This window comes from Cucumis melo, chromosome 4, assembly GCF_025177605.1.
Source record: "Cucumis melo cultivar AY chromosome 4, USDA_Cmelo_AY_1.0, whole genome shotgun sequence".
NCBI lineage: Eukaryota > Viridiplantae > Streptophyta > Magnoliopsida > Cucurbitales > Cucurbitaceae > Cucumis > Cucumis melo.
In genome coordinates this window covers 27127796-27240212 of record NC_066860.1, presented here as the reverse complement: position 1 = coordinate 27240212, position 112417 = coordinate 27127796, and the positions used below count along the sequence as shown (strand labels likewise).

General features: G+C 34.8%; 10 protein-coding genes across 15 annotated transcripts; 6 read left to right on the top strand and 4 right to left on the bottom strand.

The window, feature by feature from the left end:
- Nucleotides 1-1981: 1981 nt before the first annotated feature.
- LOC103502707 (eukaryotic translation initiation factor NCBP) lies at nucleotides 1982-11895 on the top strand. Its single transcript, XM_008466739.3, has 6 exons — nucleotides 1982-2458; nucleotides 6403-6498; nucleotides 7915-8019; nucleotides 8168-8245; nucleotides 11155-11274; nucleotides 11367-11895. Exons 1-6 carry the CDS (start codon nucleotides 2273-2275, stop codon nucleotides 11496-11498), a joined length of 717 nt encoding a protein of 238 aa, XP_008464961.1. The 5' UTR covers nucleotides 1982-2272; the 3' UTR covers nucleotides 11499-11895.
- A 1976-nt stretch (nucleotides 11896-13871) lies between these two features.
- LOC103502708 (tubulin alpha-5 chain-like) lies at nucleotides 13872-17080 on the top strand. Its single transcript, XM_008466740.3, has 5 exons — nucleotides 13872-14313; nucleotides 15024-15238; nucleotides 15329-15528; nucleotides 15773-16281; nucleotides 16538-17080. Exons 1-5 carry the CDS (start codon nucleotides 14201-14203, stop codon nucleotides 16848-16850), a joined length of 1350 nt encoding a protein of 449 aa, XP_008464962.1. The 5' UTR covers nucleotides 13872-14200; the 3' UTR covers nucleotides 16851-17080.
- Nucleotides 17081-18386: 1306 nt separating this feature from the next.
- Nucleotides 18387-24427, top strand: LOC103502709 (WD repeat-containing protein 55). Its single transcript, XM_008466741.3, has 16 exons — nucleotides 18387-18651; nucleotides 18909-19161; nucleotides 19248-19280; nucleotides 19494-19558; nucleotides 19665-19752; nucleotides 19849-19921; nucleotides 20035-20141; nucleotides 20905-20947; nucleotides 21120-21176; nucleotides 21883-21959; nucleotides 22139-22187; nucleotides 22282-22328; nucleotides 22438-22511; nucleotides 22709-22764; nucleotides 23638-23723; nucleotides 24125-24427. Exons 2-16 carry the CDS (start codon nucleotides 19067-19069, stop codon nucleotides 24132-24134), a joined length of 960 nt encoding a protein of 319 aa, XP_008464963.1. The 5' UTR covers nucleotides 18387-18651; nucleotides 18909-19066; the 3' UTR covers nucleotides 24135-24427.
- A 3555-nt stretch (nucleotides 24428-27982) lies between these two features.
- On the top strand, nucleotides 27983-30772 carry LOC103502710 (probable glycosyltransferase At5g03795). The gene is made up of 3 exons (XM_008466744.3): nucleotides 27983-28544; nucleotides 29382-29955; nucleotides 30063-30772. The coding sequence occupies exons 1-3, from the start codon at nucleotides 28205-28207 to the stop codon at nucleotides 30550-30552; spliced, it is 1404 nt and encodes a 467-aa protein (XP_008464966.1). The 5' UTR covers nucleotides 27983-28204; the 3' UTR covers nucleotides 30553-30772.
- A 3519-nt stretch (nucleotides 30773-34291) lies between these two features.
- On the top strand, nucleotides 34292-56073 carry LOC103502713 (pentatricopeptide repeat-containing protein At1g10910, chloroplastic). 5 transcript variants are annotated; one of them, XM_008466750.3, is made up of 11 exons: nucleotides 34564-34703; nucleotides 34935-35051; nucleotides 39418-39502; nucleotides 39646-39909; nucleotides 41353-41655; nucleotides 44980-45084; nucleotides 51766-51865; nucleotides 53561-53880; nucleotides 54624-54800; nucleotides 54894-55022; nucleotides 55287-56073. In XM_008466750.3, the coding sequence occupies exons 3-11, from the start codon at nucleotides 39473-39475 to the stop codon at nucleotides 55521-55523; spliced, it is 1665 nt and encodes a 554-aa protein (XP_008464972.1). In that variant the 5' UTR covers nucleotides 34564-34703; nucleotides 34935-35051; nucleotides 39418-39472; the 3' UTR covers nucleotides 55524-56073. The 5 variants fall into 5 exon arrangements, with proteins under 5 accessions (XP_008464969.1, XP_008464972.1, XP_050939764.1 ...); XM_008466747.3 differs by lacking the exon at nucleotides 34935-35051 and having other exon boundaries at nucleotides 34292-34703; XM_051083807.1 differs by lacking the exons at nucleotides 34564-34703; nucleotides 34935-35051 and adding an exon at nucleotides 34912-34934.
- LOC103502712 (3-ketoacyl-CoA synthase 7) lies at nucleotides 55990-57995 on the bottom strand. Its single transcript, XM_008466746.3, has one exon. The coding sequence runs from the start codon at nucleotides 57588-57590 to the stop codon at nucleotides 56202-56204; it is 1389 nt and encodes a 462-aa protein (XP_008464968.2). The 5' UTR covers nucleotides 57591-57995; the 3' UTR covers nucleotides 55990-56201.
- Nucleotides 57996-62753: 4758 nt separating this feature from the next.
- Nucleotides 62754-77093, top strand: LOC103502711 (protein EMBRYO SAC DEVELOPMENT ARREST 30). Of its 2 annotated transcripts, XM_008466745.3 has the most exons (12): nucleotides 62754-62884; nucleotides 63001-63090; nucleotides 63256-63577; nucleotides 63665-63749; nucleotides 66562-66632; nucleotides 66717-66805; nucleotides 66892-67135; nucleotides 67494-67606; nucleotides 67811-67901; nucleotides 68014-68142; nucleotides 75038-75591; nucleotides 76350-77093. In XM_008466745.3, exons 3-12 carry the CDS (start codon nucleotides 63416-63418, stop codon nucleotides 76786-76788), a joined length of 1977 nt encoding a protein of 658 aa, XP_008464967.1. In that variant the 5' UTR covers nucleotides 62754-62884; nucleotides 63001-63090; nucleotides 63256-63415; the 3' UTR covers nucleotides 76789-77093. The 2 variants fall into 2 exon arrangements, with proteins under 2 accessions (XP_008464967.1, XP_016903290.1); XM_017047801.2 differs by having other exon boundaries at nucleotides 62807-63090.
- A 3210-nt stretch (nucleotides 77094-80303) lies between these two features.
- On the bottom strand, nucleotides 80304-82416 carry LOC103502714 (transcription termination factor MTERF4, chloroplastic). Its single transcript, XM_008466752.3, has 2 exons — nucleotides 82256-82416; nucleotides 80304-81928 (listed from the first exon to the last, which is right to left on the bottom strand). Exon 2 carries the CDS (start codon nucleotides 81915-81917, stop codon nucleotides 80358-80360), a length of 1560 nt encoding a protein of 519 aa, XP_008464974.2. The 5' UTR covers nucleotides 81918-81928; nucleotides 82256-82416; the 3' UTR covers nucleotides 80304-80357.
- Nucleotides 82417-83475: 1059 nt separating this feature from the next.
- On the bottom strand, nucleotides 83476-97555 carry LOC103502715 (syntaxin-132). Its single transcript, XM_008466753.3, has 13 exons — nucleotides 97307-97555; nucleotides 92637-92738; nucleotides 92452-92508; nucleotides 91428-91476; nucleotides 88099-88187; nucleotides 87861-87934; nucleotides 85387-85429; nucleotides 85245-85305; nucleotides 85128-85153; nucleotides 84959-85036; nucleotides 84689-84769; nucleotides 83936-84001; nucleotides 83476-83817 (listed from the first exon to the last, which is right to left on the bottom strand). Exons 1-13 carry the CDS (start codon nucleotides 97322-97324, stop codon nucleotides 83644-83646), a joined length of 918 nt encoding a protein of 305 aa, XP_008464975.1. The 5' UTR covers nucleotides 97325-97555; the 3' UTR covers nucleotides 83476-83643.
- Nucleotides 97556-99135: 1580 nt separating this feature from the next.
- LOC103502716 (zinc finger CCCH domain-containing protein 48-like) lies at nucleotides 99136-106704 on the bottom strand. Its single transcript, XM_008466754.3, has 9 exons — nucleotides 105678-106704; nucleotides 105448-105543; nucleotides 103615-103704; nucleotides 103311-103412; nucleotides 100860-101006; nucleotides 100654-100773; nucleotides 100473-100532; nucleotides 99890-99987; nucleotides 99136-99764 (listed from the first exon to the last, which is right to left on the bottom strand). The coding sequence occupies exons 1-9, from the start codon at nucleotides 106113-106115 to the stop codon at nucleotides 99617-99619; spliced, it is 1299 nt and encodes a 432-aa protein (XP_008464976.1). The 5' UTR covers nucleotides 106116-106704; the 3' UTR covers nucleotides 99136-99616.
- Between the last annotated feature and the right edge of the window lie 5713 nt (nucleotides 106705-112417).

Sequence of the window (112417 nt, the reverse complement as noted above, 5' to 3'; positions counted from 1 at the left end):
TATAGTTCATCAGTAAGACCATTAAGAATTAGGTTCTTACAAATGAAGTCGGTTTCTGTTCAGGTGGCAAGGATCTTTATTTGTTCTTCTATAGGATCTTTTTTTGCGGCTTTTCAGTTGTGCAAGCAGTAGCCACTTTCTTTAACGTGAGGAAAAACATCTTTTGTTTCCACCTTTTGAAGTGTGCTCCTTCAAAATGGAACGGACGGTTGAGATCGAAAGACATCAAATCAGATTGGAATTGTATGGTCATCACAGTAGAGAATAAGAAAATCTTAAAATTGTTGTTGCACTTTGGTCTTTCAATACACAATACGTTTAGATTCAGCAACTGGTATAACAAAGGCATAACTACATGATAGATTGATTCAGGAACTAAAAGCTGCAAAACAGAAAGAGATTAGTATACGACTGAGTCGCGAAACACGCTCTCTTTAAGACGTTTCGCGGCTCTGCTTTGAATTGTGCAAACAGATTGTCGCCCTGTTGTCCCTAGGACAAAATAGCCAACTGGTACAACAAAGACAGAACAACAATGACATGATAGATTGATTCAGGAACTAAAAGCTGCAAAATAGAAAGAGATTAGTATATGGCTGAGTTGCGAAACACACTCTCTTTAATACATTTCGCGGCTCTACTCTGAATTGTACAAACAAATTGTCGCATGTCGTCCCCAGAATAAAACAGCCTCACCCTTTGGTTGATTTTGTACGAAAACCAACTGGTAATCAATAAATCACTTAAAGTTGACAGACACACAATTGCTCAGAATTGCAGAAGAGGAACAGAAGAGAAAGACAGAAGAGAAAAATGAATTTAGGAACTAAAAGCTGCAAAACAGAAAGAGATTAGTATATAGCTGAGTCACGGAACACGCTCTCTTTAAGACGTTTCGCAGCTCTGCTCTGAATTGTACAAACAGATTGTCACCCTGTCGTACCTGGGACAAAATAGCCAACTGGTACGACAAATGCATAACAGCAATGACATGATAGATTGATTCAAGAACTAAAAGCTGCAAAACAGAAAGAGATTAGTATATGGCTGAGTCACGGAACACGCTCTCTTTAAGACGTTTCGCGGCTCTGCTCTGAACTGTGCAAACAGATTGTCGCCCTGTCGTCCTCAGAATAAAACAGCCTCACCCTTCAGTTGATTTTGCACAAAAATCAACTAGTAATCAATAAATCACTCAAAGTTGACAGACACACAATTGCTCGAAATTGCAGAAGAGGAATCAGGAACTAAAAGCTGCAAAATAGAAAGAGATTAGTATACGGCTAAGTTGCGGAACACACTCTCTTTAAGACGTTTTGCGACTCTGCTCTAAATTGTGCAAATAGATTGTCACCCTGTCGTCCCCAGGACAAAACAGCCAACTGGTACGGTAAAGGCATAACAACAATGACATGATAGATTGATTCAGGAACTAAAAGCTGCAAAACAAAAAGAGATTAGTACATGGCTGAGTTGCAGAACACGCTCTCTTTAAGACGTTTTGCGACTCTGCTCTGAATTGTGCAAACAAATTGTCACTCTGTCGTCCCCAGAATAAAACAGCCTCACCCTTAGTTGATTTTGCACGAAAACCAACTGGTAATCAATAAATCACACAAAGTTGACAAACATACAATTGCTCGAAATTGCAGAAGAGGAACATAAGAGAAAGACAGAAAAGAAGAATGAATTTTTTTTTTTTTTTTGTCTCTCAAATGAAGAGGAACGATAATTTATTCGTAAACGATAAAACGTTTTTACATAATTAATTTGTAAACGGTAAACAGTATTAAATTCTTAACAACAAAACGTTTCACAATTCTTAAGAACCGTTTTAGAAAATTAAAAAAAAATTTAATAATATATCTCTCATCTCGTCTCCTCCCTCATTCCAAAATTTAGGTGACCTAAAAACCCAAACTCATTAGCCAACCAATAGATATATGAATGATCCTCCACATTCTAAATTTATCAATGTAGGAATGCTCTGGAAAAATAAAGTAATATATTTTTTCTTTTTACAAATTTTTCATCCAATAATCCAACTTAAAAATAAGTTAAAATAATCAACCTGAACTATTAGACTAATAAAGTAACCTAAGATTATAATAACCACCTCTTACACAGTTATTGCCTTTGTATTAATTTTGTTTATGCCATAGACGTTTCCCTCTCTTTGGTTAGGGCGTCGGTCTGCTTAATTTGCAATCTCAAAGAGTTGGTGACAAAAGCAATTTAGGGCATACGAAATTTGAAGAAGACGAATCTGTCAATGGAGTTCGTAGGCGAGAAGAGGGATTTTGATTCTGCCAACGACAACAACAAGCCTAACTCTGCTCAACCACTTCTTGATTCTTCTTTTCAACCCTCACTCGCTGATGATACTAATGCCAAAGAAGCTGAAGAATTTAGTGAACGCATAGCTCGAGACCTTAAAGATGGCCTTCATCCTCTAAAGGTACTCATTCTATCTCTCTCTCCCTTGCTTTCTCTTGTAGACTCAAATACGTGCATATAGTTTATCTGAATTTTGATCTGCTCGAAGAATTGGCGTGTCTACCTTTATTTTTGTGCTATTCTCGGATCTTCGAGTTGGATACGTTGTTAAAATGATTACTTGTGTTTGTTTGGTTCAATCACAGTCACACGTGCTCTGATGAATGAAATGTCGACACTAGTTTCTGGCTATTGATACCGATTATTTGTTTTTTTTTTTTTTTTTTTTTGACGGGGGAGGGGTGTAGGCGATATGTGTTTGGTAGTCTCAGGGTTCTGTTTGATTGTTTAAGTTCAATTTATAACCAGAATGGCGAATTTAGGAATTCACTGTTGGAACTCAGTTGGTTAACTGTTATACCTCATGGTATTTTATTTGTGAAGAGGAGTATTGACCTGCATTTGAGGAAAAGAACTTTTCACGTTGAGTGAAAATTGTACCCGAGATAGTCTCTACGTCACATCAAGAAGCTTTTTGTGGCGTCTTGTTTTTTGTTTTCTTAAGAAACCAAACACCCATTGTTGAGAAAGATGAGAGGATACACAAGGGGAATACATAAAAAAGCCCAAAAGATGAAATAAGCTGCACGCCCAATTACAAGAAGGGACTCCAATCCAAAAGAACCTTGATGGTAATAATTAATTTCCCATGTATGTATGTATATCATGACCACCTGATTAGCATGGACATGGTCGTTTAAGTTGATTAACAGTGGCAAATAATGTGATTTTGAATGTCTTATTTATTAAATCATGGTCAAGGCTCTTGATTTCCTCTTCACAACTAGTAACAAATCAGAGCATTTCATCTATTGAGCTTCACAGTCTTTATTTCTCAAGTATAACAGCCTTAAGGTAACGTGGAGATTGGAGATTGTTTTGATCAAAGGTGCATCCATTTGATAGAAACTCTTCAATTCCTTACATTTTTTTTTATCACTTTCATGTTTCAACTATCCTGATGGAGAGTTTGACATCAGCCCGAGTGATGTGGAGTCTGGTTTACAGCAATGGTGAAATAATTTAGATGATGTTAGTGAGGAATCTTATGCTGAAGTATCAGGCGTAATTGTCCAAGAGGAGGATTCTTCTTCCAAAATTGATGCGGAAACTAATTCTAACCAAGAAGTTCCATCTCCTTCTCCAATTTAGTGTCCAACAAATTCTCATCTATCATACCGTCATAGAAGCTCGTGGTCTTCAGATTTGAGAAATTTATCTGTTGAACTTTCTACATCTTCAATAAAGTTTCTATCATGAATCACCATAGGTCGTTAAAAGATTAGCATTAAGAAGTTTCTGATGAAGTATCTTCAAAGGAGATAACCTCCATAAGTAATGACTAAGGATGGGTGCTGCAAAAGCAAAGATAGAAGGGGTGAGTTGGCTGGATTTATCGTTTGAACCTTAAGCAGGAGCTACTACTCTTAGTCAATTAGGGGACCTGTTGGTTTATGAATTCTCCTATGAGTTCCTTGCCTCATGGGGTCATTTTCTCAAGTTATGTTTGGAAGTACACTTTTTTTAGTATTGAAATGGGTTATTGGTTTTTAGAGTCAGAGGGTTTGAAGGTAAAGAAACTGAATTTACAGAATTTTTTGATCGTCTTATGTACATTTCTCTGTCTTAGTGTAAATTCACCAAGTTTTTTTGTGATTACAACCTTATCTACCTTATTGCACAAATGAATAGCTTCATGTAGCCTCATTGCCTTTGTGCCCTTTTGTAATTTCACAATATCAATGAAATTATGATCGAATATTTTTCATAAAAAGAGTGAAAGGTTTTGAGAGTTTAGTCGATGTTCTTTTTGCTCATACTCTACAAAATTTGCATTCAAAGCAGGATGGTGGTTTCGTTGGTTGATTTTTGTGGATTAGTTTGGTTATTTAATTCTCAAATTCTTCTTTGACTAGATCACTTTCCCTTATTTTCTTTTCTGGTTATGCATAACTTATCTTTGCTGTAAGTGTAACTTTATTCTTCTCCCACTATTTTGTGGAGTCTGTATCTTTTGAGTCTTGAAGACTCGTAGTTATTCTTTAGGCAACATCATACTATCCCTTTTTCTAGTAGGGTTTTAATGTGGGCTTGGTTTTTTTTTGGCCTTTGTATTTTTTAATTTTTTTTTTCTCAATGAAAGTAGTTTGTACCCTAAACACATACTATTTGAACCTAGACTAAATAGTTTGCACCCTAAGCATCCTTCCTTATTTGGAAGGTCTCCTGTATCATGGTGTTTTTTCGTTCGTTGTTTGAGAGAGAAATGGAAGATGTTATGGCTCTCTTATCTTTGATTGGAGAGTTTGAGATTTTTCATGGAAGACAAGAGGACTGAACCAAGGGGGAAGGGCATACACTGGTGAAATGAGAGCAAGTGATGAAAAAGCCATAGGTGATAGCCAGGAGTATGTAGAAATTGTGGAAGAACCAATGGTACAAGAGGGCTCTTTCAAGTTACTGCTTGAAAATTGTAAAGATATTTGGAGGCTGGAGTCTAAAAATTATTGTAATTCAGAGTTGGAAGACCAAACAGGCTGATGAAACTCCCTTCTTTGGTATTAAACTTCACTTTATTATTCTCAGTATACAGGTTACAATATTTCCTTCTGTTGATCTTCTCTCTAGATTCAACAGCCAGCTATTACATGAATTTTCTGATACCCCTCCCCATTAATCTTCTCTTATTTATAGTAGTTCCTCACCAACTAATTACAGTTATAACTACTAACCAACTAACTTCCTAATATATCACATGTGTAAAGAATGTGATTTATTTTTTCTTTTATATACAAACTTAATAGGAGGATGTCTAACACAGGCATAAGACTTGAGCCTAACTGATTGGATAATGGAAAAAGGGATAAGGGTCAGGCACTTCGAATACCTAAAGCATGGTCAAACATCAGAATTTTTGTTGAAACTTCATTAGAAAGAGCATTGATGGAGTAAATAAAAAACTATTCTATTGGTGTATATACTATACTATAGTAGGCAAAGAGCTGTTACCATGACCCTACTTGAACAGAGTTCTGTACAACAGGAAGAAGAAGCTAAAAGGACAACAGAATCCCAAGTTTTTGCGCTTGTGTTCTTTTGTATCAAAGACCTTCTATTGCACTGCAACCAACTTGTTGTCAACCAAGACCCCCAAGTACTGGAGCTTAACATCAACCAATCTAAACCTGAAGTTGGCAGCATCGGCCTGTACTTGCATTTATATACTTGGCTCATTTTTGTGGTTGTAATGTTGACCAACAGACAACTTGCAAAAGATGCTCAACTTCTTTGCCCGAATCTTTGCAAATGTTGGGTGAAAGGATAACTGTCCTATGAAAAGTACAAATCTTCATTTGGGAGTTCCTGTAGATTTTGGATTTTCGCTCTTTTTGGCCTACACATGATTCCTCAAATATGTTTTATAGTTTTAATGCTCTTTAGATAAAACCAATTAAAGTGCCTTCACATAAGAAGCTTTGCGTTGTAGTCATGGAAAGTTTCTCTCATTGTTATCTTAAAAAAGGGTCTGTACTCTGTAGTGCTTAGCAATTTTGTTTGTTTGTCCTACACCAATGATGGGAGACTGACATGTTCATACTCTATTGAACCATATTGTTGTTTTCGTTTCTTGACAATTGACATTTCTGATAAACTTAATTTTATGATTTGGAGGTTTCAGATTTCCCCATGTTTCTTAATTTTATTTTTATTCTTAACTTCTTGTGTTGTGGGTATTTTAGACATTTTCATGTCACCACCTTAGAGAATTTGGAAAGTCGAAGCGTCTAAAAAGTTAGTTTATATTGGTGTGTGGCTAGTGACTTGTAGAAAGATTATTATTATTTTTTTTTTTTTGTGTGTGTGTGTGTGTGCAACTCATTCATTTTGGATTGTTCTGGCATTTAGCACAAGTTTGCATTTTGGTACACTCGTCGAACACCTGGAGTTCGGACTCAAACATCATATGAGGACAACATAAAAAAGATTGTCGACTTCAGCTCGGTACGATTTGCCAACATTGTTTTTCTAAAATACTATTCTTATATTAAGGTTATCTATAAGGGGCCATTTGGGGGAAGGGTAGAGTTATGGAGGGTTAGTGTTATGATAATCCTAGAGTTATGATAATATGTGTTTGGGGGAAAAATTTATTATTATTAGTGTTATAAGAGTGTGTTTGGAGGAAGGATTATGATAGGTTGTGTTATGATAGTATGTGTTTGGGGAAAGGATTATGATAGGTAGTGTTATGATAGTATGCATTTGAGGGAAGGATTATGATAGTAGTATTATGATTTCTTTTTAATGTATATCCAATTAACAAGTTTAATATAATTATTTTGATAAATCATATTAGAAAGTAATTTCAGCCATAAAAATCATCTTTTTTTAAAAAAAAGAATTTCTAAGTCTTTAAGTTTTCTCGTGCTTAAAAAAACCCGGCTTCATTCGGTAATTTTCTGTTTTCCATTTTTTTATTAAATTTATTTTTTACAATTTTTTATAATATTTATTAAATTTAATGCTTATTTTCCCCGCGTTAAATAAAATTGAAATTTCTAGTTAAATTCTAATTCTAAAAGTGAAAACAACCCTTTGGTTTTTTTTTTTTTTTTTTTTTTTTTGCTGTAGTTTCTCAAATTTTGATTGAGTAAAACAATAGTAAAAGGTAATAACAAATTACCGAAGCTTGTGTATGCAAATAATGTTTATCAACTTAATTTTAATTTTAAAAGATAAACAAAAAATCTTAATTGGTTAATCATTTTGTTATTTTTGAAGTTAAGTCAGGTTTCTTAACTACAAGAATGGAATTAATAACCAAAATTAAAAAACAATAATAATAACCAGTTTTTAAAAACTATATTTTTCTTCAAATTTCAATTTAATTTTTTAAAATATTTGTATAGTAGGTAACTAGTTAATAAAAGATGTTCATAAGCTAATTTTTTATAAAAGAAACAAAAATATAAACCAAATGAAATTAATTTCATTTGTATGAAAAAGTCTAAATCTTTTACTTTCTATTTTTAAAAAAAAAACTTATAAAATTAATTTTCATAAGTTTTTTTTTTTTTTTTTCTATTTTACTGTCCACCCTCTACTAACATTTTAAAATACAATACCGAGTTAAAAAACTAAAACTAAAATTTTAATAGCTTTCTAAGAAGGAAAAATAATATTGTTTATCATCTTTTAATCTTCACAAAATCTCACTAATACAAAAGAATAGAGTTGTGAAAATTTAAAAATAAAAACAAAGAGGTGTTATGGAGGGGGTTATGGGGGATTGAAATGGGATAAGGGGATTAGGATAACCTCTTATGCCAACCCTCCCCCAAACAACCCCTAAGTCTTTGTAATTATTTGTTTTTCGAATGATTAAATGATTAAACTTTGTTTCTCTCATGCATGTAGGTCGAAGGTTTTTGGGTAAGCTATTGCCATTTGGCTCGTCCTTCTTCATTGCCAAGCCCAACAGATCTGCATCTCTTTAAGGAAGGAATTCGTCCACTTTGGGAGGTAATACATCAAGGAATGCTGCATGCATATTTTTCCTTAGGCTTACTAGGGAGTCTTTCTGGTTCTTTTCGTAACTTACTAGAATTTGTATTTCTCTGCTCATTGGGAGCCTAATTCCTATTTCAATGCAAATGCAACTATGTTTCAGGATTCCGCCAACTGCAATGGTGGAAAGTGGATAATACGATTTAAGAAAGTTGTATCCGGGCGATTTTGGGAAGATTTGGTAAGTGATAGCAAAAATGACATAGTTGTTGATCAATATGGAAAGTTATCCAATTATGTGATATTTATTTTTCCCTTTGGTTTCTTAATTCCTAATCAACTGTTCTCAATTTGATTTTTGAAATCTGAAATAGCCTGAAAATACTGTTGGATAATTATTCAATAGCTTCATTTTCTTAAATAATGATAATAATAAAAATATGAAAGTAGTAGTCCCTTCCCCCCAACCCCACCACAAAAAAAGAAAACCTTTGAACCGTAAAGTGTTAGTTGAAGTGATGGTTTAACAGGCTTTGATACGGATTCATAGAACTGTGAAGTGTTAGTTAAAGTGATAGTTTAACCGGGTTTATCACCATTTTTATTTTTATTAGTTGTTGATGTCTTCGGTTGACTTATTATGAAAGGGGTGGAAGGAAGTATCATAGAATCTTTCAGGGTCGGTTCAAAAGAGGTAGCCATTTCACACCTCCAGTTTGTAGATGATACAATTTTATTTTGTTATAGTAAAGAGGAGTTCTCTCTTTCGATCATTCAAATGGTGGATTTCTTTGAGTCAATATCGGGTCTAAAATTTAATAGGACCAAATGCCAGATCATGGGGATTCATAGTGATATTCGTAAGATAAGGAGATGGGCGGATACCTTTGAGGGTGAAGTTGGTTTCTTTCCTTGACTATGTCTACGGCTTCCTCCTGGGGGTAACCCAAGAATCGCTTCCATTTGGGATCCTATAGTTGATAAGATTTGCAAAAGGCTTGCATCTTGGAAAAGGTGCTTCTTTTCTAAAGCGGAAGACTAACTTTAATCAAAGCTGTGCTTTCGGGTGTCCCAATATACTATCTATCTCTATTCAGGATTCCCAGTTTGGTACGTAAAAGTTTAGAAAAGCACGTGAGACACTTCTTGTGGAATGGTATTGATGAAGGAATGGGATCCCATCGTGTTAGCAAGGAAGTGTTAGGGTGTCTGTTGCATCAAGGGGGTTTGGAGATTGGTAACCGAAGAAGCAGCAATGGAACTTGGTTGGCAAAGTGGCTATTTCGCTTTTATCATGAACCGGAGGCTTTGTGGCATAAAATCAGTAAATATGGTAACCATCCCTCTGAATGGATCGAAAAGGGCTAAAAGCACTCATAAAAATCCCTGGATTAGCTTCGCTTTTGAATTACCCACGTTCTTTTTATTCACTCGTTGTGTTGTGGGGAATGGATCAGTGGGTGGGAGATAATATTCTTTCCGTCTTTTCTGCCCCTGTATCATTTATCTACCATTAAAAATCATCGATTTTTTTGATGTGGTCTGAAAATTCTGTTTCCTTTTCCTTTGGGTTCTGTTGTAATTTTACCCATAGAGAGACGACAGAGGTTGTTTCTCTTTTGTCTCTCATTGAGAGCTATTTTTTTAGATTGAGGAGAAAGATATCCAGATTTGGTGTCCTAGTCCTAATGATGGCTTTTCTTGTAAATCTTATTTCAAATCTTTGATGGATCCTTCTCCCATTAAAGAGTCAGTGTTTGAGAATGTTTGGAAGTTTAAGATCCCCAAGAAAGTGAGATTTTTTGCCTGGCAAGTGTTACTTGGTCGTGTTAATACTTTACGGTGGCTGGTGAGGAAAAGAACTAGGCTTATTGGACCATTTTGTTATGTTCTGTGTTGGAAAGCAGAGGAATACCTTAATCATCTGTTCTGGGAGTGCCATTACACTACAACTATATGGAGCTTATTTCTACAAGATTTTGGTGTTAATTATGTGGGACATCAAGACATTCAAGCAAACAATTAATGAATTTCTCCTGAATCCTCCCTTCAAAAAAAAAGGGCACTTTTTGTGGATAGTTGGGCTGTGTGCGATTTTATTGGATATATGAGGTTAGAGGAATGATAGAATTTCTAGAGGAAGAGAACAGGATCCCAGTGATATCTGGTCCTTCGTTAGGTTTGATGGTTCTCTTTGGGCTTCAATATCAAAGTAGTTTTGTAATTATACGATTGGTCACATTTGGATTGATTGGACCCCTTTCATTATTTGAGGGGCTGCCTTGCCTTTGTATCATATTTAATCTCAATGAAAGTTGTTTTATAAAAAAATAAAAAAAAAAAAAAAAAAAGGCCTTTGAAAGGGATCGTCGTAAGACTTTAGGTGCATATGGTGAAGGACTACCCTTTCTTTTTGAATATATGCCATTAATAAACGGTACCAAATTAAGCAATAAAGAGACAGAAACTAACAAATGCCATGTATGAAGTGTTTTGATTACATTTTCAAGTGTTTAATTTAAAAAATAATTCAAAATAGTCTCTCAAGTGTATTTTAAACCATTTTCACAAAAATGAGTTTAAACAAAAAATGAGTTTCTTGAAAAACATTTTTTTTTAAGTTAATCCAAACGTACCAATAGTCAATCATGGAATACTTTTTTGATTTATTAAGAAGACTGAGGGAGTCCTAAAGACAAAGGTTGAAGCAAGGATAGCAGTTAAAAAGAAGAAAAAAGAAACGAGAGAGATTTAAAGAAGAAAACGTTCATAGTTTTCATTGAGCATTTGAGTTCATGAAGACGGTGGAATGAATGCTTCCATTTGCAGTAGTTTCCAACAGAAAATTTCTGTGCATCATGGTTTTTATTTGCTAATATTTTGTATTTCCATTGAATATCCACGTTATTTATTTAGGTTTCTACATCTCAAAGTTGTAATTAATTTATTTGTTATCTCATCTCTGCATTGAAGGCATTGTCTATGGCTTCAGAAGTGAGAAGAATCTTCATATCCCTTTGATTGCCTCCTTTGTGCACGTCCTTCATTTGTGTCAAATTTGCATGTGCTTGGGTACTTAACACGAGCTTTCAGGCATGCGTATTCATTATTCCATAAATCTATCAAAGCTTCCGTTGTATACTTCTGCAGGTTCTTGCATTAGTGGGCGATCAACTTGATTTTGGCGATAACATATGTGGTGCCGTGCTTAGCATTCGTTTCAACGAGGATATTTTGAGCGTCTGGAACCGTAATGCATCTGATCATCAGGTCAGTAACACAATCGTTTACTGCTACCCACCACACTTAAGTTACATTACACAGCCACAAGTTAATTTATTGTACGATTATTACCCTACCAGGCGGTGATGGGTCTGCGAGATTCGATCAAAAGGCACTTAAAGCTCCCACATGGGTATGTAATGGAATACAAACCTCACGATGCGTCTCTGCGTGATAACTCGTCATACAGAAACACTTGGTTGCGAGGATGAGAAAAATGAGAATGTACCTCTAAACTGAACGATGTTTACATGGTCTGCACTTCCCTAATTGCTTTTGAGACCCGTCTTTGGATGTTAAGCAATTGATTCCCTCTGATAATTTTTTTTTCTTTAGGACATTGGAGCTTTTCTTAATTACATGTTTGTTCTAAGGTGAATAGGCTACTATGTAATGTAAATATTTGGACATTTGTAAGTGTAAACTGCTCCTGACACGTGGACCTTGGAAGAGACACCTACACCTTAGATCAACTTCTGTTTACATGTTATAACTTAACATTGTTCATTTTCTTGGGACAAAACTTAGATCCACATCACCAGCTGCTTCACTTAGACTGTTTGTTTGTTACGTTAGCCATATGATTAATACCATTCAATTCTTAGTTCACTCCTTTCTAATAATCAATTTCTGGCAGCAGGTGTAGCTGTTGGAATAGGGGAGCAGCTAAGCTCTGTTCTATCCATTGTATAAGTCGTAACTAACTCTACATTAAATCTTTTAAATGATCTTGAAATCGTTAAAATCATTCTAAAACATATCTTTAATTTTTCTAATATTAACTTAATATTTAAATTTTACATTTTTAAATGCATTTTATAGCAACAAATTTTGTATTAATCATCCTCAATAGTAATTTTGAAAATGATAAATGTGATTTTGGCTATTTTAATATCACTCTAATGTTATTGTACTCATATCGATTCATATTTGTCATTTTTCCAAGGATACAACTTCTCTTCTTGCTTGCCCAGAGTTGTCCGCACATGGGTTGAAGTTTGTAGTTTGTTTCGAGCCCTTTATTTCCTCTGTGTATTTGGGTTTTAGATAAGAAGCACAGATAATATGTAGAATTTGGGGCTTCTAAACACGAAGAGAACATGGAAAATATCAAACTTGTTTGACTTTACCTAGTTTTTAAAAGCATTTTTAAGTGAGGAAAAAAAAAAGTGCCTACGACACTTAATCTAGACAATAATAGGCTACTGACTTTTTGTTTGTAGTCCAATCCCTGCTATAGGGTAAACCATTTAAAAATCTATTTGTGTATTTGATTTGGATCGAACTGACTTATCAACTAAAAAGAAAAGAAGAAAAAACTAATATTATTGATATCTTTAGATTTGGATCAATTACACCACCATTGGTGAAAATGAATTCAATGAAGGTAATTTTTTGTGTTCTTGTTTAAATGGTTGATTGAAGAGAAATTATGAAAAAGAATATTGTTTTTTTGTTGCAAGTGTAAGTAGGGGGGGAATAAAACTGATATTTACAACAATCAGATATTTTGTCTTTGTGGATGAAGATAGATGATGTTGGGTTGTTACAATAGGGACAAACACACAGCTGGCTAATGTCAGCTTCTTTTGTCTTGACAACTCACCATCATTCTCTCACTCTCAACCCCCCCATCCCCCCTTCTTCACTTAATATTCCATTTCTCTCTTTTTTTTTTTTTTTCTTTTTTGTTTTAAATACATCTCATCTTTTCCATCTTCATATAACCATATATTGTATATATATGTTACAACCACCACCATATGGTGTCATTAAAATGAAAGCAACCTTTCACAATCATTTATACAATAAAAAGAAAATATCTTGTAACTTTTATGAGTATTAAATATAGTGAATAGTGTCTCTTATAATTAATTGAGATTGAGATGTACATAAGTTAAATGTAGAAACAAGAAAGATTTTATCCATGTTGTTCTTGGATAATGAATGTTCTTTTAAGTACAACAACTATAGTGGTAAAGTTTGAAATATCGATGTGGGTGAGAATATCAAGATATTTATTATATCATACTTTTATAAAACGGTTATTTTCAAATAAGTAAATATAGCTATTGTTTGTATTATTATATTAGTAATATGTTAGATGCTTATCTTTTGTTTAATTGATTTTTATACATAATGAAAATACTGATCCACCTATCATGTTGATATCAAATCTAAATCTATGTAACGATAAAAATATTGACATGTCAATGAAACCTTCAAATTATGTGTGGGAGTGGGAGATTCTACCTCTAATTTCTAGGTAAAAAGACCAGGTCATTTACGGTCAAACTAAGCATTTTTCTAATACAACAACAACAAAAATTTTATAAAAATCTTCTAACTTTTTAAGTAACAATAATAATTATTGAATTATGGATTTTGAGGTTTTCAATACAAAAGGTAAGGGTAAAGGTAAGATATGGATTATAAGATAAGATGACAAAATTATAGGGGTTTTGGGGAGGATTAAAATAGTAATTTGATCTATAATCATTCTGCATCAAATCAAAAAAAAAATATATATATATATATATATATATATATATAGTCAACTCCGACGCGCAAGAAGAGCGTGTGAGGAAAGAATAGAAGAAAAAGAAAGAGGGTGAAAATGGAAGGACCTTAAACTAAAAACTACCGTCTCCCCACACTCAATACCGACACTTGGTTTAAGTTTAAACCTAAAAAACAAATAACAAACTTCTTTCGTTTCTAAAATCTCCCTTTTTTTACACATTAATAATTGATTAATTGATTTATTTATTCAATCAATTATCTCTATTTTTCTTTCTGCGAGCCGGCAATTTCATTCTGCGGCATCTTCTTCCCCCCTCCTCTTTTTCCTTTTTCTCTCTCTGTTTTCTCTCGATCCTTCCCTTCCTTGAGAGAGATTGGATTTTGATTCGGGATGAGGGAGATTATCAGTCTTCATATTGGTCAAGCTGGAATTCAGGTCGGTAATTCTTGCTGGGAGCTTTACTGCCTCGAACATGGCATTCAGCCCGATGGTTTGATGCCCAGGTTTGTAGTTTTCTTTTTGTTCTTACTTGATTTCTTGATCTGGGTTTCACCTATGCATCAGTATTGATCCTTGATTTTTCTTTTTCTTTTTCTTTTTCTTTTTCTTTTTTTTGACTGCATAGATTAGACTCAATTTCCCTTGTAGTGATTGGTGTGTGTAAGTGGAATTGAATTGAATTTGTGGGACTGGGTTTCGTTTATGTTTTTCTTTGGAATTTTGGGTGCTTTTTCCCGATCTCTTGATGCGTTGAGGGATTTGAGTCTTTATGAGAGATCAAAGGAGGAATATGGAAATGGGTTTTAATTTTCATTTTAATTGGATGTACCTGTATGGATCTCCTTCTAGAACTGGAATAACAAATTGAAAATTCGCGTCGAGTTAACCCAATTGATTTTGTAATCCTTTGCTCCCGGAGTTTCAAATCTAATGGCCAGTTTTTGGTGTTTGTTAAGGCTAGATAGTTTGTGGTGATGTCTATGTTGAGTAAATGAATTGTCGGGGTCTTCTTGGAGGACCTTCTCATTGAATTAATTAATTCATATTGGTTTTAATGAAATTTAAGAATGGATCTTTTGTTTTATGTAGTTTCTTTGATAGTGCATAAGAAGTCGTCGTTTGATTTTATGTTCCCTTCCAAATTATTGGTATGGCTAATTGCCGTGAATGATCTCTTATTCTAACGATGATTTGTTACCTCTGTATGCTGCAGTGACACATCGGTTGGTGTTGCACATGATGCTTTCAACACGTTTTTCAGCGAAACTGGTTCGGGCAAGCATGTTCCTAGAGCAATATTTGTGGATCTGGAACCAACTGTTATCGATGAAGTAAGGACTGGGACATACCGACAGCTTTTCCATCCGGAACAGCTCATATCTGGTAAAGAAGATGCTGCAAATAATTTTGCGAGAGGACATTATACAGGTACGTGTATTTGTGTTCCTTCAAGTTTCTCTAAAGTTTCCTTTCACTATTGTCATTCTTTACTAAGCCTACTTTATTGCATCATTCTAGTGGGCAGGGAAATAGTTGATCTATGCCTCGACCGAGTGCGAAAATTAGCCGACAATTGCACTGGTTTACAAGGGTTCTTAGTATTTAATGCTGTTGGTGGTGGAACTGGATCTGGATTGGGGTCATTACTTTTGGAACGCTTGTCTGTGGATTACGGAAAGAAGTCAAAGCTTGGATTTTCCATATATCCTTCTCCACAGGCAAGACACAAATTATAAAGGCTTTGGTATTGTACACCAAACATTTGTCATAAATTATGGTGACAAAACACTATCAAAAGGCCGCTGACCTTTTGTCAAGATTTTTCGTATTAAAAAGTTGGTTTCTTATCAGGAAAAAAATTGTTTCTGATGAGGAATACTGAGTTGACATATATTCTTTTCCACAGATTTTTCCTCATTCTCACTGTCCATTAAATTTAAATGCTACCTTCTTTGTGTGCAGGTATCTACTGCTGTGGTAGAACCCTACAACAGTGTGCTTTCCACTCATTCTCTGCTAGAACACACAGATGTTGCTGTTCTTCTTGACAATGAAGCCATTTACGATATCTGTAGGAGATCATTGGATATTGAAAGACCAACTTACACCAACTTGAACCGATTGATATCCCAAGTCATCTCTTCTTTAACCACTTCCTTGCGGTTTGATGGTGCTATCAACGTGGATATAACCGAGTTTCAAACTAACCTTGTACCTTATCCACGTATTCATTTCATGCTCTCTTCTTATGCTCCTGTGATTTCTTCTGCAAAAGCTTACCATGAGCAGCTATCCGTCCCTGAAATTACCAACGCTGTATTTGATCCCTCAAGCATGATGGTCAAGTGCGACCCTAGGCATGGAAAGTACATGGCTTGCTGTTTGATGTATAGAGGAGATGTTGTACCCAAGGATGTGAATGCTGCTGTTGCTACCATCAAAACAAAGCGAACAGTTCAATTTGTCGACTGGTGAGTTAACTGCTCTGTATTGTTAAATTATGAAGCCAATTATACTTATTAACTCTCCAGAAATTAAAAAATTCATTTGGCTCAGCATATGATTGAAATCAAGCTATAAAGTATGATGCACATCCAGAAGTAATCATCCTCAAAGGATGCTAGTTTAGTTGGTTAACTTTAGAAAAGATTCTTGCAAATCATAGGGCATACATAATTTTCTAAATGTTATGCTATGAATTAAAGTTGTGCCATGGGAATTTTCCAGGTGTCCTACTGGCTTCAAATGCGGTATTAACTATCAGCCTCCAAGTGTTGTTCCTGGGGGCGATCTCGCCAAGGTGCAGCGAGCTGTCTGTATGATAAGCAATAGCACTGCCGTTGCCGAAGTATTTTCAAGAATTGACCACAAATTTGATCTTATGTATGCTAAGCGCGCATTTGTCCATTGGTATGTGGGGGAGGGCATGGAGGAAGGTGAATTCTCCGAAGCCCGTGAGGATCTCGCTGCGCTAGAAAAGGACTATGAAGAAGTCGGAGCAGAAGATGTCGATGAAGAGGAAGAAGGGGAAGATTATTGAACCCGTGAATAATAATATACCCTGTGTATCTTTTTTTTTTCCGTTGTTTTTGTGTTTGTTTCTTGTTAAGTCAAGTTGTGCAATGTTTCATACATGGTGATATATCTTGAAGGTGTGGTTTCTGTTCTTTTGTACGATTCTGGGGTCTGTCATTCTATTGATTTCGAAATTTTACAGTGTTTAGAAACTACTTTGCAAAGTTTATTATAAGGAGATGAGGTTTCTGTAAAGATCTTTCCGAGGAGTTCCCTTCGAAACGTTCTCGGATTTTCACCTCGTGGAATCCACAATTCGTATTGAAAAAGGCCAAGTGTTTTTGGCATAGCTTCTAAGTAACTTTGGATAACAATATGTTCTTTTGATTTAATTATTTCATGTTTAAGAAATATATAGGAGTCGCTTATCTTAAGGCTGGGTTTGGATTTAATCTTTTTGAGAGATTTTGAAGGATCTGAGAATGTCTAAATTTCGAACGTATACTAATAAAGATATCACATTTGAACATAGTTAGAACTTTGATAGTAAAAATGTTTGAAATATTTACAAAGTTTCAAATCATACTTCAATATTTTTTATTTATTTTGCTATACTTTAAAATATTTCAAAATTTAGTTATACTTATGAATATTTGTAATAGATTTGTAGGTTTGTAATTTAAAACAACTATCTATTAAATTTTATATATACATGTGTATAATTTGTTGGATAATATTTTGATTTCTCTTTTACTCCTTTTTTTTCTATAAATTTTTATTTTACCATTTGTAGATAGGTCACACTTCTTCAAATAAAGGTGGTTGATATCTTTCAAGATGAGATAAGATTATTCAAATACATATATTTATTATTAAGTACAATAAACACGACTTAATATCAATATGTTGTGATTATTCGGAAAGAAATAGTTACCTATTGAATCTGTGTGTTCTTGTATTCAAGGTGAAATACATTTTAAATTTCTAAATAACTATGCATGGTTGAAAGAAATAAAATACTAAATAGAAAAATTGACAAAAAGAAGTAATAGAAAGAAAAAGAAGGAGAAGGAGAAATATTTGACCCAGGGGGGTAATTAAAAAAAATTATGTACTACTGTTTTTCTTATGACATCAAATATTAATTTTAAGAAAACAAAACATTTATATATGTCAAATATTTGTATTTAAGTTTATTTAGAAAGTTAACTAAATGAGAAATTTTAATGAATAGAAAAAGAAAAAACCTTTACAAAACACAGCAAAAGAAGAACGCAGTAGATTTTATAAATAGTTTCAATTATTGTTATATTTTAAATATTATTTTAAAACTTTAATTAAGTTATATATGGAATGGTAAGAAAATGAAATATTTAATAAATGATAAATTTTGGAGAATATTTATAAAATACCACAAAATTTCATATAATAAAAGTTTATTATTTTAATAGAATTATTAAGTATTTTAATTTATTTTATTATATTTAAAAATATATAATAAGCGAAGAACTTATTTAACTTAATCCTTTCGTTAAATCTAAAAACATTTATACGCATTGTGGCTTAAAATAATTTCACATAGAAGAATGAAAGTGAAACTTTATTCACTTATTTATTATTTTTATGAAAGCAAAAACTCAAGATAATGGTAAGTTAAAATTGTTTATTTCCAAAAACCTCGAGGAAAGAAGAGAAGGGAAAAAGAAAAACCCTACGTTATACGTAGTACTGTTTCTTCTCCTCTTCCTCTCCCTCTCCCTCTCCCTCCCCCTCCCCCTCTCACTTGCTCCTCCTGATTTCCCTCGCCGTCCTCCTAATTGTTGCTGGTATTGTCTCAATCTTCATTTAGGTTTTCTTTTATCCCTTGAATGACTCACACTTCAGCTCATTTGATGACAAAATGCATAAGTTCTGATTTGTAGATTATAGTTGGTTTTAACGAGCTTCTGATTAGAACATCCATCGCTGAATTCTAACAGCTCGTTTCATCCATAGCTTCTCGCTTTCTTTCTCAGAAATTCTCTATATATTCTCACTGTGAGTTTTTCGTCTTATACAAATGTTGTTGTGATTTTCATGTCAGATTTTTGTTGTCGAATTATACTCTATATCGGCCTCTCATAGCCTCAGCTGTGTCGCTTGCCTTTGAACTTTAGAGGCTCCAAGCAGGGAGTAACGCTCTCTTGGTAGTTGGTACGGACTTCCCATTGTGTTGATACGACCAGAGTGTTAGACGTAGGCATGGAAATAAACCTTGCAGACATTCCTTTCGACTTGGACTTCCATCCATCCGATCAATTGGTTGCAGCTGGTGTGATCGGGGGCAATCTCCACTTGTACTTTCCCTTTCATGTTTTCTATTTTATTTGATTTCATTTGCGTTTCTTCAATCACTTGTCAAATTCTACGTTCGTCTTTGCAGGTACCGTTATGATGCAAATGCTTTACCCCAAAAGTATGGTAATCGTTGGTTTTCTTCCCCCCATATGCACTTCGCACAAATTTATTTGAACTCCTGTAACCTACAGTATAAATAGTTTCTTTTTTTTTTTTTTTAACAAGAGAGAACTTTTTCATCTTGCACAAGTTTATTTGAACTCCTCTAACCTACAGTTATAAGTAGTTTATACTCTACTCATGCTCGTTTGAACTTTTCTGTCTATTTTAGGCTTTTTAAAGTTCGAGCGCATGTCAAATCTTGCAGAGCTGTTAGATTCATCAATGATGGGCGTGGTATAGCTTTTTCTTTTTTTGCTTGTTTTTTATTTTTTGCTTCCTTTGGCAAGAAATTATTGGTGTTTTCAACCTTTAAATGATTGGGTTGTTGTCTGTATAACAGCAATTTTGACAGGTTCCTCAGACCATTCCATTCTCTCTACAGACGTGGAGACTGGTTCTGTTATTGCTCGTCTTGAAGATGCACATGAGTATATTCCTTTCCTTCTGTTTTCAGTTTGTCCATTTTCACGCATATGCAATGAAATGTAAGATTGAGTAATATGATTGTCCACTTTGTTCTACAGTGAAGCAGTCAGTAAACTGATCAACATAACCTCGGAAACAATTGCTTCAGGGGATGACAATGGTGCCATCAAGGTTCTTTTATTGTCACTGTTTTTTCTGTTTTCTAATTTTATGTTACCTCTATGCTTTGGAGATTTAATGGATATTGAAAGTCCACAAAATTAAAGACTGATGTATCTTTCAAGGTATGGGATACCAGACAACGTTCTTGCTGCAGTTCTTTCAAAGCCCATGAAGATTATATTTCAGATATGACCTATTCATCTGATTCCACAAAGCTTTTGGCAACAAGGTAATCCTTGCAGTAATTACTATTTGATTTCAATTTTATTATCTTAAATTCTAGAAGATTTCTGAAGTTTGTTAAACTTGAATCATTTTTTGGTAGACCCTAGACTGAAGTATGGTTAGCGTTGAGGCACACGCCTTGGCGCTGTCCTTGTGCCTTGCTTCAAAGCCAGACTCCCTTAATGAAGCCAAAGCGTGTTGAAGTTGTGGGCCTTAGCAATGCAATTTCTTTCTTTCTCTCTCTTTAACTTAGAAACTCATGAATGTTCTTAAAACATATTCATCTTTTCCTGAAAGCTCTACTCATTAAATTTTCATTTCTTTTATTCATAATACTACTTTTCTTTGTATATTCATAAATTATTTATATTTTCTGTTGTGTGCCCATAAGTAATGTTTTTTAGTGCCTCAGACTTAGGCCTTGTGGGCTGTTGTGGTTTAGTGCACCTCTAAGTTTATAAATTGCTGGGTATGACAGTGATTTTGTAAATTTATATAGGTTTGAGATCACTTAAAGTTAGGAACAAAAAATCTTGTTTCTTATCTACACAGTTCTTACGTAAATTTATGACGATTCAAGAATCGACTTTATGAATTCCTATTAGTCATCTACTTGATTCTACCCTCTTTTCCATTTGAAGAATTTAGACGAGAAATTGGCTGCATCATGAATTATATTAACAAATTAGGCCAATAATGTTGTCAAAACTTGCTTCTTTGATTTTATTGCCTTTTTTAACATTTTGTTTTTTCTCTTGGTTTTGAAGTGGAGATGGGTCTCTATCTGTATGGAATCTTAGAAGAAACAAGGTTAGCCATTCCAAGTTTTTATGATGTAATTTGTGTGATAACAATGTTTACTGTTTTCAATTTTCATTTTATGTGCTATTTTGATGCGGATTTAAACTTGCTTTGACTTTTCAGAAGTTTGTTAAAACAATCTCTTTTGCATCTCACGTAGATTGGTCCTATTTAAATGCAGATCCATGCTCGATCTGAGTTTTCAGAAGAAGAACTACTATCTGTTGTTACCATGAAGGTAGATTCACATATGATAGAGATTGATCATATTCTTGACAAACATTTACATATTTGCTTCTGAAAGCTGTTATTTTCATTCTGATGGTGTAGATTGTTTAAGCTTTTTTTTTTCTATAGCTCCAGTTCTCTTATGTTCAATTGGAGAAGTCTTTTGTATGATTTCATAAATTGTTTCTTATTTAGAAAAAAAAAAAAAAAAAAAAAAGAAGAAGAAAAAAAGATAGTCATTGGGGCTTGTTGATATCTTATTTCTCACCCCATCTTTTGCAAATTTTTTTGAAACTTTTTTAAACTCAGATTCAAATATGACAAACCAATCTGTTTAAGAGTATACTTTGTTATCTTTTAAAAATATTTTTGGGCCTCAATTATATGGCAATTTTGTTTCTCTAATGTAAAGATTAAATGCAAGCAAAGAATTCTTGCTCAAACTGTATTTTTATTATTTTTATCCCCCCTAACTTGAAGTATTCTGACTTCCTCATCGCCCCTCCACATTTTACCCAAGGAGATTAAAGAGGGAAAAATTAATTTTAAAAAATTCTTCAACACTTCATGTGTTGGGGAAGTATCTGAACTGCCAAGAAGAATTTGCTAACTGAGTGCGAATAAATATTTATTCCCCATATCATAAATAACATGTTATTTTAACTTTCTCACTTTTTCTTATTTCTTTTATGGTTTTTCTTTCTGTATGTGGTCAGAATGGACGCAAAGTCATCTGTGGATCACAAAATGGAACTCTATTACTGTATTCATGGGGTTTCTTCCAGGACTGCAGGTGTACATATATGTTTTTTTTTCTTGAATATGTATGATGTATTGGTTTGATCATTTTAATGAAATCAGGAATTCATTCTTGTGATTGGATGTATTAATTATATTGGTGCCAATTTCCTTTTTTTTTTTCTTTATTGATTTGTTTCTCATTTCTTTTGTTTTAACTTTGTTCTTCTTCAGTGATCGCTTTGTTGATGCCTCTCAAAATCCTGTGAATGCATTGCTAAAGGTAAGAGCTTATGTAAGGTCTAGTAGTATTGTCATTTTTTAATATCTTTTAAGGAAAATTTCAATTACCATACCAGTTCTTTCCTTCCTTTTAGCTTGATGAAGACCGGGTCATTGTTGCATCTGAGAGTGGACTCATCAGGTGAGAATTTGATAAGTAGATGCAATCCTATTTTGGTCCACATACAGAAGAGCATGTGTTTTATCTTCTCTGTATTATAGTTCACTTATTTGTGTGTTATTTTCGTTAGTCTGGTAGGTATATTGCCCAATAGAGTAATTCAACCAATTGCAGAACACTCTGACTACCCTGTGGAGCGTCTTGGTAAGATATTTTTCCATTTTGGCTGATATTAAGTAACCAACTTGTATTCATTTTATCAATGAGTTGAAGACCTGAGTTTCTTTGACTGTTAGGCATATCATTTGAGCTCTTTTTGGTCTTAATTAGCTACTTTTCTTTAGTTTGTTTTTCTATTCATGTTTAGCATAATATTTTAACAAATTTGTCTTATCTTGTAGCTTTCTCCCATGACAGAAAGTTTCTCGGCAGTATTTCACATGATTACATGATAAAGGTAGGTCCCCCCCCCCCCCCAACTGTTTTGGTCAGCTCATTTTTAGGTTCAATCCCAATTGAACTATCAGTCCAAACCATCATGGGCTGGCCTATGGAGACATAGTCTCAATAAATGACCAAGAAGTCATGGGTTCAATCCATGGTAACTACCTACTTAGGAATCAATTTCTTATGAGTTTTCTTGATATCCAAATGTTGTAGGGTCAAATAAGTTGTCCATTGAGATTAATTGAGGTGTGTGTTAGCTGACCAATACACTGGTATAAAAAAAACATACTAACCGGACCAAAACTTTTGTTGCCATTGTTCTTCAGTTAATTTTAGTGAAAGTATGGTTTCTCATATATACGTGTGTCTATATATTTATATAAAGGAAAAACGAATCATAAACAAACAAACAAGTTGTGAAGTGGGGGCCACAAAGGTGAATTTGTTACAATGGCAGAGAGGCTAGAGTACACAGTTGAAGGACTTGTATGAGGGTTATCTTTTCTTTTTTTTAGCTGATTTCTGTTGAGAGAGTCCTCTTAGGAGAATTGGGAGAGGTGAGAAACCCTCGAAACTCGTTTCCTCTAATTGAGTATTAAATAGGCAAGGCCTATCATTATCCCAATCTAGATACTAATGTCATGTGTTGTAGTTGTTGTCCAGAAAAATTATTCAAGATGTGTAAGTCGGCCCAATTCATCTATGTTAACAATTATTTTTGTTGACATTGTGGGGATGGCTTATCCCCTTGTCCTCGAAGTTGTTTTGTTGAGGCCGTGGGCTGTTTTTTTAAGATATTCTTTGTTTCTCATAGAAAAGGGTATTTTCATTTTTAATTTTTATGATTTATAAAACCTCCATCTCTGTGTTATTGTTTGCGCAGCTGTGGGATATGGATTTATTGCAAAGTTCTGGAAATGCCCCGACTACAGTAGAAGCAAGTGCAAGTGTCAATAGTTTTACTTTCACGTAAGCCTCACATTTGGATTTTGATTTGGATTTAAATTTATATCACAGTTTGGATTAAAAAGATTTTGCTTGGTATAGGTGGTTGCTTCAAATTGCTAATAGAAGAAATTAAGACTTAATTCTAGTGAAATGAACCAAGTAAATTGATAGTTGATTGGGTTTTCTCTCCATTTTGCTTTTCCTATTGAGAGATTTTCACACAAATTATAAATTTCACATAACGTTTGTTGAACAAAATGATATAAAAATTAGTTTAGAATTTAAATTATTCAACCCCTTGGCTTAGGGGTGTAAATGGATATATTCTAAAAAAGATGTGCGTGTGATGTTTATAGTCTGTTGGTTATATCTTCTTTTCTTGTTGGCTTATGTTTTTTACTACAATTTTCTGCTATTTACAGGGAGGACTAGAAGAAAAAAGATCCGAGGAAAAGGACCAAACAAATAGTAATGAGAACAAATTGTCATTTTGTACTATATTTAGGGTTTAGGGTTTAGCCTCATAACATGTTAAACTCTAAAGACATTATTTTTTTACAAAGTTTTGCCATATTCTCATTCTCATTTAGGATAGCATCAATTTATATGATCTCAAAGCAGACAAATAATTATGATGTGTTTTTTCGAGATGGTGCCAAACAAGTGATTGTTGATTTTCTCCTAGAATCTTTTAAAAGATATCCAATTGAAGTGCTTTATTTGAATTTGGTATTACTATTGTTTAGTTCAAACTTTGACATTCGGAAGCATTTCTCCGTGATTTGGTTGCTTTTTTGTTTTTTCGCAAATTGCAATTTCTATTTATTGCTCCGAACAAATGGAACGATGCGTTTTGGGCCAACAAAAGTTAAGGACAAAGCTTTTCTGTAACAATATTATCGTAAGAAATTTAAATGAATGTTTTTCATTAGTGAATTTTGCTTGTGTATACCTCGAAGCATCTGCCTCCATTGTTAGGGTTTGAATTTACACTTTGGCACTTGAAAATAGTATAGGAGATTGTGATGGTCAGCAGAATTTTGCTTTTCGATAGTGTTGACCAAAGGTGGTTGGCGTGGGTGGTCACTAGAGTGTCTACTAGTATTGATGATCACTAAAGGTTGTTGTGCAAAGTTTTCACTACGAACTAGAGGTGGTTGTCGAAGGTTTCGTCATAAATGGTTAGTGGTAGCTATAACAACATAGTAGGTGATGAGAAGTAGCAGATTTAGAAATTTTGTCGATAAAAATAAATTGAGTAAGTGTAAATGGATGACGAGAACCTAAATATAATGAGTTAGAAGACAATTTTATCATTAAGCTCTCTTTTGATATTGATATTATTTATATATATATATCTATATTATATAAAAAGTATAATATTTAAGAATTCTAGCATTCTGAACTTAAATTGAATTCGTCGAATGAAAATGAGACAGAGTTTATTGATGACTTTTTTGTAATTTAAAAAGTTATAGAAGATATATACCATTAACCACTCAAAAACTTATTTTTATAAAAGTTGATTTCTAGTGTATATTAAATCAAATTAATTTATGTACTCGTTTTTTTCAGTTCAAAAGTTATTTTAAATAGCGGTGAAATGCGTCAAAACAAGCATTGAGGCACAATAGTTTAAGGCTGCCCAAGTAAACAATGATGGGTAAATGGAGAAGCAGCCTCCAAGTCCCAAAAACAGATCTCTAATTATTGATTGAGTCAACAACAAAAATAAAAAGTCCCAACTTGTCACCTAATTCCTTTCTTAAATTAATTTTATTTACCCTCTTACATTAAAATATTAATTATTAAACACTCACATGGACTGCAACGTCACCGTTTTTAATATTAACAATTAATTAAAAGTTTAAATGCTGACATACAATGTTGACTTCATTATTACCTGTTCTTTTTATTAAAATTAACATACCTTAAAGAAAATTATATATGAAGTTTTACAATTTCACGTAAAATCCTTTTGATTCCATGTGCACCATCCATAAATAAGCAAATTGATAAAATAAAATTAACAAACTATTTCAAAAAAAATTAGTGTAGAATCCTGAATTAATATTGGTCGGGATTTTAAGGAAAAAGCTAAATTAATCGATTATATTAAAAAATTAAGTTTATAGTAAATTTAGATAATCAATCTGATACGAAGTTTACTGTCTTCAATTATTATAATATGATTATATAAAAAATTATGTGATTGATTATTATAAAAATATGATTATATGAAGTTGGTTGCTCAATTCTTAATTTGCATCGAGTCCAACTCAGATTAATCATTGTGAATTAGTACAACTCTAAAAGTAATATAAACATTATTTAAAAGCGAAACCTTCAAAACCAAACTCCAAGTTTCTGATTTTTATATTTTAAAAAGAAATGAACAACTCTTTGTATTAAAGTTAACCCATCATCAATTATTAAATATTGAAAAATCATGTATTATTATCAAGTTAGCTTAGTTCAGTGTTAATTGATATAATATGTCATCTTACATCTTAAGAGGGGTGGAAGGTTCAATTTCTCATCCCTAACGTCGTTGTACTAAAAAATATAATTATTAAATTTTATTAGAAAAACCACTATTAAATTTAATTAAATACATGTTAGATTTTATAAATCGTAAAAAAACCATTGTTAAATTTAACAAGATACACCGATCCAAATTATCAGTGTTTTCTCTATGGTTATTGTCTGTCCAGAATTCAGATGAACTTACTTCTTTTGAGACCTCACGAGTCCCACTTAGCTGTTTAAGCTCTTCTTCATGAGTACTCCTTTTGAACTCTCTTCTGGTTTTTTTAGCTTCTCTTGAGCTTACCTCTCGAGTCCTACTGAGTTGTGTCTAAGCTCTCTTCCACGAGTGTTCTAAACTTCTCCCATAGATTCTTATGAACTAACAAAATTGGGTTAATTAATATAGTAATTTTGTATTATATTATGATCTCATTTCACTTGAGTCTACTTAAATGAGTATTTCCAATAAATCATAAATGTAATGTTTTTCAAATTTCATGAATTAGAAAGATAGTAACGTATATTTTACCATTTATAAAAATAATAATAAAATAAAATATAATATATTTTTGTATTTATAAAATATGAACCAAACTAATATTTAAGATGTATTAAAAAGTTTGTGGATTAAAAATCAACCGAATAAAAAATAGAATGATTCAGATCTTCATTGATTTCACTTGGAAGCCTAAAGAATACCCAAAGACTCATCGTGTAAAATACAAAAAATGTCTCGTCAACCACACCGTCAATAACGTGTGTGTAACATATTTTAAAAATAAATACATAATAACGTGTGTGTAACATATTTTAAAAATAAATACATGATATTGACGGGATGTGACTTTTGGAAATAGGATACAATGATGTCACGGATGAAATTTACTAAATTTGTAATTTTAAAAAAAAATTTGCTATATATTTGATTATTATTTTTAAAACTTCTACCCATTATAATTAGTTTAATTAAAACTATAAAATTTGCTATGTTTCATGACTAGTAATGAAAAAGGAAAAAAATCTAGTTTTTATTTGATTTGTACATTACGAAATGTTGCAATTTTAGTTCGTAGGTTCTGAACTTGATTTCAATTTAGGTCCTATAGTTTAAATAAGAAAACTGTAAAAAAAATGGTAAAATAGACAAACTATTGGCACAATGAAGTGTGAGGAATTTGTCTTTTTAGTATATATTCTTTTGCCATAAAGTGTAAATAGTTTATATTTTTACTATAATTATTGAAAAATCTCCTTTAAAATATTACACTTTTTACTCTTAAAATTTTGAGTTATTTTTCAAAATTTAGAATTTTAATCTCGTTCTTTTTTACAAATTGTTCACTTTCAATTTTGACATTAATGTCTATTAATTAATGTAAAACACTTAATTTTAAAATCAATTTTAACGGTGATGAAAAATAGCCAGATTTAATTATTTATAAAATGAAACATTTTAAAATTTAAGAACTAAATTGAAATTTAACTCGTTTCTAAAAATAAAATTGAAATCAAACTCAAATTTTAAGATTAAGAAGATGTATGAAATACTGTGTTAAGTTATAAAGTATGAATTAATATGTTAGAGTTATAAAGTTTGTGTTTAGATGCAGAGTTGTAAACGAAGTTTTATTGGGAAAAAGAAATTTTTGGATAAAAAATATTGAAAATAAAAAGTAAAAGTAAAAGAAAAAGATATTTAATATTAAGACAAAGAGAGCTACACAATATTAAAATCCCAAAAGAAAAGGCAACATGAGTTTGGACAGAAACAGATTCTAACTGTTGCTCTCTTTCTCTCTCTCTCTCTCATCATCCCCATGGAATTGAAAATTCCACAATCAGAACCCCTCTTCTTTGACCTTTCTTCACTTTGAAATTTTGTTATTTGAAGAAATGGGTTTCGTCTTTGCTACCAAATTTGCCCATTCTTTACAACAAACCATTCCTAATTCCTTCATTTCTCTGTTTCCTCCATGCCTCAATCTCCACTTCCATGGAGGTCCTTCTCCTCCTCCACTTCTTCTTCTACTTCTTCTTCCAACTGGTTTCGTGGCCTTTTCTTCATCCCCACTTGTTTAGCTCTCAATTCCTCCATCTTCATTCTCTTCTACATCTCTTCCACTTCTACTCCTAATCATTTCCCCTCCCAAATCCCTTCTCATTTCCCTGATTCCTCTTCTCGCCCCGTTTCTTCCCTTAATCTTTCCATTACAACTCTTCGGGTTTCTCAGAAGATCAGTTTACAGGACGACAATGGCGGTCCCCCTCTGCCTCAGATTCAGACTCAACCCTTTTCTCCTCTTCCCTCATTTGGTAAAACCCTTTTTCTTCTTCTTCTTTTCAATGGAGGAAATGGGAATTATCTGTATGACTTTTGTACTGAATGGTTGATTGATTAATGTTATAGGTTTTGGATTTTGATGTGGGGTTCTTTATTTTTTCTATTTATTTTTCATATGGCTGGGTGGGTTGAATCTCTAAATTTTGAGGTCCATGTTATTGATGGCAGCTGGGTTAGACTCCCTTTTGCTAATATGAGGTGGGTAAATGAGTTTAGAGTTGTGATTTTCTTCCAGTTTGTTTGGTTACCTAGAATTGTAGGCGAAAGGAAATATGTACGTTGAATCATTGCTAAATCTACAAATTTGGACTAATTTGATAACGGTTTGGTTTTTAGATTTTAATTTTTGAAACTTGAGCTCTTGAACATCTCTTTCCACCTCTTTCTCATTTGTTATCTATTTTGTACATGTTTTAAAAAATTAAGCTAAAATTTGAAGACAGGAAAAATAAGAAGTTTGTTTTTGTTTTTTAGAAGTTACCAAATAATACAACTTTGGTAAGAAAGATGCAAATCATCATAAAAAATTGAGAGAAAAATAATCTTCAAAACAAACTATCATAATTGAAAATAGTTACTAAAGAAGACTTTAATCGTCCATTTGCAACTCAATAATGGATGATATTCATTGACGAGGAGGAAAATGATTTGTATAGTTGAATTGTTCAGTTAATAGGTTGATGTATGTTTGATCATCTATTCAAATTATTAATGGTTTTGAGTTGAGCTTCCTCTGTTTTCTCCTCCTTCTACGGTACAATCACTTTCCTAACTTGCCTTAATGGATGCCCTGCTTGTGTGTGTTTTAGGAAGGGGAAGTCATGAACAAACCGAGGGAGTGTTCCATGATGAAGAGTTATTTCTTGAAGACTACAAAGAAATGAACAAAAGCTTCAAGATCTATGTTTATCCTCACAAAAGAAGCGATCCCTTTGCACGTTCTTTGTTGCCAGAGGACTTTGAGCCCCATGGCAACTATGCTAGTGAGAGTTACTTCAAGAAATCTCTCTTCAAAAGCCATTTCATCACAAATGATCCCAAGGAGGCCGACTTCTTTTTCCTTCCGTTCTCGATCACTGGCCTCCGCAATGACCGTCGGGTTAGTGTTAGCGGTATCCCCAACTTCATTCGAGATTACATCTTCGATGTTAGCCACAAGTATCCATATTGGAATAGAACGGGTGGGGCGGATCATTTCTATGTTGCGTGCCATTCGGTTGGACGATCCGCTATGGATAAATCAAGTGAAGCTAAGTCAAGCATTGTCCAAGTTGTTTGCTCTTCTAGCTACTTCTTAACGGGCTATATTTCCCATAAGGATGCAGCTCTGCCTCAAATCTGGCCTAGGAAAGATGAACCTCCAAATCTTGCTTCTTCAAAGAGGTGAGTTTATGGATAATAGTGATGGATCTTCCTTTGGTTTAATAGTTAGTTTATTGATGTGAATGTAATGTCAATGTGAGGTGATGATTAATTATTCGTTCTTTTAGGACGAGGTTGGCGTTTTTTGCAGGAGCAATGAACTCCCCGACACGTCAAGCGCTTATTCAAGTGTGGGGTAAGGATTCAGAAATCTTTGCTTATTCGGGTCGTCTTAAGACACCTTATGCTGATGAACTACTCAGAAGCAAGTTCTGCCTTCATGTCAAAGGCTTCGAAGTAAACACTGCCCGAGTTGGAGATTCTATCTTTTATGGATGCGTTCCAGTGATCATTGCCAACTACTATGACCTCCCCTTTGGTGATATCTTGAATTGGAAGAGCTTTTCGGTTGTTGTAACGACATCAGATATCCCGAGGTTAAAGGAAATCCTCAAGGGAATCAATGATGAGCAGTATGCAAGATTGCAAAGTAATGTATTGAAAGTGCGTAGACACTTTAAATGGCATTCTTCTCCGGTTGATTATGATACTTTTCATATGGTTATGTATCAGTTATGGCTTCGAAGAACTTCGGTTCGACTTCCATTACTGGATTAGTGATGATGAACAATTGATCTTTGGCAAGGTGAATGAGATTCTTTGGCTCCAACTCTTGCATTCGAAGTTTTGTATATATTTTTTTTCCCTACATTGTTGTAGGTACTGGTTCTAAACATTTGCGTGTGATATTTTTATTTGTTCATGTAATTAATTTAATACTAAGTTTATCAAATCTTTACTATATTAAAAGGAGAGATCCGAAAGAATATTTTTTTTACCTTCCTTATCCCTCCTACATATTGAAAATTCCAATCATTCTCATAATCAAACATGTCTATGTAGGTTACATATTGAAAGTGGAGGTTTCAATTAATATTGATCTACTTTATGACTCAATAATAAGCAATTGCAAAGGTTAAATTATGCATTCTCCCCTAACCATTGAAGCCAATTAAAAAGACTTATTATTATTATATTATAATTATATCTATAAATAGGGGTGTTCATGGTTCGGTTTGAAGCTGAAACCACATCGAACCATAAAATGTAAAAAAAATCTCATCTGAAATCACACTGAACCGCTCACCTATGTCAAACCGATACGAAACCGAACTGCTTATACATAAATAAAATCGGATTGAAACTGAATCGCTTATGCATGAATATTAGAATCAAAATCAAAGTGTATAAATGTTGTTCCACCTTTAGTTATTGGATCTCATGCCTTAGTGACACCGAGATGAAAGCTTCTGCTTTTAGTTATGTTATATGTATATGTATGTATGTATGTATGTATATATATATATATATATATATATATATATATATATATATATATATATATATATATATATATATAATTATTATATTTGAATAAAGCGGTTCAGTTTTAGAATCAGTTTAATTTCTTAAACCGAACCGAACCGTATAAGAAGTGGTTTCAATTTAAACGAAACCAAACTGAACCACATGCATTCGGTTTTAGTTCGATTTTGATTTGATTGCAGTTTGTTTCGGTTTTCAATCGTTTTTTGAACACCCCTATCTATAAGCAATGAATGAAATCTCTCCACATTCTAAACCCTCTAAATTTTTCTCTTTAACTTTTCAAATTCTACAACAAATTGAATATGACACATTTTTCTCTTCCGGATAAACAGTTTCACATATTTCCAAGAGTTTTATTGCTAAGTAGAGAAGAATTGTATCAAATGGTTTTGATTTAAGGTATATCTCAATTTTATATTCAATTTATTTTCAATAATATATATATATATATATATATATATATAATTATTTATTTATTTATGATTGTTTTTTAGTGAGTTTTATGATACGAATTTGTTGTATAAACTGAATTTTATTTGTAAAGAAAATTATGACAAAACACATGCATTTTTATTATTATTATTTTTGTACCAATTTATCTTATCTTACTACCTAATACGGAGAATTATTTTAAAACCATTTTGTTCAAATGATAATTCTCTAATTTTAATTATGTTCTTCACTTCATCCTTGCTTATTGCTTAGGTTAATATTTCATATTCTTATTGATTAAGAAGTTTTAGAATTAATTAATAATGTGTTTCTTGACACATTTAGTCTTAAATTTACAATAGCAGATTTTGTTTTTAAATATAAAAGTTGTTGTTATTGAATATTTTAATGTAGGTTGGTAATCTAAAAAAATCACTCACAGAAAAACATTCCTTAGGACATATTAAGGTTAAAATGATTCAACTATTACTAAATATTAAAAATAAAATAAAAACATTAGTTATGATACATTCAAGTTAAAATGATTTAATTGCTATTATTATTTAAAATAAAATAAAAAAATATTAATTATTTATTATCTTTTAGTTACATTCTCACGATCATTCTTAACCTAGCTATAAATATTTTGAAAGATACAAAGGTTAAAACATGAAAAATCTATTTCTTCATTTGATCGATTAAATTTCTAGATTAATTCATATAAATTTAGAAGGTTTTGTAACTTTTATTTTTATCAAATATAAAAAACTCTCTTCAACAATTTTTCTTGCAAACATTTGAATATTCACTTTTACTTAGACTTTCTTTAATTTTCTTCTTATTACTCACTCTTAGTCTTATAATTTCTACGATTGTTTAAATTTAACATCATTCTAACTTAATTTTATGTTGGAGTATTGTTAATACTTTATATACGGAAAACTAAAAAGTATGCATATTTTGGAGGGAAAAATGTTAATTTTGTGAAATCAAGTCCAATAATACTTTTAGTTTTTTTTTTTTTTATTTGTAGTACATGATTATAACCATTGATTTTTGCATGTAAGAGAGTAAGAAAACGATATACAATATATTGTCAAGTATGAAGTCAAGTTAAATAAAACCTTGAATTTTGTAATTTTATATTTTAGTTCGTTTTACATGATTATATTTACCCATTTCTTAAAAAAAAAACACACACACACAATTTTATCTTTGAAATTGATTAAGAGGAGAATCATTTTTTTAAAACTATTTTAGCATTTGTCAAAATCTTAAATTTTCCTATTATCATTTGTTTTAAGACATAAATTATTCTTATTAATTAAGTTTTTTAATGGGTTGATAATTAGAAGAAAGAAAAATCCACCATCCACCTACCTACTCAATGAAACCTTTTTTCTTAAAAGAAATTAATTAAGTTTCAGACACGATAAAAATTGCTAATATAAAAAAGGTAAAAATAAATTTATTTGGAAATTGACAATAAATTGGGGGAAGAGAAATAGTTGATGAGAAAGAGAAGAAAATAGGAATGTATTTAAAAGAAAAAGAAAAAGTAATATTAATAATAATAATATTGAATTTATTTTATAAATGGGCAAACTAAATAAATTGGGCCCACATTTTGATGTTACCTCATATGCACTGCATTCATCCCACACCAAAATCTTGCACTTCCTGGCAATGGGCCTAAAGTTTCGTGCAACTAAAAAAGAACGTGAGCCGCGAGCCGCGCTCCTTCAGTCCGAGCTCTGAGCCGCGCCCTCTTCTGTCGAGCCGTAAGCCGCATTCTACAGCCGAGCCGCGAGCCGCGCCCTCTTCTGTCGAGCCGTAAGCCGCGTTCTACATCCGAGCCGTGAGCCAATTAAGAACGTGAGCCGTTAGCCGCGCAACCTTCCAACTGAGCCGTTAGCCGCTAGCCGCGCCACTTTCCACGCGAGCCGTGAGCCGCGCCCTACTGCCGAGCCGCGAGCCGCGAGCCGCGACCCTTCAGTCCAAGCCGTGAGCGGCGCCCTCTTCTGTCGAGCCGTAAGCCGCGCCCTACCGCCGAGCCGTGAGCCAATCAAGAACGTGAGCAGCGAGCCGTGAGCCACACCACATTCCACCCTAGCCGTGAGCCGCACCCTCTACTGTCGAGCCGTAAGCCGCACTCTACCGCCGAGCCGTGAGCCAATCAAGAACGTGAGCCTTGAGCCGCGCTTTTTCAGTTCGAGCCGTGAGCCGCACCACCTTCCACCTGAGCCGTGAGCCACGCCCTACTGCCGAGTCATGAGCCAATCAAGAACGTGAGCCGTGAGCCGCGCTCCTTCAGTCCGAGCCGTGAGCCACGCTACTTCTGCCGAGCCATAAGCCGCGACCCTTCCGTCCAGCCGTGAGCCAAGCAAGAACGTGAGCCGTGAACCGCGCTCCCCTTCTGCCCGAGCCGTTTTCCCTTTTCAGCCCAGCCTTGTCTTCCTTTTCAATTGGTTGATTCGGGGCATCCAAACTTTTCGAAATTATTAAAAAACAATGGACGAGTGTTCAACACTAATTAAAATTATTCAAAAAAAAAAAAAAAAAAAAAAAACTATGGGTTTGATACCTTGGAGTGCGACAGACGATGGTTGGTTCAAATATTCTACTTTTATCCACAAGTAAGCTCCCTTGCACTGTCTCGAAATGGAACTCTCCCTTGTTGGTAATGGTTATCACCGCCATGTCCTCCGGACTCGGTTGCCCACACCTTATTCTGTAATGGCTTCTGCGTCGCATGCTGTCCCTAGCCTCAAGAACAATCAATCTAATTCTGTCGCAATTCTCCCTAAAGAGCCTCAATTCCTCCCCGGCTCTTCAAATTCTAAACTCTTCAATGGCGCCCAGAAGCGCCACTCCAAATCATACCTTGAGAGACAGTCCGCTATTGCTCAAGTTAAAGATTGCTCCGAGTTGGCTCCGGCTCTTGCCAGGTTCTTCTTCTCTTACCTTTTTGGCATGTGTTTTTGGATTTTGAGCTGTGGGAAATCACTTGCTCGTTTTTTTTTTTTTTTTTTTTACTTTGTTAGAAAGGTTTCTTTTTCAATGTTAGTTAATTATCGATTTTGGTAAAGAACTATATGTAGTTGGAGGGCAGCGAGAGAATTCTAATCCCGTGTGCTTACAAGATTACTGCTCGGGTCTTATTGAATCGATTGAAACAGGTTCTTCAATCTACCATTGCTTTAAATCAGCTTGCTTTTGTTGAAAATAGACAGATTCTGGATGCATCCTTATGGCTAACGAATTGGTGGATGATTGGTTTCATGAAACCAAGAAAGGTGTGATTATTAAACTTGATCTTGAAAAGCTTTTGGTACGGTCAATTAGGACTTTTTAGATGCAATTCTTTGGGCTAAAGGCTTTGGAAGGGTTTGGCGTAAGTGGATTCATGAATGTGTCTCTAGTGCAAATTTTTCCATTATTATTAATGGTAGACCTCGTGGTGAAATAATCCCTACTTGCGACATTAGACGAGGTGATCCTCTTTCTTCTTTTCTTTTTATGTTGGTTGCCGATTGCTTAAGTCATCTGTTGGATCATAATCTATCTAAAAATTTGATAGCCACTAACCCCATTGGTGCTTGGAGTTTTATCCTGAATTACTTGCAATTTGCTGATGACACTTTGCTTTTCTCCACTGCTGACCGCGTTGTCCTTACATGCTTGTTTGAGGTTATTCATGTCTTTGAACAAGCTTCTGGTTTATCAATTAATCTCTCTAAAAGTGAGCTCCTTAGGGTTTATATCTTTGATGATGATTTGGATTGGATAGTGACTGTTTTTGGGTGTAAGAAGGGACAATGGCCAACTTCTTATCTTGGCCTTCCCCTTGGTAGCAACTCTAAATCAATGATTTTCTGGCAACCAATTATTGAGAAGTTCCAACAAAAACTCTATAATTGGAAGTATGACTATAGGGTGGTCGTCGTACACTTATTCATGCCCGACTTATTCATGCTACCCTGTCAAGCTTGCCTACTTATTACCTCTCTTTTTCATGCCCTTGATAATTAATTGTTTGGAGAAACCGATTCATGATTTTTTTTGGGACGATTCATGTGATGAAAATGGTATGCATAATGTTAAATTGAATTACTACTCTAGCGCCCTAAGCTCTTGGTGGTTTTGGCATTGGCAATTTTCGTCATCGAAATTCTGCCCTTTTGGGGAAGTAGATTTGAAGGTTTTTAGATGAGCAAGATGCTTTGTGGCGTCAGCTCATTGTGGCTAAGTACTATTATCCTTTTTGTGTTTGACCAACTATTGTTAGAAGGTCGTCAAAGTCCCCGTGGATCTCCATCTGCCATACTGCTGACCTTGTATTTCACTATCTCTTTTTGGAAATATCGATGGCATGATTGTGGTATTCTCTTTGTGATTTCTCCTCGTTTGTTTTGTCTCTCTTGTACTCCTGATATTTTTGTTGCTGAAGCGTGGCTTGCTGATTCTGAGACTTGGAACTTGCACTTTAGACGTAATTTTACTGATCACGAAATTCAGGAATGAGTATCTTTGTCTACTATTTTGTCTTCTAGCTGATTTCATATGGTGCCTGATTCTTGGAGATGGACTATTGACTCCTCATCTATATTTATTGTGAAATCTATGATTGATGACTTGATAGGTGTTCTCGAACCTTTTTAAAGGGATTTTTATTCAATCACTTGGATAGATCACTTCCTAAAGAAAATTAAAATTTTTCTTTTGAAGCTTAGTCATAAATCTATAAACACTACCGATCATCTTCAACGTCGTATGCCTTATATGTCTCTTTCTCCTTCTTGGTGTATTATTTGTTGTGCTAATGTTGGATCCCATGTTCATCTTTTTATTCATTGTCCTTTTGCTTGGGAATTTTGGGATCGCATTTTGAGGCTTTTGGTTGGTCTACTACTTTGTCCACCGACATTTCAAACATCCTCAACTCTCTTATGCTGGGTCACCCGTTTATTGGTTGCAAGAAGATTATTTGGCTGGGTGTTCTTCGGGCTTTCTTTTGGACTTTATGGGGCGAGCTTAATAGGCGTCTTTTCCAAGACTCGTTTTCATCTTTTAGTTCTTTTTTTGACATGGGTCCACAAGTTTTTGTTGGTGCAAATTTGGGCACCCTTTTAAGAACTTTAGCTTATCGGTCTTAGTTGCCAATTGGCACTCTTTTTGTAAATCACCTTTTGGTGCTTAGGGTTTCCCTTTATTTCATTTTATCAATGAAATGTTTGTCTCTTGTCAAAAAAAACAATGGATGGAAGATGTTATGCGTTAGCAAGGATTTGGACCTTGATTCGAATTTTGTATTCAGCACCTAATGGCTCTGACATTCCCTACATTCTTGCAATATGACAACGTTATCCTTGTTTCAAATTGTTTCTAAGTGGGAAGACTATCCCCACATACTCACATACCAATACTGGGACCTTTTAACATCCTTGATTCTCACTTACATGCTTACTAACGAGAATTACTTCAAGCTAAAGACGCTTAACTTTGAAGTTTTTATGATTGAGTTAAAAAAAAAAATGAAAATGTACCTTGTTGGTATATGGTGAATTCGTGGGGCCCGAAGATTTGTTGGAATTGAGCTCAGAAACAACATATTTGACCTCTTTCTTGGTGAAGGTGGTTTCTAGAAGTGATGCTTGTTGTGTGGAGATGGGTAGCCAATTTGAGATTTTCTGGAGAGAGTGGCTGCTCTGTTTTTTTGTTTGTTTGTCTTTTTTGTGTGTGTATAGATCAGTTAACGTTGCCCTCATATGGCCATTTTGTCTTACATTTTTGTTACCTCCTTAGCAACCAAAGAAAGAAGCTATTCCTTCAAAAGTGTTTCTTTGTAGTTTATGGGAAACCAACATATCCCCTGATTACTCTGTGCTGTTGATAGTGATAATTTCTGCAATAAGCTGGTGTTTCTGGGTGATATTGCAGCTAAAGGTCTCACAGTTCCACTCTTTAAGAATAGCTTTTGAAACCTTTAAGTTTTTGCATCAATCCATGTCCTGGTCAAGCGCAAATAGGGGTATCTTCACCAATGGTCCACTATAGGAGAAAGGGAATGCTGTTGCAATGACATATTCTCAAATTAAAAAAGGGGGTGTAATCCTAAGATACACGTGCGACCAATGGAGAGAAGCAACAGCTAGTGATAAGAGGTTGGTCTTTCAAGCCTTCAAACAGTGGCCATTAAATTTATCTAACACCTTTTTAATTGTTAAGAATCGATTAATCAACATAAGCCTTAGAGAGTCATGAAAATAAAACCAATTGTAGAGGTTGTTTTGGAGGGGGATATCAATAAGAACAATATTCTCAATGAACCAATTAAAAGGTCCTATACTTCTCGTGTTCTATTCCCAGTTAGAAGTTTGAGAAGACCATCGTGCCATATTGGAATCTCCTCCCAATAATCAATAATCAACACAAAGATGAGACAAAACTTCCGGTTCCTTTAGAAAATAAGACTTAATGGGTAAAGAAGTCTCAGGGATTCTTGTGAACCAAAATTCAAATGGATCTAGATCGCGATTCCTCCCTTGAATACATTGCCCCATAATAGGGGCTTCATAAAGTTAGAGCTTTGGAGGTGGAGGTTTGAGATTGGTAGGGATGATGGGTACGTAGAGAAGAAGGAAGGGAGGTTAGGGGTGGGGATGGGGGAAAGATGAAGCTTAAGGACTGGAAACTGGATCATAGATGTCGATGTTGAGAAGATGGATGGAGATTTAATCTTGGGTGTTGGATTTGAGAAAGTAGGGACTGTTGTGGGGGTTAATGGTAATTTTAGAGTTGTCTTTTAGTATTTTGTTAATGTCAGGCTGCTGATGTAAAAGTCTTATGTTTTGGACCATTTTTACTTTCTCAATATCATTTCATTAACCGGCAAGCTTTTATTGTTTAGTCATGTTGAGTCCAGCTAAGGAGAGTTAGGCAAGGCCTTTTTTTTGTCCGGTTTAGATTTGTCTTTTAGTGTTTTGTTCATGGTAGGATGCTGATGTAAAGGTCTTATGTTTTCAACCACTTTTATTAGCTCTATGTCATTTCCTATTGTACTTTGAGCTCTACCTCATTTTTTAATAAATGAGATTCGTTTCCTTTAAAAAAAAAGTATGGTCTTGTAGTTGTATTAGTATGTATTGAGTAAAGAGGTGATGGAGGACACATGTCTTTTTTTGGAAGTATTGGTTTTCTTGGAAAGATGTGGTTAAGATTCATGCAGATTTTTAGGGTGTTGTTGGCCCAAGCTGAGGCTGATGAACATGAACTATGATGGACAAGGTCTTGGTCCTTTACCATCTACTTCTTAGGACAGAGGAAGAACGCTCAGGTGGGCTGGGTTTTTTTGCTAATTGTTGGAGTGTCTGGCTAGAAATTTATGGAAGGATATTTATTGCGTAGTCTCACTTCAATAATACCTCTTGTTTGGTGTTTTACTGTTTTTATGACTTTCCATTTTTATTCTTATTACTAACTGCTAAGGCTTGCCTATTTCTCATTTTTATCATAGCCTTTCATCACTTTTTTTTCTTTCTTTCTTTCCTATTTTGGTTCAAGAGATAGGATTCTGCCAGAAGCTATCTTTCTTGTTATCATTCAAAATTGAAGATCCTTTTGGGGCTAAAACATTAAGCTGGATTAACTTTTCTTGTGCAGATATGGTGGACTACTAAAACCGCAAGATTTGAATGTTATACTGCGGCATTTTGGGATGTTAAATAGGTGGAAGGATCTATCTCAGGTGCTTCTGGGAACATTTATCTGATTGTAACTATGTATTGTTGAATGAGGATCAAGGCGTTAGTTGCTCATTTTTATTGGTTGCCTTAACCGGTGGGTTTGAGAACTTTCTAAATACCTGTCATTTTACATTTGTTATTGCAGCTGTTTGAGTGGATGCAGGAGACTGGAAAGACCAATATTTCTTCTTACAGCAGTTACATAAAGTTCATGGGGAGAGGTCTCAATCCTTTGAAGGCACTAGAAGTATACAATAATATTCAAGAAGTATCAATAAAGAATAGTATTTTTATTTGTAATTCTATCCTCAATTGTCTGGTGAGAAATGGCAAGTTTGATACCAGTGTTAAGCTGTTTCATCAAATGAAGAATGATGGTTTATGTCCAGATACAGTTACATATAGCACGGTATACATCATTTTTTCTTCGTAGCATCATACCTAATTTGCGAGTTGACCCAACTTTTCTTTTTTGCCGTACATTTTTGCAGATACAACTATTAGATTTTTGCAGACAAATTAGCCATTTTTTTAAAGTTATTATTAATATATTATATTTATTATTATTATTAAATTAGACAAAAAATTTCACTGAAAAAATGAAGAGATACTAATGCTCAAAGATAAATAACCATCAAGAGAGAAGGGAAACAAAATAAAACGAAGATGGACAAAACTATTGAGATACAATGAAAGCAAACTCGAAATAAGAAAACTCTTAAAAACTTAACAAACCAACACTTGAGGAGAATGATGGGACCCTCTCTTATGAAGTAACCAGTAAGCTTGCTTTATTGATATTAATGAAAGAATTACAATATTGAACTCTCTTCCTTGTTATTCTGTCTTCCAAGAATGAACATAGGAACCTTCTCTCATAAAACTTCTCCTTCCTAATCTCTTGTATTCATGTGTTATTTATACTTTTCTGCTAACTAACTTTCTAACTATTTCTGTAACAAACTTCTATAACTGCCTAACTATTTATTTGATTGTTTAGGCTAACTAACTTGCTATCTATTTCTTTCCTCTATGGCTGTACTGATGTATTATAGGAGGTGGTGGTCTATCAGAGAACCCTAAACTGGAGAGCTTTGTCCTTTAGAGAAATTGTTTCTTAAATAAAATGAAAGCTTGTGTCTTATCTTGGCTAGCAATGATAATAATTCTTTTCTAGGAATAACAATAGTTTTCTTTTGTAGACACTTTAGTAAAAGTTCTTATGTTGCTTTCTCAATTGCTCAATTTGTATACACATCTCTCATATTTCAATGACGTAATTATTAGTGCAATGGCTTGTTAGTATGCATAAAAGTTGTAGTGATATTGTGACCGGCGTCCCTATTTGAAATGCTTGTTGAAGGAAGCGTGTGAGGAGAGTATAGAGGGGTTTGGAGAGTACATTTAGTTGGTGAAGGGATGCTTGTACGATTAGATATGCTGATGTAGTTGTCTTTGCTGTCTTGGCTCAACCTGTGATCCTCCCCTTGGTTGTTGCCATTGTTGATAGATGATATTGGGAGCTTACCATATTGTGGAGAGAGAATAATTGAAGTTAATTGTTTCAGTAATTAAAATGTGTACATGTAGATTTCATTATCGGGGTTGTATACTGAGTTGTATGTCATTTTTTGTGGCATTCAACTGTCCTTGTTTATTATTCTTATTTTCTTACTAACAAAGTTTGCTGTATTATTCTTTATATAAAGGCTATATTCTACGCCAAGAATTTTACAATAATATAGCTAATGGGCGTCTTGATTTGTTTGAGTGGAGAGAGGGGATAGTTATACTTTTAATTGATATGTTCTTGTTGAGAAGTAAAAGTTAATGTCTTGTCTACTTCCAACAGATGCTTACCGGTTGCATCAGGGTTAAACATGGTTATGCTAAAGCAATGGAGCTTCTTAAGGAGCTGCAAGACAATGGACTATGCATGGATTGTGTATTGTATGGGACATTGATAGCTATTTGTGCTTCACATAATAGATTGGAAGATGCAGAGAGCTTCTTCAACCAGATGAGAGCTGAAGGTCATTCACCAAATATGTTCCATTATGGCTCTCTACTCAATGCTTATTCAATCAATGGAGATTATAAAAAGGCTGATGAGCTGATTGAGGATATGAAATTGACCGGGTTAGTACCAAATAAGGTTTGTTTTCTTGTTTATGGTATCTTGGTAACTTTGGGATTTTGTTTCATACATATGAATAATTTTTATGAGAAGAATAGAGAAAAAAAACACACTATTTAGTTAGGAAAACATACAAAGTTATATGATTAAAATTCCTATCAATTGTAAAACTGTGAAAGTAGAAAAACAATTGGATTTTGCACGATCATGGAAAATGGATTAGTCCTAGAGCATTATAAGAAGACAAAACTTTAACATCCAACAATTATTTAATTATTTCTTTCTCTATTTCCAAATTTGTGTTATCCTCCATAGATGCATTAAAGTATTGCCTATGAAGGATCCTCGATTAGTAGACAATCAAGATTTGGCAATCAAGATGGCTTTAAAAATGTTAAAGCCTTGGCTCAATACCCCAACTCGTCCCAGGCACTCGCCTCTAGTTGAACAAGACTACCAACCCATACAAGAATTGAATCAAGAATCAGACACTGATAACAATTCCATTTGAATAGTAACCATTTTAGATAAGGGAAAACTTAACCAAATAGAGGGACCAGTGAAGGGATTTTTGAGGTGAAGTTCTAAGTCAAGAAAGAAAAGGATTATGCTTTCGATGCGATGAAAAGTACACCAAGGCACATTACTGCAAAAATAGGTAAGTATGTGTATTAAGGGTGCGTTTGGGGGTGGGAAAGAGTTATGGGGGAAAAGGATTATAATAATCCTAGGATTATGATAATCCTAGTGTTATGATAATATGTGTTTGGGGGAAAGAATATAAAAGGTAGTATTATAATAGTATGTGTTTGGGGGAGAGATTATGATAGTAGTGTTATAGTAATATGTGTTTGGGGGAAGGATTATGATTGTAGTAACTTAAAAAATAATAATAGAATTTAGATTGGGTTATTTAGGTAGGGTAATGTAGGGTTGTAAGAAAGTAAAAATAGGATAAGATAGGGTTATTTAGGGATTAGGATTATTTATCATATTCCTTGGACCAAACACGGTTTGGCCCAATTTCCTAATCCTTTTCCCTCTAAAACCCCACCCCAAACACGCCCTAAAAGTTTAGGAGGAATGAGGAAATCAAGTTCAAGATAAGCAAAAAGAGGAGGGTGTGGAAGCTAATAATCTAGTTGTAGTTAATTGAGTTGAGTTAGCATTGAAATCAATCATAAGATTTTCACCTTCTGAGATGATAAAGGGTCAAGGTACACTAGAAGGGAAGGGAGTAATTGTTTTAATCAATGGAAGAGTAACTCACAATTTCATCTCCTAGAAATTAGTGGTAGAGTTGAATTTATTGCTCACTGAGATGCAAACTACGGAACAATTCTGAGCTGGGGAATTATGACAATAAGAGTGAGAATCGTGTCCTCTGGACTTGCTTGAGTGGAATGAATGAGTCCGGAGGTGCCTGTTGGTGCCTCCCTCCCTCTTTTCTCTCGCTACATCATTCTTCTCAATCTGTTTTGAGAACTCCAACGCCCAAAGTGCTCTTCAATAGCGGACCGTCAATCAAATATAGGTGCCTGAAGAAGTCGGTCCATGTTTGGTTAGTATCAACCTCTTGAGAAGAATCAGATCTCGGAACTAGCTTCTTTCTATAAAAGGAAGACGGATAACCCTTGCAAGGCCGTGGTTGTGAGGCTACTCAAGCTAACATGTAGTGATCTTGGGGGAATAATGGGGATGTAGTGGTTAAGAAAGATGGGATCGTGGGAGTTGACTGGACAACCCTCACGATGACATTTGATATGAGAGAGGGTACTGTGACTTTGAAAAATGACCCATGGCTAAGTAGTGTTGAGGTATTGCTGAAAATGTTGTCTCAAACTTCGACCGATCAGGACCAGGTGCTCGTAGTAGGATTTTGTGGCTTAAGTATAGAGGAGCAAGGCATTGAGGAAGTTGATCAAGGTGAAGATGAGGCAAGCTAGCCATTAGAAAGATTAAGTGATTTATTAGAAGATCACAACCTAGTTTTCAACTTGCCTTATGGCCTCCCTTCAGAGAGAATCATTATACTATATTTTATAAACATTTGAAGAGTAATAAAATCTCAATTTTAATTGGATTTTAATTGTCTATATAGATGATATTATTCCCACCGGTGATGATGAAACATGTTTAGTTGTACTCAAGAATAATTTTGCATGTGAGTTTCAAATCAAGGACGTGGAAGTGTTGATATACTTCATAGGAATGGAGCTTGCAAGATTGAAAAGTAGCATATTTCTTAATCAAAGAATTGACTTACTTGGCTTTAGGAGTGTAGAAACCCTTATATTGAACCTGATCTCAAGCTACAAATAGTTAAAGTAGAAGAAATAAAGGACAAAGAAAGATATCATAGATTAGTTGGAAGATTAATTTATGTCTCATACATATCTTGATATTGTTTACGCTGTCAACATGGCTAGTCAATTTATGCATGCTTCTGAGCCAACTCATTTTGATGCTGCTATAGAATTTTCAGATATTTGAAAGAATCTACTAGAAAAGGTGTTTCATTATGATAACATAATCACATTTAGATAGAAGTTTACACTGATGCAGATTGGGTAGGAAGTTGAACAAATAGAAGATCTACCTCTTGTTATTGTTCTTTCATGGGACGAAATCTGGTTACTTGAAGAAGTAAAAATGGAATGTGGTGGGCAAAAGTAGTGCTGAAGTAGAGTTTAAAGCCTTAGCTCATGGAATTTGTGAAGGCATATGAATCAAAAGAATTCTGAAATAATTGACAATTTCTTTGACGACACCTATACGTATTTACCGTGACAAAAAAGTTGTCATCTCTATTTGTTAGAATCCAATTCAACATGATAGAACAAAACATATCGAGGTTGAGAAGCATTTTATCAAGGAGAAGATTGAAGCAGAAACAACACGTACCCCTTAGCTTTCTAAATCAAAGCAATTTGCTGATTGACTGAATTTGAGAGGTTAATCTACAAGTTGGCTATGGAAGACATCTTTAAATTAGTTTGAGGGAGAGCATTGGAATTTCTGTTATTTACGAGCAGTTGTGTATAAATATTAGTCGTCAAATATTTACTTTTTATTGTCTTTATTCTTTCCCCATTGTTGTATGAGGTCTTTCTTCTATATAAGAAGACCTAAATTGAACATATTTACTGTGAGAAATAGTTCGATTCTCTCAAATTTTAGTAAATGTAACTGTAATTTCTCTGGTTTGTTTAGAAATATATTTTTTTGTTGTTTAACTTTTTACTTTAAATGGAAAAGTATCTTGTTTGTAGAAAATTTTACACTGTTTCATATCTACTTGCTGGTGTTTGTTTCTTATAAAAGAAAAATATCTCCTTGCAGGTGATTTTAACGACGTTGCTGAAGGTTTATGTTAGGGGAGGTTTGTTTGAGAAATCGAGGAAATTATTATCAGAATTGGAATCCCTTGGCTATGGTGAAAATGAGGTATGTGCCAATGATTCGTATTAGAAACGGTAAATAAAATAAACACCGAGTTACATGGAAACCTAAGTACCAGGAGAAAAACCACGATCTGACTTTCTCATTAATTTCTCATATTCACAAAAGATGAAAGGGGGAAAAATAAATAGACAACTTGCTTATGATAAAAAAGGAAAGGAAATCAGGGTAAATCCTTCCTTGGGCCAAGCCCATTGATTCTAACACTTCCTTGCAAGTTGGGACGTAGATATCAATGAGACCCAACTTGCTAACACAAGAGTCAAAGCTCTGTCTGAAAAGCCTCTTGGTGAGAACATTAGCAACCTGTTGGCTTGAGGGGATGTAAGGATGCATATGTACCATTGTCCAGTCTTTCTTAAATGAGTCGATTAATCTCCGCATGTTTAGTTCTATCATGTTGAACTGGATTGTTGGCGATGCTAATAGCTGCCTCATTATCATAGAATAATTTCGTTGGTACCTCACAGTCCTAATGAAGGTCGGATAAAACTTTTTGAAGAAAAATTTCCTCACATATCCCCAAATTCATAGCCTTGTACTCTACTTCAGCACTGCCTCTGGCCACAACCCTTGTTTCTTACTCCTCCAGGTTACGAGATTGCCCCATACAAAGGTATGGAAATTGGAGGTGGATTTCTTGTCAATGATGGACTCTGCCCGGTCAGAGTCAATATAGGGCTCAATAACTCTCCTATTGGTCTATCTGAACATCAACCCTTTACCAAAAGTTGTTTTTAAGTATATCAGGATTCTGTTAACTATCTCGATGCTGTGCTCTCGGCCAGCATGGCTTGGAGCTGCTTCAGCATTCTGTTTTGGTCAGTTTCTTTTCTTTTCGCCACTTGGACTCTTTTAATTTTTGTTTCAATGGCCCAATAGCTCATTATTTCACCAAAAACTCCGATGTTGCTCCAAATACTCTAAACCTATGAAATAACCAAATTTAAACGTGAAAGCATCAAGGTATCCCTCAAAACTAGCATAAACTAAAGAGAGACTAAGGTAATACATTTTGTGTGTTATCAAGAATCTGTGAGGTTCCTCACCCTTTTCATACACTATTTATACTAAATCAATGGCAAAAACAGAGGCAGCACTTTGTATTTATATATTTATATTGCCAAAACAGTAGATACAAGATATGGAATAGAAATAACAAGGAAAACAACAAGGAACAAACCAACCTATTTCTCTAGGCTAAGGTAGACTCCCTCAGCCGCCAATCTCCTCTCTTACCAATACATTCTCCATATATTTTTCATACCTAGCTTACTACCCTCCCCTTGCTATTTATAAGACAAGTGTCCGAATAGGACAAATAATATTATCCTGTAGGGCCCACTTGCTGTTCCACTATCCCACTGCTCCATTTCAATTCTTTCTTTCCTCCATGCTGTCTTGTGTAATTCCTTTCTTGCCCTTCCTCTTATAATCATTAATAATAGGAGGTCTTACAATACCCTGGGGTTCCAAAATCACCTTGTCCTCAAGGTGGAATGAGGGAAACTGTTGGTTCATTGAGTAAACGGATTCCCAGGTGGCTTCACTGTTGGGTAATCCTTTCCATTTCACCAGCCATTCATTTGCTCCCAATTCAGGACTCCAACGGATGCCTAAGACTGTCTCCGGCCAAAGTTGCAATTCAAATTCTGCTGTGAGCTTTGGTTGTTGGGCTTGGATTGTGTGCTGTTTGCCTAGTTTAAGTTTGAGCTGCGAAATGTGGAAAACATTGTGAATTGAAGCTTCTGGAGGCGGATCAAGTCGATAGGCCACCTCCCCTATGGTCTCAGTGATGCAATATGGGCCATAGTACTTAGGAGCTAGTTTTTCGGCCCTTTTCTTTGCTAAAGAACGCTGACGGTAGGGCCTCAGCTTGAGATAGACTTCATCTCCCACCTTAAACTTAAGTTCTCTCCTCTTTGAATCAGCAAATTTCTTCATTCTGTTTTGAGCAATAGTGAGGTTTTCCTTGAGCGCGCTAATAGCCAAGTCTCTCTCTTTCAGCATTGTTTCAACTTCATCATTAGGTGTCTTCTTATCTCCATAGGATATCAAGGGTGGTGGGGGTCTACCATACACAGCTTGGAAGGGGGTCGTGCGTGTTGAAGAATGGAAGGTGGTATTGTACCATAACTCTGCCCATGGTATGAACTGATGCCATTTGTTCGGTTGCTCATTACAAAAACATCTTAAGTAGGTTTCTAAACACTGATTGACCCGTTCTGTCTGGCCGTCGGTTTGGGGATGAAAAGCGGTGCTTCGTTTAAGGATGGTATCCATGGCATAGAATAATTCCTTCCAAAAGTTGCTTAAAAAGATTTTATCTCTGTCTGATATGATTGACTTAGGAATGCCATGTCTCCGAACTATCTTATCAATGAATTCGATGGCTACCTGCTTTGCTGAGAACGGGTGCTTCATGGTGACAAAGTAAGCATATTTGCTCAGCTGGTCAACCACCACCATAATCACATTCATACCTCCTGCTTTAGGCAACCCTTCGATGAAGTCCAGAGTCCAATCTTCCAATATGCGGTCGGGTATGGGTAATGGTTGAAGAACCCCTGCCGGTTTGGTTGCTTCACTCTTATTTCTTTGGCAGATTTCACACTGTTCAACATACTTCTTAATATCTGCCTTCATACCTTTCCAAAACAGCTCACCACTCATCCGCTTGTAGGTCCTCAAAAATCCTGAATGTCCTCTAAATATATAATCGTGAAAAGTGTGTAAGAGGCTGGGTATGAGTTAAGAAGATTTGGACAGCACCACTCTTCCTTTATACATTAGCTTGCCATTCGACAAGGAATATTTTCCCTCTAGTGCCGGGTCAGTCTGCAACTGTTGTGTTATGAGTTGAAGTTCTTCATCCTTCTCGACTTCCTTTGTAACTATTTCCATGCCTACAATGCCTGCCGTTGACATTGCCTTCAATTCTATCGAGTGATCCATTCTTGAAAGTGCATCAGCTGCTTTATTTTGGAGTCCCGGTTGATATAAAATTTCAAAGTCATATCCCAACAGCTTGGTTAACCACTTTTGGAACTGTGGTTGCACCTCTCTCTGCTCCAATAAAAACTTTAGAGCTTTTTGGTCCGATATAATGGTGAACCTCCTTCCTAAGAGATAATGCCGCCACTTCTGCACTGATAGTACTACAGCCATCAATTCTCTCTCGTAGATGGACTTGGATTGGGCCCTTGTAGACAACTTCTGGCTGAAGAATGTGATGGGATGGCCGTTCTGAGACAGTACTGCTCCCAATCCACTGCCTGAGGCATCAGTTTCTATCATAAAAGGCAAAGACCAATCGGGTAGTGCGAGTACGGGTATGGTAGACATAGCGGATTTCAAACTTTCAAATGCAAGGGTGGCGTTCTCATCCCATTTGAAAGCATTCTTCTACAGTAGTTTGGTCAAGGGTGCTGCAATCTCACCATAACTTTTGACAAAGCGTCTATAATAGCCCGTCAGCCCTAAAAATCCCCTTAAGCCTGTTACATCTTTAGGTTGTGGCCATTGGAGCATACATCTAACCTTATCTTGGTCTGCTTCTACTCCATGTTTTGAAATAATATGGCCCAAGTAGTGTATTTGTGAATGAGCGAAAACACATTTCTTGCGATTAGCATACAATTGGTTATCTTTTAGTATTGCAAACACCATCCCTAAGTGTCTCTCATGCTCCGTTATGTCCGAACTATAAACCAATATATCATCAAAGAAAACCAATACACAACGTCGGAGGAAAGGCTTAAATACCTGATTCATAAGGGATTGAAAAGTGGCAGGTGCGTTTGTTAGTCCAAATGGCATCACCATGAATTCATAATGACCTTCATGCGTCCTAAACGCAGTCTTCTCGATATCTTCTTCTTTCATTCGGATTTGATGGTAGCCTGATTTTAAATCTAGCTTGGAGAACACCGTGGCCCCATGTAATTCATCCAAGAGTTCTTCAATAACTGGGATGGGGAATTTATCGGCTATTGTAATCTTGTTCAGCTTCCTGTAATCCACGCAAAACCTCCAGTCCCCATCTTTTTTCTTGACTAACAGCACTGGACTTGAGAAAGGGCTGTGACTTGGTCTAATGATTCCGGTCTGCAGCATTTTGGTGACCAATTTCTCTATCTCTTCCTTCTGTTGATGGCCGTATTTATATGGCCTGACATTGATTGGCTTCTGCCCTGGCATGGTGAATATGCGATGATCGACAGCTCTCTTTGGTGGCAAGGTGGTAGGGATGTCAAACACATCCGAATATTGATTAAGAACTGAATCATTGGTAATTCCTCTTCATCGCCTTGCTGACCCGTTTTCTTGCTTTCTTTGCAATCATTTTCGATCTCATACCCTTGCCAGTCAATCAGAAAACCTTGATCTTCCGCTTCCCATGTCTTCTCTAAAGTCTTGAGTGAACATTCTGCTCTTATCAAGGCCGAGTTTCCCTTTAAAACAATCTTATTTCCTTCCTTCCAGAAAACCATTGTCAACGATGGCCAATGTATCTTCATGGTACCTGTTGTATCCAACCATTGCATTCCCAATACCATGTCTACTTTTCCCAGACCTACTACCAACAGGTCAGTTACAACTTTTAGCCCTTCAAGCTGGATTTCCACTTTGCTGCAAATGCCCTCTCCTTTACAACTTGTGCCATCCCTAATGGTAACCCCAAACTGAGTGTTTCTGTCTATAGGGATTTTCCTCTCCGTGACCAGCTCATAGTGAATGAAGTTGTGGGTTGCCCCACTGTCAATTAAGACAATGATCTCTTTCCCTTTGACTATTCCTCTTAGTTTCATAGTTCCCTTGGTTGTCAAGCTGGTGATGGCCCGGTATTCTATCATAGTTTCCTCTAGCCCCTCCAACTGATTTATCTCTATTGGCCTTGTGTTTTGCGCCTCTGAACTTTCCCCTTCCTCGGTACTTTCTTCTTCATTCAAGATAAAGAGCATGAGCTCCCTTTTTTCTTTGATTTTGCAGCGATGTCCATGAGAATATTTCTCATTATACCTAAAACAGAGACCCTTGTCTAAACGTGCTCTAAACTCGGCGTCGGAAAGTCTTTTAACAGGGGGCTCTCCTTTTTGATAACTTCCTTTGAGTGGTATAGTTATTTGTTTCATTTAGAACTCATTTTTCCTCATATTTCCTTTATCGTTGTTCCATGGAACCTTAGTACTTGTGGCTTTGTTTCTCTTTGGCTCAATAATACCCATATCTGCTTGTGCTAATTTGAGGGCTAAGTTACGGTCGTTAACCAGCTGGGCTGCCATCATACATTCTTCTAGCGTTTGAGGGTGACGACTCATCACTTCAGCTTGCAGCGCAGGTTCTAAGCCAGTTAAGAAAGCATCACGGAGCACGCTTTCTGCCATGTGTGGGAGAGGTGCCGAGTAGTTCACGAACTTCTTGACATAATCATTGTAGGATCCTTCTTGCTGAATGCGTATAAGCCTGGCCCCCAAGCTTTTCTGTCCGGTGTCTCTAAAGAATTCAAACATTCGGGTCTTCAAATCCTCCCACGATTCTACCTTTTTCCTGTTGTGGCTCCACCTGTACCAGTCCACTTCATCTTGTCCAAAGCTCACCACAGCCACCACAGCCACTTCTGGTAAGTTATTGATCTCAAAAAAATGCTCTGCACGGTAAACCCAAGATTCTGGGTTTTCTCCCAAAAACATGGGCATTTCCAACTTTTTGTACTTACTTCGATCGACCAGGTGTGTGTTTACTTCCCCGGTTAAATCCGTCTCTTCCATTTTTCCTTTCATTTTCATGATGGACCCGTCGGATGTGCCGGATTCTTCCTTCTTCTTATAAGATTGGTCTCTCAACTCATCGGCCAGCCTGTCCATGCTTTTCTTCATTTCCAGCATCATTTCCTTGAGGCTCAACACCTCATTTTTCGTTCCTTCTAACCTTTCTTCCATTTGTCGCTGCGCCATTAGTCTCGTTATCACTCCCAGTTTGACAAGGCTCTGATACCAATTGTGAGGTTCCTCACCCTTTTCATACACTATTTATACTAAATCAATGGCAAAAACAGAGGCAGCACTCTGTATTTATATATTTATATTGCCAAAACAGTAGATACAAGATATGGAATAGAAATAACAAGGAAAACAACAAGGAACAAACCAACCTATTTCTCTAGGTTAAGGTAGACTCCCTCAGCCGCCAATCTCCTCTCTTACCAATACATTCTCCATATATTTCTCATACCTAGCTTACTACCCTCCCCTTGCTATTTATAAGACAAGTGTCTGAATAGGACAAATAATATTATCTTGTAGGGCCCACTTGTTGTTCCACTATCCCACTGCTCCATTTCAATTCTTTCTGGAGGTCTTACAGAATCTTTCCAATCAAAATTGAAAACTCTACTTTTCATAATGTATCCTTGGTATGTAAGGTAGATTATTTTATGTAATTAGTTGGTTTTTTTTTTTTGGCAGTATATTTTACTTCTTATTCTAGGTATTCTTTGTAACTCATGCATGTAATTTTTAACAACTTCACTGAATAGTATCATTTCCTTGGTTCAAAAAAAAAAAAAAAAAAAACAAAGAAAGAAAAAAAAGAAAGAAAAGAAAAGAAAAAGAAAAGAAAAAGAAAAACTACTTCTGATACTCATAAAGGCGATTCTTTTTGTAGATGCCATATTGTTTGCTGATGGATGGCCTTGCCAAGGCAGGTTCTGTTAGAGAAGCAAAGGCAGTTTTTGATGAAATGAAAGCAAAAAACGTTAGATCTGGTATGTTTTCTCCTTTTAGATTTGAATTTGTAAATCAAGTGAACTGTCCTAGCTTGAAGAGTTGGAAAAAAATGATAATTATTAGTAATGATAATTATTAGTTTTTACTCCTAAACTTTGGGGTTGTATCAACACTTCATGCGAATAATTGTATCAATCTAAATTCTAGAATTTCATAATTTCACTTAATTCCATTTAAAATTAACTTAAAATCACCTAAATGTAAGTATTCTTCTCCAGGAATTTAACACAAGTAGAATGGGAAATTATCACAATTATTTAAAAATAAGTTAAAAATAGGGGAAGATTTGAGATAAAAATCATTTTGGTATTTCATTGATTTTTATTTTTTGGGCAACTATCAAATTTTAATCCTACATTCTGGGGTTGTATACATAAATGAAATTCAAACCCTAAACTTTAATAAGTGTAAAGTGAATTAATTTAGAATTTCTTTTTAGAATAATCCGTTTAGACTCTGTTAGTGATTTGTAACTTTGTAACTGTATAATATTAACTTTGCCTCCATCCATCAGCTTAAGCTTTTGGGTCAATTGATAATTTAAGACGATATCAGAGTAGGTTGGTTTAGGAGGTCCTGTGTTCAAACTCTTGCCTTTTTGTTTGTTATTTCTTCTCCATTTAATATTAATTTTCTCTTGTTGGGTCTTTTATATATTTCGAGCCCACAAGTGAGGGGAATGTTAGATGTATTATTTAATTTACCTGCACCCATCAACTTAAGCCTTTGGGTCCATTGGTATCTTAAAAGTAACTATTTTTATTTAATTCCGTTTAAAATTAACTCAAAATCACCTCAATAAAATGTGATTTGTAACTATTTTCATTTGGTTCCATTTAAAATTAACTCAAAATCACCCATAAAACTATTCTTCTCTAAATCCCTCCAAAGAAGCAGAAAAAATTATCATGCATTTTTTTTTGGTTAAAGTAAAGAAAAATAGACGAAGATGAACAGATGAAAACAACTCGTATTTAATACAGAACATCCATTGTCTATTTGATTATTGTATTTTTCTCTTTACATAGTCATAAATCATTACATTTAGAGAAATTTTATACATGTGTGAAAGTTACATATGAATGGTTTTAAAATGACATTGTAATGGAGGGTCCAAATAGATTCACTTGTGAAAACTAACAGTTTACATTGATAATATTATTATTTTGAGTTGAGGTTTTAATTGATGCAAATCCCAATGTTTAGGTGCATAAATTGATATTTGCCAAATTTATAAATTCTTTATATATATATACACATTAATTTGTTGTTAGTAGGTTGTAGTTTGTAGTTGTGTGCTGATTCGTTGTTCGGTTAGTGTTTATTAATTTGTACAGTTTATATTCTAGTACGAATAGTTTATGTATACTTTCAATTATTGAATGATAGATAGTTTCTTCTTTGGTAATACACCACTTAGTGTCAGTGATACAAACTTCAATTACTATGCCCTACTCCATTCAGTTTAAGGACTATCTTTGCACATTTTTTCATATTATCAAGCTTTATGTGGAGTTTTATTAAACACCATCTAAAAGTGGTCAAACTTCAGTTCTGGTTGATTCTTTACATTCTGTCAAAATTTTCTCTTTGTAGGGGTCAATCCCATGGAAAATTAGTTTACTTATTCTTTTCTGCTACTGCGAGGGCAATAATGTTTTTTCTTCTCACAGATGGGTATGCTCACAGCATCATGATATCAGCTTTTTGCCGAAGTGGGCTTCTAGAAGAGGCAAAGTTGTTGGCTAAAGATTTTGAAGCCACATATGACAGATATGACATTGTAATATTGAATACAATGCTCTGTGCCTACTGCAGAGCAGGGGAAATGGAGAGTGTAATGCAAATGCTTAGGAAAATGGATGACTTAGCAATCAGTCCAGATTATACTACCTTCCATATCTTAATCAAATATTTCTTTAAGGAGAAACTATATCTACTTTGTTATAGGACATTGGAGGACATGCATCGTAAAGGCCATCAACCAGAGGAGGTAAAATTTTGTTATATCATGTCAAATAATATTCTTGAAGGAATTGTGTCATTAGCTCCTATTTAGTTCTGATGTAAAACAGTATCAAGAGAGAGAGAATAGGAAAGAAAATAAAAAGAACAAGAGCTGAATGCATTTTAATGTCAACTATTATAATCTGTGCCCATTTCACTTGGAAATTTGTACATTTGCTGAATTATTCTTTGTTAAGACTTGAGGTGAATGCAATCTTATAGTTGCTGATGTTCATGCCTTACTTTAATGAACTCTATAATATCATGACAGTACTTCAACTAATATTTTATTTGAGTTGGGTTTGTAACTGTAGGCTGATTAAATGGGCCATCATTACTTTATCTTGGGTTGATAATTTCATGTTATGCAACTGTAAAATTATCTAGCACTTCAACAATTCACAGTTAACCCAAAGGATTTGAATACAAAGAGTATGATTGATTGTTCTTTGGTTCATACTTCCTTCTATCTTAAAGCAACAACTGTTTTGGTCCCCTGAAGAAACATGTGTGTTGTATTTTTCTAACTAATGTAGCATAAAACGAAACTTTATCCATACAGAGATTAGGAATTTTGAATATAAAGTTTGAGCAATTGACTTGTTTTATTTATTTTGAAGTGTGGGAGATTGCAAGTTTTGTTTTGACATTTCATATTAACATTGGAAAAAATGCAGTAGGTTTTCTTGGTTAGAATTGGTTTATCACTCCAAATGTGACTTTGTGCAGGAGCTTTGTTCATCTTTAATATCATCTCTTGGGAACATACGGGCTTATTCGGAAGCATTTTCCGTTTACAATATATTGAAATATAGTAAAAGAACAATGTGCAAGGCACTCCATGAGAAGATTTTGCACATTCTAATTGCAGGTCGACTTCTCAAAGATGCTTACGTCATTGTCAAGGTATTTAATAATTAATTTATATATCTATAGTTTTCAACTCTATGCTTCGTATATCATCTATTTTCATGTGCTGAAAATTTTATTTCCTTGTAGGACAATGAAGGGCTAATTTCTAAACCTGCTATAAGGAAGTTTGCTTTTGGATTTATGAAGTTTGGTAATGTCAACTTGATAAATGACGTAATGAAGGCAATCCATGGTTCTGGATACAAGATTGATCAGGTAAATTATCAGTGGACATAGAATAATGAAGTTTGGTCATGTCAACCGACTGTAGTTTTAGCTTGTCTTTAACTTCATGTGATTATACAAAGTCTGTTAATATAATATTTTAGGTAGCTACGTTACTAATTTTTGTTTTAAGTGGTTGGATGTCATAGATATTTTGACTTGGGCAGATAACAGATTAAAATATTTATATGTGGCTTCAATCTGTGTACCTTTTTACTTTTAGGTTCCATAACTAAGTTACTTGTTCTTCCGCAGGATTTGTTTATGATTGCTACATCACGCTACATTGAGCTACCTGAAAAGAAGGATTTATTTATTCAATTGCTACATTGGATGCCTGGTCAGGGTTATGTTGTTGACTCATCAACAAGAAACCTTATCTTAAAGAATGCACATTTATTTGGTCGCCAGCTTATTGCAGAGATCCTATCAAAGCATAGTCTATTGTCAAAATCCACAAAATCTCGTGAGAACACCTTTCGTTTAAAATAATATGATACAATTGTATTGATAAGTAAATAAGGACTAATGGAGAGGGCAGGAGTCTGAAACCAATTTTAAGAGATAATAGGTGTTCTCCAATGGGTGCAGATCCCATTTGACATTATTGGGTTGAATAATGTGGAGATCAAAGATAGTGTTCTTTGTTAGCATGACTGATCAACCCTTTCATTAGTTCTAATATATGTAGTGTATTTATTATGATAATGGAGACTAGAGTTTTTTTTTTTAATAGAAATTGATTCTTTGGTGAAAGGTTGAGAGGTAAGGATCTCATTTGCACCCTCAGTAAATACTCCAAATAATGAAGCCAATGGAAAGATGTTAATCCCAGGAGAAGGATCTGACCGAACAACACACTATGCAGAAGCAGTATTGTGTGTTTACATGGAAAAAGAATATGTTAATCTGAAACGAACAAGATTGCGGTCTTATTGGGCTTGTTATATGTATAATCTTGCAGACAAATGCTATGTAATTTTTTTTTCTTTCCTCTATGGAAGTTCGGTTTATCTTTAAAAAACATTTATATATTCATGTAGTTCTAGTTTTGTCACACAATGGATGTTTCCTTATAGACCCGAAGTTATTAAGAAGGTACTGTCTGCCATTTGAATACTGACTATGCTTGTGTAGAAAAATTCTGTAGTTGGGTTTCTTTAGGACATCTCAAGAAGAAACATCAGGGACGCCAGTGTCAACAGGATATAGATGGATTCTATCTGACCATGCACTTCCTGCTTTGGGATCAATCTCAGAAATGCATTTCCAGACTGCACTGTTACACTTGAACCCACTTCCAAATGCAATTTGCCAAACCCTGTCTCCCCTTTTCACCTTTCCCTTTGCCTCAAGATAGTTGAGTTCATACCATACAGAAGAAGATGAAGTATTGCCAAACCTATATAAGGTCATTCTTGAAGCTTCTCCGTCCTCCTTTTGCAGCTTGAGACTTTTCTCTACAGCATCGATAACTGCTTTACCACCAGCGTGTATGCAGAAATGTTCAAAAGCCTTCTTAAAATTTGGCACATACACTTCTTTCCCCTTTGCAGGTGGCCAAATTTTCTTGGTGATCCAAGACCATCCGTACCGGATCTGCTCCGAGTATGGCAACACAAGTGGGCCTAAAGCTGATATGTTTGTTGTAAGTGCTTTTGCTGCTACCTGAAGAAGGTCCCGAGATAGTGAAACTCCAACATACCCCTCTTCATCAGGTTTCTGAAAAACAGATTGATAAGCCTGGTGATTGGATCCCATGTGGGTTCGAACAAGGTGTTGAAGCTTATATTTTGCTCTCTGCTTGTCTTTCTTCTTGTTGGATAATAATATTGCTGCTCCTCCCATTCGAAATAGAGTGTTTGAAATAAGCATCGACTTTCTTTTTCCTCTATATCCATTTGGTGTTACAGCTTCCATGCTGAGAACTAAAGCCGTTGTGTTTTTATGAACTCTCAGGAGATCTTTGGCCAAGCATATAGACACCATTCCAGCACTACAGCCCATTCCACTCAAGTTAAAGCTCTTTATATTGTTTCTAAATCCAAATTTGTTTGTTACCATAGAAGTGATGGAGGGGGTGGGGCAGAAGAGGCTGCAATTAGACACCAGAAAGTCGATGCTCTGAGGATCGACTTTATGTTTAGAAAGAAGGTCGTTGACAACCGTGAAAAGAACTATTTCAATCTCTTCTCTTGTACTTTCCAAGGAAGTATCTGCCGGGATTTTATGCAATGAAGGTGGCATACAAGCGTCAGGTCCGATCCCTGACCTCTCAAAGACTTTCACTTGGAAATTCATTTCCTCTTTATCGAAGTGGTTGCAAAGTTCTACGTGTTTGATGAACTTTGCGACTGATGCTCCCAGATTATCAGGAGGCAAATAACAGACGAAGTCAACAAGGTAAACATAACTAGCTCTGAAATAGACTAAGGTAAGCAGAATAATACTCAAAATAGTAGCAGCCAGTAGAAAATGACCGAGGGAGATACAATTTACAGCTTCTGGATGGATGATCATCTTTGTTAATGATAAGCATTTGCCTATAAATCTCTCCATTGCCACATGCTAGATTTCAGTTTGAAAGTCTATATAATCACAGAATGTGAGTGAGAGATTACCAAGAAGGATACAACTTTCCTTGTCATGCCAAACAACTTTATAATGGTTACATACTGAATTTTTTGTGCGTATCTCTATTGCGATTCCTCTTTTGAGTAGTATTTGGTGACTAACTAATGAGCTTGAAGGTTGTTCCCTTGTATTTGCATCACATGAATTCTATGAAGTGGCATAATACAAGTTCTACACAATTGGTTTAATGACACAAGTGGGAAAGTTGAAAGAGAGTTTGTTTTAGTCACAAAGTTAGTATTTACAAACAGAAAACTTTGTAGTTCCCTACAAGGATTGTGTTATTGGTATTTTGCTTCCTTGTTAAGCTTACTGCCATATTTATTTGGTTCTGAGGGATGAAGTATGAGTGCTTTTACCTAATTAACTTCTTTAAATCATTTTTGTCGTATTTAGATCCATGCTAGATCATGTTTTTAATCATTCAAAATCAATTTTGATGATACGAAAAAATTACACTAATAAGTGTGAAATATCAAATTAATTTTCATTGATTAAGAATGTGTTTCAAAATAATTTTCAGTGTAATAAAATGATTTTTAAAAATTTCAAAATCATATCTAAATATATAATATTGGTATATTCGCTCTAAATTTTGTTTAATGGTTTTATTTTTAATTACTAATAGTTTAAATGGATGTCATGCTTTAAGTATAAAGATTAAATTTATGGTAAAACGTAAATGTTTTATCAATTTTAATTTTAATACCAATAATTTCTAGTTCATAACTAAATAAAAGAGCTATCAATAGTATCATCCATTTTATAATAGTTACAAATAGTTGACCTAAATTGTTCATATGGGCAGTGAAGTATCTTATACAAGAATTTGTACGAGATTAGACTACAAAATATTTAATCTCCCCATTTTTTTTCTCTAGTTTAAGAGCATACTAAAATCAACTAGATTTTTGGTTAACTTACGAATATCATACTGAAATTTTGTAAATCTCACCTCGTAAAAGTATTTAGTAATAATGTAATGTATTATTGATATTATTTAATTTGATCAAGAATATAAACAAATTAATATTAATCACAAGATAATTGTACCTTTCTAAATAGATGCTTAACATCTTTTTAGATGATAAATAGAAATCTCGTACTAGAAATAATGAATGTTTTTAAGGAGACAAAGGTATAAAAGTTGACTAAATAAATACAAATACATGTTAAATATGACTTTGCTTAAAATAGTTTCAAAGTAAGGTTATAGTGGGAATGAGGTATAACAATTTGTTGGTTTTTTTTCTTCGATTTTCATGATCAAATATAACAACATTTTTTTTTTTTTGTTTTAATGGTCTTCTAACTTGGGATAGCAAAACCCACCGTATTTGGTTTGTTTATTACACAAGCACTATCTTCTGGATTTAAATATGGTCCTATATAGTTAATGAGGGATATATCCTTTTGCTTCATGTGATTAAAAAAAAACTGAAATCTCTATAGGATGAATTTAAAAAAAGTACCATTTTTAGAAAAAAAATTGAAATTATAACATTATGGATTGATCGTAAAGTTCATACAATTACAAGAATCGAAAAAAAACAAATAACTCACTCTTTTATCCTATTGGAATGCATAGTTATGCAAACAACTTTATAATGTGTGAAATGAATTTAAACTATGAGGAAGAAACAATAATAAAAAAAAATACATGAAGAAGAGAAACCAAACTATAATTGCCACTAAAGTTATTAAGCCTAGAAAGTAGCCCAATTTCAGCATGCAATTTCCTTTTGATTATGGATATAGAATTAAAAGGATTAGACCAACCTACAATTGTACATTCATCTCCTAATCATGCCTCTATGTTTGTTCATGAAAAGCAAAGGGCCAAGAAAACAAGACGAGCACGAATCACCTACCGAGATATGCTAAATCTATTAAGATAACTCCATTATGGTATGCTCAAAAACCAAAAGAGTTACATGAACAATATTCCAGAAAAAACAAATAAAACCTCAATGAAAAACTTGTCTAAATCCTATCCCCAAGTTAAAGAGAACCTTAGCCATTCATGTTTTCAGATCTTTGATACAGTGCGATGAATGGATAAGAGGAATAGGGGAATATTGAAAGAGAGGAAGAATATGTGAATCCCTATTGCTTGAATAAGCTTCCAAAAGTTTGGGAAATTACCAAAAATAGGTTAAAAAAAAGAGTTAAATGACTTTTAGGATAACTTTTCAAAATGAAGAGTTTTAGGACAATTTAGGTGTGAATGGACAAAAATGTCCATTAAATTTCTCTTTCTCTTTTCCTTTCCCTCTTCCCACGTTCGCTTTCCCTTCTCTTTCGCGTAGAGTTCCCTTTCCATTCTCTTTCGCTTAGAACACCTGAAGATACTCCAGCCATTTGTCGCTTGTTGTTCGTCGCTTGCCGTTCGTCGGTCGTCCAGTGCATTTCGTCGCTCTTCTTCGAACCATTCAATCAACTTCGAGCGTTTCCTCTTATTTCGGTGAGTTTCATCTTTAACCCATTTTCAATTTATTTGTTGTAAATGTTTGGTTGGGGTATTTGTTGCTAGTTTCATCAGTAAATGTCTGGTTTTTGGAATGGACTTATTTGCTGTAAATTAGTTTAGTCAAAGTTTGGTTTAGGTTCTTAGAAAGTTCAATGGGTAGTGAAAAATGAATTGAACTAGAGGATTTAGTTGGGTCAAATAGAAGAGGAGTAAGCAATAGGAACAGAAGGAATAGAGTTTTTTTTTTTTTTTTTTTTTTTATATATCTACGTTGCTTTCTATCTCTTTTGTATTATCTTATATTGTGAGCAATTTTTCATGCTGCTGCTATGGATGCTTCTTAAATCACTCTAGCTTCTATCTATTCTGGATTATCTTATATTGTGAGCATTAGTTTGAATTGTTTTTATGCATGTTTAGTAAGTCTCTTAGGCTCTCATGGTTTATCTCGCACCCATCTCGCACCTTTCAAACTTTCACTATTTGTTTCAAAATCAAATTGCTACACCTCCTAATCCATTTACAGCGATTCTTTGCATGTTTAGTAAGTCTCTTAGGCCCTTATGCTTTATCTCGCATGTATCTCGCACGTTCCAAACTTTCACTATTTATTTCAAAATCAAATTGGTACACCTCCTAATCCATTTAGAGCCATTCTTTGCATGTTTAGTAAGTCTCTTAGGCCCTCATGCTTTATCTCGCACGTATCTCGCACACATCTTGCAATTATTTTTGTTATTTCTTTGCATCTCGTAGGTTCTTAAGTTCAAATCAATTTTTGCAAGAATTAAAAAACTTAAGGTAGTTTAAGGATGTCACATGTTTGGATTTTAGTGCATTACGGTGGTGCATGGGATGAGGGACGAAGAAAATATGAAGGAGGAGTGTTAAAAGGCATTGTTGTCAGTAAAGAAATAACACACAAAGGTTTACGGGATGAATTATACGACCTTGCAGAAGTTGACCCTACAAAGTTAACATAAATATAAGATGTATAGAAAAAGGAGCAAAATGCCAACTTATTTAACTTCAATTCATTTCACTACCGATTACCTAAACCAAACTTTGACTAAACTAATTTCCAGCAAATAAGTCGATTCCAAAAAAGCCTAAACCAGACGGATGAAACTCACAACAAATACCTAAACCAAACATTTACAGTAAATAAATTGAAAATGAGTTAGAGATAAAACTCACTGAAATAAGAGAAAACGCTCAAAGTTGATTGAATGGTTCGAAAAGGAGAAGCGACGAAATGCATTGGAGGACCGACGAACGGCAAGCGACGAACAGTCGGAGTATCTTCGAATAGCAGAGCGGGAAATTTCAAAAGCCAACAAAAGGAGATTTTCTTTTTTACTTCAGGTGTTCTACGCGAAAGAGAAGGAAAAGCGAACATGGAAGAGGAAGAGAACATGGAAGAGCATTTTTGTCCATTCACATCTAGATTGTCCTAAAACTCTTCATTTTGAAAAGTTATCCCAAAAGTCATTTAACCCTCCTTTTTTAACCTATTTTTGGCAATTTCCCCAAAAGTTTCAGATTAACCTAAATTTTCCCCAACACTTTGAGATGCACCTTACGCTCGTTTTTTTAAAAATAATGACCATAAAAAAATTTAAATACTAGTGCATACCCATCCTATAATTAGGTTGACTAGTATTTCAAAAAATATATGAAAATGAAATTTTAACCATGGATTTGAGAAAACAATATCTGTCTTAATTGATTAAGCTCTATTATGTGGTGGATGATAATTCAATGTTTAGTGAGAAACCCACTCAAATTCAACATTTCATTTTCAAATTAGTAAGTTTGTAATTTATTATATATGTATATATATATTGGTTTTTAAAAAATATAACAAACCAAATTTTGAACAAGTAAAAAGCTCACACATAAAATACTAAAATTATCCAAGTCAACATGCGATAAATCGGCCTCGGACATACCATATTCCGAGATGCTTCGGGATGAAAGAATTATGTCTTTAATTCATTTGATAGCAACATACAACGCAATGGGATGAAAGACAGAAGTGTAGATCTACACGGTCATGTACTTCATTTTAGAACGATGACTTTCAAATTTGAACAAGTGTGTAGATCAATACACGATCTTAGGGCTTAGTTGCACCGAGATGCCTCGAGATGAAAGAATTCTATCTTTAATTCATTCGATCTCGAGTATACAATACACAAGGATGCCTCGGGATGAAAGAATTCTTTATTTAGTTATTGGATCTCGAGTCTTAGTGGCACCGAGATGGCATGAGATGAAAATTCTTATCTTTATTTTATTTGATTTCGGGCACATTGCATTGAAATGTCATGGGATGAAAAACTTATGCTTTTTAGTTATTCGATCTCAGGCCTTAATGACACCTAGATGACTCGAGATTAATAAATAGTAAAGAATATATAAATCGGAAAAACATATATGAAATTTATGAAAAAGTGACCGTGGTTTTTTTTTTTTTTTTTTGTTATATGGACCGTAAATATATTTTGTTTGGTTACGTTTAGATAAATTCTTCTATTTTTTCCCAAGAAAATGAAAAAAAAAAAAAAAAGAAAAGAGAGAGAGAGAAAAAGAGAAAAAAGAACATTGAGTTAGTGTAAGTAGTGAACAGTAATCATCGTATGGTTCATAGAATAAACGAACGAACGAACGAACGAACATGTCTTCACTCTCCAAACGATTACTAATTTGAAAACTACCATTTCCTTGTTTCTTTCTTCAATTTCAGGTAATCCAATCTTCCACTTTTCGCCACAGCTTCTCGATTCTCCCATTGATCTTCTTCTTCATCTTATCACTCTTTATCACTCTGTAATTTCTCCCCCTTCTTCCATTCTCTCTCAGTTGCTTCTACAACACGGGTTTCTTCTTTCATTTCCTGCTTGGTTCCCGATTTGATTGTTTGTGCTCGAATCCATTTCCACTGATTTCAAGGTTAGTTTCGTACCTTTTTCTTTCTTCAAATCCATGCTTGCATTTTCAGATCGTGGGATTTGGTATTCTCTTTCTGCATATGTTTTGCTGTCGGTTTGGTTTTCTGTATGTTTTTGCGGTACCCCAATTGAAAATGCTTTTTGGGTTTTGCTTTCTGTTCCTTAGGGATTATGCATTGAATGCTCGCGTTTGCATTGATTCTTACTTCTTGATGCTTGCGGCAAATGGATCTTGGATTTGGATATGAATTGCAATTGTTATTGCATTGCATGTGGTATTAGGATATAGTGGAATTGTAACCGCTATTGGTACTGGATGAGCAAAGATGGTGTTCAGATCAAAGATCAAATGGATTGCTCTTTTCGTTCTTGTCTTGTCTTTGGCATCTCTGCTGCTTCATCTCTCTATAGCTAAATCCTCGAGTGTTAGTTTGGTATATTACACCCAGATGGCTAGTATGCTGAATACTTCAATTATTGGTGGGCGGGTATGTATCAACTGCTTACGTCAGTTATTATTCTCCGACTGCATTTTGTGGCCACGTGCTAAGTTTAATTTGCATCAATGGCCGCAGGGTTATAGGAGCAAGAAGTTGTGGGGAGCTGTTAAGCCATTAGCTTCTTTGCAACCCTACACCAACTCCAGAAGTAACTATCATGGTACTGAAATTTTGATGTATTTATGTATTGTTTTTGTGATTGGATCCAACGAGTTATATTGTTAACGTTTGATAAAAAAAGATCTTACTATGAAATGGTTAGACAATTTAGCATTTTTACAGACAATTTAGCATTTTTACCAGATACTGTATGTTTCACTGAGTTTCATTATGTCTTATTTCAAGCTTGTTTCAAATGATTTCAGCCAAAAGACCTTTTAGATTGAAAATTATCCTTTAATTTAAAGTTCTAAAGGCAAACATTTGGTTACTGGATTAGAGCTTAATCATTTAAGTTTTGAGTGTGTTTGTGTGGGTAAAGAAACAACGGTGTTATTTCTAGTAAAAAAATGTTCTCAAACAACAAACAGTGAGAAGGAGGAAACTTCCGAAACTAGCCAAAGGGGTTTTAATGTCAACTGTGGATGGTGTCAAAGAAGGTATCTCAATATACGGTGATCCCTTTCCAACCCAATGGTGAAAAACAGCTGCCACCAACAGCTTCCAAAAGCCTTCCCCTCATCGATGAAACTTAATTCAAAATCTGCATTGCGTGACCAAATTGCACATTGAGGAGGAATTGAATCAACGAACAATTCCAACTAAAGTTTTCTTTCTTCGTTCAAGAACCCAACTAAAGTTTCTAAAATTCTTGAAAGAAAGAGATTTTTTTGGGACTTGTGAGAGTCTTGATTTGAGTAATCATTTACTTGGTTGGGAAATAGTCTCTTGTCATAAGAGGGGGTGGAGTGTTCATGTCAGGAGGTTCTGCTTTGGTCCCCAAACGGTGTGGAGGTTTGATATGGAGTTATTGTAAATACTCATGGGGAGGATGAACGATGCTTCTTTATGAACAATTAGCAGAAGCTCAAATCAACATTCTTTGAAATTGATGGTTGTTTGTAGGAAAGCATTTTAAGAGTGCCTTTCTATCAAAATTAGCAATGTGTTCAATTCAACACAATCTGTTGGCTTCATTTTTCTCTGGAACTGTTAGGAAAATGGGAACGCTTTTGTAAATAATAATTACAAAGAAAGAAGACTTGTATGGCTGGAACTGTTCTCCCTTTCAGATTACTGCACAGAGGCATGGTGTATTGGTGGAGATTTTAATATCATGAGGTGGGCACGTGAATGTTTTCCTTTTGGAAGACACACATGAGCATGAGGCGGTTCAATAGTTTCATTGATTCAATCAACATTCTGGAAATTACTCTTCAAGATGGTAAATACACTTGGTCTAGAGAAGGGAGCACAACCTCTAGACCACTGCTAGACCGCTTCTTCATAAATAAAGTGGGACGAAATTTTTGACAACACTAGAGTCAGTAGAAGGGCTAATGTGTACGTCCAAATGATTACAAAGAAAGAAGACCTGTGTGGCCAAAACTGTCCTCACTTTCAGATTACTGCACATGAGCACATGAATGTTTTCCTAAATATCACGAGGCATGAGACAGTTCAATAGTTTCATTGATTCAATCAACATTCTGGAAATTCTTCAGTTCAATAAATGGATCTCTTGGGTTATTTACTTTCTCGGTATTCTAGCAAAGTGTTTGATATAAGATCACATTTTAGAACACCCTACCATTCCGCTTCTTCCAATCATCCACAATAAAGTGCATACCCCAGCAAGGCTCGAGGATGAATGGACGAAGAACACCATGCTCATATCACTACGATCCTTGTGATGAGCATGTGAAAAGATCAAACGACTTACCTGAGAACTCTTAAAACTTCTCAAAACAAAACTAAACAAGGTTCAGAATGCTGTAAATGCTATGGGTTAATGCTGCAAATGCTATCCTTTATAAACATTTGGTAGGAAAGAAATCATCGCATTTTTCAGAATTCTTTCCAAGGCTCTCTTGCTCGGTCTGATTCGGCTTGTTAAGGGCTTCTTCAAGGTGTCATCTCTCCAAATCCTTTGAAGGAGTCTTAAATCAAGTTATTTATCGGTGTCGGACTATTTGTCAGAGCATTGTTTGGCCTCGATGCTAGTAGTTTTCAAACTTTTGCTTAGTTATTTCATGATTCCTTATATGCAGTTTTTATCTTTCAGTTTATACATGCAGTTTTTATCTTTCAGTTTATAGTCTCTTTTTGTATCCTTGAGCATTAGTCTCTTTTCATTTTTTTTATGAAAAGATCTGATCATTTAAAAAAAAAGGACCATCATGGGTTGACCTTGTGGTAAAAAAGGAGACACAGTCTCAATAACTAAGATGTCACGGGTTCAATTCATGGTGGCCACTTACCTATGAATTAATTTCCTACGAGTTTTCTTGCACGCAAATGTTGTAGGACTAAGCGGGTTATCCATGAGATTAGTCAAAGTGCACTTAAGTGGGTTCGGACACTCACAAATATCAAAAAAGAAAAAGGGAGAAAAAAATCTAGAAAATCTAGAAAATTTTGTTGTGCTCTATCAAAATCTCGGTTCTTGTAAACATTTTCATCACAAAATAGATTAATAGTTCTGTGTAATTGATTATCCTCTTGTATCTTGGAGCATTAGTCTATTTTCATCTTTTTAATGAAAAGTATGGTATCCTTTAAAAAAAATTGTGTACTTGAGTTATTATTTTCTGAGTTGTTTTGATAAATGTGGTAACATTGTTTCCTATATATACATATGCACGCATCATATATTTTTCACTCATGTGATCTTGACTTTCTATTTTGAATTCAAATTTGTTCTTCTTTGTTTCCTTTAGTTTTAACCTTTTCTTCCTTTTTCTTTTCTTGTTGAACTGCTGCAAGCAGGAGTAGATTTAGTGAATTACTAATCATTTCTCTTTTCCTTGCAGCCCCAAGTGAACAGAGTAATGGTTTCATTTATGCAAAAATATTTGGTGGTTTTGCAAATATAAGATCTTCGGTAAGATATAAGAAAATATGTTTCTTGTTTTTCTTTTTCTTTTTCTTTTTTTAACTATTGATCTAATAGGTTTTAATTTTGTAGATCTGTGATCTGGTCGCTATAGCTAGGCTACTGAATGCAACTCTTGTTCTCCCTGAGATCCAAGAAAGTACTCGCACTAAAGGCATCAGGTATATAATAATTAATATGCTAGGCAATACTTGTCTATATGGGGTGATCTACATCTTATTGCTTACGCATGTTAATAATTGTTCAGTGACAGATTCAAGAGCTTTTCTTATCTTTACAATGAAGAACAATTCATATCTTATCTCAAAAATGATGTGCTTGTCATGAAAAGTTTGCCGGATAGTTTGAAGACTTCTAGGAAAAGAAATGAGTTTCCTACATTTAAACCCAAAAGTTCAGCCTCTCCTAGCTATTATCTTCAAAAAGTTCTTCCAAGCTTGAAGAGCGCCAAGGTTATAGGCTTGGTTCTTTATGATGGTGGATGTCTGCAGGTAGCTTTTCTTCTAAACTTCCAAATTTCTGTGTTGATATCAAGATAACAAAATGGTTTAAATCTGTCCTCATTGAAAGTTAAACCTTGTACAAAGTCATCCCTAGCACCTTTTACCAACATTTGACTAAAAACATCAGTCACAAGAACAGTATGGAGAGTGTCATCATCCATGTTAGTTTATTTGTTGACATTTTATTGTGATCTGATAATTTTTTAGCGGAAGTTTTGTAAGCTTTCTATACTGGTGCAAATTTCCTGCATTTTCCACTCATTTTGTTGTTTTATATTTTATTTGAATGTATAGCCAATTTACATACAAAATGAGGAATTTCAGTTTTCATATTTTCTATCTCCAGTCGATCCTTCCTTCTGGCATGTCTGAACTGCAAAGACTCAGATGCAGGGTTGCCTTTCATGCACTCAACTTCCGGCCAGAAGTTCAGATGCTTGGAAAGAAAATAGTGCAGAGGTATCTTCTGACTAGTGGGCTGGAAGTTCATTTATTTTATTTCTGTTATTATTGGCTTTTTCCTGCACTATAAGCATGTTATGGAAAGAAAACTAATAAAGCAGAGAAGATATATGTATATGGCTCCACGATGCTGTTTGGATGATTTAATATCATAGACTTGTATACTGGAGTTCTGAATTATGCATCTTCTACAATTTACAGGTTACGAGCTTGGGGCCAACCTTTCCTTGCTTTTCATCCTGGATTAATCAGAGATATTCTGGCATACCATGGGTGTGCTGAACTCTTTCAGGTAGCCATTTGAGGATGTTTTTCTGCATAATAGTTGACAACGGAAATGGCGTTTGATTCTCAATGAGTTTGTGCTTTTTATCATTTTGTTGAGTTCTGTTCTTCTTTTTCAGGATGTGCACACTGAACTCATTCAGTATCGAAGGGCACAAATGATAAAAAAAGGGATTATCAGGGAAGAACTGAGTGTAGATTCGCGCAAACAGAGAGATAATGGTGCCTGCCCTCTAATGCCTGAAGAGGTTTGAGCTTGAGTCTCTTGACTAATCACTTTCTAAGCACAATGTACTGTCGAATATAAATATCCGTTTATTGCTGACTGATACTCTGATTACCAAATAAGTGACAAACCAGCTGGAGATATTCTAGGCTTCCAAACAAAGATTGTAAACTGATATTTGAATGACCATGACCTCCCTGATTTAGTTCAGTAGTTGAGTGGGCTCAGAAGTTAATGTTGAAGTCTTTGAAAATTGAAATAATTGGTTCAGATTATGATTATTACTTACTGAAGATGTTCAATATCTGAACATATCATAAGCTTTTTTATGCTAAATTTTATAAGCGTAGATAATTGACTATGGGATGAGTAACCTGTGCAGAAATGAACTGGATACTGTGGTTCTGAAGGCTGGATAATCTAGTTCTAATTTGTCTCTAGAATGTCATGGTTTCTAGATTTAGTTGCTTTAACTTGTACTAGAAGTTCAAACTTCCAATTGGTATGGATCTCTCTAGTTTAAATGTAGAGCCTAAAAAGGAAAATCTACATGCCCCTAGGCCAAGTTCAGACTAACATGGATGCTTTTTGATGGTATCATATTTGGATCTTGATGTTGTGTCGTGTTAAATTTTTGTACGTTAACAGATAATTCTAGCATAAATGAAGTGTACTCTTTTGCGCTTGACTGCAATTATTCCATTTTCAATTTTAGAGTTAGTTTTTTTTTTTATTATTATTGTTTTTTTAAATTGTATAGCTATTAGGTATTTTGTTTGCCAGTCACAGTAACATGCTTTAGTTATGCATTCAGACAAGGATTTAGCTCGAGCATTTAAGTCTAGACATAAAGGTTAGGATGCACTTTAAATTGCTATAGGCGATTCTTTGTATTTAATGCTTCTGATGTTTTAGGTGATACAATATTATATGTGAAATTTGTATTTCCAACTCACTATTTCTAGCACTTCGCTGTGTATTGTTAGAAATTGTGACAATCATGCAAGAATTTGTACGTTGTAATCTGTAAAATAGCCTACATGAGAATTACTCAATTAGGGTCGAGGACAAAAGTCCAAATCTCTCATTCTGCATGTTGTTTTTGTTAGACCCCCAATATTGTTCCAGTACAGCAGAAAGAATAAAAGAAAGAATGAGAAAGCAGGGGCATCCTTGTAATTAAATAAACATTAGCAAGAAAGTTGTTACTAAAAGTTGTTAGAGGTAGTTGAGTAGTTAGATGGGAAGAGAGTTTAAAAAGGGGTTAGGCGGGAGATGGGAAGGCAGTCTTGTAGAAAGAGTTTGGTCTTGACTTTCTTGAGCGGAGGAAGCAAGAGAGATTGTGACTTGTAATTGAATTGAGATCTCCCCAATTCAATCATATTGCAGAGAATTACTAATAAAGATTACTGGAATTTCACATTGAAATTCAGTTCCTATCAAATTGGTATCAGAGCTGAAACGATCCGTGAAACAAAGGAAGAATGGTGCAAACCAGAATCGAAGAAAGAATGGAATCCTTTGAACAAGAAGTGGCCGGAATTAAGAAAGAATTAGCAAAGATGCCAGTGATCGAATCTACATTGATTGAATTAACGAAAAACATGGAAATGATGCGCCTGCAGTCCGAAAAACAGCAACAAGCAATTCTGTCATACATGGAAATGAATGCGAAAGAGAGGTCGATGGCTGGAGAACGGATGAACGAATCGGATACCCAGAACTCGCCGGCGGTAAAGTCGAAGGATGACAAGGCATCTTCCAGCCGCGATATCGGGGAAATCAACACAAAAAAAAAACGAGCCGGACGAAAACTCTAACGATCGAAGCAAATTCAAGAAAGTTGAGATGCCGGTATTCATCGGAGAAGATCCGGAATCGTGGTTGTTTCGAGCAGAGCGATATTTTCAGATTCATAAGCTGACGGAATCGGAGAAAATGTTGGTATCGACGATTTGTTTCGACGGGCCAGCACTGAACTGGTACCGAGCCCAAGAAGAAAGGGAGAAATTCGTGAGTTGGACGAATTTGAAGGAGCGACTATTGATTCGATTTCAGTCAACCAGAGAAGGTACCGCTTTCGGCCGATTTTTAAGGATCCAACAAGAAACGACGGTGGAAGAATATCGAAATCTATTCGATAAATTAGTCGCGCCCCTATCCGACGTAGAAGATCGGGTCGTTGAAGAAACATTTATGACTGGTCTGTTTCCTTGGATTCGAGCCGAAGTCATACTCTGCAGACCGAAAGGATTGGCGGAGATGATGCGAACAGCGCAACTGGTAGAAGACAGGGAGATTCTGAGAAACGCAGCAAATTTGAATGGGTACGCCGGCGGGAAATCCTCGACACCCACATCGACAGGTACGAAACACTATTACTATCAGCAAAATAAAGAAAACAAAGCTAATACTCCATTTCCGATAAGAACGATTACGTTGAAAAGCCCAAATTCGGGAGAAACAAGGAAAGAAGGAACATCTAAGAGATTGCCGGATGCGGAATTCCAATTAAGAAGAGAAAAGGGACTCTGCTTCAAATGTAATGAAAAATATTCTGCTGATCACAAGTGCAAAATGAGAGAACAAAGGGAGCTTAAAATGTTTGTGGTAAATGACAACAATGAAGAGTTAGAAATTGTGGAAGAAACAGAAGCCGATACTGCTGAATTGAGAACTGTAGAAGTACAACCACAAGCAACAGCTTGCGTAGAATTGTCAATTAACTCGGTGGTCGGATTGAATGACCCAGGAACAATGAAGGTCAGAGGAACATTGCAAGATAAGGAGGTTGTGATCTTAATCGATTGCGGCGCCACACATAATTTTGTGTCTGAAAAACTAGTCACTACATTGCAATTGCCGATCAAAGAAACCGCCCACTATGGAGTAATTCTCGGATCCGGGACAGAAATACAAGGGAAAGGGATCTGTGAATCGGTTGAAGTTCAAATGAAAGACTGGACAGTAAAGGAGGACTTCCTACCACTAGAACTTGGAGGAGTTGATGTGATTCTCGGAATGCAATGGCTATATTCGCTAGGGGTAACAGTATGTGACTGGAAGAACTTGACACTAACATTCTATGACGACAAGAAAAAGATTTGCATCAAGGGCGACCCGAGCCTCACTAAAGCAAGGGTAAGTTTGAAAAACTTAGTAAAGACTTGGGAGGAGCATGATCATGGCTATCTGATCGAGTGCAGATCCATGGGAATTGAAATTGCTGAACCGATAACATTGCATAAGGAAGAAAAGGGAGAAATAGAAGAAAAACTGCTCCCAATATTGGATCAGTTTAATGACATATTCGAATGGCCCGAGAAGCTGCCGCCACGGAGAAGCATAGAACACCAGATACATCTCAAGGAAGGTACGAATCCGGTAAATGTCAGACCATATCGATATGCATACCATCAAAAGGAGGAAATGGAAAGATTGGTAAACGAGATGTTGGCTTCGGGAATCATAAGACCGAGTGCGAGTCCTTATTCAAGCCCAGTGCTATTAGTTAAAAAAAAGGACGGTAGCTGGAGATTTTGTGTTGACTATCGAGCTCTGAACAATGTTACTGTTCCAGACAAGTTTCCAATCCCAGTAGTGGAGGAATTATTTGACGAATTGGGAGGTGCCTCGCTATTCACCAAGATCGATTTGAAGGCCGGGTATCATCAAATCCGAATGATAGATGGGGACATTGAGAAAACCGCCTTCCGAACACACGAAGGACATTACGAATTCTTAGTGATGCCTTTCGGGCTCACTAACGCACCGGCCACCTTCCAATCCTTGATGAACTCGATCTTCAGGCCATACTTGAGAAGGTTTGTCCTCGTTTTCTTCGATGATATACTAATCTACAGCCGAAACCTGGAAGATTACTTGAAACATATAGAGACTGTTTTCTTAGTACTACGAAAACACGAGCTCTTCGCAAACCGGAAGAAATGTAGCTTTGGCCTGGCTAAAGTAGAGTATTTGGGACATCTTATATCGAACAAAGGTGTAGAAGTGGATCCAGAAAAAATCAAAGCCATAACTGATTGGCCTAAACCGACAAGCGTACGTGAGACACGAGGCTTCCTTGGATTGACGGGGTACTACAGAAAATTTGTACACCACTATGGCACCTTGGCAGCTCCACTTACCCAGTTACTTAAGAAAGGAGGGTTTAATTGGAATACGGAGGCAGAACAAGCATTTGAAAAGCTCAAAAAAGCAATGATAGCTCTACCGGTATTAGCCTTACCTATGTTTGATAAACCATTCGAGATTGAAACTGACGCCTCAGGGTATGGAGTAGGAGCTGTTTTAATACAAAATAAGCGCCCCATTGCGTTTTACAGCCACACATTGGCCATCAGAGACAGGGGCAGACCAGTGTATGAGAGGGAATTAATGGCTGTAGTACTAGCTGTGCAGCGTTGGCGCCCGTACCTATTGGGCAATCGATTCATCGTGCGAACGGATCAAAAATCACTGAAATTCCTGTTAGAGCAGCGAGTGGTACAACCACAATATCAAAGATGGTTAGCTAAATTGTTGGGATACACTTTCGACGTGGAATATAAACCGGGAGTCGAGAATAAAGCGGCTGATGCGTTGTCAAGAATAACCCCTACTGTGCAGATGTGTACCATAACAGTTCCAGTCTCCCTTGATTTGCAGACCATTAAAGAAGAGGTGGAAAAAGATACAAAGCTGATGAAAATTATAGCTGAAATGAATGGCAACATGGCTCCACAGGATAGCAAGTTCAAAATGCATAATGGAATGTTGAAGTACAAAGACCGGCTGGTAATATCACAAACGTCCAAATTAATACCACAGATATTACATAGCTATCATGACTCGGCAGTAGGAGGGCATTCAGGTTTTCTCCGCACTTATAAACGTATTTCAGGAGAATTATATTGGCAAGGCATGAAGGCTGTTGTCAAAAAATACTGCGCTGAATGTTTGATCTGCCAACAAAACAAGACTCTATGCCTATCACCAGCAGGCCTATTACTGCCATTAAACATCCCTACACTAATCTGGAATGATATATCAATAGATTTCGTGGAAGGACTACCTAAAGCAGCCGGGTTCGAAGTCATTTTTGTGGTAGTAGATCGGCTGAGTAAGTATGGCCACTTCTTGCCATTAAAACATCCTTACTCAGCAAAGACAGTCGCAGAGCTATTCGTCAAGGAGGTAGTTCGGCTACATGGATTTCCAGCCTCCATTGTATCAGATAGGGATCGGGTGTTCCTTAGTAATTTTTGGAAAGAAATGTTCCGTTTGGCAGGAACAAAACTAAATAGAAGTTCAGCGTATCACCCGCAATCAGATGGACAAACCGAAGTAGTAAATAGAGGGGTTGAAGTATATTTGAGATGTTTCTGCAATGACAAACCCAAAGAGTGGGTTAAGTGGATAACATGGGCTGAATACTGGTATAATACCACCTTCCAAAGGGCTATAGGGATGACACCCTTCCAGGTGGTTTATGGGCGGAAACCTCCCCCATTATTGTCTTATGGTACGCAAGTCACGCCTAACGTTACTTTAGACGAACAGCTGAAAGAAAGGGATGAAATGATACTATCCTTAAGGGAAAATCTGCGATTAGCCCAAGAACAAATGAAGAAGTACGCGGACAAACGACGCCGGGATATTGAATATAAGGTGGGAGACCTTGTTTTTTTGAAAATACGACCATACCGTCAGCTATCATTGAGACGAAAGAGGAATGAGAAACTGTCAGCCAAATATTTTGGTCCTTATAAAATCCTGGAGAGAATCGGACCAGTAGCGTATAAGCTGGAATTACCCAAGAGCGCACTAATTCACCCTGTTTTCCATGTCTCTCAACTAAAGAAACTGGTGGGGGAGCATACTGACATACAACCAACGATACAGCAGTTGGATGAGAATTTTGTTTGGAAAACACACCCGGTGGAAGCTCTCGATTACCGTCGAAACAAGGCGGGGGAATGGGAGGTGATGATACGTTGGGATGGGCTGTCAATTCATGAAACAACTTGGGAACCATATGTTGATGTTGCTGATAAATATCCGGACTTCCACCTTGAGGACAAGGTGAGTTTGGAAGGGAGGAGTAATGTTAGACCCCCAATATTGTTCCAGTACAGCAGAAAGAATAAAAGAAAGAATGAGAAAGCAGGGGCATCCTTGTAATTAAATAAACATTAGCAAGAAAGTTGTTACTAAAAGTTGTTAGAGGTAGTTGAGTAGTTAGATGGGAAGAGAGTTTAAAAAGGGGTTAGGCGGGAGATGGGAAGGCAGTCTTGTAGAAAGAGTTTAGTCTTGACTTTCTTGAGCGGAGGAAGCAAGAGAGATTGTGACTTGTAATTGAATTGAGATCTCCCCAATTCAATCATATTGCAGAGAATTACTAATAAAGGTTACTGGAATTTCACATTGAAATTCAGTTCCTATCAGTTTTCTTCCAAAAAATATGTTAGAATGTGAATTCAATTAACTAGGCCTAGGGGTATGTAGATTTTCTGTTTGGCTTTGAGGGTGGGTGTTTTTCCTCGTTGCTCCATCTTTGGTTTCACCCTACTTCATGCTTCTATTTATTTCAATGGAAGTTTTTCTTTTTTTATTGAAGAAATGATTGTGATTCTCTATTGGTCTAATTTATGAAGTTTAGTCTTAGTCTGTTTGCAGGGGAATACTGATTGCACTCTGTTATTTTACTGTAGATTCTCTTTCCTCAAATCTTCAAAACATTGAATGGTCCCTGGCCTGTGCTAAGAAATAGTGATTTAGAGGCCAAAACGTTGATTTATGTTAGGTGTCATCTGCTTCTGTATTTTTCCCTTAGTGATTACACTGAATTTTTCAGACTTCAAAGATCAGGGAAAGAGTTACATTTTGACAACTTATTTCTTTTAAAACCTTTGCAGGTTGGGGTTCTCCTTCGGGCAATGGGATATCCTCCTAAAACAATTGTTTATGTAGCAGGGTCTGAAACTTTTGGTGGCCAGCGCATGCTGATCCCTCTGCGTGCAATGTTTAACAATTTGGTCGATCGCACTTCTTTTTGCAGTGAGGAGGAGTTAGCTTCCATATTTGGACCTGAGACCACTCTTCCTCTTGATTTTTATCGGCCACCTCCTTCTAAAAGTGAGCAACAACTAAAAGATGACTGGAACAAGGCTGGTCCTCGGCCAAGACCTCTTCCTCCCCCTCCAGATAGACCCATCTATCGTCATGAGAAAGAAGGGTGGTATGGTTGGATTACAGAGACTGATAAAGAACCTGACCCTTCACCAATGGATTTGAGGTTACAAGCCCATCGGTTACTTTTTGATGCTCTTGATTACATGGTTTGTCTTGAAGCTGATGCATTCTTTCCGGGTTTTAACAACGATGGTAGCAATTGGCCAGATTTTTCAAGCATGGTCATGGGACAACGACTATATGAGAGTTCTTCATCTAGGACTTATCGACCTGACAGGTATATTAAGGAATCTAATGATGAACCACTGCTCATTAGTTATTAGCTTATAGTTGTGAAAGGTCTTGAACTGTTGACTAATAAATCCTCATTTTCACAAGTCCTATAGATACATAATTAACACTTAATTGTTAGTTTTAAAAAAATCATTATTTGGGCAAGTTATTAATTAAATTGTTGATGATCTAACTCTTCCCGTTTCTTTTGGATACTAGTTCTAGTGGGATTTATTTTCCTATAAAAAGCATCCATCTCAGAGGAATTGATGAGAGCGATATATTTTTGGTACACATTGAGGCAAAAAATATGGATGTCGAGTGTTTGATTCCTATGTTTGGAAGTTGGGAAAAACAACAGTCCGTTGTCCACTCTTACATGGGTTTTGGATTCTCTCTGGAATCTAATTTATGTGTACAAGCGAATGTTGGCATGCTATTGCATGTTCAAGGAGTCTATCTCTTTTAGTTCCTTTTTAGTTCAACAACTCAGGATTGGAGATCAAAGAACCTTTTAGCCTCCTAATCGGTTAACCAATTGAGCTATATTCCAATTGAATATGTACAAGGAGTTTACAATTAACAGAATGAGATTAAGATGCATTGTATATTTGTATTTGTGTATAATTGAATGTTTCAATATTGGTTGGTCAATAACTACAGTTTCGGATCATTCTCTTGTTCGTGTTGAACGTATGCATATTATTGGAGCAGATATACGATGAAATTTTTCTCCTCTGACAGTTTCTTTTTCCTTAACAGGAAGTTCCTAGCAAATGTTTTCAACATTACCCGTGATAATTTGTATCATCCGATGCACAACTGGACACTTCTAGTGCAGGAGCATCTCAACAAGAGCTTGGGTGAGGAAGGCCTGATAAAACAGGCCATCTTCTCGAAGCCTACGTCGTTTTTGTCGCATCCACTTCCTGAATGCTTCTGTAGATTATCTTCTGGTGGTGAAGCATCTGTTCATCTTGTGAAGCAGAAGGACAAAACTGTTTATGGAGACGAAGAGAAGTGCCCTGACTGGATGTCAGATGGTCAACAAATTGAATCGTTGGACTCGGTTGAGGAAGGGGATAACAAATGGGATGAAGAGATTGAATCATCGGAACTAGCGGAGTCTAATTACAACAGTGGGAAAAGCTATTTGGATAATCTCATTGATCAGGATGAGGAAATGGATCCCAACGACTAAAATTTGGTATGTAGAAATGATATTGGCTTCGGAATGAAGATTTTTCTTCTTTTTTGTGTAGAGGATAGCGTTTATAGGAAATAATATAGTGCATGCGATTCATAGACATTTTTCTCAAACATTGAAATCAAGAAAAGTATAGTTGTATCATTTTTTTTTTCATTTTTTCTTTTTTTGTTTCTCAGAAAAAATTTACTAGTGAGAAGTTGTAGTATGGTCAGAAAAATACTTTTCTTATACAGGTAGTATATAATTCTTTAAATTTTTTAGTCATTTAAATAATAGAAAAAACTTGATTCCAATGATGTTTCCCATCTAACATCTTTCCCTTTTATTTTTCTTTGAAGTTGGCAAAGATATTATTGCACAATTGGTTTCTTTCTCGTTTATGGTAATTTTACATGTTTGGCTAAATATAGGGCTAACAAGAAGAATAGCAAAATAGAATGTTTACTCTCGATAAATGACAAATTTTTATTTAAATTGATAAAATAACAAAATAAGAAAATATGGAAAATTAATTGTTGGAATAATGTCCTAAATGCCCCTATCTAACTAAAAAAATTGAATCCTAAATACAATTATTCAAAAAACTATAAATATCCTACAATTAAAATCAAACTTCCAACACATGATTACCACATCTAAATCAAACTTTCATCTCGCAGAAACTATTGGAGCTTCCAGCTCCTTTAAAATTTTCAAAGTCTTTGGATTTCTTGCTCCTTCTTCCTCCCGATTTCTTCCTCTTTGAACCCTTCTCAAATCACCCCCTCACCATCCTCCAATCCTTCAATTCCTTCAATCCCAACCAACCCATCTCTTGATTTCCTCGAAGATCTTGTCGCTGCTGTCAGCTAGTTTTTTGTTTGAAGAACATGCTTCGGCATATTTGGGAAAGAATCCAGAACTCGAGCTCGTTTCCTCCTTCTGGTAAATGAAAGCTTTGAATAGGAATCAAGTCGACATTGACAAAGATTAGAAACAGAGGAGGAGAGTACGCATCTTTGGTGGGCTGTACGCATCTTTCATGAAGGAGATCGTCGAAAAAGCAAAGTCTAGGAATGTCGTTCCGCCGGTTCTTCAGATTACCGCCATCGTGCCGGAGGAATTTGCGATTGAGAGTAGGTTGATTAGAGAGAACCTTTGCCGATTCGTGCAAGATTTGAAAATTTGATTTCATATAGATCTCGTCCCACTTCGAACTTTCTAGACGTTGTCTCAAATCGGTGAAATTCATGGAAGGAGAGAAGTCGACGACTCTCTTAAGAATAAGATTCAATTAATTACAAAAATACTATTAAGACATATTTAAGGTCATTTAATAAATTGATTAAAATATAACAAACCCCGTAATCTTGGAGATATATTTGGGATAGTGTATAAAATTTGAATTCAAAATAACAATTTATAAAATTATTTATAAATCAACAAAATTTAGGAATGAAAATGGTGTAAATGAAGTTTGTTGTTTTAGAATTATTTTAGGGATGATAATCTACAAATTTAAGTTTGGTACATTTACTATAATTCTAGGGATTCAAACTAATTATTTAAAATTAAAGTGTAAAAATTGGATTAAAAAATAATGTTAAAAATTGAGATTAAAACTAACTTAGGGTGAGATAACTCAAAAGGTTAATAAATATCAAATATGTATTATGTATAATTTATGTCTATTTTTTGATGAATAGTTTGAAGAATAAAAAATGTGAAATAGTTGAATTTATCCTTGTGTTATTTTAGGGATATGAGGTAAAATTTGAATTCAAATTGACAATTTCAGGGGATAATATAAATTGTAGATTAAAATTGTTATTAAAATTTTTGTAATATGTATTATTTAATAAATTTTTGATAAATAATATGAAATATAAAAATTTGTGAATTAATTGATTTAAATCCTAATAATTAGGGGTATTAAAACTAAAGTCATGTCGAAATCTTATGCAACAAAAAAATATTTTTTAGTTTAGTTAAGATTTACCAAGAGTGAATTTGTTTACAAATACACTATATTCGTACCCTGTGATATTTTGTTTGTTTTTTTACCTATACAAATACAGTGTATTTGTATGCAAGAAATTGCCCTTTGTAAAGGGTATGCTCAAGCAAAAAAAATTGAAAAAAAAAATATTCAGGTGACGGTTTTGCCATATCTTTAAGGATTGTAACTAATGACATATCTTTAAGGATTGTAGGAATTCTATTTAGTTAAGAATTATCATAAATAAGTGTGTTTACAAATACACTGTATTCGTGATATGTGATATTTTAAATACACTGTATTTGTATATGGACAATTGTCATCCATGGAGGGATAAATTCGGACCAAAAAAAGTGAGAATATTTATGGCAAAACTAATATAACAGTTTGCTATTCTTCTTTTTTCTATCCTCATATTTTCTATTTCCACGGATTCCCCCTAAATATATGTGTTAATACTTCATGGGGCTGATTTTAGATATGTAGCCGTAAATATAGCAATTAGAACTAAAGTATTTGTAGATGCAACACAGTGCAAAAGAATTCAAAAAAATTCTTATGATAACAAAAAAAATGAAACTATCTACAAAATATAGAAAAAAAAACGAATTATAAAAGATTTAATAGAGTTTGTTATATTTTGTAAATAGTTTCAATATTTTGCTATTGAAAATGTCTCAAGAATTTACTTATATTGCAAAATTTGGATCAATCCATGTCTTATAATTAATAATAGACCATATTTATTGCTAGTTTGGTTATACAATGTTTGAGAAACTCCTTTTTTTTCTATGCTTAAATGTATAACATTTTTACATTTGAAAGCCCAAGTAACTTGGTATAACAAGGTCCACCATATTGTTCTCTTTTAGACAATTGTTATTACATAAAACGTCATTATATCGGTCTGAATATGGTTCTATACTCTCTTTTTGTTGTTATGTGACAACATATCAGCATTGTTAATAATAATTTTTTTACGTAGAAGAATATAATATTATAAGATTTGAAGAGTTATAAACTAAAAGCATACTTGATAAAACAAAACAGTTGAATACCACCACAATGAGCACCATAGAAAGTATTCACCACAATGAGCACCATAGAAAGTTTTCTATTCTGGGCAAAACCAAAGAAAGAAAAACCAAACAAACCCACTAATTTATAGACTAAATTACATGTCATTGATAACTCTCCTTAGTGAGTTATTAAGCCTTGATAGTTAAAGTTTTAGTGTCCAAATGATCAACGGAATCAGTTTAAGGAATCAAAGATGATTGTATTGGCTTTACATGAAAAACACTATCAAAGTTATATGAACAAAAATTATGTTTGTATTTACTAAATGAAGTTGGCAACCTTACATATTAATTAAATGAGCAATAAATATCATTCAATTTAGGGTAGGGTTGTTTTCAAGAGTTAGTTTTTGAAAATCCTTCGTGAGAACAAGTGTATAATTCACCACTATCTTTGTATATTTGGTTTTAGAAAAACAAAAAACCAAACACAGATCACAAACCAAACAGACAGAGCAAAAAGATGAATTGAATTGAATTGAATAAGTAAAAGGGGGAATTTTCTAAAGAGAAACAATGCGTCTATGAAGTTGTTCATCACACTCATCCTCTTCAACCTCATCATCTGACACAATAGTCTCATTACTTGGCAGCTCTAACCTCCCTCCCATACAAAATGATGGCCTCAAACTCTCTGTCTCAATGAATTCACCTTTCAGTCTCTCCTCAAACCTTTGATCACTGCAGTTGAGAAACCAATTTAATGAACAACTGATTCCCTTGCTCTGCAGCCTCTGATACCTCGGTTTTATCCTCGATTCCAAACTGTACGTAAAATATTCAGGGAAGTCGACAAGCTCTTTAATTGGCCTCCCCATATCAGACTTAAAGAAGTAGTAACTATTTTTCATGAGTGGTACACGACAAGCGAGCAACTGGGGACATTTCACGATCATCTTTGCTACATCAGAGGAGGGTATACCGCGTTCAAGAAGGAACTCTGCAGGTTTAGTTATCACATGTTGGTGAAGGCTGACTATCTGTGGCATTTTTTCTATCACCTGCGCGAACCCAGCAGGATCAACCTTGAGCTTTAGGTCAAAGAAAAATTGCTGAGAAGACATCTTAGCTTTCAAAGGCAACCCCAGAATTACTGGATATTGTGCAATAATTGAAGGAAGCAGCTCCTTCCTAATCCCAAAGCTTAGCAAGCAATCTATATTGGGTTTCACTGTCTCTTCAAGATCGTAACCGAGTATGTATGCTCGCTTCTCGAGCATTCTGGCTACTATCTTCTTTGGCAAACCTAGAGAAACAATAAACTCAACAAGGGGCTTGATCATGGTTCCAACCCTCATCCCCAAAAAGAACGGGTACTGTGTGACCATTGGTCCAATATCTCTCGGATTAACACCTATACTCACAAGATATGCAACAGATGTACTCATTGTCCCCTCAAGCTTGAAACCCAGAAGCTCAGGGTATTTCTGGAGGACATATCCGATATCGTCTTTTTCGACATCGAGCCCACGAAGAAGCTTAATGACAGGAGCAAGCTCAACAATGACACTGGCATGTAAGACCTGTGGATAATTCTTAATAAATTCTCCAAGTTTGGGCCTTGGAATCCCAATTTTCTCCAAATAACCTAGAACAGGTATCATATTTTTGCGAACACTACAGCCTAGCATTAATGGGAACTCGTTAATGTCATCGATTGTCAATCCTAACTTCTGAAGAAACTCGACACGCTCTCTCATGACTTCAACATTAGAAGGCAACTCCAAGTGTTCTAATTCATCAGGAACAATCCCCAAACTCTTTAAGTAATCACAGATTATGACTCGGGACACAAGTTTTTCTTTTCGCCCTTGAACAGCTCCCCATGTGACCGTAGGCAATTCATATTCAGGAAGTTTTGAGGATTGAGTCGAATACAGTACACCTAATGAAAAAACCCTCCAAAAGCTTTGATTGTTCGATAGATGGGCACATGGACTCAGGAAGGATTTAGCAATCTTGGGGCAGAATAAGCCAAATTTCTGAAAAACTTGAGGGGAAACGCCAAAAACAAAGGAGAAGATAGCAGATTTTCTTGGCCTCAGAAATGACAATGCAGTCATTTGAATTAGAACTGCCAAGGAGAGAACAAAGCATCGAAAATCAGACAACGTAACAGAAACAGCAAGGAAGGTAATAAACCCTAAAACTGAATTTGCTTACACAATCTTTAAAAAAAAAAGAACTTATTTTGTAAGATCGATGTATAGAGGTGATTATAGATGGTTGAAGTTCAGTTTATTTGTCATGAATGCAATAGAAGTGGAAACGGCAAGTACTAAAAACCCAAAGATGGTCGCGGATGAGAGCATAACAATGGAACCCTAAACTGGACGAGAATCAAGGTGTGAAATATGAGTGAGAGGTAGTGGGTTGGGTTGAGAGATGGAGAGAGACGTACCGGTATCCTAGCAGGCGAAGGGAGGGCGAATAGTGGACGGCAGCGGGCGATGGGATTGCACTTCTTCGAGAGGAACAAGGCGGAGGAGAGGGGTAGCAGAGCGTGGTAGAAAATCGTTTTTTTTATACCGTTTAGATTTTGCTATGTTTTTTAATTTTTTTTATGCGATCGTTTAGATTTGTTTACAACTAATTTTCTTTTGTTATCCAATTTTTTTTTAATTCTTTTGGTAGAGATAGTTTATTTTTTTATCCGTTTAGATTTGGATAAACGATTTTTTCCTTTTTACGCGATCATTTACTTTTTCTTAACACGTTTACATTTGATAAATTAAATAAATGTCTCCCACGTCGAAATCCTGGGATGCTCGAATATCTCAAGTTACTTAAATATTTTACATTACAACACGAGAACCTTACTGTCCAACAAACTTATCCTATTATACGTCTCTCAACTTCTATAAGTAATCTACATCTATCTATCAACTATATATGCTTATTTGTTTATCCACTTTCAATGATTATAAACTCTAAGAAAAGATGTGGTATATGGATGATTTAAAATTAACTCATTTTATCTTGAAAAAAGTTTCTAGAGCAAATATAACAAGTTTATGATTAGTTTTAGCTTCTAGGTTCAAATAACCAGACTTCCATCACTTCTATTGCATTTATCAATTCAAATCCACTTTTTCCACTTTTTCATTTGCGGTATAATATTATTAAAAAAAAAATTGTTGGTGATTTTTCAAAATATGAAAATTGGTGAAACTTAAGTTTCATTGTTACGTTGTGGTTGAACTTCTAATTCAATTCAAGCTTTTTAGCTAACTTTTCATTTTGATAAGTATATGTACGTAAAGATCAATCTCCTAATCTATTATTTACCAAATACTTGGTCATTATTATTTGGTTATATTTGTATAACTAATCTTGTAAACGAAAATTTCGTATTATTAAAATTGGTATTACTAAAATTGATTTTGAAGGATGAAAATCATCTCTCGATTTAGTTTAAAAGTGCTCTTAATCATTTAAAAATCACCATAGAAGTTGAATACATCCCAATATCGCTACCACGTGCTGAAAGTCAAGTTATTCCACCAACAGCTCAAGTTGAAACCTCCTTGGTTGAGAAAAAAGGGAGGCCAATGAACTGAACTTGGAGAAAGTGTTTAATTTCACAGAATGCACAAGCAAATGGACATTTTGTTGAAGATATAAAGAATATGCTCAGATATATTTATATATGCTTCATCTTGAAAACAATATGACACACACCTAGCATCTTTGTTCCAAAAATGGATCACAAAATCAACACAAATTGTAGGTCAAAGACAGGTACAAATGCTTTGAAATGATATATTTATACAGAAAGATGATGGGCACCTAGGCACCCTTACCATTATTCCATGGCTTAAGAACTCCCACTACTATGACCACAACAATGATTAGAAGGATTATGATGGCAATGCACATCCATTTCCTAGAATTCTTTTGTAGCTTCTTTGCCTTTTGAAGAGCAGTATTCCCTTGTTGCACATGATCTACTGCACTTGTAACCTGAAAGGATTACAAACAGAATGAATGTAGTGCAGTTACAAATTCATTTTACTCTAGTTACATTTCACGCCTACAACTCCAAAATGAAGATATTTCAAGATCAAAGTATTAATATTACATGTGATTCGATATTGTCGAGCATATCCCCTTGTGCCTCCACCAATACTGCCATATCGAGAAATACCTGCAAAGTTAAGGATACTTGGTCAATGTTATGTTTTGTTATGTATTGTCATTCTTTTGAATGAGAGAAGGATATCGGAAAAAAAAAGAAAAAAAAAAAGGAAAAAAAGGAGGGAAAGAAAAGCCTCTCCAGATTGCCGTCTGAACATTCAAGGTCAACGACTATTGTAATTCCAGGAAAAATTTCTTAAGATACCACTCTCGGAAGAGCTCATAAAGGAGGTGGTGCTAAAGTTTAAATTAATGTAGTTTATAAATTCCCAAATTCCCCAAGGATTTATGACCAATCCAATTAATACAATGTCATTGAATGTTTAAAATAGACACCAGACGGGGAAACTAAAACTGCTTATTTTCATTCCATCCAATGCTTTTCTTAACCTGTGTAGAAAAATAATTGGATATATTCTTAGCAGCCATAAAAACAAATCATAGAACCAGCCTCTGTCTAAATATCCAAACCTGGTGAGTTGACTTGGCAGTTGCATAAAAGGAATCAAATTAAAGTTGGATATGCAACTGGATACAAAATTTAAGAGCGAAACGATAATAATGAATGTCAGCACAACAAAACAAGATTTATATTAAACATTATACTGCTGATAGTAGATAAGATTTCTTCTCAATGTTTGACTTTACATAGCTACCATTTCTGGGGAATCAAGATCCTGTATGCATAAAAATTTACCTGCTGTAGCTCGAGTAACTTCCTTTCCAGTTCTCTAACTGCACTGTGACGCTCGTGAATTTCAGCTAAAGTGTCCATGACCTAAAAAGTCATATAGAAAAGAAAAATATCAACACGAATCAAGGCACAAAAAGTGTACTGAGATGTTGATAACAGTCCATGTACGCCAATAAAGCTTCAAAGCATAAACTTTCAACGCTAAAACTTCAATGCAAATAATGGGACTGGGAAAAAGAAGGGGAGGTGATGATAAGGAAGAAGCTAATATACCTGTCCTCGCCCTTGTTCTTGAATTGCCTTCTGAAAAATTTGTTCACTGTCCCCAGTTTCAATTAATTTCTCGATGGTCTGCGCATTCATATAATTGAAACACGACCGTTGCACATTAAAATATTATCAATGGGATCCACAGGGATTCTAAGAATAGTGGAAGTACTACCTCTTCATCAGCCCTAGCACCCGTGACTGAAAATCATAGAAGCCAACAGTGAAAACTAACTCCAAAGTTATAAAACTTTAAGCACCAGAATTTTCATGACTGAGGGAGGGAACAAACCTGTGAAAACCCGTCTCTCAACAACCTCCCGGTACTCTTGATGGATTTTTTCCCGTAAAATCTACATTTAACATTGCAGTCTATTCAACCCATGGTCTTAAGCAATAATGACTTGAACCCATAAAGAGATCATAAAACTTACCTGGAATTCAGTCATCTTGTCTTTTAACTTCTTTTTTAAGGCACTAAATAAAAAAACAAAACAAAACAAAAAAGAACACAATCAATGAGCAGAAAATTCATTTCATAGAAAATATATACAAGACTTCATGAAATTTACAAATTGAGGAAGTTATATGAATTATAACAAATTTGAAAGAAATGGGAAAAAGAAAGAAAAAGGAAAACTAAACTTTGACTTGACATTATAGCCAAACTACAGCAAGATCCAAGAAAACACCTTTTTACTTGAATTTGGAATAGAAATATTATTACATTTTTTCTCTATATTTGTGAGCAAATACAAGGGTTTCTTTAAGTTATACAAAAGAAAAACCATCTAAGATAAGAATCTTACACAAACAAATTATTGGGAAAATATCAAACTATACCCCTAAACTTTGGGAATTCTATCAATTTAAACCCTAAACTTTTACAAGTATATCAATCTACTTCACTCGTTATATTTTGTCTAGAAAAAACTTGTATGAAACTCATGATGGTATCAATTAGAACTGAAGGAAACAGTTGTATAACCTATAGAACATATCTTGTTCAATAAAGTCGTGATTGTAACAATTAAACTCCCAAGACTTTGAATAAATGGGCATGAATTGATTGGTAGGGGTGTTCAAATAACCCAAACTACCCAACCCAAACTACAAGATTGGGTTGGGTTTCGGATTGACCCAACCCAACCTGAATTATATAGAGAAATATGATAATATATATATATATATATATATATATATATATATATATATATATATATATATATATTTGTTGTTTAATGTTTCTATTTTAGGATTGTTATGATGTTACACTTTGTTTAAAGTAATAGATATCATTGACATCAGGTATTTTAAATTAATAAAATAATAATAATAATAATACCTCCAACCCGAGCATGTACACACTTATTGATTGGTCCATGAAATTTTAGGAGTTATATCAGGTCAACTTGCAAGTTCAATAAGATACTTTTTAAGGACGAAACGGAACAAGTTTTATACAATAGGTCCAATGCAATATGGAAAGAGGTGTAAATTGAATACTTACGAAATTCCAGGGATTAAATTGATACAATTATTCTGATTATATTCTCATAGTTTTTTAAAAATAATTTTCATTTTACTTAAGGAAATGTTTGAATTTTTTAAAACGGAGACAACCCTCTCTAATAATAATAAACGAGACTAATGCTCAAAGTACAAGAATATTATACTAAAATAAGAAAAACACAAAATCATCCAAACAAACTAAACAAAGATGAACTCGGGCAATACAAAAGGGAAAACAACCAACAAACAATCACAAAGAAGAAACAACGAAAGAGCCAAAGCAATAGAAAGTTAAGACATTAGTAAATAGCTTTTAAGGGAATGTTTGAATTCATAGCTAAAGTACACTTCTAGTTTTCAAAACTTGACTTGGAGTTGAAACATCCACAAAAACTAAATAACAAAACAAGGTGGAAGCTAAACAGCACGACACGAACATGATGACATGTTGATTTCTTAAGACGTAGGACAAAAACATGTTGGGGACACTTTTTCTTTTTTATAGTAAAATATGTCCCTATATTGACATATTAATACTTCTTTATAGATAAAACATGTAAATTTATCATAAAAACAGAGAAACATTAATGGGATTTTTGGGTGCTGGGTTGAGTTCAAAAGTCTAGAGTTAAGAAATCTGTGTTTAGAGTGTAGAGTTGTTAGTTGGAGTTCCTCGATAAATGTGAAAATGAGAGAGAAGGTAAAATAAAGTTCTTCGATAAATGAGAAAACTGCAATAATCAACACTATTGAAGTTGATGAAATTCAGTTATTTAACACCAACTTAAGAATTTGGTGAGCCTAACACTACCTAACAGATAAAAAGATTTAGTTGGATATGACTAGAGGATGAAGATGTCCTACGAAGATTGATCAATATACTAGGATTTGATCTATAAGAATCTCAAACTTTTTTCCTAATTTTTTAGTTAAATATTTTCTGGAGCCATCTACAAGTCATGTCCAAGCTGTGGTTGAAATTAGAAAAGAAAAATAATATATTTTTCAGACTGTTTAGCTTGCAGACATGTGTCTGAAACATGTCCAGACTATTCGTGCCTAAACACATTTCTAACACATACACTAGGTACAAAACAAAGGGTCCGTGCTTCATAGAGTAGTAGTGTTTGTAGTCTTAATTTTAAAAATTAAACCATAGGTGAAAACCAAATGATTATCAAAGAGAGCCTACAATATTCCTATTTAGCAGTTGAAGGCACAATGTTTTAACTTTTATCTTACTTTAAAAAGTCGGCATGGTAATAGTAAAAACACACATCATAAACTCAAAGGCTTGTATATATCTCATTAATTATGAAACAATTTTCAATGAACGTGGGATCAATCATAGAAAGAAAGAAGCTATATGACTCAAAATAGTTGGAATGCAACATACAGAGTAGTGGCTGTTCTTGATCTATCTACACCTGATCCTTTTCCACACCCGGGCCTCTGCCTATTTGCCAGATTCTGCAACACCAACACCCCAAAAATGATAAATATGGGAGTAAGGGTGCCTCAACAACCCTTTCCTAAAAACATGACATATTAGAAGTTACTACTACTAGAAAGAAAAGTGTGGCAATAGATTGTTGGAACATTCAATATCAAGTCGATGCAGAAAAAGGACTCACCTCTCTGTCGAGTTCTTCAACTTTAGTCTTCACAAAACGTGCGACTTTTCCAACCTCATCGACATCTTTTTCCATCCGCTGCTTGATCGCTGGAGTACAAGGCACATTAGTAACTTTGATGAATACAGAATCTCTAGAAACTACCAATATAATGCATAACCTAACCATGCAGCCGCTAAGCATAAACTAAAAATTAGATTAAAGGAAGGAAAATCTTTAGCAAAAAGAATCAGATAATATTAACCTTTGAAAACGAACTGATAAAGAACTTTGATAGAATGACATGCACCCATATACTCATGAAAATAAAACGAAATTTTTTAGCATTTTTAGTTAATACCCATGGTAGTGATCTCAACATGCACAATCCACAACCATAGGTTGAAAAACAGTACATAAAGTTTCTTGACAGCTTGGGTAGAACTAGTTCAGTTAGCCTTTCTTAACCGAAGAATAGTAGATATGCGTACAAATGTATGAATGGGGACTGTGCCCTTTCCGATTTGAGAACTCCTGGCTTCCCACTCCATCATTTCGGCCACTTGTGGAATCATGGTGGGCAAATAACATGGTTGCTGGTTGGCCTAGACATGGATTGTAACTCATAACTTGCCAAGTATATGGTTCCTTCCCACAAATGTGAATTGGAGTCCAATTTTGACTGTTATTGCTGCTGATCGAACATCCGTTTTCTGACAAGGAGGTTTTCTTGGCTATTTCTTCTCTTGGTGCTAATAAGCCTCCCATTCCAGATGGTTTTGCTGCTGAATTTTTCAAATTTTTCTGGCCTACTTTAAAAGGTGATATTATGACTATGGTCCATGATTTCTTTGATTCTGGAATTATCAATGCCTCCCTAAACAAAACCTATATATATGTCTCATCCCCAAAAAAATGGATGCAAAGAAAGGTCTCTGATTACCAGCCAATTAGCCTCATTCCTTGTCCTTACAAGATTATTGCTCAGGTCTTATCGAATCGTTTGAAGCAGGTTCTTCCTTCCACCATTGCTTTGAATCAACTTACTTTTTTTGAGAATAAACAGATTCTGGATGCATCCCTTCTGGCAAACGAAATGGTTGATGATTGGTTTCATGAACAGAAGAAGGGTGTGATTGTTAAACTTGATCTTGAAAAAGGCATTTGATATGGTTGGACATTTTAGATGCCATTCTTCAGGCTAAAGGCTTTGGAAGGGTTTGGCTAAGTGGACTCAAGCTTGCGTCTCAGGTGCAAACTTTCTATCATTATCCATGGTAGACCTGGTGCTAAGATTAACCCCACCCTTGGTGGTATCAGACAAGATGATCCACTTTCTCCTTTTCTTTTTATATTGGTCGTTGATTGCTTAAGTCATCTGTTGGATCATAGTATATCTAAAGACCTGATTGCCACTCACCCTATTGGTGCTTCTAGTTTTATTCTGAATCACTTGCAAATTGCCAACAACACCTTGCTCTTTTCCACTGCTGATCGTGCTGCACTTACACATTTATTTGAGGTGATTCATGTTTTCGAACAAGCTTCTAGCTTATCTATAAACCTCTCTAACAGTGAGCTTCTTGGTATTCATATTTCTGATAATGATCTAGATTGGATGGTGTCTGCTTTTGGGTGTACAAGGGGTCATTTGGCCAGCCTCTTATCTTGGTCATCCCCTTGGTGGTAATTCTAAATCGATGATTTTTTGGCAACCAATTATTGTGAAGATCCATCATAAGCTTCATAACTGGAAATAAGCCTATATCTCAAAGGGTGGTCGTCATACACTTTTTTGTGCACCTAAGGATGTTATTTGCTTGGAGGAACTAATCCATGACTTTCTTTGGGATGGTTCTTTTGGTGAAAAATGGTATGTAAAATGTTAATTGGATTACTACACAACGCCCTAAGCTTCTTGGTGATCATGGTATTGGTAATTTCTGTCATCAAAATTCTGCCCTTTTGGCTAAATGGATCGGGAGGTTTTACATGAGCATGATGCTTTGTGGTGTAACCTAAATGTGGCTAAGTACTACCATTGCTCTTGTGTTTGGCCGACTACTGTTAGAAGGTCATCAAAGTCTCCGTGGAGCTCCTCCATGCATGTTACTAACCTATCATATTACAATCAAAAAAGGGTATAGTTGACGTAGTGTTCTAGCAATATTGCATCCCATAAAAGGATAAGACACTATTCCAGACCACTGGTGGTTACAAGCAATAGAAACTAAAAAACAATGTCATACAAAGGAACAATACAATTGGAGAAGGTGCTTTCAAATCCCCCTTAGGAAAAAGCAAGGTTCGTTCGCAACCTGGCTTTTTGCTGTTTTATGAGGGGTATGTAGTTGATATTGAACAATAAAACTTTTAAAGAGATTGAAAGACCAGGTGAGAAGGTTTAGGATCTCTTTGTATTGTTCCTTTTTACCAGCATGAACTAATTCTCATTCAAAGCTTGCCCAAAGCCTCTATGTTGTAACTCTCTTTAAAGTTAATTCAAGAACTTCCTTGAGTCATCTTTATGTTCATCTATTTGAGAATTCTCATTTAAATTGTTTTTGTCCGTTTGGCCAACCAATAGAAAGGCAAGGATAAGTTGAAAAACACAAATAGAAGAGTGAGCATAATTTCACTAGGTTATTTTAAGGATACCACTAGCAAGTGTACAGAAGGCATGACATAAGGAATATGACTAGCATGTAGAAATATAACTAGTTGTATTTGCAAGGTGTTGTGCTGAAAAGGTAGCACAGCAGGTACCCTCTACATAAAATCACAAAGATGAAAGACATTAAAGTTAATGAGAAAGTGTTGGGGATAGGAATAACAAAAAGTAGCCTAGGAGTCCAGTCTCGTATCACAAAAGCATTGTCAAGTGCATCCATATATGGCTGTGTGTTATGCTTGCATGTTCTTATTACTGCTCATCACCTCAACTATTTTGAAAAATTGGTTACCTACTTGCCCTGTGTGAGCATTGTATGGTTTCTTTCTTCGACACATCTTGGGGAAAGAAAATTTCCCCAAGGAACCGACCCTCAAATACAAACCCAGTATTATTTGCTCATGCATCTACGTATGCTTGGGCACAGTGTGTTAGGAGATAAAGCTTTGTCAGTTGGCAAAATTTCATCGTCATTTCACTACACTTTAGTTTCCATTTCACTTTATTCATCCACCACAAATTATTGTATAGTTCTATGAACTACATATGTGAGAAATTTGGGTATATGCAATAGAAACCAAAAACAAGGCTGTGCAAATAAATTTCCAGAGATCTCAAAGAAACATAAGTTTTAAGGGAAAAGTAGAATACAAAAATTATGTGTGGCTATAAAGGTTACCTTTCATTGCTGGAGCTTTGGTCACAGCTTTGGACTCCTCATGTGAATCCTAGAACCACGTTTGGGACAACAGGCCAAAAAAGAGCATTCACAACATTATGATGAATAGTTAATAACCAAAACATTACATTTTTCATTTGTTCTTACACCAAGGTTTCTTGCAACTTGGAAATAAACTTTATCATGCCAGAAAACTTACACCTCAAGGTTCTCTTCATAGATTGCATTGAGTAGCAACATAATATCCCCAAAATATTCCATTATTATATAAACAGTACAGGATTGTATGCAAATAATGTCCCTCCCCCTACCACATACAAGAGAGAGAGAAGTGTTCAAAACAAATACTTGGTTATGCCCACTGTTGAGGTCATTAAAAAATAAATCAAATTTCACATGAAATTCAATCCCAGAAAGCTTGAATTACATTAAACACCAAAACCTTGACCTCCAACTAGAAGCCCCAACAGTTACTGATTCTCTCACAGATGGGTGATACACTACAAAGGTCCTAAGGATCAAATAGAACCCAAACAGAACTAGAATAATATACTGCAAGATAACCCAAGTACTCGTAGTAGAACCTCCCCACTATTGAGTATACTAACTCAAGCCTAAAATTATCTATAGAATTCTCTGCCTTCCTCCTCCTACAACTTTTCTTATAGGAATCGACAAAAGGGATATATTCAAGAAGAAGGAAAAAGTACAGTCCAGGGTCTGGGGTAAAGATAGCCCCCTACCAAAAACCTAGAGAAAGATTTGAAGAATAGCTCTTCAGAGGTAAAGTTCTTAGTTCTATTTAGATGCTTAGCCTAAATTTACAGCATTATGAACATTCTGTACTCTGTGTATTGATTTTTTCAACCAAAAAAAAAATTGAAAGCAATAGGCAATCAATTGCTTCCGTGGGGATTTGATCTTTTCACAACCAACCAAAAACAACAATTATCCAGGATTCCAGGGAGCCGCATTCAAAATAACAATAAATATCAACAAAAGGTAGAATAATAGACATTTATACCTGGAGCTTTCTCAATAGCGTATCCAGCTTCTCATTCTGTTTTTCAATCTCTTGGACCTGGATAAGATGAAAGAACACAACTATAATGCACCCACTCTAGCTGAGTTATTGAAAACACTTTTATGTAGCAACATCAAATTCACCACTTGCTCGACAATATGAGGGAAAAGATATTATTCAAATACCTTTTTGAAGAAATCCCCCATGCCCTGATCCCCTGGAGCATTTGTTCCTAGCTCAATGTCTCCTCCTCTAGAAGGTTGACCCCGAGGGATCTCAAAGGAATCCTTCAAAACAATATCAAGTTCCGTTAATGAAAGTGTAGATTAATTCTTCTTTTGCAAAATATTTTATCTTTATTTCGTTTGGATTTATTAGCTAATTTCCTTGTATTACATCTTCTTGTATCTTGGTCATTTAGAAATTAATTCAAAAACTTTCTCCCAAACCTAACACAAGGTACGTCTGGATGATAAAGCAAATACATCCTTAAAATGAAATTAATGCTAAAAGCATTAGTGAGGGATAAAATATCATGGCATAATAAATATTCCACAGTGAAGCCCAAAACATACCAAGTCTTCAGTTAACTTCCATTTCATATTAAACTTTCCCATAATTGATTCAGCACAAATGAATGCTTTCAATTAGAATAGTTCTTTACTTCTCTTTCTCTCTTTATTCTGTTTTTTATAGGAAACTTGCATTATTGCAAACAAAAAGTAGATCACAGAAGAGGGTAGATAAGGATGCATCAGAAACCAATGAAGCTAAAAAGAAAGGGATCCAATATGCAAAAACAAAAAGAAAATTTATAAGAGCCAAAACACACACACACACAGAATTAGGGAAGTCAAAGACCAATCTCAATCGAGAAAGAGAACAATTCCTCTTTGTTCCAAAATACCCACTTATTACAATTATTTAAAAAACAAACAAAAAACAAAAATAAAAAGGCCAGCGATTTGTATAGCTTCAAAAAGATTATTCAAAAAGAAAAAACTTCTCATTGTTATTAATGAAAAGAAGAAAAATTCAGAGATCCAAACTCCAAAAGGGAGTGAAAAAGAAAAGGGGAAAATGCATAACAGCAAGTATACCTATAAAGAAAAATAGCCATGCATAAAACATTAACCCAGAACAAAGGCATTTTATATTTGCCCAAAAGAACGGAGAGCTTGCAAACAAAACTTATACTATGAGAAAAACCTCCACGACCTTCAAACGGCTTTTATTACCATTTACCATGATTATCCCTCTCCTCTATTTTAGAAAAAAACTTCTTTCATTTAAAAATGAAGGAAAACAGGAAAGAGAATGAGGCATCCTCAAACAACTAAGGAGGTTTATATAATAAATGTTAAATAACCAATTCACCCAAAAGCTTAAGTCGATGAGTTATAGTAGACTTAATTATATCAACACTTCAACACCTCCCTCACTTATAGACGACAAGTGGAAGTCAATATTAATTAGGGAGGAAATGACATTATAGAATTTGAACACTGGAGCGTCCTCCTCTAATACCATCTTAAATAATTGATTTGCCCAAAAGCTTAACCTTAACCTGATGGGTTATAGTAGATTTAATTAGGTCAACATTTTAACAATAAACACTCTACAATTGCCACCCATATCTACCAAAGCCTAATTGCAAAAAGTTCCACAAAAAGACTCCATTTTGAAGTTAGGCCAATACCCCCTTTCACAAAATAATTAGTGTCCGCACAACCATCTAGGAAAAGTTCGATTCCTTGAAGCCAAGATTCCAAATAAGGCCTTAATATATTGCATCCCAAATAAAATTTTCCTTTCCTTTGAAAGGTTTCCTGCATAGAGTATGAGTAAGAGTCTTTAATTGTTATAGGGAATCGTCACTGAATTCCAAGGATTTTTAAAATAGTAACCTAACCCTATAAGGATTTTTAAGATAGTAACCTAACCCTACAACTGAACACCCAAATTTTCATAAAAAAAGAGACACATCATCCTACCACAAAATTTGTATGGTGTATCATTTTTTATAGATTATGGTTGAAGACATAATTCACAAAGAAGTCACAAATATCTTCTCTTTATTTCTTTTTTTAGAATAAAGGACTTCCATTGAGGAAAAAAATGAAAGAATACAAGAGCATATGTCAACTATAGAAAAAGAAAAAAGAAAATCCCACTAGAGAAAGAGACTCCCATCTATAATCTATACAAAATAGTGTCTACTGAATAATCAGACAACGAAACAAGAAATTACGCAAGAATCCCTCCAAAGGGTTTGGCCTTTGACCAATAATAAAAGAGAGGACATGTCCATCGCTTCCTTATAAGATAAAGATCAACAATGCCCAACAGAGATAGAACAAGAGCTTCCTGACCAAACAACAAACTCATAAACCAAACGATATTTAAAGAAAAACAAATGGTAAAGACAGGGAAATAAAGAGCAAAGGGTCTATCCCCCACCATTGATCTTACTAAAAGCATATACATTATACCATACTTCACCCGCCACACAATGAACCAAATGAGTTAAACAAAGGAAGCTCTTTAGAAATTGCCTTCCATAAGTTCCAAATAGAGCCAAGACCCCTACTTAACGGCCACTCATTAGGATGAAGACCAAATTTGCTAACAATGATTCTGTCCCATAGAGAGTTGGATTCAAAGGGGAAATGCCAAAGCCATTCAGCTAATGTCATCTTATTATGATCCATCAAGTTCCCAACTTCTAACAATACCTTGACAGGTTCTTTGTTTGGCATGTGTTACTTGGCCATGTGAACACCTTGGATCGACTAGCGAGGATGTCACTTTAGTTGGTGAGACCTTTCTATTGAATTCTTTGTTGGAAGGGGAAGAAAGAATTGGTCACCTTGTCTGGAGTTGTGAGATCTTAAGATAAGTATGGAACCGCTTCTTTCAAGAGTCCATGCTCGTCGGAGTAGTGCTATATACTCGATCAGGGAGTTCCTCCTCAATTTGTCTTTGTTTTGGAAAGGGCGCTTCTAATGGCTTGCTAGGGTGTGCACTCTATTATGGGGTATCGGGTGGAAAGAAATAACGGTGTTCACGAGTGTGGAAAGGGATCTAGTGATCTCTAGTCTTTGATGAAGTTTCAAGTTTCTCTTTGAGCCTTTGTTTTTTAAGACTTTTTGTAATTATTCGTCGGGCAACATTATTTTATGTGGGATCCTCTTACGCTAGGCGTCAAGGCCGCTCAAGTTGGGTCGCGTGCCACATAGCGAGGTTCAAAACGCGTGCGAGGCGGGACGTGACAGGAACTCTTAATGACCTACCCATTTGTTATTATTTCCAATTGCACACTTTCTTATTTAAAAGGAACAAATCTAGTAAAGACTTACTATGAGTCATATTAATTCTAAGATCTTCTTTGTTAGCAGTTAAGCAACTTTCCTACTTATAACTTTATAAAAACAAGAGTCCTTCATTAACATGAAGATTTTAGAAATTGAGGCCTCAAACTAAAGAAGCAGCATTTCAACACTCTGCCTTGCAGAACACATTTTTCCCCATAATAATTTTACGGCCTAAAAAGCCTTTGATCCTCAATCAGATCTTTAAAAGTGAGAATGGCTATTAAAATTGGTGCAAGCATGCATCTTAACTCTTTTGAGCTTACATCGGAGAAGTCTTCTGTAACTCCTTTGGTTTGGGCATGTTTCCCTTCTTTTGTAAATTTCATGTATCAATGAAATTCGTTTCTTATAAGAAAAAAAAAGCTTCCCTTGACTACCAAATTCAGCGAACTTACCTACCACTACAAAAACACCAATCAAAGGAGCTAAGCTCTGTATCCCAAACCTGTTTCTTCACTCTTGCTGGGAATAAAAGGCTGAAATCATGGTAATTAGAACAAAGAAGCAACCATGCGCAATCTAAACATTCAGATTCTTCTCCTTCATCATCCCCATAAAGTCTTTCTACTGTCATTCTCTTAATATTCACAATCTAGACAACAGACCAAGAGTTGGAAATGGAGATAATAATTAAACAAGTTCATAGTAGAAAGTTTTCATGATGATGAAAGGTATAAACGATCCACCCATCTATCTATCCATGCTATTCTGAGCTCTTGCCCCTAACTGAAAATGGTTATCTTATGGAAGAACGTATAGTTCCCTTTACTCAGTTCTAAACTAAAATCAACCAGCACTTCTGACAAACTTTTGAGAATCAAGTACTGACGTTCCTGATGACCACATAGTGTGGTTTACCAGCACCACCAACGGCAGCAACATTACACCGCACAAATGATAATGTCACACCAAAAATATCCATCATTTTCTGCAACCTTTCGTTCGGTCCAAAATCTTTCAATTATATGTTCTGACCTAGCCGTCTTATTTTTATCATAACAGAATCATCCAAATAAATCAGTGTACTATCACAATACGAATTGTTTTATGAAATGAGAAGTAAAGAGTCAACAAAAGTCAAACCACTTCTAGCAACAGGAAAATTAGAGATTAAGTAGCCATCGTAGTAAATAAATGGAAGATAACAGGACAGTTGGTGGACAAAGATAAAATCATGTTTTGCCAAGCCCTCGAGCAGTGTCTAGAATACCCAAATTTAATTCACCCATAAACTCCACAAGCTCCAAACTACACTAAACAACCACAGGTAAAATTCAACCAACAAGTCTAATTCCTCTATCATGTAAACAAAAAGTAAACTGGATCGAACAAATCCGGAAAACGAAACAAAACTTGGATCAAATTCAAGACAAAACCCACAAGAAAAAACTTCCAAAACCATCAGCAAAAAAAAAAAAAGGAAACCCATCTGCAAAACAACAAAATGCAATACAAAAGACAGAAAACTTGGGGAAAATTACCGAAAGAAGATCGTTCATTATGAAAACGAGCTCGGAAGTTCAGGGAGAGAAATGTGTGAGAATGAAAGCTTCAAGAGGGAAAGAAATGGGTATAGGAACAGAGCTTTGAATGCTCCTGAAACAGAGAAAATCCGTCGTTGAGGTTCAAAATTTGGACCAGCAACGAAGAGAGAGAAAGAGAGAGCGACAGATCAGAGACAGAGCGGAAACGAAGGCCCTTTCCCTTTTAATATACTTTTTCTCTTCTTCTTCGCAAACGAAAGTAAAAATATTGATATTTTATTATATAATTATAATTGAATAATTGAATATTATAAAAACCAGATTTAAAGCCAACCTATCTACCGAGCTCAACCGGCACCTTCATGTATCCACGGATACAATATTATGGTAAGTAGTCATCTTAACGTATATAGTTCTACTTCTTTTTCTTTTTTAATTTAAAAAAAAAAAAAAAAAAAACTTTAGTGTGCTTTTCACTTTTTTAAGAGTCTTTCTTTTCTGACTTTATTTTTTCTAAAATTTTGCAATTTATGTCATATTCTTGGAAATTAATTACATCTGTTGTTTAATTACATCTGTTGTACTCGAAACACATCAATGGAAAGAACGTTTTTATCTTGAAGAATTGCATCATATTGGCATCAAAGAGTCGTGTCTTATACAAATTAAAATTCGATGTACTCATATTCTATTCTCCCAAGAGAAGTTTTGACATCCTCAGTTGTACGTGTTGGAATAAAGATTTAACTTGTTCTAATGTATGCATAAGTCGAATTGTGAGGATAATTTTTGAAGAGATGACCTCCGTTGCAATAAACGCAAGTATAAGTAAACATTTGATTTAATGCAAAAATGGGTTGATTCCACGTAGTAATGTTATAAAATTTTAAAGTGGCTAAGTACATAGGATTAATTTAATAGTTGGGTAATTGGATCTCTATTTTATTAAAATTTTCAACTACTACCTTTTTTTTTAGATTAAACTTGACTCACTAATTGCTACTTATGATTGTATAGTCTTGTCCAGCATATTGTTGTTTTGCAACTCAACGAGTTACTAAATGTTTCAAGTTTTCTTAGTTGGCTTTGCGATTTGAATAATGCATTATTTGTATTTCGTAACCGTATTCTATTGCCTTTTTTACATGGGCGTGAATTTTAAGTCATGCCACTTCTCTTTATATTTGTATGTACACTGTACCACCACTTCTAATTCAATATTTGATTTCTTGCATCCCGCCGTCAACCATCATGTTTTTCTATTGATCAAGGATTTAATTATGTACAAAGATGTTTGTAAAACTAAAATTTATAATTTAAAAGAGAAATTACATTCTATGACAAATTTTTTTAGAAAAAACAGCCTACAACATATTAGATATTACAGATATAACAAATAATTAGATATATCAAACAGATGACTGTTTTTAAAATTGCTATTTTTACAATTTAAAAAATGTAGGAATATAAATCCAACTATCATAAATCTTTTTGCTATTTTTGCAAACGCTCCATATTAAAATAAGAATATGATTTTCAAAATAACAATGACTAGTGTTATCATACTTCTAGGTCAATTGGGTTATAGATTGTTTCGTACACATTGCATGAATTATTATTATATACGCAAGACATGTGAATTACAGATAAAGTAATACATTAATATGAAGAAAATTAGAATGCAAAAAAAGAAATAACTTTTTTTTCTTTTTTTCCAACACTAATATTAAAAAAATTAATCTTCAAAAGGAACGAAACAACACTGCACCTCAAGATATGAGGAGTACTGAAAAAGAACATTGTCTTACCCCAAATGAAGATAAAAATAACAAAACGTACAAAATTTATTCAATCTCGTTGTTTAAATACAATTATAAAATATGTCGTTGAAAGTCGTTATGGCATTCAACTTCTTTCCACCTTCACTTGATATTTGACGAGGCATGCCCCACCCCAAAGACACAACAAAAAAGACAGATTGAATAGGGGAATTATTTTCTTTAGGAAGCAATAATTTGTGGATCTTATTCAGCTCTATATTTCTTCTTAATGCGCCACATACAACTTTTCACCACTCAGCAAATACACACTCCGATCATTGTGTAGCAATTCATCTAAATGGTCTTGCTGCTTCTCCCTTAAAACCAAACAAATAAAAAATTGCATTCTCAACCTCAACTCCCTCTCCTCAACTTGTACATTACAAAAGAACTAACCATCCCCTCCCCGTAAAAAAAGAAAGGTATAAACTTATCAGATCAAGCTGGTGAAGACCAAATTACGTTACACTGTTTAGATCATAACATGTTACATGCTTGCTGCCACTGCTTGTTCGGCCAACCATGTCCATACTTTCACTTGTCCAGTCCCGTCACCGGTAAAGAAGATGCCGCCTGGACCAGCTTGGATTGATCTAATTTCTTCCTTCGAATATATTTTTCCCCTCTCCGAGAACCTATTACCAACAATACAGAAGTGATATAAATTAACAAAACGCTATTTTCGATGTACGTTGAGAGAGAATACCAAGAACCTAGAATCAAAACAAGAAATATAGTGAACATGGGTAAAGATGCTCACGATGGCAAATCATAAAGGCGAACAGAGTTGTCGTTGCACGAACATAACAAAATAGGTTTCCCATCTAAATCATGCATCCCACAGAGAGTAAGTAGGCCCTGAAAAAGATCGCCATCACATCACATAAGCGAATTGAATATGTTGATTGAGGGGTATCATCCCACTGTATCCAAATGGCTGTCCCAGACACTGAGATAAATTCAGTAGAAACAATAATTTCTAAGTAAGCCCAAACTTCTGAAATGCAAAATATTTCCTCTTTAACGAACCAAAGAGGATAACAAAGTCATTCATTTCCCAGTTTCAGTAGGAGCCACTTGAAATCCCGCAATATATACTATTAGTTGATCCTATGCTTAAGACTAATTCTAAAATAGCACTCGTAATTAGATCACCATCAAATTACACGAAGATGCATCTGAATTTGAGGACAATCCTGACGGCCTTTTTCAGATCCAACAACCGCAGCAATACTAAAGCATTTGACCGTAACTTATTCTCATCCTTTATGCACTTTCTTTAGTAAAGAAAGTTGTGTATTATCCAAATAATAATAACAAAGAAAACGGAAAACCACACATACATGGTCTTCTTTTTGCGTGTAAGTTACTTCCAAGTTTCCACTTTCTGTTGCAGCCCACACCTGCGGGTAAGACAAGTTGAACCATTACTTAATTTTCAAGTTGTAGCAGAACATGAACAGTGTCAAACTACCACCTTTCTGAATTAGAAAATCGGCATGTAAATGAGAGTTTGAGACAAACCTTTATTGTCTTATCTAGCGAACACGACAAGAGAAATTGCTCCCAGCAAAGTACAGACATTACAACTGATGTGTGATCGGTCAGTGTCTGTAGACATTGTAAAGACTCCAGACTCCATACCTAAAAAGAAAAAGAATAAGAATCAAATTGATTATGGAAAAAACTGCAACTAAAGAAAAGATGGCACATACTCGAGCTCAACTCACTTTAATAGTATGGTCCATGGAACCAGAATAGAGCCTATTTGCTCCGACAACTAATGAAACAACAGGAAGGGTGTGGCCAGAGAGTGATGCAGCTGGCTCAAAGCAGTTGGTTGCCACATTGAATTTCCATGCCAATATGGACCCATCCTATGTGCAAAAGTTAAAAATTAAGATTGAACTTGGCAAAAATATCCCGCTGAAATTGATGGATGTACAAAGAATTGGAACCATATCCATACAAATATGAGATGCATGAGAAAATAAGAAATGCAATCTTCAAAGCAGGCATGGCGACCAAAATTGTAAAACCATAAAGTTCATAACTTCTTTATATTATTTTGAGGAAATTTCAATTTATATCCTCTAAACGTTGAGGATTGTATCACTTAACACCTCAAACTAATAATTGTATCAATTAAAACATTGATGTTTTACAAATGAATCAATTATGACCCTTCATTAGGGTTCTATTTTAAACCATTAATACATCATTTTTTAAACGTGCATGTGATTTGTTCAAATACAAGGATTAACATATTTTTAGAGACAACTAAAAACCAAATGGATATCAGTATTTTTTTTCTTTCTATCTTCTATACCTCAATTTTTCTCTACTTATTTATTTCTTTCTTTTCATAAGAGCTTTAATCTACTTATTAGGGGAAAATTGCATGGCATTTTTGGGACAAAATCAATCTACACCTTAAACTTTAAGGGTAGCAATTAGAACCTCAAACTAATAATTGTATCAAAGTTTTTAAGTAAGAAACCAACTTTCAATGAGAGAGATGAGATGATATACCAGAGCAAACAAAAACAAGCCCAAAGGTCTCTCCATATCGCTTGACCCCACAAAGACTTCTATAATTAATTCCCCTCCAGCCAAATCCCCCACGACATAGTATAAAAAACAAGACTGCCAAAGAACCCTTCCTTTGTAACAAAAGGGAGGATCCGAGAGCACATTCTCAAACATCGAACACCAAACTCTATAATGAGCAAGCACAATACCCAAGGCCAAGGTCCTAAAAAACCTGTTCCACAAGGGAGGCAACAAACGCACAGTCCTAAAGTAAAGGATCAATTTAAACCCTAGATTATCATAAAAGTGAATAAATTTAGGCCCTCCATTAGAGTTTTGATTTAAACCCAATACATGACTTTAATAAGTGTACAAGACTTCTTTAAATGCAATAATGAAAGTAAGGGTGTGTTTGGATTACATTTTCAAGTGTGTAATTTAAAAAATAAATTGTTTTGAGAAAAATAAGAGTGTTTGGGAGCTACTCAAAACTATTTTTTCAAGTGTATATTAAACAATTTTTACAAAAATGAGTTTCTTGAAAAACATTTTTTTCTTAAATCAATCTAAACGGACCCTAAATTAGAGAGAAAAGCAATATTAGCAGTTTTTCATTAAATTTGAGTGATTTTTCATTTAGTGTCTTCCCCTATTGTTCTTTACTTACGTGATAATTTTTCTTGCTACTTCGATGAAAATTTTGGAAAATAACAAAATTTTAAGTGATTTTGAGTTAAATTTAAATAAAATCAAGCAAAAAAATGCTATAAACCACTGCCAAATGGTCTAAATTGATTCAGATATAAAAGTTTATAGTTCAAGTTGATACACAATAACTAGTTTAGAGTTTTAATTGATACAATTCCCAAAATTGAAGACAATAAATTGATATCTTCCCTAATTTATATTACTTTGGTGGGATTCAAAAAGTATATATTTTTTTTTGGATAATATGTGAGATGGGGTAATCAAACATCTTACGTCGAGGTTGGTGATACAAATATTATGTCAGTTAACCTATTTCATTTTGGCTCAAGAAGAGTAATTTTGTTTAGGTGATTTAGTTGATTTTAAAAAAAAATTAACTAAAAATAGTTGTAATTACTCTCTAAGGGTCTAGATTCACTGAAACCAAGGAATTCATACAATCTTTGGTATGGGGTTTTCTCCCTTTGCTATAAGAAACGACTTTATAACATCCTCAAAGAACCAAGGAGCTTTTCAAAAGGAAGAAATTTCCTTTGCAAAATAATAATAATAATAATAAACTGTGTACATAGATGTGTGTGTGAGTGTAAATATATATATAAATGAAACAACATTAACCCTCCCCAAAGGATACTGTCATCTATAAAAGAACCCTAAGATGATCTGTTTTTTTCATTCACAGTTCCCATCCCGAATACGAGCTTTAATAGCATCAAAGGACGTTTACTCTATTCCTTGAATGGGAAAACCACATATAAAAAGAAAAAACAACAAACTTGTCAATCAACATTATTACTGAGGGTAGTAAAGGACAGCTGAATCCTTGGTCAGGATAGTACGAGAGACAGATATATCATAGTTATATTCTGGGGATAAGCTCATAAACAAGAAAGCTCATTGCTAAAATGCTCACAGATACAATTCCAAAGTTACGGGAATACCTGTGTACCAGCAAAGAGTAAATCATTGCCCACAACTAGGGAATAAACTAGGCCAACAGGCCCACTAAGACTCAGATCAGCTGAAGTCTGAATGTTCCATGCCTTCAAATCACATAAAATTCTCTGAGTTAGTTCACGTCATCATACATTGGAATTAAAAGATATTCTGAACAGGCAAAATAAGTAAATCCAGTAGGCTAAAACACAGTTACAGTTACAGACATACACTTCATCTGTTATGTAAAATAACACAGTAACAGCACAGCATCAAATAAAATTTCGTATTAGATCAATTCTACCACACCTTAACACAATTAGGTATGCCAACAAACACCCAAGGGCCTTCAGCAATCATGGAACCAACTTGTCCGCCAAGATTAATAATGGCCATGCACTGCAAATAAATGTAATCAGAAAACTTGGGTCAATTACTAACACATCAGAAAATTAGTGACCAAGAGAAGAGTAGCATTTAGCAGCCCTAAAATCACTAACGAAGCCAGCTACTCAAAACTGTATATAAAAAATAAAAGCATCATCATCTTGACTTTTTCTTCTTTTATAAAAACCACAACTTTCTTTGACAACAAATAAAAGAATACACAGACAAACAAAAACCAAGCCCACAAAGAAAGGGGGACCCCCACTACAGGAAAGGACCACAACTATACAAAATTATGTCAAGAGGATAGTTACGAAAAGCCTTCGAAATTGAAGCTCAATAAGAAACATAAGAACGAACAAGAGACCAAATAACTCTAGCCTCCCTCTCTAAAAACCCTTTGATACTTGAAATTTAACTAAAGCCTTATAGATAACCCACCAGCTTGACTTGAAGCCTTAAGATTTGTGATAATTGTAGCTGGTGGTTTAATACTTGAAATTTAAAAATAAAATCAAAATATATAATATAAAAAATAATGAGATAGTGAAAATTATAAATACAAAAGATTTTGTAAGAAGTGGTTGGAGAAATGAGGCTTTTATATCATATTTTCTTATTTCTTAAGAGGAAAACCACTAAGCCATCTGTGGTGCCTAGCGCCTGAGAGCAATTTTTAAGACTTTACTTTCTTTCCTCACAAAACAAGAACGTGGGCATGTCCTCTGACAAACCATAACAGTTTCAATTTTATTGGATGTCCCCAAAGAAACAGTTCACAACAACAATAATCGAAGGCAACATGAAATCCTAGATGGTTCGAGAAAATTCATTTGATGGATTTGAAAAATGAGAAACAAATCCTCAAACAAATATGTCATTAGAAACCCTCTTACAGAGAGCTTCTTATGGGCCTCGTGATATGCTTGAAAACGCCCAGCACTTTGAACATGGACAAAAAAAAAGGGAATGTAAAGATAGACTAAAAAGGTTGTATGGCATTGCAATTGTTGAATAGAAAGCCTTTCATTTTATACAACTTCCATTGAGGAAAATGAAAGCATACAAGTACATACAAAAGAACCAGCCCACCAAAACACCCCAAGTAAACAAAGAGGTTCAACCGAGTAAAATACTACCAATGAAATAGTTACAAAAGGTCTTTGAAATCAAAGTCCAAAGGGGCACGTGAAATCTAACCAAAGACTAAACCTCACTATGAACCCTTTCCCTACGTAACACCTAATTGTTCCACCAAACATCCCATAGACTTCTATTTACTAGCAAAAGATAATATTGACTGGTGAGTAAAAGTCGGTGGATATTTACCTTCACCACTCCAAACCCTTCCACCAAGTCACTTGTCTACCCCCTAAACAAGTAATCTATTAAAAAAATTGAATGATAAGAAAACATGCAGAGAAAGGATAAATTTACATGGGCTAGCCAGTCACACTTAGCTTGCAGCTTACCCTCTCGACATCCAATTAATAAACATCGAGTACTTAGCCTTCAGTGGTTCCTTAAAAGCTTATTGCGATTTAGCTTTCCAAATATAGCATTATTCCATTAATGTTCATGCAATCTCTCATCGATAAAATTACTCACAAACTGAATAGAAACAGAACAAGCCTACACCAATTTTCACCAGTAAACACTAAACGATACTTAAGTGATACAATATTTATAGTAAAGATGTCTGTGACAGAGGTGAGGATATAAGAAGGACAAATTAAGCGAAGGTCGGTAACTAACCTGCCCGGACTGGCAGTCCCAGACCCTGACGGTCTCATCTTTACTACCAGTATAAAGCTTATCAGAACCAGATGGAAAAGCGATCCCAGTTATCACCTATAAAAAGTAAAAGTGCAGGAAATATTAAGTCTCACACTTGCAGTCAATAGAAGAAATCTAGGACAAAACAAAACAACAATTCTCCGCGTAAATGGGAATTCAGGTTTTGTTTTGGACACATTATCACTTGCCTTTTGATGCCCGTCTAGATGCGTTAGATGAGAGAAACTTTCCCCCAAACTCCATGAATGCAAGAATCTACACTTATCACCATAAGTACAGCTCCCTTGAACCCAAAAATTACAAAGCTTCTCTGTCTTTCTAATTATTCTATTACCACCACCATGAACTCGTCCCCACGTCGAGCCGCCACTAAAATTGGGACTCCGTCGGGGAACAGAAACACTCGAATCATCAGAAGCAAATCCATGACCCCTCTTCGGGGCAGCATTAGCAGCTCCATTGGAAGCCGCATGTGGAGGACCATTTAACTCTCGGTGAAGATAAGGACATGGATAGCGACTACATTTACCCGCCCTCCAATGGAAACAAACCTTCTGATTCCTAGAATCTCCGGAAGGTGCGCCCAGCCTCTGAAAAACGCGCTTGCCGCCTCCATCGACATCCATACCTTAAATCGAAAACCCCAGTCAGCCCAGATCAGAAAAATCGATATCCAGCAAAACTTCGAAGTAGCAAACGGATGTAACAGTAAGTGATCAAAGAAGAGGATTCTTCAGGTGGGGGCAGGGCAGAGAAGAGAGAATGTGGAATACAATCATGAAGTTAGGGATTTTAGGAAAATCGACAGAGGAATTGAGAGAGTGAGATGGCAGAAGGGGGAGGGTTAAATTTGGGAGTATTCAGAGAGAAACCCTAGAATAGAAATTGGAGCAAAAATTGAAATTGGAATTGAAGTACAGTGGGGGTTTAGTTTAGTAAAGAGATGGAGATGGAGATGGAGATGGAAATTGAAGCAGAGGGACGACCGCGTTGTTAATAAGAAGAATGCGTAAGATGTACGACGAGGGCATATTTGTCATTTAACGGGAGCACAATTTTTTCTAAGTAATATCATAGGGTGTGTTTGGGGAAAGGAAAGAAAAAATGATTATGATAATTCCAGTGTTATGATAATATGTATTTAGGGGAATATTTATTATTGGTAGTGTTATTATAATGTGTTTGGGGGAAGAAATATGAAATGTAGTGTTATGATAGTATGTGTTTGGGAAATGGATTATTATAGTAGTCTTATAATAATATGTATTTGGAGAAATGATTATTATTGTAGTATTATTATAATATGTGTTTGGGGGAAAGATTATTATTTTAGTATTATTATAAAATGTGCTTGGAGGAAGAGTTATGAGTGTAGTATTATTATAAAACTTGTTTGGGGCAAAGATAACGTTAATTAGATTTATGTTATTTTTTTAAATAAGGAATGTTAATATAATAATAAAAAATATATAATTTAATATTTTTTATTCATGATCAATATTCAATTATGTAATTAGAATAACCCAAACATAATTCTGTATATAGGTTTTGAAATATTTTTTTTACGTATACTGTGAGTAACAAAATATTTGTTTTCTAAAATAATTATATTGAGTCTCATTTAATAATTTTGTTTCTTCTCTTATGTTAAGTCGTGCAAAATTAATTCGTAAATTCATTAGCGCATTTAAACCAAATTATTTCTACGTGTACGCAACTTATAAATATTGTAAAAAAAACTTCAACGAAAACACTACATTAATACGATAATACAACGATTGATACCATTACATTGGAAAGCAAAATAAAAATACAAACCAATTAGCTTCAACAGAATTTCAAGTTCGTTACATAATAAGACATAACAAGTTAGAAGAAGAATATATAGTCGAAGTAAGAAAAGTTTCATTAATACAAATACAACAAACAAACTAGTCATCGGTTTTCTTGAAGAATGATGTTGCAGTACACGGGTACTTCATATTGTCGGGAACGTCAAGGAAAGCTTTCATGTCATCGACGTTATGCATAAGTATACGCATTAAGCGACAACTATCCATCAATGTCAGCTCAGGGATGACCTCCAACTATCGGACAACCGCTTGACATGTTTGGCTTGCGTCTTAACGTTGTAGGACATGCCATTTAGTAATGCGGTTCAGTTGTTCATTTTCATACTCAATCGCAGTGCGAACTATGTCCCCACTATCCGCGGCATGTCTTACACGTTTCCACTTAGACCCGCTTGAAACATTCCTACGTTCACTGACCCGAGCGGTTCTTGTTTCCATCAAATCATCAGGCGACATGTTCAATCCCTAACTGTACATTGGCGATAAGTCTGTATCCGGCACTGCGTCAGCGGCAAATGCGTCATACCCAGCAGGATCGTTTGATCCAACGTCCGCAAAACTCTTGGCCCGGCCTCCCGTTGCACGATCTTTGCCAAACACGTACGACAGTTCGTCATAGTGGAAAAACGACTTATTAAGGAGGCCCTTCACCGTCTGATGACTCTGTATAAGTGCAATAATAAATTGTTAGTCCATTTATTGAAATATAGTACAGTAAGTGTTCAAATGACTAGTAATGCACCTTGACCCAATCGTCGAAGACTTCTTTCTCTGCGACGATGCATTTTTGTTCATCATTCCACCCAAAACCACTGCACGTTGGGCCACGCATCTCCGCAAGTGCATGGAACATTCTCTTCATCAATTTGATTCGGCTATTGATCGTTGAAGCATGGATATTACAACCTGGGATCTTGAAGGCCATCATTCTCGCCAGCTAATTTAAGTACCCGGGGCGAAAGGCCCCGTTATCGGACCTCCACCCACCAGCATTGACCAACTCCACGAGGCACTCGACGAGACCTGCCTCTTCCTCTTTAGTCCAACTATGTTTAGATAGTCTCGATGAACTTGTCATGCTAGAAGTCAAACGCAAACATATTAGTTTCATTAATTTCATTAATTTCCCTATGATTAGATAACATGCATACGATTAGTTTCATAGTACAGTCAACTCCTACTGAAAAACAGTTTGGCATTAATTTAGTTGCGTAACCAATACATTCAAAATAATCATATTCCAAAAACTATGACAAAATAAGACCCGGTGCAATCACTACTTAAGTATGAAAATGAACGGGGAACATTTAATTTTTCTACTGGTTACGCAACTCCTAATCAGTAAACATTTCTTTTGCAAGGTCGTCCCTCCATTGAGTCCACTCATTGGATGTCTCTATGTAATGTATGTCATCGACGGAAGTAGTCGTATGGGTGGAATCAACCTCAACTATGTTGTCTTCTATATCAAAGTTTGTCATCTCTCTATTGATAAGGTTGTGGAGGAGACAACATGCGAGTATTGTGCGACATTGGACTTCTACAGGGTAGTATGACTTTCCCCGCAGTATCGCCCATCGACCCTTCAAGACACCGAATGCTCTTTCGATTACATTACGAGCAGACGAATGCTTCATATTGAAGAACTCTTTCGACGTTGAAGGTACATTTTCAGCGCCACGCCATTCCTGCAAGTGGTAGCGTTGGCCTCTGTACGGTGCCAGAAAACCATCGGCATTTGGGTACCCCGCATCAACCTGGTAGTAATACCCTGTGATCACATTGCACAATTGAAATGTCGCAGCTGTTAATTGCAAAATTGCATTCATATGTACAATGTCGTAGGATGTTACCCTTGGGCACCTTCAGGCCATTAGGTCTTGAAATGGCATCACGGAGGATGCGTGAGTCCACAGCTGATCCTTCCCAACCGAAAAGTACGTAAACAAAATCTCCTTTCGTGTCACACACGCCAAGTACATTTGTGGCCACCTCCCCCTTGCGTGTTCTATACCTAGCCCGGTCACTTGCTGGAACATTGACTTTTATGTATGTTTCATTTAATGCACCTAGGCAATTTTGCAACGCATAACTAAAGATTACTGGAAAGATCTAACGTCGTTGGGTTCGGAAGTATGTAGTTGGAGAGAAATAGGCACCTCAAACCACCTCAATCTTTGATCTGTACAATCGCTATTTACTTGTTGTAGTTTTTTTCAAAAACTCGTCAAAAACTCGTCAAAATCTCGAATAACGGCCAACAAGACCATGTTAAAATGACTGGAAATTGTCTCACCCGACCTCATGAACTCCCGTTGATTGACACGGTTTTTCACGTCATGCGCAAAAATATGGAGGAACATTGCTACCATCTCCTCAACATCAACGACTTCTGTTGATGTTAGTCCAGCAACGATCCTCAGTAGGTGGTATAGGAATAGATACAATTGAGGGTCTAAGAGCAATTGAATACAACAATTGAAATGGAAGATGTTCTAAAACAAATCAAAACATGTTCAAGATACAGAATTCCAACAAACTTTATCACATTAGGAGTCGCCACCAATCATTTTTACGGTATGATTGGACACCGAAATAAAGTAAATCATTTTAAACAAAATAAAAACTGGTCTACGAGAAAAAAATAAAGTTGAGTTCGGGAGTCATTTGTGTACGGGGAAGGTGTTAGCACCCCGTAACACCCGTTTTAGAAAACGGTGGCCAAATTTAATGTCTTGAATAAAATTCATTTTTTAAAAGAACTATGTCTTATTTCATTGCTCACTACTCCAATATTTGGAGCAATGATCCCATAAAATAAGTGGGATACACCCATTAATTAGACTATATTGAGGAAAAATTTCTCACCTTAAGATAATGAGAAATTATTACAAATTTTCAAATTCTATCATAGGCTAGTCTTTGAATAAAGTTTTTTTAAAAAACATTGATTAAATATATTTTCTTTTGGGACCAAATCTCGGACTCCCAAAGATATTGATCCCTCACCTCAATAATCTAGAAATAACGGACTCCTAGAAATTTCTAGATTCCATCATAGGATTTTTTTAGCGAAATCGATGTGGGTTATTACAAAAAAGGTTGATTAGGAAACCTCATGAAATATCTATTTAATTTTGAGTTTTAAAATAAATAATTTTAAAGAAAAAAAAAATCTAAATGGTTTAAAGAGAAAAATTTTAAAAAAAGATTTTAAAATTAAATACAATTATGGTTAAAAGTATTTTAAAATTTTCAAGAAATTTTTAATGAAAGTCAAATAGAAATAACAAATATACCACACAATAAATTAGGCAAATAATTTAGGATATCAATGTATAAATATAACGATAGTAATAAAAAATAAGTTAAAAGGAAAGGAAAAGAAAAGATACATAATAACGATGAATAAAATAAAAGAAAAAATGGAAAAAGAACTAAATGAAATAATAAACAAATAAACATGTAAAAAAAGAAATTAAATATATAAGTTAAGAAAAGAGGACATAGTAAGTTAAAAAGTAAAAATATTTATGAAATGATATAATAATAATGATAATAATAATAAAAATAATAAAAAGTTAAAAAATCATAAATATAAAAAAAACTAAATAAATAAAAGTTATATATATAAAAATTAAAAAAAAACAAACAGAATTGCAGAAAGGAATATATATATAAAATATTAATAATAATAATAATAATTAAAATATGATGATAAATAGGTAAATGAATAAATTAGAATAAAAGGGAAAAAAACATAGGGGTGACGGCGGCAACGCAACCTTGCCGCCACCCTAAAAGAAGAAAAAAGTAATATATATATATATATATATATATATATATATATATATATATATAATAAATATGGTGATGATAATAATAATAATATATGATTTTTTACTTATAACGTTTTCTTTTTCTCTATTTTTTAGAGAGAAGAAAAATGTTGAAAGACTTTTTTAGCATAATGATAAAAAGGTAGCAAAAAGAAAAAAGAAATTTTCCTTATACATTTTTTACTTTCTCTCTATGCTTAAAAAGAGAATAACAAAAATAAAGATTCCATCCCGAATAAAATTACTTGTTGTATGTTGTATGGGGTGCGGATCATTAGGAGTAAACCCTACCTAATGCACCCTCCAACTAAGTTTTTCCCTTTTTATGGGATTAGAATTAGGGTAAAAAAAAAAACAATATGAAGATAAAAATAAAAACAACAAAGCGAAAAAGCTAATGACCCACCTTTTTGCAGAGGAATACGTTTCTTCAAATTCTCTCTAAACATTTTTTTTTGTTGTAAAGATTCTCTAAAAAAAAATTTTTCCGTTGAGATTTTCTCTAAAGCCCTTTTTTCTCCTCAAGAATTTCTCTAAAACAATTTCTTCTCTCTTTTTTTTTTTTCAAATGACAAAGGACCCTATTTATAGACCCGGGATATGCCACAAATTAGAAAAATTTAATAAGTATAAAATCAAATTAAATATTATGTAATTTTATTAATTTTCTTTTTTCTAAAATAGTAAAAATATAATATCGAAAGATTTTGTCCAAAATAAATTTTTTGCTTTTTTTCCTAAAGTGATAAAGATAAATCAAATATGGTATTAAAAGAATTTTGTATAAAATAAATTATTTTGCTTTTCCTGATATGATAAATCAAAAGAGATTTTGTATAAATAAATTAATTTGCTTTTTTCCTAAAGTGATAAGTCAAAAATGATTTGAATTTTTTTTAAATAGTAGATATTCTCATTAATGACTTTATCTTCCATTTTAATAAAAAGATTAAAAAACATAAGATTTCATATTATTACAAAAATATTTTACCTTTTTCTTTTTTTTTTAACAAAAAAAATGAATAAAATATCTTAACCATTGCTACAATTAATATTTTAAAGAATAATAAAAAAAAATGTAGGATAAAATTAGGTGGCTTCACGTAGTATGCAAACAAACATGGAGCATTGAAAACAACAAGCACTACTTGTGACAGTGCATAAGGAAAAAAAACCATAGGGAGAAAAGAGTAGAACAAGCATATTTGTTTGTACAATTAACAAATAAGTGTGAAA

Bases quoted from the DNA above. Each gene is read 5' to 3' on its own strand.
- LOC103502707 (XM_008466739.3), top strand. From the start codon at position 2,273: ATGGAGTTCGTAGGCGAGAAGAGGGATTTTGATTCTGCCAACGACAAC. The intron at 6,499-7,914 runs GTACGATTTGCC...TCATGCATGTAG, and splicing joins AGATTGTCGACTTCAGCTCG to GTCGAAGGTTTTTGGGTAAG. The intron at 11,275-11,366 runs GTCAGTAACACA...TTACCCTACCAG, and splicing joins GTAATGCATCTGATCATCAG to GCGGTGATGGGTCTGCGAGA.
- LOC103502708 (XM_008466740.3), top strand. From the start codon at position 14,201: ATGAGGGAGATTATCAGTCTTCATATTGGTCAAGCTGGAATTCAGGTC. The intron at 15,239-15,328 runs GTACGTGTATTT...GCATCATTCTAG, and splicing joins TGCGAGAGGACATTATACAG to TGGGCAGGGAAATAGTTGAT. The intron at 16,282-16,537 runs GTGAGTTAACTG...GGAATTTTCCAG, and splicing joins ACAGTTCAATTTGTCGACTG to GTGTCCTACTGGCTTCAAAT.
- LOC103502709 (XM_008466741.3), top strand. From the start codon at position 19,067: ATGGAAATAAACCTTGCAGACATTCCTTTCGACTTGGACTTCCATCCA. The intron at 20,142-20,904 runs GTAATCCTTGCA...TTGGTTTTGAAG, and splicing joins ACAAAGCTTTTGGCAACAAG to TGGAGATGGGTCTCTATCTG. The intron at 22,765-23,637 runs GTAGGTCCCCCC...TTGTTTGCGCAG, and splicing joins CACATGATTACATGATAAAG to CTGTGGGATATGGATTTATT.
- LOC103502710 (XM_008466744.3), top strand. From the start codon at position 28,205: ATGCCTCAATCTCCACTTCCATGGAGGTCCTTCTCCTCCTCCACTTCT. The intron at 28,545-29,381 runs GTAAAACCCTTT...TGTGTGTTTTAG, and splicing joins TTCTCCTCTTCCCTCATTTG to GAAGGGGAAGTCATGAACAA. The intron at 29,956-30,062 runs GTGAGTTTATGG...TCGTTCTTTTAG, and splicing joins AATCTTGCTTCTTCAAAGAG to GACGAGGTTGGCGTTTTTTG.
- LOC103502713 (XM_008466747.3), top strand. From the start codon at position 34,417: ATGGAACTCTCCCTTGTTGGTAATGGTTATCACCGCCATGTCCTCCGG. The intron at 39,503-39,645 runs GTGCTTCTGGGA...TTGTTATTGCAG, and splicing joins GGTGGAAGGATCTATCTCAG to CTGTTTGAGTGGATGCAGGA. The intron at 41,656-44,979 runs GTTTGTTTTCTT...ATCTCCTTGCAG, and splicing joins CCGGGTTAGTACCAAATAAG to GTGATTTTAACGACGTTGCT.
- LOC103502712 (XM_008466746.3), bottom strand. From the start codon at position 57,590: ATGGAGAGATTTATAGGCAAATGCTTATCATTAACAAAGATGATCATC.
- LOC103502711 (XM_008466745.3), top strand. From the start codon at position 63,416: ATGGTGTTCAGATCAAAGATCAAATGGATTGCTCTTTTCGTTCTTGTC. The intron at 66,806-66,891 runs GTATATAATAAT...ATAATTGTTCAG, and splicing joins ACTCGCACTAAAGGCATCAG to TGACAGATTCAAGAGCTTTT. The intron at 67,136-67,493 runs GTAGCTTTTCTT...TTCTATCTCCAG, and splicing joins ATGATGGTGGATGTCTGCAG to TCGATCCTTCCTTCTGGCAT.
- LOC103502714 (XM_008466752.3), bottom strand. From the start codon at position 81,917: ATGACTGCATTGTCATTTCTGAGGCCAAGAAAATCTGCTATCTTCTCC.
- LOC103502715 (XM_008466753.3), bottom strand. The intron at 88,188-91,427 runs GTAACCTTTATA...CTTGTACTCCAG, and splicing joins CAAAGCTCCAGCAATGAAAG to CGATCAAGCAGCGGATGGAA. The intron at 84,770-84,958 runs GTATATTAGCTT...ATGACTTTTTAG, and splicing joins AAGAACAAGGGCGAGGACAG to GTCATGGACACTTTAGCTGA.
- LOC103502716 (XM_008466754.3), bottom strand. From the start codon at position 106,115: ATGGATGTCGATGGAGGCGGCAAGCGCGTTTTTCAGAGGCTGGGCGCA. The intron at 105,544-105,677 runs GCAAGTGATAAT...TACTTTTTATAG, and splicing joins ATCTAGACGGGCATCAAAAG to GTGATAACTGGGATCGCTTT. The intron at 100,533-100,653 runs GTTTGTCTCAAA...TCTTACCCGCAG, and splicing joins CGCTAGATAAGACAATAAAG to GTGTGGGCTGCAACAGAAAG.